This window comes from Cynocephalus volans, chromosome 2, assembly GCF_027409185.1.
Source record: "Cynocephalus volans isolate mCynVol1 chromosome 2, mCynVol1.pri, whole genome shotgun sequence".
In the NCBI taxonomy this organism is placed as follows: Eukaryota; Metazoa; Chordata; class Mammalia; order Dermoptera; family Cynocephalidae; genus Cynocephalus; species Cynocephalus volans.
The window spans coordinates 203,821,138-203,965,316 of record NC_084461.1 but is presented as its reverse complement, the minus strand read 5'-3'; the positions used below and the strand labels follow the sequence as shown (position 1 = coordinate 203,965,316).

The following is a 144,179-nucleotide window of genomic DNA, read 5'->3' as shown; positions in this document are numbered from 1 at the left end:
CCCATAGCACTATACGAATGTGGCCTCTTTGGTGAACTTGTTATTTTCACAGCAGAACTCAGACACCTGGACTTGGCCAACCCCACGCATCAGGCCGCCTTCTCCTTGCCTTGGCCTGTGCTTGCTGGTGTCTAGAATCGTTTGGTTCTCTGTCCTCCTTCACCTGTGAGTCCCTTAAACTTTTCATCTTAAACCTTTTCTTTTTAAAACAGCTTTATTGAAATGGAATTGACACACCACAAAATTCACCCCTTTAAGGCGCACAATTCAATGATTTTTAGCGTATTCCCACGTATGTGCAACCATCTCCACAGCCATTAGAACATTTTCATCACCTCGGAAAAAAAAGCCTGTGCCCTTTGGCTATAACCCCCTCCCCACGTTTCCTTCCCACCCCCCACCATAAGCAGCCACTGATCTCCTCTTGGTCTCCATGGGTTTCCCTATTCTAGACATTCCATACAAATGGAACCATAATATGTGACCTTTGGGGGACTGGCTTCTTTCGCTTAACATAATGTTTCACGGTTTCATCCATGTTGTAGCATGTGTCAGACTGTGCTCCTTTTTATGGCTGAATACCATTCTATTGTATGGATAGACGACATTCTGTTTATCCATTTGGGTTGTTTCCACGTTTTGGCTGTTATGAATAGTGCTGATGTGAACGTTCGTGTGCAAGTCTTTGGGTCGACGTATGTTTTCTTTTCTCTTAGATGTATATCTAGGAGCAGAACTGCTGGGTCAGTGGTAACTGAGAAACTGCTGGGCTGTGTTCCACAAAGGCTACACCATTCTATGTCCCCACCAGCAGTGTACGAAGGTTCTGGTTTCTCTGCATCCTGGCTATCTCTTGTTATGATCTGACTTTTTGATTCTAGCCATCCTAGAAGGTGTGAAGTGATGTCTTAAACCTTCTATTGGCTGGGCAGCGAGGCCTGGCAGCAAGGCCAGGCAATGGAGCCCTGGCAGACCCAGGGCAAGACACCCAGCCCTTCACTGCTGCTGGGGGACTTGCCAGGTTTCACCCTTCTCTTCTGTGGAATGTGATAGTAGTAGGTGGTTGACAGATAGTGGCTGTAAAGTACTTAGTATGGTTGCTGGCGTGCAACACGTGCTCAGTCAAAGTTAACTACAATAACAGCTACGATGATCACTCCAAAGCCTCGCAGGGGTTCTGGCGCCCAGCGGGCTCAGCTGGATGTGGGTGGAGTGAACAGCGGCAGGCGTGCCCCAGAGGACACCAGCCGAGGCCTGGGCTGGAACGGAGGAGGCCTGGTGGGGCGCTCCCAGCCTCCCGTTCAGGGGCCCCTTGGCCAAAGCCCCGTCCAGGCCAGCTCTTGTCTGGCTTGGGCAGCAGTTTTCTTTCTACTGGCATTTTGAGACTCAGCACATGTGAGCCTGCTCCTGATGGTTCAAATTAGAAAGCAGCTGATGCCTTCTAGAAAACCCAGGGAAAAACATTATTGTTGGAGACCAGTCTCCTCGCTGGCGGAGCTGACTGCCCTGGCGTGGTGTTCCAGAGTGCAAAAGCCTTTGCTGGCAAAATCGGAGCCTTCCCATTGGGGGCTCCCCTCCTCCTCTCCCTCCACCCAGCCTTCCCTGGGCCTGGAGAACGCTGGCTGCCAGATGGGAGTTGGGGTGAGAATCCTCTGGCTGTCTGGGATTATCCACCCAGCAGTATGTTGGGAGACGAGGTCTGACTCAACTCCTGGCCTGGCAAGGGCCTAGGTGTCTGGCACAGTGCAAAGGTGGTACCCTCCAAGAAAGGGGGAGACCACTAGAGAAGAAAGAGGGCCACGGGGAAGGTGGCAACAGGCTGGCTGGACACTGAGCTGGGAAAAGGAGAGTTGGTGTTATTGTCATTTTACAGAAACTGAGGCTCAGAGAGGTGATGGCACCTACCCGCAGTCACACAGCTGACAAGTGGAGGCCTGAGGACTGGACCCTGGGCCAGCTCTGAGGCTCACCTTTCTTTTCATGCTGAGGATATGAAGAAAAGTGCTTCGTAAACCAAAAATCACAGTACAGAGGTGAGGGGTTCTAAGTATTACTCTCACCGCTGTTTCCTCACCGGGGTCTGCCCTTGCCCTCCCCACCCAGCTGATCTGGAGGAGCCAGCAGAAGTGGTCAGAAGACACTGGAGAGGCCCCTGCTTCCAGCTGGCCATCATCTTTGTGTGGCTTTTGCTTGGTCACCTAAAGTTAGAGCCCCATGACTGGGGCTGCCTTATCTCCGACCTCGAGGGCTGCTGGCCCATGCTCTGAGAAGCCTGGCTTCAGATGGGCAGCAGCGATTGTCAGGGTCTGTGGCACCCTGATAAAGCCCCTACGGCACAGGACCAGAGCAGACGGAAAGTCCCCTCACGCCCTCCTTCACCCTGCCTGTCCTGCTCTGGCTCCTGGCGCTCCTTCCCTTACCTTGGAAGGACAGGCACCCCGAGGGCCCCACCGCTGGAGCTCAGGGGCCCAGTCCCCATTCCAGGCAGCCCCCCTTTGCTTGGGAGTGAGCCGGTCCTGGGTCCCAACCACAGCCACGTCACAGCCAGTGGGTGTGGGCATCTCAGTTTCCTCACCCTAAAATGAGTTTACTCTTGTCTCCAGCCCATCGGCTGCTGGGAGGATCAGATGAGGTGACACGCGTTATGCATAACAGAGGGCTGGCCCAGGGGCAGGTGCTCCACAGACTGTCACGGTCACGTGACTTATTCACTTCCCCAGCCCTTGTGCCTTAGCTTTGCTGGTCCCTGGTCTAGAATTCCTCTCCTTTCACTGTGGTCTTTCTGAATGCTGCCCCTCTCTTAAGGTTGAGTGTGAACCCACCTTCTCCCCAAAGATGTCCCAAAGTCCCAGTCCCTGTAACTTCATTGGGCTTCCTCTCTTACAGCACTTGGAACCGGCCCCTTTGGGGGATAAATAAAAGACTGGAAGGATGTACTTCAACAGGTTAACCAGGCTTGCTGGGGGGTGAGCTACAAATGATTTCAACTTTTCCCCCATTGTTTGTGTGCATCGGTGCATGTGCACATGCATGTCCCACCTTTTCTGCATTTTGTATACTTTACTTCTATAATTAGAAAAGAATTCCAAATAGAAGCTGTTGTAGAGAAGGATCTGCTCCACTGGTGAACACCTCACGGAATGATACAGCCTCACATTTCTCACTGCTGTGTTGATTGTGATCATCCAGGCAATGGGTCTTAAACCTTATCCCAGGTGGACGTCCACTCACCCTTGCACATGGAGCTAAAATTCAAGGCCCTTTGAGTGCAACCCTCACTAACTTCCCAGCCTCAGCCCTGTCCACCCCAGCCCCAGGGAACACCTACCACAAACCATCTGAAGTGTCCCCAGTCCTTGTCCCCATTCCCATTTCAGAGGTTCAAGCTGCTTTCCAAGTGCAGCTCCAATTCCTTCTCCTGTGGGCTATCCCCTGCCTTGCCTGCCCATGGCTCACCTGAGCTCTGGTCGCTAATGAATGGTCTCCCCGACTAGACTGTAAGCTCCTTAACAGCAGGGGATACATCCTACACCCCTGCCCACCAGGCCCTGGCATGGTGCCTGGCACACAGCAGGGCAGATGTTCAGGGAAAAGCCGAGGGTGGGAATAATAAGAGTCATGATTGTAGTTATAATGATAATGACGGCAGCCACCATGAACTGAACGCTGACCTCGAGCCTTTACCTGCTGGGCTCTTTACCTGGGTTATGTCATGTAACCCTCCTCTTTCTCCGGCAACCCAGAGACTAAGGTGCTATTGAGTGCATCTTACAGAAGAGAAAAGGCCCTCGTGAAAGAAAGGCCTGGACTTCAGACACGGCCCCTTTCTGCTCAGTTTCCTCCTCTGTACAGGGGCCTGACACCTGCTCTCCTTCCCTCCCTCCAGGTGGTTGTGAGGGTCACACAAGACAGCGAGCACGTTGTCAAGTGCACACAGCTGCACAGGCGTGTGTGTGGCATGGTAGAGCAAATGCTTGTCGAAGGCCCAATCCAAGCCCGGCAATCTGGGGAGGAATGGGAACTTTTAACACTGCCTTTCCACTGTTCTGTAAGGATAATTGTGAAAGTAAAGAAGATAATAGTAGCCCTGGTTCCGCATGGAGGACACAGGCACTGGGCAGGTCGGCACTGGCCCATGTCCCTTGGCACCCCACCCCCCATGCCTTTCCTCCTCTCTTGCCAGCTCTGGCATCCTAGTCAGAGCCAAGCTCCTGCCTAGGCTATGCCCTCTCTTGGAATGTTCTCCCATTCTCTCCTCTGACACCTACTACCCTCAGGTTCCAGCTGAGAGAGCAGCTCCTCAGGCAGTCTTCCCCAGCTCCCACCTGGTCGTATCCGTTAGAGGTCGACAGAGCCTTAACCCTCCTCAGTCTAATGAGACAATTACCTGGATAATTATGTCATTAACGTCTGCTTCTCTTGCCTGGCCAAAGCCTCCCTGGGGACAGGGAGGGTCCCTTCCTGCTCTTGCTGTGTCCTAAGACCACTTGGCAGAGCACACAGGAGAGTCACGGAGAATGCTCACTGACTGACAGACTGAATGAAAAAGGCAATAAATAGACATCTCGTTCAACGCTCCCCTCACCAACTCAGCCCTCCTGTGCTGTGAGTCTCTGGGTCCAGCAGACTCAAACTTGGACCTGAAACTTTTGCAGCATGGGGCGTATGGGCTCTGGAATGAGACGGAGTCCAAATCCCAGCTGTGCCACTTCTTAGCTGTGTGATGTTGAGGAAGTTACTCAACCTCTCTATCTAGCAGTAGAACTATCTATTAGGGATAACAACTACCTCATTGGTGCTGTGGATGTGGGGATTTCATGAGTTAAAACTTATGATGAGTATGATTGTAATTATTGTTATTGTGGCTGGTAATGACTCAAAGATTTCCTCCTCCCAATTAATAACTTTGTCCTTTAACAGCGGGAGCCAAGGTCTGGATGACAGGATTAGAAAGGCCTGGGAGGGGAGCCAGAAGCCCAAGACTCCAGCTCAGCAGGCCCTGGCCGTGTGACCTGGAGGAAGTCACTCCATCTCACCCGCTAACCAGATGACTAACACCAGCAGAAATTATATTTCCTAATTTGCTACTTCACAGGGGTGTGGGGGAAGATCAAACAGAGAAATGAATGAGAATTATTCTCTCCACAAACATTTGTTGAACACCTACTGTGTTTCGAGGCTGGAAGAGAACCAAACAGGGAACAAGAAGGCACAAGCCCTGTCCTGTGGAATGTGCAGTCGACAGGGAAGCCAGAAATGCAGGCATCCTTCCACAGCGCGCGAGTGCCCTGTAAAGCCTCATCCTGCCAAGAAGGGGGCATGTGGTGGCCGAGGCATCTCTGTAAATCCAGCAGGACAACCTGACAGTTCACCCTGGCTCTGCCTCCTTCCCGAGATGAGATCTGGGCACTTCCTTTCCTCTCAAAGCCTTCATTTATGAAATGGACTTTGAATTTGGCATAAAAATATACCTTCCTCCTGGCACTGGTGTAAGGATTAAGTGAGTTCATGAGTGTAAAGGGCTTAGCACCGAGCCCGACGTGTCTAAGACATCACTAGGTGGTGGTTATTGTCAATGTTGTGACCTTGCCATGACCTTGCTGCCTGGCACCTGGGGATGCAGACGTGACATTGTCCTCCAAAGAGACAGAGACAGGAGCGTGGCTGGTGCTTGGAGACCACATTCCCTACCTCAGGGCCTATTTTGTTAAACACACATGTGATTATATAGAAATATTAAAAGGTTTAAAAGGAAATATTCCACACTGTTAATAATAGACAAGATTTTGAGGACATCTACTTTTAAGTTTTATCTTTTACTTTTATGTATTGTTTAAATAACAGATTACTTTTTGTTTGCTTTTCCTTATTGTGGTAAAGTATACATAACAAAAATTTCCATTTTAACCATTTTTTTTTTAAAAGATGACCGGTAAGGGGATCTCAACCCTTGGCTTGGTGTTGTCAGCACCACGCTCTCCCAGTGAGCGAACCGGCCATCCCTATATAGGGATCCGAACCCATGGCCTTGGTGTTATCAGCATCACACTCTCCCAAGTGAGCCACGGGCCGGCTCATTTTAACCATTTTTAAGTGTACAGTTTCGTGGCATTAAGTACAGTCACACTGTTGTGCAGCCATCAGCACCATCCACCTCGAGAACTTTTTCATCTTCTCCAACTGAAACTCTGCCCACTGAACAGCAGCTCTCTGCTCCCCTATCCCAGACCCTGGTAACCTTTATTCTATTTCCTGTCTCTGTGCATCTGACTCCTCCGGGTACCCCATATAAGTGAACTCATCCAGTATCTGTCCTTTTGTGTCTGGCTTATTTCACTTAGCATCATGTCCTCAAGTTCACACATGTTGCAGCCTGTGTCAGAATCTTATTCCTTTTGAAGGCCGGATAAGACATAGTAGGCTACTTTTGCACTTGGAAAACAAGAGAAAGAACGACTGTGTGAATGACTGAAGAAGGGATGGGTGAACGCACGGGGTCTCCCAGGCGCAGCTACAGCTCCGTAGACTTCAGGTGGGAGTGGCAGGTCAGGGGAGTGACAACAGGGCAGGCACCCGTGAATCAGCCCTGGGTCTCCTTTATCACAAGAGGAGGGAGTCAGGCCCCCTGCCAGGGCTCCAGCCCCACTGTCCCATGGACAGTGGACAATGAGGAAACTCAGCTGAGGGCTGTGACTCACAGGCCACTGAGGCCGGACAGGGCCCCCGCGTTTGGCCCCATGGCCCCAGCCATTCAACCTAGGTAGTGAGCTGCGTGGAGTTCCCGGTCCCCTTCTGATACCAGCCTGGCTCCTCGGGCTCTGGGGACTACCCAGTTGGCCCGGTGAGTAAGGAAGCTCTGGACAATCTCTCCTTTCATAAACCTCCGCTGCTGACTAATGCCTCGCAGTCACGCTGGGCCCTTCCACCTTCCACCCCAAAACCAATCCCTGCCTGGAGCTGGTCCCTGTGGAAGTCTGAAGGAGGTCCCATTGTCCTCAGCCCCCCTCGGCCCCCGGGTGCTGCCTTTCTCCCATCAGCCTCTGGGATCCACTATGGAGCTCCCTCTCTCTTTCTCCCTTCCTTCTGTCAACCCCAAGTCCTCACCCCTTTGGGCCTTGCTGTCAAGCCTCAGGTCATTCCTGTGATCATCAAACCTCTGCCAAGGGACTTCTTGTATACCCTTCTACTCGTCCCCAGCCTTTCCCTTTAGGAAGGACTGTCTAGTCACCCAAAGCTGCGGTCACACAAGAGATGACTCTAATGAGGGGATTTCAGGCGCTTGGGCAGGCTTGTGGGGGGACTATTTTGAGCATGTGTGCAGGGATGTCTTGAGATGCTTCCAGCTCCTTTGAGGTACATGGAGAGGCCTCATGAAATGAGCTGGGCTCTGGAGTCAGACCTGGGTTTGAGTTCTGAACCCCCACTCGCTAGCTTGGTGACCATGGGCAGGTAACTTAGTCTCTCTGAGCCTCAATTTCTACATCTGTTAAAAAGAAATATGGGGTAGGGGTGGGGATAATAATCCCTCCCTTCCAGAATGGATGTGAAGCACCTTCCAGAGAGCCTGCCAACTTGGACTGCATGGAGGGTAACAGTCCCAACAGAGGGGCTCAGGAAATGGGGCTGAGGTGCCTTGGGGAGGCCTTGGCTAAGGACAGTGTGGCTGATGAGGGAAGAGCTGAATCCCTCTGAGTCCTCAGCACTCACAGTGTCTATGATTCCCCAACTGAGAAATGGCCTTTAGTTCTCAGGGTTGATGGGAGGGTGAATGACATTCTTTTATGCACCATGTGAGTGCAGGTGGCTGTGCCCCTGGAGTGGAGCCTGGCATGGATAGTACAAAACATCAGGTGACAAGAAAAATGATCTCTGTTTGGTTCTGGAATAGAACTGCTCTTTACTTTTTTTGCGGGACAATGAGGGAAGGGAGCAAAAAAGGTCCACAGCCAGCTTTCCTTACTAATGAGGCCTCAGGGAGGCACATATGGAAATGACTTGATGTGATCTGAAAGGCAGCTTGGAAAACTGGGAAAAGTTCTGGCCTCAGACGCGAGAGCCACTGTTTGGTCCCACCTGGGCCTCCTACCAGCTGTGTGGTTGTGGGTGAGTTACAGCCTCTGAGTGACACGTCCCTTATGTACAAAGGGAAGAGGTGCAATGTGAGGACTTTAGAGGCCCTTTCCAACTCTATGATTCTGTTAACTCTGCAGTCATCTCTTTATAGATGAAAAGCAGAGATGCTGAGCTAAAACAGATGTGGCAGATAAAGCCAAGATAATCAGCCCAGTGGTTTTTCTCTCTCCAGTGCCCTACGTCAGCAAGGCATTGGGTGAATTCTGGCATTTGCTCATTTTGATAGGTAATCAAGGCAACATCTGGGGCCCAGGCTTCCGGAAGAGGGGCTGATTAAACAGTTTGTACCCTCAGCCCTCCCTCCTTCCTGAACAGAATGGGTGTGATGTGGACTTCCTGAATCCACAGGCTCCGAGCTGGCTCTCGCACTGAGTGTTCCCCAAACATAGTGCTGTGCTCAGACCCCGACATCCTCCCGACCTTCCTCTGTCAGCCAGAGTCTGGAGTGCCCACTTCCTAAGAAATATTTATTGTGTGTCTTCCCGGCGCCTGGCATCAAAATAATAGGTTCTGGGGCACTTGTGTCAGAGGGAATTCCCACACAGCGTCGGTGCCTGAGACCACTCCGCTTCCTGCCCCTGAGGAGCTCACGATCCAGGGAGAGAGAAAAGAAGTGATTCAGTATCCACAGGGCCTAGAGGAGGTGAGGGCAGAGAGGGTTTGGATGGCAGGAGAGCACACCCCCTGGAAAGGTGGGAGGAAAAGACGAGGTGGGGAAAGACAGTGTGCTCAGTGGGCAGGAAGGTGACAAATTTAGCAGCACACAACCCTGAGGGTTCAACTTCATTTTAAAGGAACCCCTCCCCCTGATTTCCATCATAGACCTGGTTTGTTTCCTTCCTCCTACTGATTATCTGTAATTACATATGCTCACTTGTTTATTGTCTAAATCCTTCTCTAAAAGGAAAGCGCCTCAAGGGAAGGACTAACGCTGTCTTCTTCACCACTCTCTATTCAGTGGTGGGACAGAGTCCTGCACAGAGAAGGTGCCGGGAAAAGTACACGTGGGCTACATGAAGGCATTTGAGCAAGAGGGTGACAGAATCAGAGTAGTATTTCAGGATGGCAGAGTTGTAAGCCAGTTCAGAGTTGGGCAAAGAGGTCAAACATTCCATCTTTTAAGAGCCTGGGACATTTTCTTTTCTCCTTGCTTCCTAATCAGTGGTTTCTTGCCCATCATCGGAGCCCAGGGCACGAAGCATCCGGCCTGGAACGCAGACGTGCGTGGGAGGGATGCGAAACTGTGCTGGCAACCCAAGAAAAGAATCAGTCTTTGTCCTCATCTTCACATGCACCTGTCATCCCAAGCCCTTGACAAACACTGTGTCATTTACCTTCCAAACCTCGGATTCAGCCTAAGGAGGCGGGGGTGGGGGCGGGGGCAGGCGGGAGTTCAGGGAGCTGCATTCCTGGCATTCCTGCCTCCTGACAGCTCCTGGTACCACGGCCGGCCCGGCCGAGCCTGGGATGTCCAAACATTCCAACTGACTCATCTGTGGGTGAGCAAGGCGAACAGGAGGGGACGGGTGGACTCTCCTCGGGCACAGTCTCTGTCTGCCAAGGTCTCCAATTCAGAGGGGAAAGTGGGGCAGGAGGTGATTGCCAGGAAGTGGCCATTTCTGCTTGAATGATGCTTAGGGGTCACTTGAGACACCAGGAAGTGGGTGGCAGGTGCAGCAGTGTCATGGGTGGAAGCCTGGGCTCAGACCTCAGATACCTGGATTTGAGTTCCGGCTCCGTTATCACCTTTGTAACCCTGTAAAAAACTCTCTGGGCTTCAGTGTCCTCTTAAGTGGGGACAGATAATGGTTCCTGCACAGGATAGTGATGAAGATGCAGCAAGAAAATGTAAATATGAAGCACTTTCCCTGGCACATGGGAGTTGCTTAGCCATGGTGACTTGTATTAGGATGTCACCCTTTTGATGCAATGATGTGAGACTTGCTTCTTGGCGGGCAGGCGAATGTGTGATCATCTTTCGCTTGGTCCCATAGGATAAAGGCTGCAGAACTGTATGGCAGGAATGCCCCTTTCCTGTTTTGGGAATCGGGGTAGAATTTCTCTCTGAAATTCCCTGTCAAGCTAGAGTCAGGCAGCAGCTGAGCCTCCCGTGCACACAGGGCTGTCACCGTGTTAAGGATGAGACCAGACTGAATGGGCAGCCGGCCTCCAGATGGTTTACAAGCAGATCCCTGCCAAATTCCTCTCACCTCCCCCACAAGACTTGTCTGATGGCAAAGCATTTCTCAAAAGGGGAAAACACAGTCCTTTCGTCACCACCTCATCACCTCATCACTGGGTCACAAGAGCCCCAGCTCAGCCCTGCCTTCCAGCTGTCTTCCCAAGGGGATGTCTCTGAAGGCTTTTCCCCAGCTCTGTCCTGGGGCTGCTTGGGACTGCGAAGTCCGGAAATGAGGAGAGAAGAGACAGGACGCAACGTGACCGGGGGGCAGTCCCAGGCCTTCTTCTGTTCTCACTTTCCCCGTCTGTGAAACAAGGAGGCTGGCTGAGGTCATGCAGGCGGCAGTTCCCGGAGCCCAGTCCCGGTGCGGGGGAGAGACGGGCAGATTAACGCTTGTCCTTCCTCAGCAGGGGAGCACTGGGGTTAAGAAGCAAACAGCTCTGAGTTCAAATCCCCACCCCATCCCCTTGCCAGCTCTGTGACCTTAGACACGGCTCACACCCAGTCTGAGCAGTTATCCTATCTGTAAAAGGGGTATAATAATTGCCACCTCTAGAGTTGTTTCAAGGATTGAGATGATGCATGTGCAAAACTCATCACGGTGTCTGGGACTCACATTATTATATTTTTATTTTGCCCCCAAAGACATGGGCTTATGCATCTTCACCGAACTGCCCACCTTAGAGAATGAGAAACTGAGGACAAGTGGTGGTTGGTGGGAAGAGACTTCAGACCAGCCCCAGAAGGATGCCGCAACAACTCAGGGGGAACGTCCCGCGGTGTCTGCTCCCACTCCCTCCGGCGGCTCTCGGAGCACGTGCCAAGGGGCGGCGCTTCCCTTCATGCCCATTAGTGCAGTTCCGGATGTTTCAGGCAGCAGCCCGTGGAGCTCTCTCAGGTTCTGCTTCTGTGGATTCTCTTTCCTCTGCTTTTCCTCAACTGGCCATCATAGCTATATATATGAGAAACGACATCTTTCCCATCACCTTCGAAATCACCCAACCATAGCTCCTTTCTCAGATCCCTGGAGATGTCTTGGCTAGCACTTCACAAAGGCAGGGCCGGGGCAGACGGATACCTTATAAAATGCACCTTTGACTGGCAATGACATGAATTTCCTTTAGCATTTCACTAGCTCCCATCCCTAACATGATTGGGGCCCTGGAAAATGATGGCCTAGGAAGTTCTGGAGACTCAGGGTGGCAAAATGGGACAAGCTCTCTCCTGAACACCTACTATGTGTGGCCACTTCCCTACATCATCTCAGTCTTCCCAACCCCAGGAAGTAGGTGTTATTAGCTCCCTTTTTTGGATGAGAAACTAAGTTTCGGAGAAGTTACATATCTAGTCCCTGATCTACCGTGAGCATTGCATTGGGCTCTTTCCATGACAGATGGATGGCAGGAGCATGACAAATGGATGCCTGTGCATGGCCTGGGACTCTAGTCTTTGCTACTATCTGTCTGCCAACCTGGGTGCCAGGCCAGGAGCTTTATACAGAAACCCAGCCCAGTAAGAAGTATTGGCCTCACCTTGTCATGAGGAGTCAAGGCAACTCTGGGAGAAGCATCAGCAAAACTGGGTGTGCATTAGTAAGGAGGAGTGTGTACCCATGTGTGAGGGTGTACGTGTGCTGATGGTGTGTGCACATGTGCATGTTTGTGAGGATGCACATATGTGTGAGAGAGGTGTGTGTGCACGTGTGTGAAGGCATGTGTTGCATGAGAATGTGTGCACACGTTTGTATGTGAAGGTGCACCTATGTGTAAGGATGTGTGTGCTTGTGTGTGAGGGTGAATGTATGCACACTAAAGTACGCATGCACATACGTGTGTACATGTGCGAAGAGGTAAGGGTGTAGTTTGTGTGTGTACAGAGTGCATGTTTATGTGTGCAGGTGTTTATGTGAGGATGCACGTGCGTACGAATACATTCCCATGTGGGAGGGCATGTGTGCTCTGTCTGAGAATGTGTGCACACACATGTGCTTGTATGTGAGGACACACACATACGTCCTTGCGTGTGAGGGTGTATGAGAGGATGGACGTGTGTATGAGAGTGCACATGCATGTGTGCACGTGTGTTTGTGAACGGGTGTAAGCGCACGTGTGTGTGCTCGTGTGTGTGCGTGCTTGGCTGAGGATGTGTGTGCCTGGGTGGAGAAGCAGGGAGAGGATGGACGGTGGGGGCGGGAACACTATGATCAGGACCAGATGGATTCTTTTGTTTTTCAAGACCTCCTTGGTGTTGAGTACCAGGCGTTTCCCAGCACCAACGACAGATCTTTTAAAAAATGTATTTATCTTCTCATACGGTCGAAGGGTAGTGTTCAAACAAACGGGGGCTCCTCTTCCTGGAGGACTGGACCTGCTCTCACCTGGGCCTCGTGGAGGAAGGTTTACCTTGGCCACCTGCACCTCGGCAGTCCCAGCTTCCTGGCCAGACCGTGCCCTGGGCCCACAGCTCCCTCTCCACCTCAGGGAGTGGCTCTCCCCTATCTCAGGGCAGATTAACTTCCCTGGCACTGGCTTTGTTTTGGCTCATTAAGGAGGAGCAACCGCTGAGAGCGGAGGCCTCTCCCTTCCACCCCCGGGCCTGGTTCTGCTGAAAACACTTGATTTAGAGCTTCTCACTTTGCGTTCCCTGGCTGGGTGTCCCAGGCAGAAGGGGAAACACCTAGGGCCCGGGCTATTTTGTCTGCTGAGATTGGGGAGAAGAATTTGGCTTCCTCACTGAGGTGGCTCTGGCCCGAGCAGCCATTTGTGGGTCTGTGCTGTTTGTTTGCTGAGCATTCGTTACTCAGGGTGGGTGGGGTAAGTCTGAGAACGCTGTAATGGGAAGCAGGAGAGTGGAATCTGAGACTTGTGCTGATGAAAGCTATCCTTCCTCTCACGGTCCATGTGCATGATGGTGTGAAGGAGCTTGCTTTTTTGCACATGTTCTGTGTGCATTTAAATACTTTTAAAAAATTCATTCCACCCCCATCCCAAATTCCTGCTTTCATTTACCTATTGCTTCTCAAGGATCATAAAGACCACGGTGCCATAGCTCTGAGACATCTCTACCAACACGTTCACCCAGGCTGCTTAGACCCTCTCAGGACCCACTAGACTGCAAGCTTCCTGAGGGCAAGGCTCACCTCTCTATCTTAAGCCTGTCATTGTCCCAGTGTCTGAACCGGTACCTGCCACCTGGCATATGACAGGCCTTGTAAATGTTTGTCAGATGAATGAAGGATGACCTTAATTGGGAGATGACCTTAATTCAAAGATTCTTTGGATCTTTGAGCCAATATTACATTTAGACAAAATCTACTTCCCTCTGAATGCCACCCCCTGGAACAATACAGATTAGGTGTACCACAAAAGCCTTATAACTACGTGAAGGCAGACATTACACTCCTCCAAAGGCCAAGCTGAATATAGTTCCCATGACCTCATTCCTAGTATCACGCGGGTACAAGATCTTTCACTATATGGTCACCTTCATCAGGACACAAGAACTTTTTCAGCATACATCTTGAGATATGGTTCTTGAGCTGGACCTAAAGTTTTAGATGTAGCTTGATCAGGGACAAGCACACTGAATATTGCAGGATTTTGCCCTCCAAAAAGATATCTTGAAGTCCTAGCCCCTGGTACCTATAAAAATGACCTTACTTGAAAATAGGATCTTTGTAGATGTAACCAAAGCCAAGATGAGGTCATAGTGGATTAGAGTGGGCCCTAAATCCAATGAATGATAAAGAAGAGAGAGATTTGGAGATACACAGTCATAGGAGAAATAAAGCCATGGGAAGACAGATGCAGAGATTGGAGTGATACATCTGTTGCCAAGGACTACTAGCACCCATGGAAGCTAAGATAGGGGCATAGAACAGATTTTCCCTTGGAGACTCCAAAAGGAACCAGCCCTGCTGACACCTTGATTTCTGACTTCTGGCCTCCAGAACTGTGAGAGAATACATTTCTGTTGTTTGAAGCCATCCAGTTTGTGGTACTTTGTTAAATACAGTTCACCCTTGAGCAATGTGGGGATTAGGGGTGCCAACTCACTGTGCAGTCAAAACTCTGTGTATAACTTTTGACTCCCCCAAAACTTAACTATTAATAGCCTACTATTAACCAGAAGCCTTACCGACAACATAAGTAATAGACTAGCACATATTTAATATGTTATACGTATTATATACTATATTCTTACTATAAAGTAAGCTAGAGAAAAGAAAATGCTATTAAGAAAATCACAAGGAAGGGAAAATACATTTACAGTACTGTACACTATTTATTGAAAAAAATTCATTTATAAGTGGACCCGCACAGCTCAAACCTGTGTGTTCAAGGGTCCACTGTATATTGGACCACTACTTTCCTTGACTTGTACATCAATATAAAATATCATTCTTGCAATCATGTGGTTGTACCCTTAAAAAATCAAAGCTACCAGCTAAAAACTACTGGAATTAATAAAAGGATTTAGAAAAATGACTGGACACAAGATAAACAAACCAAGGTCAAGGCATTCATCTGTACCAGTAAGCTACTGAGAACCGTAATCACAAGCCATAAACCACTTAGCAATAAACTTGAGTGGGATCCTGATAAAGAACACTACATAATTTTATTGGAAAATTTAAAAAGAGATTTGAATAAAATAGGTATTGTTAAATGGGAAAATTAAATTTAGAAGATTTCTTTAGACTCAAATTAATTTGCTGATTCATTACACTTCCAATCAAAACCCCAGCAGGATTCATTGATTTTTTTTTTCTTTAAATCCATACTTAATGAATGAGAAAAAAATGACAAAGACAATTTTGAAAAATAGGAGTGAGGTAGGTTGGCAGAAGCTTGTCCTCCCAGATATTAGAACATGTTAATTAAAAGTACTCAAGAGTATAATGCAAAATAGTACCGTAAACCAACATATGCTGGTTCAATGTCTGTTATCTCCTTCCAGAAAGAAGCCCAGAATGAGGTAAGATGGGCAATACTGTGCCCAAAGAAGACAAAGGGGCAATGTTAGGATTCGGGGGCACTTGAGTGCTTTCATAGATTAAAGAAAATCCCCTCGTCCGCAACTTAGCGCGTTACCCCACCCAGAGGGGTCCTGGTTTATAACCCCATCAGCTAAATTGCTTTCTCTGTGCAAAGGAAGCCCCCGAGCCCTGTTTCTGCAACGACAGAAACTGTTCCTGGGGAGGAGCTGTGAAGGCGGAGAGGCGGGGAGGATAACGTGCTTGTGCATATCTGCTGATCACTCCTGCGTGTCTTTGGCGAGTTCTGCCACTTGCTGTGTTCCCTGAGAGGGGGTTTTGTAATCACCAGGACAACTTTTTCTCAGTCCAGTCGTTTGAATTTCCAGAATCAAATTAGGTTGGGGAAGCACCCTGAATTTGCAGACTTAATATTCTCAGTTTCATCAGAAGTTTGCTGAACACCTATGATGCGCCAAGCTCTGTGCCAGGCCCTGAAGGTTCCTGAAGGTTCGGGACACGTGGTTATTTGTGCCTAGCATGGGATAGATTTGCACCCACCCCTTATGAAGCTGGTACGCAGACTTGTCAAGGAAGGGTCCAGCCAAGCTGTCACATGCCACTGAACACGGCTTGGTTTCTCTCATCTCATCACATGAGAATGACCAGATTTGTTACACATACAATCTTCTTTTTTGAGTATGAAAAAGTAATTTAAAATGTTAACTTAAAATATTAAAACATAAAAGGTAAACTTAAAATGTTAAGTAACTTAAAATATTATACTTGAGGACATTTTAGGGAGTACTTTTTTGCTATGGTATAGACACAGGGAAGGCCAGATATCAGATGCTGTAGTCTGCGGTGAAGCCAGAGTTAGGACCAGGGAGATGAGAGAAACGCCAGTGCCCGAGTGAGGGGGGATGTCATGCAAGGAGTTGGCAAGTGTGGCTCGATTTTGGGGGCCAATGGAGGGGGTTGCATTAGGGGACTGGTCTAGTTCAGTGGATGTTGACCCTGGGCACAATTATCTGGAGAGCTGTGCCCAGATCTGAGGCCAGCCCAATTAAACCAGACTCTGGGTGAGATACTCAGGCACTCAGGCATCCATGTGCTGTGACCAGAGCTCTGCAGGTGATTCTAACCTGAAAGCAGGTCTGAGAACAGAGCTCTGGCCATGACTGAGGCTACTACTTCTTGCTTCATTGTACCTGACCTGGTGTAAATGAAAATACACACACGTGACACATGTATGTCAATACGTGTCAACACTGCAATTTTAAACTGATACATCTTTAGCATATATCATCGTGACTCTTGGGAAAGAGTTGATGAAGCTCTGTGTAGAAGACAATTGTGATGGTAATTCAGCCTGAGACTAATCTCTAGGTCTTATGCACGGTGCTCATATTTTTTCTTTTCTTTTTTTTTTCTTAAAAACACCACAAAACCCATTATTGATTTCTTTTCAAGTATATAGGAAAGAAGGATTCTGGAGATACATACCAAAGAAACTAGGTCTTCCTCATCCTACGAAGTTGGTGTCTGTTGTTTCCCTTTTGGTCGTTCTTACCTGGTTTCCTTTGACTACAAGTAGTTATATCTGGAAACCCCTTCTCTCTTAGAGGGTCTCTGTCAGCCAGTCTCTGGGCTGGGGTATCAGTAAAAGGTTGAGAGGGTTATACTTGTGCCTTTTTTTAGAGTTTGCCTACAAAGTGTGGAGTGAGATGGGGGAGCCCACAAGGCTTTTTCTAGAAGTTTCTATGCTTCTCAGAGATATGCTGTAATGGAGAGGCAGGTTCTGAATTAGGGATCTTCTTGCCAATGATTTTATGTGTTTATTTTTTCTTGTATTTGCTTCTTTCCCCGACTAAACTACAAGTTGCGTGAGGGCAGGGACTCTGTTGTGTTCACCAGTGTGTATTCACTGCCCAACTCAGTGCCTGACAGATATTTGGGGGCTAAATAAGGATTTGTTGAACTAAAGAATATATAGACCAGAATATGTTTACTAAATGCAGTCTTTTTTGCTAAGTCTGACACATTTTGACTTCAGAGTTCTAGCCTGATGCTCCACATGTGAGCCCGTCACCATGTGATTTATCCCAAGAAAAAAAAAAGCATCAAAAGGTTCGAGTATGGGGCTTCACTCGTGTGTGTGTGTGTGTGTGTGTGTGTGTGTGTGTGTGTGTGTGTGTGTAATAAACAGACCTTGGTCCAGATCAGAATGAGGAAACTGAAAAGAGAAAATCCTACCCTCTTCAGAAGATCCAGCACTTCCCTTTCCCTGGGTGGCCCCTCCTTCAACTATCACCAAGTGTCCCCTCAAAGGAAAAGCCTGCCTAAAACTTTGGTCCTAAGAATACTACTCTGAGAGAGAAATGGGGCAGTGGCTGCTGGGCCACAGCTGCTCTCATGGAAGGAGCTAGACTGGGAGCTAGACTAGGGATAACAAGGCAGGCCTCTGTAAAAAAATCTTCCAAGGAGGTAAGGGAAAAAAAATAAAGATTCCTCATTTACATTGAGAGTAAACTTCCTGTCCTATTAAACAATGAGGCATTCAAAATCCGCCTGAGTAAAAGTCCCCTGATGCAATGAGAGGGTGAGCAATTTCATGTCAGGCTGTTGTTATGGGATTTATACATGTCCTAGCTAGGGCTCGAGGTGAAAATCAGAGCCAAAAACAATAGCCCTAAGCCCCACATGCACAGAAACCTTGTTCCAGTGGAGTTTCCTTAAGAGAGCACAGCAGACTTTTCACAAACAAAGTGACTTCAAAGGTAGGCTTGCATCACTGGCCTCCCCCACTTGACACTTCCCTTTAGCTCAGACCTGGCCCCTCTGTTTCTTGGTTTACTTTATGAGGTTCTCACACACATTGCAAAGCAATTATCTGAGTTCGCAGGCCAACAGGAATGTAATTGTAACTGAGTACTTCCTTTGTCAAGCGCTGACGCTGGCCACTGCCGTGCTGATGGGAGGTGTGCCACAACGCAGCACCCAGTGACATGACTCCTTCTTTCCCCCATCCCCCTACAATGCTCGCAGACTGAATTCCCCAGGGAGGAGGAGGCCAGTGGGATGGGGGAATGGGGAATTTTCTTACATCACTTGACGTGCTTGCTTTCACTCACAAAATCCTGAGTCATGACTGAAGCCGTATTGCCTCGGGTCTCTGGCTGAAACCAGAGGTTATAGATTTGGAAATCTGATTCCATCGGCTGACTCTTGTCCAATTCATCAGAGGAAATGGGTATTATCTTAGTTACCCCTCTTCAAGCTGAAGTGCCTTCTAATTGAGGGGATTACGTGAGGAAAGTGCCTCTGTACTGGCTTAGTAAGCTGATGCCACGCTAGTGAACAATATTTGACATTCGGTGAGTTTACAAAAAGGGCAGTCTCTCTGTTTGTGTAAACCGAGATTAAGTGAAAGGAAAAGTTTTTCTTTCCCATCCCAAGACAAATGTGAAACACATGTTTTCCCTTTCAACTTTGTAAGTACAAGGCTCAAACACTTCTCCCCACCCCCTTAGCTGTGAGTTTTCAAGGATTGCAGAATGTTTCCTCTCTTTGGTGGCCAAAGCCAATATGAGCCTTTATATTTCCAGACAGTGGAGCTGATCGTGATGGCTTAGTTGATTCCAGGTAATTGTGTGGGGTGTTCCTGGGCGTCCCATTGTATGGGTAGATAGGTTGATAAGATCTAGTACAAGGATCCCAGAAACTGGGTTCAAGTCATGGACAGGCCTTTGCCCATATGACCTTGCTAAGCCTCACTTTCCTCGTCTGCAAAATGAAATTGATTGAACCTTAAATCTCTTGAGTCACTTCCAACACTGGAAAGAATGTTCATTCAGGCCGGTTTTTCTGGTATGGAGGAGATATTCCTAGATGAGGGCACCCTTAGCATGAGCTTGGGGCAAAGTGCAGGCCTGAGAGTTGGGAGACCTCAGTCAAGGAGGTTGCCCTGCCATTGACTCACTGTGACCTTGAACAACTCACTTCCCTTCTTTGTGAATCTTTCTCCTCATCTGAGAGAGGAGGTTTGACAGTCTTGCCCCTGACATAGCAGCTTAGATATATAACAAGACTGAAGAAAACTAGGGTGTAAAGTACTTTGAGTTCCTTGGAATGAAAGGATCATTCATTCATCTTAGAAGATACGTTTTTAAAAAATGCTAGCCCATGAATATTTTGGGGGTCATCTCAAGAATAAAGTAAAGAAAATGTTCTTTACTCTTGGCTTTTCTGAAGTTGCTACTGGTTGAAGAAATACAAGCACCAGATTACCAACGTGGGCTGTAAAAATCAGGATTTTTTTCCCTTCTGCATTGGCCAAAGCAGCGTTCCCAGCAGATTGCTCTGATCATGTTTCTACTCTGCTAAAAGACCTTTAAAATTCCCCTTGCCTCCAGGATTCAATTCAAACTGACATTCAATTCCCATTAGGACGTGTCTTCAAGCTGCATTATTTACCACCTCTCCTACTTAAAATCTTGGAATTCATGGGAATCTCCACAATAATGCCAGAGTCACCCCTGCAATGTTTCCTCACAAGTAGGCAGCCCGTCTCTGGCTGTGGTGGCAGGGAGAAACCTCTGATATCCAAAGCAATCTGGCCTTTTGTCAATCACCCCTAATGTTAGAAAGTTCTTCCCTATGTTGAATCAGAATCTGCTTCATCATACATCCCAGCCCTCCATCAGTCCTATTGGAGCTACCGCAATTCAGCTTCGCTCCTCTTCCTCAGTGCCAGAAGACAGCTGCCAAGCCACCCCCGAGCAATCTCTCTCCCAGACTAAACAGTCGTAATATCTTTAACAGATTTTCATTGACTAGGTTTTGTGACTCCTAAACGTCATTGCTGTTACCTTTCCCTGGGTATGCTTCAAATGGTGAGGGTTTCTTATAAAATAGTGACCCTTCGAATTAAATGTAATGTTCTAAATGTGGACTGATTGGTGGCCCTCGTATCTCCTCTGTTTCTATAATAGTTAGGTTAGATAAGAGACATGATGATAACTCAGCAGCTTAAAGAGTATAGAACGTATTTTCTCTCTCAAGTAACCACCACAGGTGAATGATCCAGGTCAGCACATGGCCCTAGTCTTTGCAGTCATTCAGCAGCCTAGGCCTCTTCCAGTTGGGGCTCTGCTATTCTGTGGGGTGTTCCGATCCAAGCTGGGTTGCTACCAAGACCCAGATGCAGCCAGCCAGGAAAGGAAAGGACATGAGGAAGAGGTTTGCCCACCTCTTAAGAGCCCCAGCTTTCAACGCAGATCACTTGTTAGCATTGCACTCAGGAGAACTCAGTCCCATGGCCACATTCAGCTGCAAGGGAGTCTGGGAAACAGCATAGCCAGGCAGCCCTGTGTTGGAACCCCCATCACTATGGATGAGAAGGAAAATGGATGTTGGTAGCCACAATAGGGGCCAGCCTCATTGGTTTTTCAGTTCTGAGAACACATCAAGCTCCTTCCAGACTCAGGGCCCATGCACTCACTGTCCTGCTTGGAATGTTCTTCCTCCTGACTCTCCTTCGTATGGCCTCAGCTTGAATGCCGCTTCCTCAGAGAGCCCTGTCCTGACGAACCCATGAAAAGCGGGGTTCTCATCACTCTCTTTCCCACCTTCATTTGTGTTCCTCCAGGTCCCTGGTACAGATTTGATGATTTTATGTGTTTACTTTTTCTCGTGTTTGTTTCTTTCCCCTACTAAACTACAGGCGGCGTGAGGGCAGGCACTCCATCTGTCTTGATCACCAGCGTGTATTCACTGCCCAGCCCAGTGCATGACATATATTGGGGAGCTCAATAAGGATTTGTTGAATTAAAGAATATATAGGCACAATATGTTAACCAAATGCAGTCTTTTTTGCCAAGTGCATTACACTGTTAAGTTATATTGTGGTAAACTAAAAGCGCTAGTTCTCTTTTCTCATCAACTGTGGTTAAGACACATTTCTCCATTTGCTTCTTGAGAAGTTGATTTTTTGACCCTAGATAAAATATTTTACATTTATACCTATCATATTTCAGCTTCTTGTTTTTGTCTATCATTCTAGCCCAAAAAGGCTTTTTTTACTTTTTTTTTTATTTTTTGTTTTTTGGCAGCTGGCTGGTTTGGGGATATGAACCCTTGATGCTGGTGTTGTAACATCTCATTCTAAGAAATTGAGCTAACCTGCCAGTCCCACAAAAGGTATCTTTTGATATATCAACAAATACATTTACTTATCCCTTCCAGTTTTGTATTATCTGAAACTCTGCTAGATGTATCCTGTGTATTTCCTATGTCATTGGAAACAGGAATGAAGATGGAGAAAAGAAATGGGCCAAACATAGAGCCCTGTCATAAATAGCACTGGAGCCATCCTCTATCCTGCCGTCACCCCATCATCGGCTCTCTTTGGGGTGAATGCTTACTTATACAGACCACACTCTTACCAAGAATATCACGAGCCTGTGTCAGATGCCCTGATGAAATGAGAGTCTTAACAGAATTCAAGGCCTTCCATTCTGCTCCTGCATAAGATCATAGAAACTTTACATTGGAAAAGACCAAATTCTAGCCAATCGCAAGAATCCCCTTGACAACATCCTCTAGTTTACCAGGCTAGTAACCTTATAAAAAACAGGAAATGCCTAGTTATTGGTGAACCCATGCTTGACTCTTAACAATTATTGTTCTCTTATAAGTGTTTACAAACCTAATTCATAATTTGTTCTGAAACTTTTCCAGGATCTCCTTTCTGGAAATACTGCCACACCTATCCATTTTCTGTCACCAAACCTTCCTCCATCCTCACACCTCTGAGTAGTTGCTTCTCTATTCCTCTTAGCAGGAAATGCTCTTTCTGCCTGACTCTAAGTATCCAAACCCTGACCTCCCCTCAAGATCCTGCTCAAAAGTCACCCACTCTATGAAGCTTTCCTTCCCCATGCCAGATCTCTCTGCTCTGAGTCCCTGTGGTATTAGTTGACTCTTCCTCCTCAGGGTTTGCTGCTACTGCCTAGGAAAGTCCACCTGAATGGCTCAGGCTTTTCCCTCATGGTGCCTAGCAGGTGCCTTGTACAAAACCCTCTCCCAGCAAGGTATGTGCATTGAGTTGATCACTGAAAATCAGCATCAACTTATGCTCAGGGACTAGCCCCTCATTAAAGGGACTAGCCCCTTATTAAAACTTCAGCCAAAGCTATGCTCAAAGGCCAGATGATATGGTTTTCCAGTGTGTTTGGAATTTTTTTTTAAAAAATTTGTTGTTGTTTTTAAAAAAGTAAAGAATTATAAAGTCCCAAGGAAGCTGCAGAATTATGGGACTTTTTTTTTACACTAAAGGAAACCAATCTGTTTGATATAACATTCTGGCAAATCAAGGTGGGTAGGAACAGATGATAATTCTAAACTACAACATTTACACATTCTAAATATTCCAGCAGCAAAGGAGACAGATTAAAATTCAGAGTTACAAGCAAAATGTTTTCGGAAGTGTTTACTCACCTTTCAGAAGCATACCTAGATTTACAAAGGATTTCGAATAGGGCTTCTTTAACTGCCTTTGTAGATTTGAAACAATCTAATTTCCATATAATTTGGAAGAATTAGGCAATGTAATAAAGTGAAATCCACCTGCATTTAATTTCCCCCTGGTAGCATCAGTATCCGACAGTGATACTGAGGCCACATCATACCATATTTGAGAGGAAAAAGTTAGCCCTATTAGATCACTGAGTCCAATTCCTCCCAACTGCAAATGAAAACTTTGTACCCTGGAGAGGAAGGGACTCAGAAAGGAATGAGTGTCCCTCTGCTGGAGTCCCCTGGACATGCCACAGTGCTCACAAAAGGAGCCTCCTCCTCTTCTCAGCCTCCCTGCCTGGTCACCTCCTTCAGGAAGTTTCAGAGAAAAAACTTCCCTTTCTATCAAATTGTTGATGACTCTATTTGCAAAATGTCTCATTATAAAAACCCTCTCTGCTGCTTGCTTTCTGAGCTTTAATAAATCCTGGATTAGTATGAAAACCACCCAGGCACTGACTGTTCACATTTCCCAACTAGCTGTCTGGAGCTGGCTTCTTCTTCATGAGTAACTTCCCCAAATGTTTGGAAAATCGCCCAACACCAGGATCATAGGACCACCAGATAAACTCCTCAGAGCAGGGAAAGAAAACTCATCATAATGTCAGTCCCCAAAGCTGACACTGACCTCTCCTCCCTTGTTTCTTTCTCACTCTTTCCTTGCTCTCCTTTCTTGCTCATAGGAATTCATGCATGTCCCCCCACCCCTATTTTTGTGTGTAGGGATGGAATTTGAGGTCCATGCTACCACCTTGAATTTACAATATGTGGGTTTTCAGCCTGTTGTTAGCTTTGCTCTTTCATATAACTTCTCCGTGGAAGGAAGATCAGGAGGAAGCCTCTTTTCCAGTTATTTCCATTCAGTGCTTCACTGTCTTCCAACATGTCCATCCAGATTTCGAGGAAATTACAGTGCTACAGCTGTTCTCTCAAAAGAGCCACATTAAAGTTTCCAATCTTAATACTTTTACTGGCTTGCACTTCATGTGAGCTCAGGGCCACTTTCAGTGTTTCCAAAGTGTCTTTCCAGTCTCCACCTTTCCTTCCCTCATTTCCTTCTGCGCTTTTTCCCCTTTTGGGTGAGCCTCCATAAGAGCATTCCACAAGCGCCGTAACCTTACTAGAGCACAGCTACCCCTGTCACTCCCTTAGCAGGTGTTAGGCTGAGGCATGAACAGGTGCTGCGATAGGGACTTCGCAGCGGTATCAAAAGGCAAAGGCAGCTTAATGGCAGTGACTGCAAGAGATAATCATTTTGGGGGTGGCTGAAGTCATAAGATCAAATCAACTGGAAATTGAATGTCCAAAAGCCACATTCAAAGGCCAACTGATTTGTAATTGTGTTTTCTCATCTAAAAAAATAGTAAATGAAATCTGCTTGAACTATAGGGGGAAATTTGATTCTGTTTCTTTGAATTATAGTAAAATATACATAATACACAATTTACCACTTAACCACTTTTAAGTGTACAGTTCAGTAGTATTAAGTACATTCATAGTGTTGTGCAACTGTCACCCCATCCATCTCCATAACGCATTTCATCTTGTAAAATTGAAACTCTGTACCCATTAAACACTAACACCTTATTGCACCTTCTCCCCAGCCCCTGGCAAGCACCATTCTACTTTCTGTCTTTGAATTTGCCTATTCTAGGTGCTTCATATAAGTGGAATCATGCAATATTTGTCTTTTTGTGTCCCTGGCTTATTTTACTTAGTATAATGTCCTCAAGTTTTATCTATGTTGTAGCATGTCTCAGAATTTTCTTCCTTTTTAATGCTGAATAATATTCCCTTGTATGGATGTACCACATTTTATTTATTCATTTATTGTCAATTGATTCTGATTTTTTTTTTTTTTAAATAGCAAGGTTTGGATTTTAACAATTGGAGTGTTGAAAATGAAGTAAGGTAGAAAGAACACTGAACGGGACATTGGAACCCGGGTCTTAGTTCCTGCTCTGGCTCTAGTGACCTTGGATGCATGGCTCCTGCCAGAATGGGCTAGTGGAACTCCTGCATCAGAACAGCTGCCTGGGAGGAATGCGGATTCCTTGAATCCATCTCTGGGGATTGAGCCTAACAATCTGCATTTCTAAAAAGCTCCTCAGGTGTTTTTCTATATTTAGGTTTGAGAACCACTCCTCTGGGCCTCACTCTCCCCATCTGGACTAGACCAGAGACTTTTCAAACGGGACCTCATCCTTGCTCAGAAGAACACTAGGGTCTCACAGGGGAACATCTGGGACTCCCAGGTGGCCAAGATCCCTGCCCCTACTTCAACCAGACCAGCATTGCTTTCTCTCTTCTGCCTCTAAGTTTCCACAGAATTCTTAAGAGTAAATTTAAGACCAATGAGGCCAAAAATGAATGAATTTTTAATTTTATTTTAAATTAAAATTATATGAATTTTAAAATTACTATATAAATTTTTGAAATTATCACTGTTTTAAACATGATTGTTTATAAACTTAATTGGTTTTCAATTCTCTTGTTTTGGATTCAACATGAGGTTGTTTTCATTTAATTTTAAGCTCTCGCAAAAGGTTTCTACAGCGTGTTGTATGTTCTTCCTGCCAAGCTGCCAACAGAACATTTCTGTAAATGGGCATTTATATGCCCAGCAGATGTGCACTGTAAAATGCATATTTTGATCACATCATAATTATGCCTAACCTCAATATTTCTAATTCTTGGTTGTAAAACATGATTTTCAGACCTTTGGGAAAAGCTGGAGTCTGACTCCTATGCTCTCATTTTGGCTCCATCTGTGCCTGTTTACTCTCAGACAAGTCTCTTAGCCTCTTTGTAGGGGATCCCCGGGAACTTCTTTTCCCTCCCGGCTTTTCTCCTCATCTCCACACGGTCATGAGAAGGGGCCCCTATGCGGTGTGATTCCTACCCTCGCCCTGGTAATTGTGTACACCTCACCACCACCATCTGACTCAGCTGGGCCCATCAGATCATCTCCCCTGAGGATCCGTGCCTGGGTTTGAGGGGCTGCCTGTCAGTCTCCTCATGTGGCTGGATCTGTGACTATTAACCTTGGAGCCATGGGCAGCTGTCTTAATCTGTTTTCTGTTGCTATAACTGAATACCTGAGACTGAGTGGTTTATTTATAAAAATAAATTTATTTCTTACAGTTCTAGAGGCTGAGAAGTCCAAGATCAAAGGGCAGTATCAGGTGAGGGCCTTTTTGCTGATGGGACTCTCTGCAGATGTGGTCCAAGGCATCACATGGAAAGGGGACCAAATTTGCTTTTAAAACAGATCCACTCTCATGATAACTGACCCAATTCCATGATAACCCATTAATCTATTAACCCATGAATCCATGGATGGATTCATCCATCCATGAGGGCAGAGCCCTCATGACCCAATCACCTCTTAAAGACCCTACTCTTAAAACTGTTACATTATTAAATTTCAACATGAGTTTCAGAGGGGACAAACATTCAAATCATAGCAGCAGCCATCTTTGGCTAATGGACTGGGTATCAGAAAAAGCCATTATGAAGAGAGAGAGAGAGAAGAATGAACTGCATGTGTGGAGAGAAGCAGAAACAAACCCTCAGAAACCCTGGATTTCTAAAAGCTTTGCAGTTTCTAGCTCCAGTCCCTTTTCTTTTTTTTTTTTTTGTCGTTTTTTTTTTTTTGTGACCGGCACTCAGCCAGTGAGTGCACCGGTCATTCCTATATAGGATCCGAACCCGCGGCGGGAGCGTCGCCGCGCTCCCAGCGCAGCACTCTACCGAGTGCGCCACGGGCTCGGCCCTCCAGTCCCTTTTCAAAGACTGACTACATGCTTGGGTCCCATGAGACACCCCTGCACAGTTATAATAAATTCTCCTCCTCCCTCCACCACTTTTTTTTTTTTTTTTTGCTTAAACGAACTCAAGATGGTTTCTGTCACTTACAATTATAGAGTTATAACCTGTAAAATATGGTCCAATCCAGTTCATAGGAGTGTTATAAGAGTCAATTGAGATATTTGTGTAAGTATGCCATAGATGTATTAATGCTAACTTATTATTGTTATTATTATCTGAGTACCCCCTTTTCCCCTTTGAATTAAAAAATACTGTGTTCTTTGGCTAGGCTTAATATTCCAAAGTTACTCTTTTATTTGGAATAAGGCATTGAAGACTGTAGAGAATTTGAAATACAAAGAAGAGGGTGGGGATTTTGAAATACAAATATTTTCAAGTAAGAATAACATACTTAAAAAATAAGCAAGGCCTGTAATAACCTCAGGTGGCTCTGCCACAGCCTCTGTGGTGCTGGGACCTACAGTGACTGCGGGAGCCATCGGGAGGATGCTGAGATGCCCCAGAAGCTGGGAAATGGATTCAGTGGGCTTTGAGGATGTAGCTGTCAAATTCACTCTGGAGAATGGGCTATGCTGGATGGTTCCCAGAAAAAAGCTCTACAGAGAGGTCATGGGGGAAATCTTTACAACTTGGCTTCTATAGGAAAAAAAATGGGAAGAACATTGAAGATCAGTACAAAAATACCAGCAGAAATCTAAGGTAAGCAATCATATTGTAGATAAAGTCAGTGAAAGTAAAGAAAGTTGTTATTGTGAAGAAACTTTCAGCCAAATATTAATTTGAATGAAAAAAGTCCTCCTGGAGTAAAGCGATGTGAATGTAGTTTGTATGAAAAAGTCTGCATGTGTCGTTTATCCCTTAATAGGCACATCCCACTTCACACTGGACCCAAACCATATGAAAGTCAGGAATATGGAGAGAAGCCATACAAACATAGGCAATGTGAGAAAGCCTTCAGTTACCTCCACTCCTTTAGAATTCATGAAAGGATTCAAACTGGAGAGGATGTAAGGAATGTGGGAAAGCCTTCGTTTCTCTCTCAAGTGTTCGAAGATACAGGATAATGAATACTGGAGATGGACCTTATAAATGTTAAGTATGTGGGAAAGCCTTTGACTGTCCTGGTTCATTTTGAATGCATGAAAGAACGCACACTGAAGAGAAATCCTATGATGTAAACAATGTGGTAAAGCTTTCAATTCTTCCAGTTCCTTTTGAAAGCATGAGAAAACTCATACTGGACAAAAATGTTAAAGGTAAGGAATGTGGAAAGGCCCATATACTGGCAAAAACATGTACAAATGCACACTGGATCGAAACTCCATTAGTTTTAAAAATACAGGAAAGTTTAAAATTATGCCAAGTACTTTAAAAGTCATGTGAAAATTCATACTGCAGTGAAATCTTGCATATGTCATGATATGGAAAGTTTAATGGAAGTTAATTCAGGTATAAGGCTCTGGAAATTTATGACATGAAAGAAATATTGTAAAAGTAATATATTATGTTTATTAGTGGTTTATTTCTTAAAGTGAATCTATGGATTATTGATTTCTACTTTTTTTGCAAAGAAACACTGAGGTGAGACAGTTCTGTAAGTACCCTTTAAACAATAGTACATGAATTTCATAGCTACATTTATTTTTAGGTCAGTTAATACAATTTTTCTCTTTCAAAATAATAATAATAATAATTGAGCATTTTCTATGTTCCAGGAAAGGTGCCATGAATATTCATTCACCCCTTCTTTCTTGCTTGTCTTGAGTCAGGAGTGGAGTCAGGGGCTCCCACAGAGCTTACAGTCAACTGGGAGGAGTGGGCAGCCAGGCAGTTACTGTATGTTCTAGGTGCTAGGATGAGAAGAAGGATGGGAGAGGGGCACAGAGGAAGGCATCTGACCCAACTTGGGAAGACTCCAGGGAGGAAATGGTGCTTACACTGAAATCAAAGAATGAACAGAAGTTAGAAAGGCCACTGGGAGAGAAGAGTATTGGAGGAAGAGAGAACAGCCTGCTCAAAGCCCTACAGGTGAAGGAGAGCATGGCACTTGCCAGGAGCTCACCACAGGGGGCGCTGGTGAGGTGAGCAAGGGCCAGAGCATGCTCGTGGACCAGGCCAAGGCTTCTTGACTTGACTCTGAGGCCTTGGGGAGCCATTGAGGGAGGGGATAAGCCTGGTCATACTTAGACTCTGGAACAATCCCCTTCACCAGGGTGGAGAATGTGTGGTAGGGACCAGGTCTGGAAATGGGAAGGCTGGTCAGGAGACTGTTGCAGTAATCTGTGCAGGAGAGGATGGTGCCCTAAAATTTGTTTTAGGAGAGAAAGAGTGGTTTGGGGGAAGAGAAGGAATTCTGTTGATATGTATAACATTCCAAATTATTTCACTTGATCCTCACTTGTAAAGAACTAGTATCCCCATTTTACAGGTGAATCACAGTGGGGCTGAATTGCTTACCCAAGCTCACATAGCTAATAAGTGGTCCTGAGGGGCTTGAGGTGTTAGAATATTATGCTATCGCCGGCTCATGGTCTCTTAGCACAAATTGGCCCCCAAGTAGGACTTAGAGAGATAAGACGTAGGGCAAGTGAACTTACTTGTGGGAGAAAAGGTCTAGGTTAAAGTCATGAGTGGTTTTCCAAGAAAGCAGGCCTGGGTGGGGTGTGGCCTCAGAGACTCGTGGGAGAATGGCAGGTATATCCTGAGAGGGTGGGGATAGCAGGCTGCAGGGTTATCAATAGAAGAGCCCTCAGGACAGGATAGAGTGACAGCAAAACCAAATACTGACAAAATATTTAACAGATTCATTTAACTGATCAGTATGTCTTGGAGAAGGCCAGCATTTGACTACAGTGGAAAGCATTACAGTAGAGCTGGACAAGGAGTGGAGGAGGGAGACTCAGGGTGAGGGGCGGGCAAGGCCACAGTTCACATGCCACAGCACTCAGACCCAGCCCCTCCTCAAACTGTGTGATTGCAAGCAGCCAACATAGACTCTCCAGGCTATGGACAAGGGTCACTACCCAGGTCGTAAGACCATTGTGAAACTTCAGTGAAATGACATGCACTAGAAACACTTGGTAAATCCTAAGTAAAGGTAAGTTCTACATTATCCTGAGTTGTAGTTATTAGCTACTTAAGTCTTCTCTGGAGAAAGATTGTTAGTTTGGTCCTTGGCATTCACTGCTCCCCAAATCTTCAACCGTTCCCTTGGAGGAGTCTTCGGAATCTGAAGTGGCGATCTTCAACAGGCTATTAGTAGGAAGAGCTGATTAGTTACCTGTCTCAATGCCTGTCATTCCCCCAATACTAAAATGAAAGACTCAGCCAGAAAGAATTAGAACTAGTTTTCAAAACACTTGAAACATGTTGCTTTGCCTCCCATGGATTTGTCACCCCTTTTCTCCTGGGTGACAGAGCTGCCAAAGATTACTCAAAGCCCATCTCTTCTGAGTAGTGAGAAGCCCCAAAAAGGGGTTAATCTCCCAGAACCCTCGAGATAGAGGCATTCCTTCCATTTGGGAAATTAACCATGAATTGGGGTTCTCTTCCCACATTTATTCTCCAGACCAGGAAGTTACAGGAAGAGAACATAAGTGGGGTTTTTGCTAAGTACTGTTTAAGAAGTTTAGCAACAGAAGCTGGTAACATTCAGTAAGGTTACATTTTATAATGCAATTTGCAACAAAAGCTTGATTTTCGCAAACATTCTCTTCTTACAGCAATTTCCCAGTATCTTTACATACCAATCAGTAACCTGTCTGTCTTTGAGCCAGCAACCTTGCTGTGTTACAATTCTTTATCTTACAACAGAGAATACATAGTCTGGGGAAAAATTCCTGTCCTTTGCAAGGTCAATATTTGAAACTGCAAGGCTTTGGAAAACCAGGCCCTGTGAAGTACATTTGTTTTATGCATACTCTACAAAACAGAAAGAGATTTGACCTTAGTTTTAGGGTTAAAGAAAAATTTTATTTTATCCATTTGGCTGCCTGGTACAGCATCTTAAATTTCAAATGGCTCCTGCCTGCAATGGCTCCAAGGGAACCTAGGCCCAGTGACTGTGGGAAGTGAGGAAAAAGGTATTTTAAAGGAAACTATAAGAGAGTAGGATGGATTTAGGGGCTCAAGTTAGGGACTTTTTGTTCACCAAAAAAACCAAGTTTGATTTAGCAATTGAGATACACCTGATTTTCTGGTAGCACAACTCAAGTTAGAACACTGGACAGGAAGCTTGAAAGAGCAACTCAGTTGCATGCAAACTCCAGAAGGTACTTATTGTGGAAATTTATGTGCATATGAAAGTAATTCCCAGAGAGGGCCCTTTGAAAAGGTTGGCCTATGGCCCTCCTCTCCACTTCCTCACCTGAAAATGGGTAAAATAGTTCAGGGAGAGAGAGAGGATCAATGCAGCCATGTTTCTAATGACTTGATGATTCTTTTTTTCAGAGATTGGGATCATTCTCTGACTTTCTCTTTTGAATATTGTTTCTGCCTTTTTAACAAGGAGGAACAAAGAGAAAGTCTTTTCAGGCCAATTTCCTTGTGCTCCTGAGAGCTTTTGAGGTTAGGTCAGCACATATATGTGCTGTTTGACAGGACGGCCTATGACTTGGGCAAAAGCTATAGCTGGCCATACAATGACCACTGCTGTCTTGGCTTCAGAGACTGCTCTTTTATGCCTTAGCATATAATAAAAGTTTTGTTTACCAGGTAAAGGTTTTTTTTTTCAGAATTATTATTATTATTATTATTATTGCAACACCTATCAAAGAAAGAGAAAGCAGCCATGCCAAAGTACAATTAGAGGCCACTGTGCTGAATCAGGGACTTTGAGTTTCCTGTTGACTAGCCTAAATTTTTCTTTGTACCAAGACTCATTCCCCCACCCAACCCCACCCCTAAGGAAACAGAACAATATGAAGTGGACATAACATGAAATGCTTTGAAGGGAAAAGTCACACTGTGTTTCTAGGCTACAACACTTTTTTCAGGTTGCTGAAAAGAAATTATATTTAGTCCATTTTCAGGGCAGCTCTTTGAGCTTGGGAAAAAAAGGCATCTGCTAAATCAGCAGTTCTTCTACCTTACTCCACCAGCTGTAAGTGCTTCCAAACTTGGCTGGAGAGGTATTTACAAAGTAGACTAAGAAAATGGTTTGAATGTTCAATCAAATTAATATATTTCCATGCAAGAATGTTCACCTGATATAGTTAATTGAAAAAAATCAGTAAGTTAATAATATATAGAGAGAGAGATAGATACAGTCCACTAAATTAAATGCTTTTATAACACACAAACACACAGGAAATATACTAAAATGGGTGGTGGGACTATGGGCAATTTTTTTCTTCTTCATGCTTTTCTTATTTTTCCAAACTTTTTGCCATAAGCAGGTGTTAACAGCAGAGTATGGTGCTTAGAAGCACAGACTTTGGAGCCGGACTGCCTGGTTCAAATCCTGCCTCTACCAATTCCTGTGACAACACTAAGCAAATTACTTAATTCCTCTGTGTCTCGGTTTCCTTATCTGTAAATTGGGGGTAAGGACTATACTTATCTCAAAGACCCATTATGAGAATTAAAGAGTTAAAATTAAAGTTATGAGGGCCAGCCTGTGGTTCACTCGGGAGAGTGTGGTGCTGATAACACCAAGGCCATGGGTTCAGATCCTATATAGGGATGGCCGGTTGGCTCACTTGCTGAGTGTGGTGCTGACAATACCAAGTCAAGGGTTAAGATCCCCTCACCAGGCATCTTTAAAAAAAAAAATTAAAGTTATTTATAATGTGCTTAGAACACATCCAGCACATAGTAAGCACTAAGTGTCTGTTAAATAAAGAAAACATCAATTTTTAATTTAGTCAAATTGGGGTTAATTTTCTCTGGCATGCTACTTACCACATTCCTATGACATTCATATTTTATATGTGTTGCTGAAGAGAGGACATGTATATCTCCCTGCCTATGCTCATCCTCAACTAATATAGTTAGGGTGGATGCATGATATTTGGTGAGTGGCTAAAAGTCTTAAAATTATTTGCCAGGCCATAACAAAGAGCAGGGATTTCCCAAGGATATACTACAACCCCCCTCATTTGGTCACTGATGAATTATAGCAAGTCTAATTCTCTCCTAAACCACAGGTTATACTATCACAATTTGATTAATGGCATTCACAGAACTAGAAGAACCCTTGACCTTTGGTAAATTATGCCCCCTTGCCCTGGAATTGAAATGCTTTGTGTAAACCTGTGTTCAGTGATATGTGCTTCACTTCCTCACGTAGGCCTGGGAGGAGCAGAGGGAAGTAAGAACCAGCTTTGTGGTAGATAGTCAAATAATTGTGAAATTGTAAATGACTGATGGGAAAAGATGGAGGATGTAATGACGAGGCAGAATGAGTTCAAAAGGATCTTTTCCCGTCATTAAGAGAATTCCCACACGAAAAACCAAAATTTTTAGTTTTAAAAAATTCTAATGTTGTGGAAAATGAGGAGCACACTTTATGTTATCTTGCATACTAAAGAACAAATGATTGAGCTAGTTTTTTATTTTGTGATAAAAAATGTTATATTGGTGGGTGTAGCCCAAGAACTGACAGAAAGAAGTAAATTGAAAAAACAAAAACAAAAACACAATGGTCTCCTGCCCAGGGGAGAGAGGACAGGATGACACTGAAAATCATAGAAAATCACCACTGATTCTGTTTCCTTTCAGCCAATGGAAAAATATTCTAGAAAAAGGAAATTCCAAATCTCTTGTTTACCCAGCTGTCTGTACAAAGTGAATTATTCATAATTAAATGTGAATAATAAACCTATGCAAATATTTGTTGTATTCTCAATTTTGAGAAGTTTGGGGGAGCAGCAGGAAATGAAGTCACTTTACAGTGATTTAGTTAACTATCTCCTGTAAAAATAAATCAGAAAAATAGATTTTGATTGTTATTTATATACACCACCCCCCCACACACACACACAAAGAAACCAGGTTGCTTTTTCTTAAGAGGCTTATGTCCTATTGGAAATGACAGTTTAAAGCTTTTCTCTTAGTATCATGACCTTTATATAATTTCCTTAGAAACTAATTGTGAAAGTTTTTTTTTTTTTTAAATTTTCTGACTTTAGAGGGTTAAAAAGCTTACAGCAGACATTCTATAATGGGAAACCTTAACTGACAAGTTTCCAAGTATCCGCTGCTTACTGTAAATTCTTACTTATAAATTTCAGTTACAGGTTTTTGATAAAGGGAATATTACAATAATACTGATACCTGCAGTTTTAAGCTGTTTATTTTTTTGGTCACAGAATTGGTTTAACAGTTTCCATCAGAACTGTTAGACTAATGACTTTTAGCTAGAACTATGTTAGATTTTATTTAGCTTATCCATTCTGAGCAGCACTTAAAGTCTAAGCAATAGTGAGATATTTAAAGGTGCTTTATCATCTTGCAACCTCTGTAACTTTTCTAAGTCAGTTTTCATAGTGTGTCATCATCATAATCTCTTAAAGAGTTTATAGCATGCAAATGACTGTTTTATATACTATAATCATAAATGAGTTTCATTAATAAAAAAATAAACTTCCCGCTGAGCCTCATCCTTCAGGCTAAGTTGATTCTGACTGAAGCCCATGTTTCAGTTAACCATAAACTAGGTTCAGATGAATCTCACTTCTGCTCAACAGTAATCTCAATGCCTGGCGAAGGGGCCAAAGAACTGGTCTAGGGTCCCCTCATTCCTGGGGACCCAGCTCTCTCTAAAATTACACTGACTAATGGACTGACTGCCCAGCGGAGCTCTTCACCCTTTCTTCAAGCTATACCAGAGCCCAGGCAGAGGGATCTCAGGTACTGTGCCAGATTTAGAGCAGACTGTCATCACCTACCACTTCCACCGTCTGGCTGTTAAAAATCTAGGTGAGAGACAGGTTCACCATCACATTTTGCAGTTAAAGAAATAGAGAGCTAAAAGACTTGTACAGAAATAAGGGGAGAACCAAGATTAAGATTTCAATCCAGACTTTGACTGACAAATCTCTAGTGAATTCTCCATGTTACACTGCCCTGAACCTCCCTCCCCAATCTATTTAGAAACCAGTGAGTTGGTAGCTTGCTAGTCACAAGCACAATCCCTAACACTACACTTAGTCTTCTGCCCTTCTTCTGCTATTATCATTTCTGGAGATTTGCATAGCATGAAAATGGACCATATAGAGGAATAAGAGAGCGGAAAGTCATCTAATCTACTCCCCAGGCTTTAGGCAGCACTATGTCGAAACCAAACTAGACTTTCAGAAAAGACCATTCTACCATCTTCTCTCAAATTTGAATGCCACCTAATACATCCTAATTCCATTTTCATTTATTCTATTTGACTAGAGATAACTTTTCTTATTTAAAAAACCAAAATATTAAAATCACATTTTAAGGTTAATTGGCAATATTAATAAGTGGCAACATTAGGCCTCAAATAAAAGTGGTCATAAATAACTTGAAATGTTTGGAAAAGTATGACCTATATTTAAAAATACCCCATCAGTGAGTGAAAATTGATGTTAATATTAACATTTTTACTTTCTTGTTTTTCACAGGGTCTGCGGTTATCTTAGCAAACTTGCATTTCACTTTATAGGAACTTGTCTCATTATTATTTAGTTCAATGGCTTCCTTCTCATATCATTATAGCTAGGGATCCATTTCATTATGCTGGGAAGTTTCTAAACATGCAATGTAATTAATTCCTTTAATAGGCTCCTCTTTAGGGAAGGCCCATTAGCAGACATCACTATGAATTAACATCTTACTCCAGGAGAAAAGCTCTTTGCAGGCAACAGTGAAACAGATAAATCTTTGTTGAAAGATGTGACCAGGGGACTTAACCACATTCCTTGTGGTTTCAGAATGACATGCATATTCTGGGACCCACAGACAGGCAGCGATAGTTGTCATTCTTAGTAATGCCCTGACCACACCAGTTCTTTAACTAAAGAGATAGTTCTAAATGTTCTAATTTCTTAGAAGAAAGCAGCATGGCTGGTGTGCACATTGAAGGCAGGGGAATGAAGTGAAATTTGGCCCACTGACTAAGGCCTATGAAGACAGGCTACTGGTCACTTAAAGCACATTTGAAGGCTGCTGAACAAGTTCTTTCTATATTAACCTACTAAGGATTATTTTAAGTGAAGTCCTTCTGTTGGGATTTGAGTATTTTCTTTATTATTATGGTCTCTGAAATTAGATTGCTTTTGGTTCAAAATTCTGGCTGTGCTATCTACTAGCTGTGCAACTTTGGGCAAGTGATTTAATTTCCCTGTACCTTAGATATCTCATCTGAAATTGAGATAGCAGTAGTACCTGCTTCAGTTGATTGTGGAGAGGATTAAATGAATGAGCACATGTAGGTGCTTACTAGAGTACCTGGCCCAGAGTAAGTGCCACTGATGTTGACTGATATTGTGATTAGCTTGCTGAGTGGAGGTCCCACCATGGGCATGTGGGTCTGTAACACAAAAGCTGAAAAACTCTGCCAAAGCAGAGGACGGGGTACTTGGGCCCAGGGAAGATGGACTGGCTGCAAAGAAACACGAGGGAACTTCTGGGGGTGGCAAAAATACTCTATATCTTGACCATAGTGGTGGTTACCCTTGTGTCAGCTAAAAAACTTCAAACAATTTTTTTGCTGATTACTTCCTTTAATATACTAGTCCAGGCCGTAATCACTTTACATCTGCATTAATGCAATAGCCTCCTGATTGGTTTTTCTGTCTTTTTCGTCTCTAATTCTTCCTTAGCATGCTGACACTCACCCCCACTTCTGGGGTCACTTCCATAAACGTGCCTAGAACACTGTATGATGCTATTCTTATTTGTTTAAAAAGGAGGGAAAGAAATGAATGTGCGTAAGCAAGTATGTTTGCTTGTTTATGCCTAAAACAGCTCTGGAAAGACATATGAGAAAGTGGTTATGTTAGTTACCTATGGGGAAGGGAACTGGATGGCTGAGGGAGAGGGTAGGAGAGGTGTTTTTCTCTATATATCCTTTTGTTCCTTTTGAATTTTAAATCATGTGAATGTATTACCTAATCAAAAATAAATAAATAAAATGTAGGAAATAATAAGAACCCTGCCAAGTTCACCTGTTCATTCAACAAATATTTACTGGGTATCTCCCACTTGCCAGGAACATAGCAGGGTTACTGTGTCCACAGCCATGACTGCGTTTCATTGGCAGGTCCTTCAAAAACTGCACGTCACAGGCCCATGTCTGCTTGTTTAGCTTTAAAGCTTACTCAAAGGAGACAGAAGGTCCACTGGTTAATCACAGTGGCCATGGCTGGCATCTGATTTAGGGAAAAACATGTTCAGAGTCAATTATGCTACAAAGGACCTCCTTCCACATACTGAAAAGATGTAAAAAGCTGTAGAAGTGGCAGGGGTATCAGATAATACTTCATAACTAACATTTATTGAACATTAACTATGTGCCAGGCATTCTTCTAAGTGCTTTATCTGTATTAACTCATTTAGCTCTCACAATAACTCTGTGAGAGACGCTATTATTGCTCCCACTTTACAGATGAGGAAACTGAAGTACATAGAAAATCTAACTTGCCCAGAGTCACACAGCTATTAAGTAGGATGAACAGGGTTTGAATCCAGATAATGTCTAACTCCAGAACCCTCAGTTTTAATCACTTTACTGCCTTTTGGAAAAAGAGATTTATGAAATGTTCCTTTGCTCCAAAATATGTTGAAATTCTACCATTAATAAAAGTGTCATAGAATTTTACAACTGGAAGAAGTTTCAATATTCAATTGGCTCAATTTTTGTCCAAAGGGACAACATTCTGGACAACTAGGCTTGAACACCTCTAGTGATGAGGAACTCATTACAGCCAGAAGCAGTCACCAGCTGATAGCTGTAATTGCTAATAAAAACAGTAAAATGTTGATTGATTGTTTTCTGTGTGCCAGGAGCTTTGCTAGAGCATGGAGGAGAAATTCTTTAATATGTTGAGGCCAAATCTGCCTCTCTGAGACTTCCTTCCACTGGGTTGTGTTCTGCTCTTTGCCACAACAAAGAATGTGTCTATGGTTCCCTGCATTTCATGACAGCCCTTCATATATTTAAAGACAGCTACAGGGCCGAGCCCGTGGCGCACTTGGTAGAGTGCTGCGCTGGGAGCGCGGCGACGCTCCGCCGCGGGTTCGGATCCTATATAGGAATGACCGGCGCACTCACTGGCTGAGTGCCGGTCACGAAAAAATGACAAAAAATAAAAAAAAAAAAAAAAAAAAGACAGCTACAAAGTTCTCCTTAAACTTTCTTCTTCTCTGTTTATTCAATCTGTTCTCATATCGCAATCCCTAGGTGAGATTCATTTTTCTTATTAACGAGCTTCTGTTTTAAAATGCAAATGTGGGAGGGTAGCACATTAAACATAATCTTCCCTTCCACAGAACTGTCTTAAGGGAAAAGGAGTTTCAATTTGGGGAAAGGAGTGGGGAGGGTGCTGAGAACAGAGGCAATTGGGAACATGGTTCAAGTGCTGGCCCCAGGCTTGGAGAGGATGACTGTAGGTGCTTCTGTTAGGCAAAAACAGCACAGGGATCCTAAGCTCCTGAGACTAAAGAAGAGGACATGCTAAGAGATATTAATAGCAATAATAATGTACATCTGTTGAGCACTGACTATATGTGTGCTGGGCAGTTTGCTTGAATAACCTCGTTTAATCCTCATTAGTAGGTACCATTATTCTCTACATTTTACAGATTGAATAAACTGAGGGCTAGAGAGATGAAATAACTTGCCTAAAAAATGGCAGTCAGATTTTGAACCCAGCAAATTAGGTTAACTACCTGCTAAAAGGAAGACAGAAAGCTAACTTTGCCTGCTTGTCTGAAGCCAATGAGTAATTATCCAAATGGAACCTAGATGGCTCAGATTTCTCCCGCCTTCGGGAGTCCTGAAATACCCAAATAACACCCCCTCTCCCAAATCTACTCTTACGCCAGGTTTCTGTCCCTAATTATTTGAGATCCCAAGGAATGCTCCACTAGTGCCTCCCAGATGTTTCTGGTTATCTCAACCATCCTGACTCTTCACTCCTGCCATGGAGAAACCCTTGTACTGTGTGAAGACCACAATAAAATGTTTAATGAGACTTTACTTAAGGCTTGGGGATAACACAATGGAATTATAACACGGAAAAAAAAACCTGAAGCTGAATAAATCAGCCTATGACCAGAAATGCTGGCTAACCCCTTTCTCAGGGTCCCCTACTGAGCAAATCTCACACACGGCTTCCAGCCAATTTGCAGGGACCAGTTTATCCCACCTTGCACACAGTCAGCCATCAGTGCCTGTGAGACAACATCACCTGTAAGAGTGAGTCTCAGCAACTTTGACCCTCCCAAAAGGTGAAACCCTATTTGCAGGGATGAAGTGCACCCAAGGAGATATATATGAGCAGATTAGCTCCTAGGACCTTTAGTCTCGCCATTTCTGGATAGAAGCTTGACTTTACCATTGTATAACCAAAAGACCCATTAGTAAAAGATTTTTTTTCCCCCCAACACAATGCTGCCCTCAATCCTCCACAGATACTGAAAATCACATATCAAGTCTCAGCCAGGACCTCAGTATACAAATCACACAATCACACTTAAAATATTACCTTTTTTTTTGAAACAAACTAATAATTTCTAAAGAGAATACATGTAGGTATTTTCTAATTTGTATAGAATCTACAGTCATACGGTGTGAAGGACCTTGCCTTAACTCTTACAAGTACAGTGTGTTAAGTTTCATTTTATTATTTGGGACCTCCTTCTAAATGATAATGATTATAACCGAGAATTATTTTTACTATAAGAATGTGTGAAAGTCTCTAAAGATCCAGCACTGTTGGGTTTAAAACGATAAATTGATCATTTTAAGATACACTGAAAATTGGCTATAATGGTTAATGGAATTTTAAAACCATATACATGACTTTGAACTCATATGAATGCAACTTTGACACTGATGAACATGTCCAGCCTCTTCCTAGCAGAGGTGAGCTGGAGAATGAAAGAACCCAGACACCAGAGGGACCTGCAAGAGGGGAAATGAAGGTGTGGTTTCAGTGTCTGGCTTCAAAGTCTAGTCGCAATCATGAGCCTAACCCATCTCTTTCCAGCTAGACCAACTTTCTGTAAAGACAGAAAAACCCCAAACAGCCGAATTCAAATTTCCCCTGAATGATTTTTAATGTAGCAATGTCCTAGTTCCCAAGCTATCGTCATCTAATCTTTGCAATCCATCGATGAACCAAGCACATTCAGGGTAAGAGAATGGCTAGTCCAGCACAGCTCAGTCTTCCCAGCTTGGGGGTCTAAGTTTTCATTCTTTTCACTGAAGTTTCAGCTCCTTGATGCATTTGTGTCTATTTATTCCATTACAGCTACGGACAGATATGAACCAACTACAGAAAAGATTTCTTTCCTTCTAATAAATCATTCAGCAAATAGAATTGAATACTCTCCAATCTTGATAGCTGGTTGCATATATGAGCTCTGCTGTATAAAATCAGCTAGTTCACATTTTCGTGGTTCTCAGATCCTCTTGATAACAGATCTCCTTCCTTGTGTGCCCAGCCAAGGACACAAGCCCAGCAAATTCTCTCTGCTACCTCACACAAACACTGCATCAGAAATACACATTCTACCTACTGGCAGCGATAAAGACTTCCACTGGGGGAGGGGAGAGACTGTCAATAGAGACAACAAAGTCACTATAGAAATTTTCTAGAGAAATTCAGATTCTAGACTTTGATTTAAAGGATCTGTCAACCTTAGGCTAAGTTTATGAAAATTATAAATATAGATTGAGACCTAAATTCCCCCTTTAGACAAAATGGTTCTTTCTGAAATGCAGATTAACTAATTACTCTGTGTAACTAATTTGCTCCTAGATTCTTTGTAAAGCCCCTTTATATTCAAATACTCGCAATGAAGGTAAGCTCACTGCCTCACAAGGTAACCATTTAAAAATTTTGACAACCTGTGGAGTTAAAAAGCTCCTCCTTATACTGAGCCATATTGGCCTCCTGTAGTTTTCACCAATTTAGTCTTAGACTTGCCTTCTGGAGAGACACAAAATAAACATAATCCCTCTTCTAGACAGCTAATCTCTTTATGTGATTCTCTTAAAAGAAATTATGGTGATTCAGGCTACAACGCTATCACAGATGTAATAAACCCCATACCTTTCCCCTCCTCCTCTTTTCAGTGGTGAAACAGGCTTATATGAATCCACTTCACATTCTGGGAGAAGGAAAAATGCTCCTTCCTAGCAGGCCCTGGTGCTATAGCCCAATTCAAGTCCTCAGCTGGTAAAAAGCCTGGACGGCGAAAAATGGGTAAGAGTCTGGCAAGGTGTGATGCTCAACAGGCAGGCTACCTTGGATTTTCCTCTGTTACTATAACATACAACCTTTTGCTGGCTAACATGTACATCTGGCCCAGAGATTCTCCTTCACCTGTGTCAACGGTCATGGGTTCTCAATTTTTTGCATACATTAGAATCCAGAGAGTTTTCCACAGGGCCCATCCATTGAGAGTGTGATATAGTAGAAATGAGGCAGGCCCAGTAATCCATATTTTAATAAGCACTCCAGGTGCTGAGGTACTCACTACACTTTACATTTGTGGATACACTGATCTAAGTGAAGAAACTTCCCAGTGTGAAAAAAGATGAACAAAAAAAAACCTTGCATTTTAATTTTATTTAACCATAAAGAATATACACGTAACATAGAACTTATTGGTCTTATCCATTTAAATTAAATTATTATATTCCATGTAATATAAATAATAAAATAATGCTTTAAGTTATTTATTATTCATCTCATACTAATCATTAAGTCTATCAAAATTCTTCCAGAATAAGGGGGAGGGGAGACTAAAAGCATCATCTGCATGTTACAGACTAATAAACTGAGGCACTTATTGGGAAATATTCAACATAGGCCTCAAGAAAGGAGCCAGGCTCCTGAAGTGTAGCATGTCCCCTATCTTGGACTGGCCAGTAGAAGAGGGCCCAGGGGCAGAGTTGAGGAACTTTACAGGAAGAGCACATTTTGGTCCCACACTTAGCTGATCAACCTTGTGATTGTTAACACTTAAATCACACCTGGATAAGCACCTCCACACACATCCTATGCAATTCTGTGGGAATTTTAATAAAGCTATAGAGGGATTCCAGTACACAGGTTACAACAAGTTAAAACATTTCACAGTAGTCTAAATATCTGGAGAGTTTAATTACGCAAAGAAAGCTCTTCTTTCCTTTGAGGACAACAGCTTATTTCTTTTCAAAATAGTTGCTGTGGTTCTTTTACAGATATAAAGGATGTCTCATCTCTAACTCAGCTTTGAAGTAATGCTATCCCAAGGCAGCCCTGGTGACCTTGTTTCCTTGTAGCAAAGTAAACTCATGTCCTACCCAGTAATTTAGTACTCAGTAAACTGACTTTAAAAAAGTTGAGCAACAAATTTTTAAAAAGGTTTTGATAATAGGAACTTACTTTCCTACTAAGACACTTCATGCGTGTTTTTGCAAAACAAAATTATCTAAAGATAAATGTAGTGAAAGCATCTAACTTTCATTTTCTGTTAGGGATGAAGACTTTCACTGGTTCGCTGACTTTCCTCTTCTTCCGGGAGCTCTCAGAACTTTGCTGACTGTACACAAAATTCATTCTTTGAATCTGTGAGAATCACCAGAGAGAAGCACAATTCAGGAGAGAGTTTGACATCTGCACAAGACATATATAAGACAGGTAGACCAAACATTAATCCCTCAAGCTGCATAACGGATCCAAACCTGCTTTCCTGTGGGCTAGTTTGGCCCTGCACAGAGGCCCTGCAGCCAGTATCAGAGTCTGGTATTCCAAGTTTCAGGAGCTGAGGTCCCCTGGAGGCAGCCAGTTTCTGGGACAGTTTCTTGGCTCTCTCTAGTGAATTCAGCACATCCAACTCTTGAGGGAAGGGTTGTCAAGGTGTGGGGCCAACAAGGAGCAATTAGGGGTCAGGAGAGATCTAGGGCACTGATTGCTTTAGAGGCAAATACAATTTAAGTCCCAATTTCAGTTAGCAGAGACATACAGCCTTGTCTTTTCTATCATATGTTCAGATTAATAAATTAAGAAGGACCGCGACCCTTCTGCTGAAGAGAAGTATGTTATTGATTAAAGGGAAGTTGATAAATGAATCATCACAGATATGTATTTCTCCATTGGGCTCAGCTTTGGTAAATATTTTAGAACTAATTTTTCCTTAACTGAGTGAACAAATGTACGTATTACAATCTATCAGACAATCCCTAATGCCTGGAATTCCAATAAACGCATAGAGGATATTTATATATTTTCTGGCCACTAGATGGGAGGAAAGGTTTTTCTATGTCTTTTGTTCTTTCTTTGGAAGGAAAATGGAATATGAGATATATTATAAAGCAAGACTTTCATAAAACCTACTACAAGCTCCAACATTATCCTTTTTCTTGTGTGTTATTATTATTACTGATATGTTATTATTACAAATAGTGAGAAATGTCAATAAAGCACTTAAGTACCATTTAGAAACAGATTGGGTCTAAAAATGACTAATATAAGGGCCAACCCATGGCTCACTTGGGAGAGCGTGGTGCTGACAACACCAAGTCAAGGGTTAAGATCCCCTTACTGGTCAACTTAAAAAATAATAATAATAAAAATAAATAAATAATAAAAATGACTAATTTAAGCACAATTTATCCTTCAGTTTTAGAAAGCAGTTGAATTCCTGATCTCAGAAACCACAAATTCCCTTTGGCTTAAATTATGACATTGACTATATGAAACAGTAAAACTCTGAGAAAATAGAGTTGCTCATCAAATAACCAGTTTGCTTATACATGTGAAAGTTTGAAATGGCCTGTTCTAAAAGAAAGGAAATAGCAACACAATAACCCAAAAAACAAAAACCAACTTCTGTATCTATGAGATGAATTTGTTACAGTTTGGTAGTAAGAAAAAGTACTTGATAAAACTCAGCTTGTCTAGAAATGTTGCTTGGGCATGCTTTCCATTCAAATCAAACTACCCTCATGTCTCGAGTCTGGGTATGCATGAAAGAAGAGAAGATGGGTATACAAATTCTCAAATAACAAGTTGGCCTGATGGTATAATAGTTTTGTTCTTTTACTTCAATTGTTCAAGCAAACCAGAGTTTTCTTACAAGTTGCAGAACTGCAATTTTATTGCGCTGTGTTAGTCAAAACATTTTCAATAATGTGTACAATCTCAAGGCAACCAGTGAGACCTGGGAACTCCCAGTGGTTTAGAGAAAACTAGTGGGTTCAGAAGCAAATATGTTATCAGTCAGGGGACACTTCCTAACACAGATAAATAATCTACATGTACTATACAAACCAACGAATTTATCTACACAAAAGAACATTTGAGAAACAGTTTTCAGGTATATTCCAACTGGCTAAGTTTGCATATTTGATGCCAAAGCCAACCATCTAAGGGCCAGCACTGAGCAGGCTAGACAGATCACCTAGATAATCTGAGACCTCAGATGATCATCAAATGATTTCTAATACATTTCATATTAAATTTTAAACATACAGCTTTTAAAATATTTTTGTATGCAGACTAACAAGTAGAGCCTCACGAGTACAGTAGCCACATATGTGTCTTTAAAAAGTCCCTGAAGATATGCTTTCTGCTAATGACATTTCCCTACTTTCTGTTTTTTGGGTTAATAACATATTCTCCATTGGAGAAGCCAAAGAGCAGGCTTTGCCTTAAGCACAGACAGGACAGCCAGCTGATTTGGTAGCAGTATTTGAACAGCACTGGAAAGGATCCCTTCTTCCCAATGACTTTATCATTTATTCCTTTATTCATTCCCTTAAGAAAAAGGTTTGTTACTTGAATATTCTCCCAGAGTTCTGTCTTTGACTGTCTTTTCTTCTTATTCACTACATTCTCTCTGAGTGGTCTCATCAACTCTGAGGAACCAATTACCATTTCCTCACATTTACTTGTTCAGCCTAGATCCTCCTTCTGAACTCCAGATCCATGTGTGTTTCCAACCGCCTACTAAAAGTCTCCATGTGGATGTTTCAAAGAAAACTCAAATCCAATATGTCCAAATTAGAATTCATCATCTGCCTTTCTAAGCTTGCTCCCTATCTTTGTTCTTACTTACCCAAAATGTCCAAGTTTAAATCTCAATAGTCATCCACATTCTCATCCTAACATAAAATTAATCACCAATTCCTACTGATCCTACCTCCTTAGTATCTCTCAAATACATCTGTTTTTCTCTATTCCCATTAGCTCTACTTTAGTACAAGCTGACACCATCTCTCCCAATTACTGACCCTCCCTCCCTCCCACTATTAAGGCTTTTCCAATCCATTCTCCATTCTGGGGCACAAGTAATCTTTTATGCAAATCCGACCACATCAGTCTTCTGCTTCATCATTCATCCATTAATGACTTCCTGTTGTCCTCAGGACAAAGTCCAGATACTTTATGATCATGGCCCACCTCTGCAGCTTCATCACACTCCGTACTTTTCTCCAAATGGGCCCTGCTTGCTCCCCTGTGGACTTTGCCTTTAACGCTCACTCCCATGTTCTGCTCCTCCCTTCTTCACCTGGCCCAGGGGCAGCCCCAGAGTTTCTTCTGCCTGCAGACTTTCTCTGACACCCCTAGGGCTGTGCTCTGTTATCACCTCTTTTGTAGTATTACCAGGGATGACATAGTAGTATTACTACCATAATACTACTATGGGATGACTACTTACCAGTCATCCCATCCAGAATGCAAATCCTTGAGGTTAGTGAAAATATTGTATTCTCACTTCCTGGCATCTGGTAGATGTCCTTTAATTAATAGCTGATTGAATGAATGCATAATTTAAACTGATTTTAAGCAAGGCACTGCTCTGAGCATTAGCATCAAATCTCTAGTAATATGAAGATGAATAAGACATAATCGGTTTTCCAAAACAGAGCTTTGTAAAGGAGAGGCATTAAGCCCATGATTACCATGTAATGCAATCAATATAATACCAAAATAGATTTTTATTCACTCAGCAATTGTTTACTGAGGGCCCACTATGTGCATGGTACTGTTCTATGTGCCTGGGATATATCAGTGAACAAAAGAGATAAAATTCTCTGCCCTGTGGATTTTATAATCTGTCTATGTCACTTTTTAGCCTAATAAGTTCCAATGAATCTCATAGCTCTTGGGACAAATTCCAAAGTCCCTACCTTGGCCTCTGATTCTCTGGAAGTGGTTCTTTGTGTTTTCATGGGAGGGAAAGGCATCAAAGACTGGCTGTAAGACCCTGATGAAAACTATACACTCTCTCCTCGGAAAAATGCTCACACCTCCACTCACATACTCATCTACTTTGGCAAGTCATTTGAGGGGTCTACCAGACCCCCTGAGTATCTCCTCTCAGGAGTTACAACCCCTCAGGGCCTGACTGTGTCCAGCCTCATGCCTTGCTTTCTATACCTTGCTTCTTCCTGATTCCAGGCCTTTGCACATGATTTCTTTTTTTTTTTTTTTTTTTTTTTTTTTTTTGTCTAAAATGCTCTTTCCCCTGTGCCAGACCTCCCCTTTGCCTAGTCAATTCCTATTCATTCTTTAAGTCTCAGATGAAAAATTATTTCCTCAAAGAAAGTTTCCCTGCCACCATCCCAATTAAGTTAGGTCCCCCAATCTTATACTCTATAAGTTCTAGGAGGTCAGGAGTGTTCCTGTCTTGGTCATATTTGCATCACCAACATCTAGCAAGTACCTTGCACATAGAAGAGACTCAGTAAATATTTTTTGATTTATAAATGAATAAATGAATGAATCTCCACAGAGCACTCTGCCTGCAGGGTAGAAATGAATTGGAGGCATCCAGTGGATGCAGGGTAATGTCTGCTATAGTAGTAGTCAGGTGATAACTTGGTGGCAGTGGAGATGGAAACAAGTCAATGTCGAGAGAAATACTTAGAAAGTAGAGTCAGAAGGAGGGCCTATAGGATTCCATGATAAGGGAGAGGTAGGCATGTCAATAATAACTCCCCGGTTTCTAGCTTGGCTTACTGCAAGGGTGAAGATGCTATTCTCTCAGGTAGAGAACAACGGGAGTTTTGAACCTGCTGAGTTTGGAGTGCCTACAAAACCCTCCGTGTGGACATGCTGAATAGGCAGCTATATGTGGAAGTCTGAAGATCAAAAGAGAGGTCTGGATTGGGCATGTAAATGTGAGATTCATCAGCATATGGAGGATAATTAATGCCATGGGTGTGGAAGAGTTTGCTTATTGAGAGATCAGAGCGTGAGAAGGGAAAGGGGCCAGGACATAGCCTTAAGGATCTCCAACATTTAGAGATTAGGTAGAGGATGAGGCAACAAAGAAGACTGAGAAAGAGAAAGAGATAAAGGAAGACTAGCAGACTGCCATGTCGAGAAAGCCAGAGGAAGAGGGTTTTAAAAAGAGGGAGAAAATAAAAGGTGGTGGTCAATAGTGTCAAGTATTGCTGAAAGATCAAGGAAGATGAGGGCTGAAATATGTACACTTGATTTAGAAAGTTACTGGGTGCATTGGATTGGTGGGGGCAGAAGTCACCTTGAAGTCAGTTAAGAATGCATAAAAAGATGAAAATTGAGACAAGTACACAAAGTTTTATAAAAGTCAAGAGGGAGTGAACTCAGCCTGGGGAATTTACAGAAGGCTTCTTAGAAGAAAGATAGTAAGCTGGGTCTTGAAGGACGAGTAGTGCGGTTCACCAGACTGGAGGGCAGGAGGAGGGCCCAGACTTCATCCTACGAAGAAGTTTCAGCATGTTTAAAGACACTGAATCATGAAAAGAAACGAAAGGTATAAGGGACAGTGAGAAATGTCCCTTTATTAGATTGGCTGTTAGGGTTAGGTGTTATGTATCCAAACATACTCCTGTTAAAAATGTAAATTATCCTGGAATTATTATTTAATACGATGTTAGTGTAAATTAACTTATCAAATGGTCTCCAAGTGGCAGTCTGCTTTCAGCCCCACAGGCTTTGGAAAGAAAACAGATATGTTTCGGTATAGAAAGAGCATTTCAGGGCACAGTACTTGCTTTGCATTAGGAGGTAGACCTGTGTGGAGAACCAAAGAGGGGGCGGCCCCAGACAACCAGGAAATATCATGGGAACTTTACAAGCCTCGGGTAAGAGTGCAGTGAATTTTGCTTACTTCAAAACTATTTTTCAGGTCAGATCTGGCAAAATGTTTTCTCTTAGAAAACCACTCCTCACTAGTATAAATTTATAATCAAATCTTAAGTCTAGAATCTTTGGGTTTGCTAGTTCTCAGATCAAGGAATTCTATGGTTCAGAGGGCCTGTACCCTTATAAGGAAGTTGCAGCACTGATGTTAGTTTTGATTCCTCTCCCTTAACATTTATCTTTTTGAAAAAATAAAAGGTAGATTAACAGCAATTATAAACTAAATGCTATTAACATAAGTGTAGCTTATGTTAACATCGTGACAACTGAGCAGTAAGAGTGCAAATGCTGACAGAGATTACTTATCTCCAGTTCCAGTGGAGCTGTAAGCTGCCCGATGTGTTGGGAAGTGTCTCATCTCCCCTTAAGAAGGGTTTGCCCATTCACTTAATTTCTTTATTTTCTGTAGTTTTTGAGCAGGGTTCTGGACCATGACTATCTCTATTTAGGAGGTAAATGTGTATTCATATGGTCATAGCCAGATATTTCAATTTACCTCCAAAAATTATTATATCAATTCTTCCTTTCTCCTTATTCTCTAAGGCATTGTATGACTTTAAAAGTTTTATAATTAATTCATTTATTCAAAAAAGTGTTTTTGAGCATCTTCTCTGTGCCAGACAAACTGTATAGATGAAATAATAGAATCATTTATAGGGTAGTGTAGGGGTTCCAAAAAGATCTTATCAGCTCTTCCTAGGGAGGTGTGGCAAGGCTTCAAAGGGGCTGTGAAGCTTGAACTAAGTACTGCAAGATGAGCAGACATTCACCAGGCAAATGGCATCATGGAATGTGGTTACAGAGAAAACATTCTAGAAAGAAGGAGCACAGGTACAGGGATATAAAGCAGACTATCTCTGGGGAAGTGGGAGTAATTCAATGGGACTAACAGGAAGAATGTGGAGGGAATCTGGTTCACACAATGTCATTCTCTAAAGTTTGGACCTTTTTCTGTAATGAAGTGTCACTGAAGTGTTCCAAGAGCAGATCTGTTTTAGAAAGATCCCTATGGCAACAATGTGAAGGGTGGATTGGAGAGGAGTGAGACGAGAAGCAGTGAGGCTACTTCAGAAGAGAAATGATCTGAGCAAGAACAAGAGCAGCGGTGAGGTAAGAGGGAGAGCACCTATCAGTGGGCTGAGGACAGAGAGAATGAATGCCTGAATCTTAACCCTACCATGACGTGATCATTAATTGGAATGGGCATAGAGATCGTAAAAAAAAGGAAGTAGTAAAAAATGATAAAAATAACCCAAGTTTCTGGTAATGCCATTGACCAAGATAGGAAACAGAGGAAGCTGAGGGAGTAGAGGGTAAAGACATGGTAGGGAGGATGGATGGAGAAATAACTGACTCTGTTTTCAAGATTCTGAATTGAAGATGAGATATCCAAATAAAAATATCCACCAAGGCATTGACTATATGACCTGGAACCAAGGATGGAGGAAATTGTATCAAGAGCACATATAGAAAGAATTACAGTATTCACTTTGAAAAGAAGGGATATTAATTCTTCTGAGGTCTGGAAGGAAAGAGGTAAAGGAGATATAGGTACAGTAATGTGCTGCATAATGATGTTTTGGTCATCAGTGAACCACATATATGACGGTGGTCCCATAGATTACAATGGCTACACCATATAGCCTAGGTGTGTAGCAGGCTATACCATCTAGATTTGCGTAAGTACATTCCATGATGTTTGCACGTGGATGAAATAACCTAACGATGCATTTCTCAACGTATCCGTGTCATTAAGCCACTCATGACTGTATAGGTAAATCTTTAAATAGGGTGGCAGGAAGTTGAATGATTCATGCTTAATGGCATTAATTATTTCTTTGAAGGAGAGTTTAGATCATCTGCTTAGAAAGGAAAGGAATTGGTCTTGGGTGGTACTCAAGACACCGAATTAGTGAAAGTATGGAATAGCCATTTGGACAATAAGAAAGGAAGCCAATAATAGATTTGTAAAAATAATGTTAACTGTTACTTAGGGTCCAGAGAGCTTCAAGACATATCACCTTCAAATTAAAATATTTAAGGTTGACATGTGAAAATTTTTGCTATTCTTTTTACAAAAACTTGAATGCTTACAACAGACCATATACTAAGAACATCACATATGTTATATGATTTATTCTTCACAATAATTGAGATGGGTATGTTATTCCTCTTTTACAGATGTGGAAACTGAAGCTCAGAGAAGTGAAATGACTTATCCAGTTCACACATTTAGTAAGTGAAAGTCTTGAACCCAGATCTCCTGACCTCAATTTTAGTGTTCCTTATAATTTACTTCTTCAACCCAAAGGGGAAAACAAAGGTAGAAAATTGTACAAGAAACCATCAGAACTCTTTGTAAGGCTGTTAGGTATCTTTCTGGGGTTGACCCTATCTTGGGCATAGCCTATTGGGAACACAAAACTAAATACAGCCAAAGCAGAATTCGTTGTTTTTCCTTTGTGATCAATTTTTCCTCATGACTTTTCAATTTCTGTTAATCATCATTTCCTTGTCATCAAAGGTGGAAAACATCACCTTAGATTCCTCTCTCATCTCCTAATGCCTACACAGTGTTCTTGTAATGACTAAATGGCATAGCACAGACAGAGCACCTGGTACAACACCTCACATGTGCAAGTCATTCAGTGACTGGCAGTTTCATCATTCCTACTGTCACAGGAATCCCCTACTCCAGCCAAACTAGATCCTTGTGGTAGGCTGAAAAATGGGCCCCAAGATGTCTGTGTCTTAATCCCTGGAACCTGTGAATGTTACCTTATGTGGCAAAAAAAAGGGGGGAGACAGGGATCTTTGCAGTTGTGGGTCAGGATCTTGAGATGGAGAGATTATTCTCAATTACCCAGGTGGGCCCTAAATGTAATCATATGTGCCCTTATAAGAAGGAGGCAGAGGGAGATTTGAACACAGACAGAAGAGAAGACAATGTGACCATAGAGGAAGAGACTGGAGTGATGTGGCCACAAGCCAAGGAATACCAGCAGCTACTAGCAGATGGAAGAGGCAAAGAACAGAACCTCCCCTAGAAACCCCAGAGGAAGTGTGACTCTGCTGACACCTTGATTTCAGCCCAGGGATACTAATTTTAGACTTCTGGACTCTAGAACTGTGAGAGAATATATTTCTGTTATTCCAAGCCAAAAAATTTGTGATAATTTGTTACAGCACCCATAGGAAACTAATACAGTCACAATTCCCCAAATATAACTCATTCTTTTCTCTCCTCTCTATTTCCTTCACATTTCAGAAAACAAATCTTCCATTATTTTCTTTCTTTTAAATTTTGAATAATTACTTCAAAGCCATTTTCTAATAGTATGTCACTCACAAAGCCTTTCCTGCTCCTTTAATCTGATATGAGCTTTCTTTCTAACAAATACCCAAAGCACATTTTTGTAACTGTATTTTTCTGACAACATAAATATTTGTAAACAAGTTGTCCTATATCTGGGACTAGGTTTTAAGTTCTTTAGGAATTTGTTTGTATTAATTTTATGGTCTTTAGCCTCTCTGCAATGCCTCATGCAGTGTCTTTCACACAGTAGGTATTAATAATTTTTTGTCACCCTACCTCTACTACTTACAAAAGTGTTCAATAACACAGTTATTCATATATTCAAAAGCTGTACTGTTTAATATGGTAGCCATTAGCCACATGTGGCCATTTAAAATTTAAATCAGTCAAAACTAAGTAAAATTTAAAATTCAGTTCCTCATTTGCAATAGCCAAATTTCAAGCATTCAATAGCCACATGTGGTGAGTGATTACCTATCAGACGCCATAGATATAAAACATTTTCATCACCACAGAAAGTTCTATTGGACAGAATTGCTCTACAGAGGCAATCTGAGTATCATACAGGTAAACAGAAAATGTCCTAGGGACCATGGTGATAATAGTTATATAGATACTAGAAATAATGTTTCCTCAAGACACAAAGACTTATTATTGTAAAATTTCAATGTTTCCAAGATTAATTTATCAAATCAATGTAATACCAACCAAAATGCCAATAATATTTCTGTTAGAACTTGTTAGGCTGATTCTAATAGTCATCTGGAAGAGCAAATCTGTGGGAAAACCTTAAAAACACTGAAAAAGAAGAATAATGGGGGGGGGGGAAAGTTGCCCTTCTATATATCAAAACATACTATAAAGTTAGAGTAATTAAAACACAATAGCAATAGTACAGGAGTAGATATATGGATCAGTGAACTGGAATATCAAGTCTAAAAACAAACCTATATATATGTGGGAATTTGGTTTATGATAAAGGTGACATTTCAATTAGGGAAAGGGCAGACTATTCAGGTGTTACCAATACAATTGGGGAAAGTTCTCATAGCAGAAAAAATTAAAATCCCAGCCATATGAAGGAGCCAAATGTAAAAAGCAAAACTACAAACTTATTAAAAGAAAATATAGAAAAATTTATTTATAACTTTAGCATTTGGAAGACCTTCTTAAGCAATATATAAAATGATGAAACTACGGAAAGACATCCCACATTCATGGATTGCTGAGATGTTAATACTGCACAAAGCAATCTACAGATTCAATGCAATTCCTGTCAAAACCCGAACAATATTTTTTGCAGAAATAGGAAAACACATTCTAAAATTCATATGGAATCTCAAGGGACTCTAAATAGCCAAAACAATCTTGAATAAGAAGAACAAAGTTGCAGGTCTTATACTTCCTAATTTCAAAACTTACTACAAAACTATAGTAACCAAAACAGTGTGGTATTAGCATAAAGACAGACATATAGACCAATAGAATAGAATGGACAGTCCAGAAATAAAACCCATATGTATATGATACAATCATTTTCAACAAGGGTGCCAAGAACATCAATGGGGAAAGGACAATCTTTTCAACAAATGGTGGTTAGAAAACTGGATATTCATATGCTAAAGAATGAAATTGGACCTTTATCTTAGGTCATATACAAAAATTAACTCAAAATGAATCAAAGACCAAAACTTGAGACAAAACAACTTAAATGTTCCATTAATAGCAGAAACTCAAAACAAGCTGTCACTTTAATACTAAGGAATACTATGCTGCAGTTAAAAAGAATGAGATTCATCTAAATATACTGATGAGGAAAAATCTTCAAGACATACGTTAAGTGAAAAAAGCAAGTTTCAGAAAAAGACAGTATTATCCCATTTATGATTTTAAGATGTCCACAAATCAAATATATGCATATATATACATATATATAGTGCCGTCCAATAGAAATAGAATAAAAGACACAATTACAAGCCACATATATAATTTTAAACTTTAGCCATATTTTAAAAAGTAAAAATAATGAAATTAAATTTTAGTAATATTTTTATTTAACCCAATCTATTGAAAAAACTATCATTTCAATATGTGATCAATATAAATTATTGAGATATTTTATATATTTTTTTCTGTTCGTAGTACATCTTCATAATCCAGTGTATATTTTATATTTACAGCACATCTCAATTAGAACTAGCCACAGTTCAAGTTCTCAATAGCCATACGTGTTTAGTGGCTGCCATATTAGACAACACATCTTTGTGTGTGTGTTTTAAATGCAAAGTAAAAGATATGGAATATCCTTATTGGTAGTTTTTAAATTATCTACAAGAGTATATTTATGTGTAAATTATATAATTTAGGTTAAATTAAAAATATGAAGGGGCTGGCTAGTTAGCTCAGTTGGTTAGAGTGTGGTGCTGAAAACACCAAGATCCAGGGTTCGACCCCTATACCAGCCAGCCTCCAAAACAAAACAAAACAAACAAAAATATAAAGTTCCATATTAATTCATTTATGAATTCTGTTAAAATTACGTCTATGATTATTTGATATGTTTATAATTCAACATGTATATTACTTTCATCTTTGTTTTCCTTTTTTTCAATGTGATAAAAACTTTATTGTGAAACTTTTTATTTGTAAGTTGGAAAGTTAATAAAAAAAACATTTTAGAAAGTGTTAAAGTTTATTTGGCTTACTTTTTTGAATGATAAAATATTCTAAAACTAATTATTAGATGCTTTTCAATAGAAAATGTCAGTTACTTTCAAATGCTTGAGTAATTAATTATAAATTCTGCGATAGCTAAAGATGAACACATACAATCCATAAACACACTCAAGCACATATTTGAAGTAATAATTATAAAAAAGAAAAAGCTGTTTCTTGGTTTGTAGCATGAATGGAGGAAATCTACAGGCAATGACATGATGGCATTATTAGGTGTACTAAACTTGACATAAGTTTGCTGATTTTTCAAGAAAGAAATAAACAGATAATAGGTACAGAATTGGAAATGTGATAGTCTGCTTCTCACAGACTTGCTATGTAGGTCATTTGCTTGAATCTGAGTCTCTATAAAGTGCCTTAGCAGGTGTTGAAAGAAACATAGTATAACTGTAAGTACAGAAATGACTAAGTACAGATAGATCCCATTAAATACACAAAAAAAGACCACTTTGGTATGAAGATTGTCTGAGATGAAAGATCTCTATTGGTACGATATCCAAAACTTGGGCCATCCTGCCTACTCGCGCTGGCAGGAAGGAGAGAGCCAAGCAGAGAACACTTAGGAACTCTGGCATCCCCTAAAAAGTTCCTCTATATAAGGTGGAGGCAGAGTTGCGACACACACTCACTAAGTCAGATTTTCACTTTAAGTTGTCCCTAAGTTCACTTGAAGAGAAAAAGAAAAAGAAAACCTCTGAAGAGAAACTGTTGGGTGTTTAGCGTGAAGACAAGTTTTATATGAAAGGCAGTTACCTATATTTAATTTTTATATTATTTTTCCAGCACACAAAACATTTTCAAAGTTTATAACACAAAATGAAAATAATCATACCACTCTTCCTGATCTACTTTTATTTTTTATTACATGGGAAACCTTTCCTATAATAAACTGAATTTTCTACAGCATCAATTTAGTTCGAGTCTAGTTATTTAATTGCCTGCTTCCGTTTTTTTGTTTTATTTATCAATTTCAATAGCTAATACATTCACATAGCATGCAATTCAAAAGATAATATAAAAGTATATCATGAGACTCTCTACCGTTCCAGAGTCACCCAATTGCCCTCTTAGAAGACAACCACTGTTACCAGTTTCTTGTACATCCTTGCAAAACCATCTGTTCTGTTCTCATTTTGAAATCAACTGCACTATGAAAAACTTAAACCAATATAAAATTCATTATAATCACTCTCTTCAAATTGCTTTATTAAAGCTGGACCAGGCCTGGCCATGGTAAGAGTAAATGAGGAAGTGGAAGGCTGTGACCAAGTAACATACCTATCTGTAGGGTCATTCTTGGTCTCTTACGGAGGTGAGCTTTCTTCCCATTGCCTCCAGTTGTTCTCCCCATCTAGAGACCACATGTTTTCCTCCTGACTAAAGGAAATGAAAGAGAACCAAAGAGTGGAAGGGTAAAGGAGGAGGGTCAGGAAAGCAGATAATTCAAGGTACCATGCTAAGTGCTGTGGTGGTGATGGGGGCAGGGCATGGTGGCAGCAGAAAGGCAACAGTAGAGTGTTTCATAGTAGTGAGCGACACAGACTTACCAACAAGCTCTAATCGACATGTAATATAGGTAAAATGCAGTAAGGGCTAAATAAAGGAACAAGCAGTATGCTGTAAGAATGTAGAGGGAGAAGGAGAATGGAGGGAGGGACTTCATAAATTAGCCTAGGGCTGGTTGAGCATGTCTGACAAGTTTCTTCTCTGAGTGCACACATTTTCCCTGACTCATGAAAACCTAGCGCTGGAAGAATGCCAGACCAGTGTGCTGAAGCTTAGTCAGTAAGGAAGTCTTCTGGAACCAACATAGAGAGGAAAAAACTAAGAACCTTGCGTGTATACAAAAAAGAAGAAAAGCCATACTGCAACTCATAACCGGTCTTCAGTTGTGAATCAGAGAAAAAACGAGCGTTTTCAAAAGCTTGACTTTTAAGTTCAAATCAGGGCTGCCAGGCATTGCTCAGCTCCAGGGATGCCACTCACATGTTTGTCTATGTTTTAGGTATCTCTGGAATTGTGCAGTGCAAATCAGCACAGCCATGCATGGCAACCCTGCTAGGACAAACATCAGCTTTTTGACTGAGACTTCTTAAATTTCTCCATCACTAAATTTTTACTTAGGCTACTGGGTATTCATTTTGGCTAATATTTCCTATGATAAGAAAAAAACAAGTGTTTGGATTGTTATGAACATATTTTCTTAAAAACCCAATGTTGTTGAGTATAAACTGTAGCATAGCTATGCTACAGAATACAGCTAGATTATGTACCGTACCTAAAGCATGACATCCTATACGTATTTTCCAACCTATAAAGATTTTCCATGATGTGGTTATGTTGCTCAGTTTCAAATTAAACACTATTTATTTAGAAATGGAGGTCTATTTCAAATCTAACTGGGCCAGAGAGAAGAGTAGAATAGTATTGTTGCAGGAGATATGGCAGATTTTTACTCTGACGCTTTCAGAATTTAATAATTAAAAGTCAAAAGTTTCTGCCTTGTTTTAGAAAATCTTTTCTGATTTTTTGCCAGTATCTCTCATTTCACTGCCATTATCTAATTCAGCAAAGTACGGACGTCCACCAGCTTGGAAAACAACATAACAGTAGGTCATATAAAAGAATTTAAAAATGAGATGTGAAGCTGATTTTTGTGAATGTTTAAAGTTATGCCACTATAGTTCATAATTCCTGGTTCTAAAAATCCTGATTAGGAAGTATCTAACCAAGTGGGTCAAGAAATATTAGTCATCCTCAGATAAGGCTGTGTTTTGTTCTCTGGGCTCTACATTATTGATTATGCAGAAATCAATCTTTAAAGTTTTTTTTTTTGTCTTTACTTTGTGAGTATTGAGCTAATTCCTGGTGATTTTTAGAATTTACCCACATTCTCCTCTTTTGTGGAAATATTTATTCTGGGGATTTCCACTGAGGGAATGAGAGTTAATTGAGGGAGTTCTTTTTTCAGGATATAGCAGCTGAGGCCACATTTCTATTACTACCTTTTTTTTTTTTTTAACCTGCTTTTAACTACCTTTTAACACCCTAGGAGAGTGTTTCTACATATAGGACGGAAATCTAACAGGTTCTCGTGGAAATTACATATGTAAAATAAGATCATATATTTGAAAATGTAAAATAAGATCAAATATTTGAAAATGTTTGGCACAATATCTGGTACATGTTAATTATTCAATATGAACTGGTTGTATCTATTTGAACATTACCTGACTTTGGTGACATGCAATTGCTATAAGTAAAACATGCCCTGAGCTGGCATGGTGATTTTTTTTTTTAAAAAAAATCTCACTTATTTTGGAGTCTGAGAAGTTATAAGAGATTGGTGAGTGATAAGTGAAATTATGTATTCAAAAACAAAGTCTTTCACTTCAAATTTCAGCTACGAATCCCTAGTGTTCCCATAAATGCAACAGTGGAAGATAAACTACATATGCTTAACTTATAATAAAGAAGGAAAAGAGGAGCATAAAAGCTAGAGACACTGAAAACTGAAATGCATACAAACTGAGACATCCTCTCAAATCCCACCCAAGAAGCAATGAATAGGCTTGAAAAAGTATGCGTCTGGCTTTTTTCATAGTACAGCGCATAGACTAAAAACCAGGGGGCTGGGTTCCATTACTGACTTGTAAGTTTCCATCACAGTAAAAAAAAGGGAGGGGGATAATATTTGCCATGTACCAAACAGGGATGCTTTGAGGATTAATGACATAACGTCTGTAAAGAGGCTGGAGTTCCTTGGAAAAAAGACACTACATAAATATAAAGTAGTATTAATATTTAGGCTTAGTCCACAATGTGAAACCTCATTTCTTTGGCTCATGAGGTCATCAGCAGTTTTGTAAAATGTGCTCAAATACCCACAGAGGAGCCTTGTTAGCTTCCTCATAAGTGGACTGTAAAGCTAATCTGACCCCCCTGGTTGGAGAAGTCACAGAAGCTGTTTCCCCTTTTCATAGTCTCTGAGAGGATACAGATGAAGAGTGTTGACTCCCTCAAGAAGTGAGATGTGGCCAAGAGAGCACTTCAATAGCATTTAGTCTTCCAAGGAATGCAGTGGGAGTTTGGGTATGTTTTGGCTTAAAATTAAACAAAAGTCCAATTCTATCATATCTTGATTTAGAAGAAAGACTAAATCTACCTCTCAGACAAAGAAAATTTGGAATAAGAGTAGGAATGAGAAAGCTCCTTCTTAGAATGGTTAGTTTATATCTTGAAAGGATTCAGAGGCAAAGTTGGGTATTTTTGTCCTGGGAAAGTTTTAGTCTCTAGGAGTTTAGTCTCTTTGATAGCAAGGTCTCGACTCCTCATCGGTGCTTCTATGGAAAGGTTATCAAGGGCAATCTTGCAGAGGTTTTAGTTCTAAAGTTTCAAGGGACAATCAATTCAATGTAGACACTGCCTTGCAAAATCTTGTGGTATAAATGAATGACAGTAATGTTATTTTAACTAAATATTTGCATATTTCAGTTTAAAAAGATAAAAATTAATTTTGATCCAAGGGCCTCAGGCATCAGAAGCCACCTTCTTCAAAATGTAAGGTTTATAAACTTATCATTAATCATTAGTGCTCAACAGTGATTCCGAGACTGTGTCCACAACACCAAAACATTTAAACAAAAGATGAAAAAAAAATGTGAAGGAATATTTCTTTTTTATCTGGTTATTTTGTTTCTACACTGATTTAAGTTGAGTGTTCCTTCAAAAATGATTTGGCTCCTTGTCCACTGATTGCTATGGTATTTTGGGCTGATAATATACGAAAAATTTTTTTAGGGGGAAAGGAAAAGAAATGTTAGAGCTTTCTCATCTCATAGTAAGATCTACAATAAGTAAAAAGCATTTTCTAAATAAAATATTGACCTTCGTTGTTCTTCCTCTTCTCAACCTGTGATGAATATTTCAGCCTTTAAGGCCCATGTTATGTGAGGCAAAGCAAGGTAGGCATCCACATGGACGGGTATCAAAGCCTGAGCAGGCAGGGTAAGAAGGGTAACCATGCGGAGGACAGGCATGGTGTGAAGAGTCAGAGCCCGAATGGAGTAAGGAGGGCATCACAAGTGTGGGTGACCCACAGTGGGGCTTCAGAACCTGAGCAGGGTGAGGAGGGCATCTACATGGGGAAAAGGCCCAGGGCAGAGTGTCAAAAGCTCGGTCAGGGTGAGGAGGTAGTCTAGGGAGAAGAGTCAGTCTTACAGGAGTGAGATAGACACCTATACGTGTGCAGGGAAGGTAGCAAGGATGGGAGTTTAGTTACATTTGAGGAAACTGATCAAATAAGTAAATATGTTAAGGATAATGGGAGTCAGGTTTCTCACTGATGGAGAAAGAAATTACAAATATGGAAAGTGAGAAAACTAGAACTATCTCTATTGTATTGGACTGGAATTGGTGGTATAGGAATGAACTCATGAATTTCCATATAGAAACATAAATATAAATGTGTGTGTGTGCATATGTATATACATATATTCTCTAGCTCTGTCCACTGAGAGATCCCACATCTTGGCTACTGAAAGGAACTACTAAAAAACCAGGGGTCCTCAGAGAAATGGCTGATTCTAGGACTGGAAGAGGGAAAGTGCAAGATGAGTCTGGAATAGCTTACTGTGCCAGAATGTAAGGAAGTGCTCAAAGAAGTAGGGGGACATGTCAAAAAAGACGGGAGCCAACTTGAAGGGGCTCCCACTGGCAAAATCTTAGAGAATGTGAGCATTAAAATAAATTATGATAGAAATGGATAAAATAAGGACCCGTGAGTCCATATTGACATAAATAAATTAATAAACGAGAAGTTTGATGAGGATCAGGGTAATTTTCATGGTTTCAAAGTACTTCCCTAGAAACTATTAATTACAAAGGAAAAAAGAATAACTTTATAGTAGAGAAGGCTGGCAGACACGACTTTAATTAAGTGACCAAATAAACACCGTCAGTAATAGGACAAATCAAAATCATGTGCCACTTGAGAGAAGTAATGATTACTCAGCACCACTTCTGTGGTATTCTTTAAAAACATGCATACATAAATCTAATCATGAGACAAACTCAAATTGAAGAACATTCTACAAAATAACTGGCATTTTCTATTAAAACATGCCAAGTTTATGAAAGTCAAGGAAAGACTGAGAACCTGTTCCAAGCTAAAGAACGCTAAAGAAATTTAACAACTAAATGCAACACATGATTCTAACCTGGATCCTTTTGCTATAATGGATTCTATTTTGAATAGAATCCGAGGGTTAGATGACAGTAATGTATCAAAATTAATTTCCTGGTTGTATTATGAGTATGCAGGAGAATGTCCTTGTTTCTAAGGATTGCATACTACACTATTGAGGGGTGATGAAGCAAATGGTTCAGAAAAAACATGATTTGTGCTGTACTTGCAGCTTTTCTGTAAGCTTGAAGTTATTTAAAAATAAAAATAAACTCATACAAAAATACTGATTTTAGAAAAAAAATTTTTTAGAAAAAAAAGACTTGTTTTTTCCTGTTGATATAATACATAATTTACTGAAAAAATATTGTGGAAACTGAAGACATTTGTTCTTTTCTAACCTATCTAGTAACTATTCTGAAATGTGTCCATGTGTAAGTGAAGTCTCAATCAGTTTAGCTCACTCTAGAAACAGAAAGAAGGCCAGAGAAATTGGACATAAGGGAATGAATAAAGGGAAATTGGAAAGAGGTAAGGTCAGAATCTTTGGCTAGAGCAGATCAGGTATGGCCTTAAAGGCCATAGTCAGTAAAGTAACATGAACAGATTCACATATTTAAAGATGACTTTGATGCTTTGTGTCAAATAAACTGTGTAAGGGGAAAAATGAGAGGAGGGAGACAACTGTAGAGGTACTGTTTGCTTGGGCTAGAGTGGTAGCAGTGAAATAGTGAAAAACAGTCAGATTTGAAGTATGTTTTGAATGGAAAGCTCACTGGACTTGCTGATGGACTGGATGTGGGTTATGAGGTAGAAAAACCAGGATTGGCTCCTAGGTTTTTGGTTGGAGCAACTGGATAAGTGATGTTGTCATATACTGAGATTGAAAGACGTGATACTTGTAGCTCTGAAAACGGATGAACCTTCCAAAGGAAAGCATGTAGGTTGGAAGAGCATATAGACAAAGACCTTGGAGGTGTTGGGGGATGCCCACAATTAGAGGTGGGAGGAGGAGCAAAATAAAAGGAAAATAATGAGAATTGTGGATTGGACAGAGGAAGGGTGGGGATGATCAAGGTGAGTTAAAGAGAATAGAAAGCAGGGAAGTAGACATAGGAAGCATAGACAATTCTCTTGCAAGATGGATTAGATTTGGGTCAACAGGGAAAAAGGCATTCTGGATAAGAGAAAGTATATTTGTCAAAATATGAGAGCAGAAATGAATTTGGCTTGTTCTCATGACAGTGAGAAAAGTGACCTAACTCAAGGAAGGGGAACATGTTGGGTAATAGTGGGAAATAAGACAGGTAAGGTGGAGCCAGACTGTGAGCAGCCTAAAAGCCAGGTAGAGGTGTTTAGACTTGATTAAGTAGGAAATAGGAGTCATGAGATATTTTCGATTAGGGAAGTGAGATGATGAAAGTTGTATTCAAAGATTAGATGGCAATGGTATGCAGCACAGAGCAGGAGGCTGTGGGAGAGCCTGGAGGCTGTGGTAGCAATTCAAATGGGAGAGCAAGAAGGTCTGGACTTGAGTTTTGGCAGTCAGAACAGACTGGAAAGAGAAGGCTTGGGGGAATTCTGATACTTGACTATGCAGGAGAATGATTTCAAGATCCTGAACTTAAGACATTGAGATAAAGGTGATGCTGAGAGTTAGGGAAACTTGTTTTGGGTGTGGAAGGGAGAGGGCAGTGATGAATAAAAAGATGAGCATACTGGATTTGACACGGTAGTGGGACATCAAAGTGGACATGCCAAACAAAAGGTTAAAGATACAGAATTGGGGCTCTTGAGTATGGTTAGGGCTCAAGAGAAGACATTTGGAAGTCAACGGCACACATGTGGTGCCTGAAGCTCTGAGAATGGATGGACCCTCCAAAGGAAAGCATGTAGAGCTGGAAGATCATATGGTCAAAGACCGTGGAGGTGTTGGGGGATGTCCAAAATTAGATGTGGGAGGAGGAACAAAAGCAAAAGAGAAAAATGGATAACAGTTCAGACAGATGGAAAGAGAATAAGAACAGTATCATAGAAATAGAAGGAATGTTTTAAAAAGACTATATAGCCAACATCATTTAAAAAAGGAGCAAAGGCTATGATATATGTTAATTAGGAAGTCATTGTTTATTTTGAAGAGAGTAGTTAGGAAAGTGAAGGTGGGGGAAGAAGCCAGCTTTCCGCATGGAAGAACAGGTAAGGAGGAGTGCAGTAAATAGAAAGCATCTTGTGGAAAGGAAGGAAACAGGACAGTTACTAGAGGGGTAATCAGGATCGCTTAAAGGCTTTTTTTCTACTTAATGTTTAGAACTACTTCATTCAAATTTTCCTCCTCTCCCACTCTGAGAATTTCAAAGTCTTACTTTTGGAGAGCATTGCTTGTTTGATTTTTTGTTTTGTTTTGTTTTGATTTGCAGCTGGCCAGTACAAGACTTGAACCCTGGACCTTGGTGTCATCAGCACCACATTCTAATCAACTGAGCTAACTGGCCAGCCGTAAAGACTTACTTTTGAACAAAGTTAGGATTATAACACAAAGCATCCAAAACCAAGTGGAAGAATTTGATCTCTCCATGTGTTCTTATAAATTAATAGGAAAGTAATTATGTTGACTTTCAAACTATCTTTTACCAATATTTTTTTTCTTAAATTGAGACTAGAGATGTCCGGCAAGCTCTGAAAAGATATAAATGAGAAATTAAAAACCATGCAAGTATTTTCAGTAATGTCATTTATTATATTCAGTGGTCTTCTACCCAGCTGAGGTATTTATTTCCAAGTGGAAGACTATAAGCTAGAATTCACTTCTTGAGACCATTTAGACTTAAGTAATTTAAATGTAGTTTTGTAATATTTTTACAATATTATGAAGTGATTTTTATGATAAAATTCTTAAATAATACTTTATTAATTCTCAGAAATTTTATATGATACAATTAATGTGATCTTTATCTTTCAGACCAAAATCCTTAAAGAAAAAATGCACTGCTTGTCTTATAACTAACTCTTGACATATTTATGTTTTTAGACTTATATTTACTGACTTCTAGATAAAGATAGTAGATTGACACACACATTTATTTAGTTTCCTAAATAAATAAAACTCCACAAGACTGACAGTAAGAGATATATTTAAAAGGCGGAAATCCAAAAGGACAGAAAGAATAAGAGAGAAGACAACAGCAATGAAATTCTAGAAGCTGGAAAGCAGACGGAAGAGATGTAACTAAGATAGCAGACCTGAGAAACCTGAACAAGCGGTGAACCAAACCAAGGACGAACCAAATGTACATAGTTGTAAGGAATTCCATCATCAGATACTTTTAGAAGAGGGAATAAAGAGGGTGGTTAAAGGAACTAAAATAAGGAAGACCAACTGAAAGACGTTTATGAAGCAGCGGAATCCTCAGATCCCTTTTCCAACTTTGTAGAACCAAGCAGTTGCTCCTTTTTCACCCTGGGATAAAATCAGAGGTTTGTTCTATAGAGGGTACAGAAAGTGTTTGGAATACAAAGTACAGTTGACGCAGGGTTATGGTACTGGAATCAGGGAATTAAGTGAAAGTATGCATACTGAATGCAGAAACTCTCGGCCCTCTCTCTCTATCTGGCTCCCAAAACACTGGTGGCCAGCACAGATTCTGAGGAAACTGACCAAGAGGAAAAATTTTAAAATACAGATATTGGGAATTCTCCCAAAGGCCTGGCCAGGTCATTCTTTAATGAAGGCCACAATCAGCAAGCCTGATTGTGCAAATCCAAAAGCTCAGAGCTTTATAGTCCCCCACTCTTAAATGTGAGCAGACAATCAAGGACTATCAGACATCTCAGGACCCCTAAGGAGAGAGAGGGAGAAGATGCAAGTGGAAAAAATAGGAAACAGAGGAAACAAACACAGACATACAGAGAGAAAAAAATGCATATAGAGATAATTATTATCTTCCAAAATAAGAGACAATTCGTAATCATGAACAAGACAGAATGCCATAAAAAGGAATGTTCAGAGAACAACAACAAAAGGCTCTTGGAAATGAAATTACAATAGGACAAATGAAAAAATCAATAGAGTAGGACTATGTTGAAGAGTTCATCCCAAGAACAGAACAAAAGCACAAACATATGGAAAATTGGAGAGAAAAAATATTTTATAGAGAGTAACTGTACATTAGGTCCAAAATCTAAATATTAGGAGATCCAGAAAAAAAAAAAGAGAAATTTCATAGGACATAATTTTTATCAAGGAAATAATTCACAAAAATTTCCCAGAACTGAAGGAGTGCCTGAGTTACCAGATTGAAATGGGCCATTGAATGTTTAACACAAATAATGGGTGAAAATCATAGGCCTATATCAAGGCACACCACTACAAAATTTCAGAACCCTGAGGAAAAAATTAGACAGGAAGAAACAGATAATACAGAAAGAATCACAATCAGAATGGCATTCCAAACAGCAACACTGAAAGCTAGAAGAGAGAGGAACAATGAAACATTATCATGAAAATATTGTCCTCCTAGATTTTTGTTTACAGCCAGTCAAATATAAGGATAGACTACTGATATTTTTACAGCATGTAAAATCTCAAAAACTTACCTCCCATGCAATCTTCTCTAAGGAAGTTACCAGAGTATAAGCTCCACTGAAATGAGGGAGCAAACCAATAATAACAAACAAGAGATCTAACTCAGCAGAGGGGCAAAGAATTCCCCAGAAGCTGGTGAAGGGAAATTCCAGGACGAGAGCCTGGCACCAGGAAGAAAGAGCAACCATCCAGATTTTGTCAAAGGTGAAAAGCTCCATGAGAAATTTCTCAATGAAGATGAAATTGTTTCTGAATATCTGAGAGGAGATTTAGATCACCACTGTCCATTAGAACTTTCTATGATGATGGAAATGTTCTATACCTGCACTGTCCAATACAGGAGCCACTAACCAGAGTACGTGAAATATGGCTAGTGTGACAGGAACTGAACTTATCATTTTTTAAAAATTAATTTAAATTTGAATTTTAATAGCCATATGTGTTTAGTGTCTACCATTTTGGGAAGTACATATCTAGATAATCAGCAGAAAGTTTGGAGTTGAATTAGGAGTAAGTAAAGAGAAAACTAAGCAGATGAAAAACAATTATTAACTGTAGGGAAAACAAAAACTTGTGCAAGTAACCATGGCTTACTACGAGACTCAGCTCTGTGTAGAGTTATATAGTTAGTTACAATAATAAAATCACAAGTTATTGACATAACCCAAATTACATTATGTATTGGAAGGCTGATAGATGTCTTGTTTTATTTTTTCCTTCACTTACCAAACAAGTACAAATATTTTCTCCAGGTCAATAATTTTTTTCTCTAATATGTTCTCAAAGGCTACATAGTGTTTCATTTTATTGTTCTACCAAAATTTATTGAACCAATCTTTCACTGAGGGAAATTCAGGTTGTTTATGATTTGAGACCAGTATCAATAGAGCTTTACTGATTAACACTGCGGATCACTGCTTTTTAAAATTCATCTGTAATGAGACAAAATTTATATATAATAAAAGTTTAAATGTATATTTCTTTGTGTTTTGATAAATGTGTATATCCTTGTAATCACCACCACAACTGAGATATAGAACATTTCATCACCCTAAAAAGTTCTCTTATGCCTCTTTGCACTAAATCTTCCCCACCAGGCAAACACTGATTTCTTTCCTTTCATTATAGATTAGTTTGCTTCTTCTAGAATTTCATGTAATTGAAATTACACAGCATTTACTCTTTCATGTCTGTTTTGACTTTTTAAAATTCATTCACGTTTTTGCATATATTGGTCGTTTGTTCTTTTTTATTGCTCGCAATAATTCATTGTACAAAATACCACAATTTTTTTTTTCTTAATTTTATTCTGTCAATATACAATGTGGTTGATTATTGTGGCCCATTTCCGAAACCTCCTTCCCTCCTCCCTCTCCCCCCTCCCTCCTAACAATGTCCTTTCTGTTTGCTTGTCGTATCAACTTCAAGGAATTATAGTTGTTATGTCTCCTTCCCCCCCCCATTTGTGTGTGTGTGTGTGTGTGTGTGTGTGTGTGTGTGTGTGTGAATTTATTTATTTATTTTTAGCTCCCACCAATAAGTGAGAACATGGAAATACCACAATTTTTTGATCCTTTGACTATTGATGGACATTTGGGTTGACTCCAATTTGGAGCTATTATGAATAAAGCTGCTATGAGCACTCCTGTATAAGTCTTCTTTGATTGCATGTTTTCATTTCCCTTGGGTAAATACCTAGACGTGAAAATTGCTGCATCACATGGTAAGTGTACATTTAACTTTATAGGAATTTGATAAATTGATTTTACAATGTAGTTGCACCATTTTACACACCCACCATCAATGTATGAGAATTCCAAAAGCTTCACAACCTTGAACACTTGGTTATGTTGATAACTTTCATTTAAAGCATTCTAGTGATGTGCACTAGTATCTCATTTTGGTTTTTCTTTTTTGTTTTTTTTTAAATTAAATTTAATTTAACTTAATTAATATTATTTTTTTACATTCTATGTTGTTGCAGAGCAGTTAGGGGGAGGGGAAAGGGGAAGGAAATGTGATGGAAGAACTAGGAAGGAGGATGGGCGGGATTGAGGCCTGTGGCACCCCTCACATTCATTCCCACAGGGAAGACCTGGGGGCTTCCAGTGGTGGGTTGGTCATTGCTGGGATTGGTGCAAATGTCAGGGGGGTGTGGAAAAGCCCTCGCCCCCAACACCCCAGCTTGGGAACTCGTGGCCCTTCTTGCTGCGTCTCAGTGGTCTTTGCTGGGCTGGTTGCTTGTATTGTGGGGGCATGACCAAGACCTGACTTCCCCCACCACCGTGGCTCGGGAGAGCCTGGAGCACTTCCTGCATAGGCTTGATGGTTGTCACTGGGCTGGTTGCTCGTGTTGGGGGGCATGACTGAGGACCGAGGCCCCCCACCACAGAAGCAAAATAAGAAGGCAATGTTTGTGGAACATACAGTGCATATTGGCAAGGCTTGCCTCATTACGACTCACGTGCTTTCTTCTCCTGTTCGATCATTTCTTTGGAAGGCAGAGGATTTTTCTCTTGCGTTTCTGTCTTCTTCAATTTTGACTTATTAAATTTCTCTATCTCAGCCATATTGGGTTTGTCAGACATAATTGCAGAGGAAGCAGAGCAAGGTGCGCCAGCAAGCGAACCGGGTCTGCACAGTGGCCACTGCCGAGTCATGAATGTTCTTTATATAGACTGAATATAAGTTCTTTATCAGATATATGTATTAAGAATATTTACTCCCTGTCTTTGGTTTGCCTTTTCATTTTCTCAACAATGTCTTTGGGAGATAAGTTTTTAATTTCGATGAAGTCCAATTTATCAATTTTTTTCTTTTATGGTTAGTGCTTTTAGGGAACTGTGTAAGAAAATTTTGCTGAAAGTTATGTCCTGTGTTTTCTTCCAGAAGTTTTATAGTTTTATCTCTTATATTTAGGTCTTTAATCTATTTTGAGTTAATCTTATGTATGGTGCCAGGTAAGGATTAAGGTTCATTTCTTCCCATATAGATATGCAGTTGCTGTAGTACCACTTGTTGAAAAGACAATCTTTTACCTTGGTACCTTATTAAAAAAATTAATTGACTATGTGTAGATCTATTTCTGAACTCTTCATTCTGTCCCACTGATCTATATGTATATCCTTGCCACAATGTTACCCTATCTCGTTTGTTGTACGTTTACAGTCTTGATAGCTAATAAAGTAAGTTCTCCAACTTTGTTCCTTTCAAGAATTTTATGACTTTTCCAGGTCCTTTCCATTTCTACTTAAATTTTAGGATCAATTTGTCAATTACTACAAAAAAAGGCTGTGGAGTTTTGACTGGATTGCATTGGATGTATAGATTAATTTGGAGAGAATTGACATCTTAACTGAATCTTCTAATCCATAAAAATAGTAAATACCTGCATTTATTTAGGTCTCCCTCAATTGTTCTCAGCAATGTTTTGTAATTTTTACTGTATACCTCTTGGCATATATATGCCTAACTAATTTAGTCCTAAGTATTTCATGAATTTTAATGCTATTGTAATGGTATTCTAAAATTTCATTTTCTATTGTTCGTTGATAGTATAGAGAAATATAATAGATTTTTATGTATTATCTTGTATTCTGTGGCCTTGCTAAATTCATGTATAGGTCATGGTAGTGCCTTTCTTGTAGGTTTCCTAGGATTTTCTATTACACAATCATGCCATTTTCAAAGCAATTCAGTTCTACTTCTTCCTTTCCAATCTGTATGACTTTTATTTCTTATTCTCACTTTAATTCACTGGCTAGGACCTCTAGCATAATGTTGACTGGATGCAGTACGTGTCACTATCCTGTCTTATCCCCTATCTTAGGTAAAAAGTGCTTAGTCTTTCACCATTAACTATAATGCTGTCTTTACATTCTTTGTTAATGGCTTTTGTAAAATTGATGAAATTCCTTTCTATTCCTTGTTCTCAAGAGGTTTTCATTTTTTAAATCAAGAATGGCTATTGAAGTTTGTTGATTAGCTTTTCTGCATCTATAAAGATGATCATGTGGTTTTTCTCCTTCATCCTATTAATATGGTGAATGATATTGATTTTCAAATCTTAAACTAACCATGCATTCCTGGGATTAACCACATTAGTCATGATGCATTATCCTTTCCATATATTGCTGTATTCAATCTGCTAATATTTTAGGACATTTGCATCTATGGTCATGAGATATACAGTTGGTCCATAGTTTTCTTTTCTTGGAATGTCTTTATCTGGTTTTAGTATCAGGATAATGCTGGCCTCATCAAATGAGTTGTGAATTCTTCTCTAAAGTATTAAACACTTTAAGATTAGCATTATTTCTTCCTTAATTATTTGATAAAATTCACCAGTTTGTCAAATTTACAACTATTATATTTTCAAACTCTCAGCCAATTTCCGGGATTCCAATTACGTGTAGGTTAGACAGTCCCACAGGTCACTGAGGCACTATTATTTTTGTGTTGTTTTGTTTTCTCACTATGCTTCAATTTCAACAGTTTCTATTGCTCTATCTTTAAGTTCACTGATCTATTTTTTTGTAGCTTCTAATCTGCTGCTAAACCCATCCAGTGATATTTTAAGATTTCAGATATAGTATTTTTCAGCTATAGGCTCCATTTGGCCAGTTTTTTTAAAAAAAACACTTTCCATTTCTCTCCTTGTTATATTCATGTTTTCCTTTAAATCTCTGACCATACAGTTGTCCTTTGGTATCCACAGGGGATTGGTTCCAGTATGCCCCACAGATACCAAAATCCACTCAAGATGCTCAAGTCCCTTATATAAAATGACATAATATTTGCATATAACCTATGCACATACTTTAAATCATCTCTAGATTACTTACAATACCTAATACAATGTAAATGCTATATAAATAGTTGTTATACTTTTTAAAAAAAATTTTACTTCTCAATATACATTGTAGGTAATTTTTGTGTAACTGTATTTTTATTTTTATTATTTTTTATTGTTGCATTATTTTTTATTGGTTTTTTTCCAAAATATTTTCAGTCTGCAGTTGGTTGAATCCACAGATACAGAAGGCCAAATGTATTTATAGTAGCCTTTTTCCATTGATTGTATTGAGGTGTAAGTTACATACAGTAAAAATCATTCTTTTTAGTGCACAGTTCTATGAATTTTGAAAAACATATCCACAATAAAAATATAAACCAGTTCCATCAGCCCTCTAAGTCCCCTACACTCTTTTACAGTTAAACCTTACGCCCAACCCTGGAAACTACTGATGTCTTTTCTGTCCCTACAGTTTTGCCTTTGCCAGAAATTGTATAAGAGATTAACTTCTTACATGTCAATGTGAGGAGCTCCACAGACCTGCTCTCCTGCAAAACTGGTAAAACTATTTTAAAAAACCCAAAACACACACAAACTCTGGAATGGCCCTAAGAGCATAAGAATAACAAAAGTCAGTGGTATTTGAACCAGGGCCACTCCCTCTACCTTCCCAGCTCAGTGAGACTGTGCTCCATTCCACTACAGACTGGTGCAATCAAGAAAGCAAAGTTCCTTCCCTGACATGCTCTCACTCTGAGGGCTATCTTCACAGGAGGGGAAAAACATTAACATTTTTTATCCTGCCCCCTGCTATGTATTGCTGAGGCTAAATTCCATGTGAGTGCAGCCATGAGATTGAGGCTCTTTTCTTCTACCCAGCCCCCACTGGTGAGATGAAGGCTCTACCTTGGGTACAACAATACTGAGAATGCTGGGCCCCAGTCACTCTTATCCTAAGGCAGTGGTTCCATGCTGGGAGAGGCAAGCTAAGAAGACCTAAGTCTACCATCTATGCCTCCCCACCCCCAGCCCTCAGCTCCTAAAGCAGCACTGTCACTCAGAGAGAAGCATGCTGTTGTCCCCACCTCTAGCTCCAGACCTGTGGCTCATAGATTTTTCCAGGGGGGAGAAGTGGGGCATAATCTCTCTCTAGGGATAGTGGCTTTATTTGCAACAGTGTGGAGAACTTCAAGGCTAAGGACATGGTCAAAGACAATGGAGGCTGCATTGAAAGGCAATTGAGAGGAGATTGGTAGACTCATTGGAGATAAAGGCTAAACTGCAGTCTGGCTAGTTTGTAGAAGAGAATAAGGAAATAGATAGCTGGGAGAAGCCCTCATGGGGTCAGAACAAATTTGAAACACTGAAACTTCAGAAACTATCCCTTCAAAGAAACCCAAATTTGATTGAGTTAGTCTGTAATTTATGCCTGAGACACTGTTGAAAATAATAAAGCAATCACTGAGAATTAGATAAGTTCAATAACCTGGTATGGACATGGAAAGGGGTGGTCAAAGAAAGCCCTGATAAAACCACCATCATCCCAGAGTGACTGTAGACATACCTGAGTAGCAACATCAGAGGCTTAATACTACAGTGGAGAAGTAAACTTCACTAAAAATAATCCAGCCAGTCTCTAAACAGATAAAGAAATAATAATAATAAGCCCCAGGGAGTGAGGGAAGGACCAGAATCAAAGCTGTTATAATATATTATCTAAAACAATTTTTGAACAAAAAATTATGGGACAGGCAAAGAAACAGGAAAGTATGATCCTACACTGGAAAAAAAAGCAGGCAACAGACAATGCCTATGTGAGTAACCAGATGTCAAATTTAACAGATGAAGACTTCAAAGTAACCATTATAAATATGTTCAGAGAACTAAAGGAAGCCATGATTACAGAAATAAAGGAAGGTATAATGACAATATCACATCAAATAGACAATATCAATAAAGAGATACAAATTATAAAAAGAACCAAATGGTAATTCTGGAGTTGAAAAGTACAATAACTGAAATGAAAAATTCACTAGAGAGGTTCAGCAGTAGATTTTTAAATAGCAGAAGGATTAGTAAACTTGAAGATAGACAGAAATTATGCAATCCAGAGAAAGAAAGAGAGGGAGAAGAGAGAGAAAGATAAAAGAGAATGAAGAAAACTGACAAGAGCCTCAGAGAAATGTAGGACACCATTAAGTGCACCAACATATACAAGGATACTTCAAAGTTCATGAGAAGATTCACTAATCTTTTAATTCTATTTTTCCATGAACTTTTTGAAGTACCCTTGTACATAATGGGAGTACCAGAAGGAGAAAAGAGAAAGCAGCAGAAATATTTGAAGAAATAATGACTGAAGACATCTCAAATGTATTAAACACTAGCCTACCATTCAGGAAGTTCAACAAACTCCAAGTAGGATAAACACAAAGAGATCCACAGACACATAATAGTGAAAATGTTGAAAGCCAAAAATAAGGAGAAAATCTTAGAAGCAACAAGAGGAAAATGACTCATCACTAAAAAGGAAACTCCAATAAGGCAAACAACTGACTTATCAGAAGGAGCAAAGGAGACCAGTCAGGCATTGAGACAACACATTCAAAGTGCTCAAAGAAAAAACTGTCAACCAACAATCCTTTATCCAGCAAAGCTATCTTTAAAAAACAATGGTAAAATAACAACATTCCCAGATAAACAAAAACTGAATCTGTTGCTAGCTGACCCATCTTATATGGAATACTAAAGAATATTCTTTAGGCTGAAAGCCAGTAACCCTAGATGATCGTTGACATGAAAAAACAAAGAGCACCAGTAAAGGTGCTCTTGTAATGTAATTATAAAAAGCAATATAGGGCCAGCCCATGGCTCACTTGGGAGAGTGTGGTGCTGATAACACCAAGGCCACGGGTTTGGATCCCTATATAGGGATGGCCGGTTAGCTCACTTGGGAGAGCATGGTGCTGACAACACCAAGACAGGGGTTAAAATCCCCTTATTGGTCATCTTTTTAAAAAAAATAAAAATAAAAATAAAGCAACATAAATGCATATTTTTCTCCTTTCTGCTCTTAAATGAATTAAAAAGAAATTGTATAAAATAATATACATATGATGTATTGTTTGGCCTATAACATAAAGAAGTATAATATATTTGCCAATAATAGCACAAAGAAGGTGAGGGCAAGCATAGTTGTACTGAACTAAGGAAATGGCTACAAATGGTAAAGTAATAAATTTAACAATAATTGTTGGGCTTGTAACATTAACAGATGTAATTTTGTATAACAATAATAACACAAAAAGGGAGGAGAGGTATCAAAGCTACATAAGAGTTATATAATATGGCTATGTCTCATTGGAATTAAACTAGTATAAGTCTGAAGCTGATTCTGATATAGTAGAATGTATATGATAAGCCCTAGAGTAACCACAAAAAAATTTCAAAAAATACAGTGAAAAAATCATTAAAGAAATTTAAATGCTTCATTCACTTAATGCAAAGGAAATAGTAAAGAAGGAACAGAGGTTTTTTAAAAAGACGTGAAAAATGTAGAAAACAAAAAGTAAAATTGCAGTCAAATTTCTAACTATATCAATAATAACATTAAATATGAATGGATGAAACAAACTAACCAAAAGGCAGAGGTTGTTACTGGAGGTAATGAGAGACATTTTGTGATGATTAAAATATCAATCCATCAGGAAGACAAAACAAATATAAATATATGCACCTCATAATAGGACACAAAAATACATGAAGCAAAAACTAATAGAAATCAAGGGAGAAACAGATAATTAAACAATAATAGTTGGAGACTTCAATCCTCAATTTCGGTAATGAATGAGACATGAGGCAGAAGATTAACCAGGAAATAGAAGACCTGAACAAAAGTATAAACCAAGTAGATCTAACAGACATCTATAGAACACAACACCCAATAATAGCAGAATATGCATTCTTCTCAAGTGCACATGAAACATTCTCCAGCATAAACCATATGTTAAGGCATAAAACAAATCTCAGTAAATTTAAAAGGATGAAATAATAAAATGCATGTTCTCTGACTTCAGTGAAATTAAATTAGAAGCCAATAACAGAATAAAATGTGGGAAACTCAAAAATTTGTGGAAATTAAACATACTTCTAAATAACCAGTGGGTAAAAGAATAAATCAAAAGAGAAATCAGAAAATACTTTGAGATAAATGAAAATTAAGACACAGCATAAACTTAACACTGCTAAAGCAATGCTTAGAGGGAAATTTATAGCTGTAAATGCCCATACTTAGAAAGAAGAAAGATCTCAACAAATCTAAACTTCCACCTTAAGATTGGAAAAAGTGCAAACTAAACCTAAAGCAAGCACAAGGAAGGAAATAGTAAAGAGTAGAGTAAAAAATCATGAAATGAAGAATAGAAAAACAGTAGAGAAAATCAATAAATCCAAAAGAAGGTTCTTTGAAAGATCAACAAAATTGACAAACATTTAGCCAGATTGACCAAGAAAATAAGATAGAAGACTAAAATTACTGGAATCAGAAATGAAAGAGGAGACATTACTACTGACCTTACAGAAATAAAAAGCATTACAAAGGAATACTATGGACAATTATATGTCAAAAAATTAGATAACTTAGATTAAATGGAAATTACTGTACAAACTACCAACACAGACTCAAAAAACAGAAATTCTGAATAGATCTATAATAAGTGAAGGGATTAAATTAAAAATTAAAAAAAACTACCCACAAAGAAAAGCCCAGCCCCAGATAGCTTCACCACTGAGTTCTACCAAACATTTAAAAATGAATTAATACTGACTCTTCACAAACTCTTTCAAAAAACCGAAGAGGAGTAAACACTTTCCAACTCATTTTATGAAACGAGTGTTACCCTGCTACTAAAACCAAAGACATTATATGAAAACTACAGACCAATATCTCTTATACATTGGACACAAAGATCCTCAGCAAAATACCAGCAAACCAAATCCAGCAACATAAAATACACACACACACACACACACACACACACACACACACACACTTCAAAAACTTCATGGAAAAATAGAAGAAAGATAACACACATTTCCACTAACTTTTTGAAGACACATACACACAGAGAGAGACCAAGTGGGATTTAGCCCTGTGAAAGTTTGGTTCAATATCTAAAAATCAATTAATGGATGTTTTAAAGTCATCACATACTAATTTTATCATTGGTGACATTTCTGGGTCTACTTATATAGTCTGGTTTTCCCCCTAGATATAGGTCACTTTTCCTGTTGCTTTCCATGTCAGTAAACTTTTATTAGATTCTGGACAATAAGAATTTCGCATTGTTGGATTTTGTTGTCCTACTCTAAAAAGTTTTGAATTTTACTTTGGCAGGCAGATAAGCTTGATCCTTTCATGGCTTGTCTTTAAACTTTTAGATTAAGTCTGGAGGCATGTACTGAAGTGTTGTTTTAGCTCTACTGCTATGGCATAACCCTTCTGGATTCTCTACTGAATGTTCCAGGTGTTTGACAAGGTCCTCCCATTTGACTGGTCATTATGTGAACATCTCATAGCCCTGTGAGTGTTCTGGGAATTGTTTAGTTTACACTTGCCCAACAGTTTTCTTTGTTCAACCTTTTGGACAATGTATTCAACCCATACCTGAGAATCTGAATATTCAACCAGACTCAAGGAATACCTATGCTGATTTCTGAAGCTCTTTCTTTGTATAGCTCCCTCCTCTCTGATTCTGTTCCCAACTGCCTCAGCTTCTCCGAACTCCAATCTCTTTCCTCAACCCATTAAGACTGCCTCGCTTTACTTGTGTCTTCTCCCTCCCTGTGCCAGTGGTCTGGAAAGCACCTCCCAGCAGAAAATCAGGGTGGTTTAAAGGCTCATCTTGTTTTTCTTCTATCAAAAAATCACATTCCTGCACTCCCTGTGGTTCAATGTCTGAAAACAGATGCTTCATATATCTTGCCCAGTTTTCTAGTTGTTTACATCACAAGGGCAACTCTGTTACATTATTCTTTCATGACTGAAAGTGAAATCTGATCATTCTACTATAGCATTTTTAACTCTCTTATGGGATTTTTTATATTCTCCCCTACATGAGTGAATGCATGTTTTAATAGATTGAGTATACACTTTGGAGCCAGAGAGACATAGGTTCAAATACTGATTCTGATGCTTTCTAGTTGGGCAACCTTGGACATGCTACTTAATGTCTTTGAATTTCTGTTTCTTTGGCTATAAAATGCTATGTAAAGTTGTTATTGGGACTAATTGAGGCCACATGTATATTAAAGCCCTTTGCAGGCAGTTAGTAAATGGTGGCTATTATTGTTATCATTTATATAACAGCTATTTATGTTTCCTATCCCCTAAGCAATTTCGAATCAGGGATTTAGCCTATTTGTCTTTGTGTACACTACCTTTTTACAGTGACTCAAGTATGGTAGACTCCAATATAAATTTGATGACTAAATAAATGCTGATAACTTATGGTTGATTAGAATATATTAAAATATTACTTTAAACCTTCTTCACAATTAGCTTCATGTAGCCTTGTTTAAATGTCAAAATAGTAACCTTAGCTATAAGTTTCTATTTGTTCTGAATTTGGTTATCAAAGCAGAAAGAACCCTCCATCATGCAGGAAGAGGCACATTTGAGGTGGTGCCTCTATAAAGTATATAATTCTGTTTCTTTTCTTTACCACTGTCTGAAGAACTGGTCTTCTTGAGGTCTTAGCTCTTAATTTTGAGATCCTAACATAAATGCTAAAAGAATTACTCTCCCTGTGAAGCCTAGATTGGTTATAAGCTTAATCTCATCTGCGTAACAATATACAATTTAGCTTCAAATGGAAAACTAGAAGCACATATAACAGTATTAGATCAGCCAACTTAATACCGTTCTAGATAATTAAATTTCATTATCATTATATTTTTTCCAATGTGCCATTGACTAAATCTCAACAAAGTCATTTTGAAAAAAATTTGAATTTTTTATTGAATCATAATTGATTATACATATTTTGGGGATTCAATGTTGACATATGTTGATCAAATCAATATTACTAGCATATATATTGTTACAAATCGTACTTATTCTTTATGCCCCTTGTCCAATCTCTCCCTTTCCCCCTCTCCCTCCCCTCTCCCCACTCTAATTACCCTAGATTTCTTCTCTCCCTCTGAAAGAGTAATGGTTACTCTGTTGATTTGTTGCCTAGATGATCTGTCCAATGCTGAGAGGTGTGTTCAGGTCCCCCAATATTATCATAGAGCAGATGCTTCTGCCACTTTGGAATGGGCTTTGTGGAGAGAGACATCCTCTTCTTTTCTTTGGTCTCTGCTGGTGACCCTCCTTGTGTCAATGCAGTCCAGTGGCTGGTGGACCATCTGCATGGTGGTTGTGATGTCTAGACATTTTCACAGCAAGCCGTGGTTACTGTGGTGGTTGTGGTGGGTCACCCACATGGATGTGATATTTTTGGCATGCTCTGTGGTGCTGGTGGTTGCCTGGGTGTGGGTGGGAGGTCCAGTCCCCAGCTCCATTCCCCGGGCCCCTGGGTGGGGCTCCAAGGTGCTGGTGCTGTGCCTGGTTGTGGACAGGGGGGTCTGTTCCCTGGCTCCATTCTCTGGGCCCCTGGGTGGGGCCCCAAGGCACTGGCAGTATGCCTGGGTGTGGGCAGGGGTGTCCAGTCCCTGGCTCCATTCCTTGGGCCCCCAGGCAGGGCCCTGAGGTGCTGGCAGTATGCCTGGATATGGGAGTGGGGTCCAGTCCCCAGCTTCAAGCCTCAGGTTCCCAGGGGTCCCCAAGGTGCTGGTGGTGTGCCTGGTTGTGGGCTGGGGATCCAGTCCATGACTCCATACCCCAGGCCCTTGGGCAGGCCCCGAGGCGTTAGTGGTGTACCTGGATGTGGGAGTGGGGTCCAGTCCCCAGCTTCAAGCCTCAGGTTCCCAGGCTGGACCCAAGGCTCTGGCAATATGCGTGGTTGTGGGCTGGGGGTCCAGTCCCTGGCTCCATACCCCAGGCCCCTGAGCAGGACCTGAGGTGCTGGCAGTGTGCCTGGATGTAGGAGTGGGGTCCGGTACCCAGCTTCAAGCCTTAGGTCCCCTGGTGGTCCCAAGGTGCTGTTGGTGTGCCTGGGCCAGAACTAAGTTTTTGTACTTTGGTTACTTCTAAAATGGGAGAACTTCCTGTGGGAACCAGTACTTGAGCTATGTGGTTGAGCTAAATTGCTGCTTTGCTGCTCTTTCCCTGGGGGAGGCTTTTTGTGCAGCTCAAGGTTTAATGGTTGACCCTATAGGTACTTCCGGCTCTCCAGAGACCTGGCACACCTGGGTTATGTGGAAACTCTGATCTGGGCCTGAGTTTTTTCATCAAACTGCACCCCATGCAGTTCTGCATTCCCAACCAATCTCCTCTAAGTGGTCCTGTGCTGATTGGGGGAGGATTGGCTGTCCTTGCTATGTCTCAGTGTTCTCCTGGTGGGCCCATCTCCCCTACCTCCCATGCTCCAAACACTTCTCATGGGATGGACCCTGCACTGGTCCTTTGCAATGACTCACCAGCCTCTAAATGGCTCCCTTTTTTCAGCTGTTCTGGCTCTTCACTCCTGCATGGGTCCACAGGAACCCTATTAGTGGTCTTGCTGTCCTGGGGGCCACCAAGGCCCTCTTCTCCCCTGCTACCTCCAAGCATCTCCATCCAAAGGGCACAGCTGAGGCTTTTGCCAGCTCCTGCTCCATGCGCTCAGAATGGAGGCTCAGTTCCAGCCTTAAAGCAGCCAGGGCTCGAAATGCTCTAAGCAGTTTTTTCTTTCTCTCATTGTAGTTTCTCCTGCTTTCATGAACTCTGTAGGTCTCTCCTCCTCTTCCCCTTAGCTCCAGCAGCCCCAGCCTGGCTGTTTTCACATTTTTATGGTTGTAAATTGGTTGATTTGTCGAGAATGTGTTGCTGGGGACTGTCTATTCCACCATCTTGACCGGAATCCAAAAATCTGAATTTAAATAGAACCTAACATTTCACTGGTTTTAGTGTAAAGATAACACTGTATTATTACAGGCATCTTTTTTTTTTTTAATTTTATTTTGTCGATATACATTGTGGCTGATTATTGCTCCCCATCACCAAAACCTCCCTCCCTTCTCCCTCCCCCCTCCCCCCCAACAATGTCCTTTCTGTTTGCTTGTCGTATCATCTTCAAGTAATTGTGGTTGTGATATCTTCTTCCCCCACCCTGTTTTTGTGTGTGTGAATTTATATATTAATTTTTAGCTCCCACCAATAAGTGAGAACATGTGGTATTTCTCTTTCTGTGCCTGACTTGTGTGTTTCACTTAATATAATTCTCTCTAGGTCCATCCATGTTGTTGCAAATGGCAGTATTTCATTCGTTTTTATAGCTGAGTAGTATTCCATTGTGTAGATGTACCACATTTTCCGTATCCACTCATCTGATGATGGACATTTGGGCTGGTTCCAACTCTTGGCTATTGTAAAGAGTGCTGCGATGAACATTGGGGAACGGGTATACCTTCGACTTGATGATTTCCATTCCTCTGGGTATATTCCCAACAGTGGGATAGCTGGGTCGTATGGTAGATCTATCTGCAATTGTTTGAGGAACCTCCATACCATTTTCCATAGAGGCTGCACCATTTTGCAGTCCCACCAACAATGTATGAGAGTTCCTTTTTCTCCGCAACCTCGCCAGCATTTATCGTTCAGAGTCTTTTGGATTTTAGCCATCCTAACTGGGGTTAGATGGTATCTCAATGTGGTTTTGATTTGCATTTCCTGGATGCTGAGTGATGTTGAGCATTTTTTCATATGTCTGTTGGCCATTTGTATATCTTCCTTAGAGAAATGCCTGCTTAGCTCTTTTGCCCATTTTTTAATTGGGTTGCTTGTTTTCTTCTTGTACAGTTGTTTGAGTTCCTTATATATTCTGGATATTAATCCTTTGTCAGATGTATATTTTGCAAATATTTTCTCCCACTCTGTTGGTTGTCTTTTAACTCTGTTAATTGTTTCTTTTGCTGTGCAGAAGCTTTTTAGTTTGATATAATCCCATTTGTTTATTTTTCCTTTGGTTGCCTGTGCTTTTGGGGTCGTATTCATGAAGTTTGTGCCCAGTCCTATTTCCTGAAGTGTTTCTCCTATGTTTTCTTTAAGAAGTTTTATTGTTTGAGGGTGTATATTTAAATCCTTAATCCATTTTGAGTTGATTTTAGTATACGGTGAGAGGTATGGATCTAGTTTCATTTCCTGCATATGGATATCCAGTTATCCCAGCACCATTTGCTGAAGAGGCAGTCCCTTCCCCAGTGAATAGGCTTGGTGCCTTTGTCAAAGATCAGATGGAAGTAAGTGTGTGGGTTGATTTCTGGGTTCTCTATTCTATTCCATTGGTTAGTGTGTCTGTTTTTATGCCAGTACCATACTGTTTTGGTTATTATAGCTTTGTAGTATAGCTTAAACTCAGGTAGTGTTATGCCTCCAGCTTTATTTTTTTTGCTCAGCATTGCTTTGGCTATGCGTGGTCTTTTATTGTTCCATATAAATGTCTGGATAGTTCTTTCCATTTCTGAGAAAAATGTCTTTGGAATTTTGATGGGGATTGCATTGAATTTGTATATCACTTTGGGTAGTATGGACATTTTCACTATGTTGATTCTTCCAATCCAAGAGCATGGGATATCTTTCCATCTTCTTGTATCCTCTCTAATTTCTCTCAGCAGTGGTTTGTAGTTCTCATTATAGAGATTTTTCACCTCCTTGGTTAACTCAATTCCTAAGTATTTTATTTTTTTGGTGGCTATTGTAAATGGGCAGGCTTTCTTGATTTCTCCTTCTGCATGTTCACTATTGGAGAGAAGAAATGCTACTGATTTTTGTGTGTTGATTTTGTATCCTGCTACTGTGCTGAAATCATTTATCAATTCCAACAGTTTTTTTGTGGAGGTTTTAGGCTGTTCGATATATAGGATCATGTCATCTGCAAACAGGGACAGTTTGACTTCATCTTTTCCAATCTGGATGCCCTTTATTTCCTTCTCTTCTCTGATTGCTCTGGCTAGTAGTTCCAACACTATGTTGAATAGGAGTGGTGAGAGTGGGCTTGTCTAGTTCCTGTTCTTAAAGGAAAAGCTTTCAGCTTTTGCCCATTCAGGATGATATTGGCAGTGGGTTTGGCATATATGGCTTTAATTATGTTGAGATACTTTCCGTCTATACCTAACTTATAGAGGGTCTTTGTCATGAATGAGTGCTGAACTTTATCAAATGCTTTTTCAGCATCTATAGAGATGATCATATGGTCCTTGTGTTTGAGTTTATTAATATGGTGTATCACATTTATTGATTTGCGTATGTTGAACCAACCTTGCATCCCTGGAATGAATCCCACTTGATCGTGATGAATAATTTTTCGTATGTGTTGCTGTATTCTGTTTGCTAGTATTTTAGTGAGGATTTTTGCATCTATATTCATCAAGGATATCGGCCTGTGGTTTTCTTTTTTGGTTATATCTTTACCTGGTTTTGGTATCAGGATGATGTTTGCTTCGTAGAATGAGTTTGGGAGATTTGTGTCTGTTTCAATCTTCTGGAATAGTTTGTAGAGAATCGGTGTCAATTCCTCTTTGAATGTTTGGTAAAATTCTGCTGTGAATCCATCTGGTACTGGGCTTTTCTTTGTTGGGAGCCTTCTGATAACAGCTTCAATCTCCTTTATTGTTATTGGTCTGTTCAAATTTTCTACGTCTTCATGGTTCAGTTTTGGGAGCTTGTGTGTGTCCAGAAATTTATCCATTTCCTCCAGATTTTCAAATTTGTTGGAGTATAGTTGTTTATAGTAGTCTCAAATGATTCCTTGTATTTCAGATGAATCAGTTGTAATATCGCCTTTTTCATTTCTAATTTTTGTTATTTGAGTCTTCTTTCTTCTTTTTTTTGTTAGCCATGCTAATGGTTTGTCAATTTTATTTATCTTTTCAAAAAACCAACTTTTTGATTTGTTGATCTTTTGAATAGTTTTTTGGTTTTCAATTTCATTCAGTTCTGCTCTGATCTTAATCATTTCTTTCCGTCTGCTAACTTTAGGTTTGGATTGTTCTTGTTTTTCTAGTTCTTTGAGGTGAAGTGTTAGGTTGTTCACTTGCCATCTTTCCATTCTTCTGAAGTGAGCGTTTAATGCAATAAATTTCCCCCTTAATACTGCTTTTGCAGTATCCCACATGTTTTGGTATGATATATCATTGTTTTCATTAGTTTCAATAAATTTTTTGATTTCCTGCTTGATTTCTTCTTGGAACCATATGTCATTAAGTAGGATGCTGTTTAATTTCCATGTGTTTGTATAGTCTCCAGAGTTTCATTTGTTATTAATTTCTAGTTTTAATCCATTGTGGTCTGAGAAGATACATGGGATAATTCCAATTTTTTTGAATTTATTGAGACTTGATTTGTGACCTAATATGTGATCTATCCTGGAGAATGATCCGTGTGCTGATGAGAAGAATGAATATTCTGAGGTTGTTGGGTGGAATGTTCTGTAGATATCTGCCAATTCCAATTGGTCTAGAGTCTTGTTTAGATCTTGTGTTTCTCTACTGATTCTTTGCCTAGATGATCTGTCTAATATTGACAGTGGGGTGTTCAGGTCCCCTGCTATTATGGTATTAGTGTCTATTTCCTTCTTTAGGTCTAATAGAGTTTGTTTTATAAATCTGGCTGCTCCAACATTGGGTGCGTACATATTTATGATTGTTATGTCTTCTTGATGCATCAGTCCTTTTATCATTAAGTAGTGTCCCTCATTGTCTCTTTTTATGGTTTTTAGTTTAAAGTCTATTTTGTCAGATATAAGAATAGCTACTCCAACTCATTTTTCTTTTCTGTTTGCATGGTAAATCTTTTTCCATCCTTTCACTCTTAGTCTGTGTGAATCTTTATGGGTGAGGTGGGTCTCTTGTAGGCAGCATATAGTTGGGTCCTCCTTTTTGATCCAGTCAGCCAATCTGTGTCTTTTGATTGGGGAATTTAAGCCTTTTACATTAAGAGTTGTTATTGAAAGGTGTTGATTTATTCCTAGCATTTTATTGGTTGTTTGGTTGTCTTAGGTGTCTTTTGTTCCTTGCTTTCTGATTTACTGTTTGGTTTCTGTGTTTGTTGGTTCCTTAGGTTGTAGATAGCGTTTTTGTTTGCTTGTTTTCTCTTCATGAATGCCATTTTTATTATACTAGTGGGTATTGTTTTTCTTGGGTTTTTATGGCAGTGGTAGTTATTTTTCAGGAACCAAACCCAGTACTCCCTTGAGGATTTCTTGTAAGGGTGGTCGTGTGGTAGTGAACTCCCGCAGTTTTTGTTTGTCTGAGAAATATACTATTTGCCCTTCATTTCAGAAGGATAGCCTTGCAGGGTAGAGTATTCTTGGCTGGCAATCTTTGTCTTTTAGTATTCTGAAAATATCATCCCATTCCTTTCTAGCTTTTAGGGTTTGTGATGAAAAGTCTGATGTTAGCCTGATTGGGGCTCCCTTATAGGTGATTTGACGCTTCTCTCTTGCAGCTTTTAAGATTCTCTCTTTGTCTCTGAGTTTTGCCAATTTGACTATGACATGTCTTGGAGAAGGCCTTTTTGGATTGAATACATTTGGAGATCGTTGAGCTTCCTGGATCTGAAGATCTGTGACTTTTCCTATACCTGGGAAGTTTTCTGCCACTATTTTGTTGAATATGTTTTCAATGGAATCTCCATTTTCCTCCCCTTCTGGAATACCCATGACTCGGATATTTGAGCGCTTAAGGTTGTCTGATATCTCTCAGATTTTCTTCAATGTCCTTGATTCTTTTTTCTTTCTTTTTGTCTGCTTGTGTTATTTCAAACAGCCCATCTTCAAGTTCAGAGGTTCTCTCTTCAACTTCGACAAGCCTGCTGGTTAAACTCTCCGTTGTGTTTTTTATTTCGCTGAATAACTTCTTCAGTTCAGCAAGTTCTGCTACATTTTTTTTTAGGACATTGATTTCCTTGTACATTTCCTCTTTCAGATCCTGTATGCTTTTCCTCATTTCATCATGATGTCTAGCTGAGTTTTCTTGTATCTCATTCAGTTTCCTCAGAATTATCACTCGAAATTCCTTGTCAGTTATTTCAAGGGCTTCTTGTTCTATAGGATCTAGAGTTTGGGATTTATTAACTTTTGTTGGTGTACTTTCTTGATTTTTTGTATTTCTGGTATTTTTTTTTTGGTGTTTATTCATTGTGGCAGGGGGTTTCACAGTCCACCAGTTTGAGACTAATGACTAACTAGGATGTTGCTGTGGTTGCCAATTTCGTATGGCTCCCTCCGTGACTGCTCAGTTGGCCTCTAGTGCCTTGTGTGTGTGGTTGCCTCGGGTCTTGGGCTTCTCCGGGGAGCCACCTTTCTGGTCAGCTTGGACTCTGCTGGGCTGGTGGATCACGTACCACAGGGTGTGTGATCTCTGTTGAGCTTTCACTTCCTGTGCAGGACTTCTCCCTGTTCCATGTGCTCTGGCCCAGGCTGTTGGATCGTGCAGTGGCGACCCTACCGGGTGTGTGGTTTCTGTCGAGTCTCCGCCTCCCAGGTCGCACGTCTCCCCACTCTGTGCGCACTGTGCTGGGCTGGGGCGTGTCTTCTGTGCCCCTCTTCTATCAGCTGGGCCTTCAAGACCCTGCTCGGCACTGCCTCGCCCAGGAAGTCTACCAGGTTTCTGCTAGGCACAGGCGACCGGTCTCTCTGGGTGCCTTTGTAGCACTGTGTAGATCTTTCTCGGGTCTTGTTCACCTTCGTATCCCCCCGGCATAGACTGAATCTAGCGCCCACCTGCAGCCTGCTCTCCGGCAGGTTCAAGTGGACCTAGGAACTCTCCTACCACACTATTCCCAACCAGAAATTGGTTGGGCTTTTTTCCGAACTGGTGGCTGCAGAGATGGTATCTGCCTCCCAGTAACAGGAAGTTTACTAGGGGCCGGAGTCCAGGGTGTGGGGGAGTGACAGTCGGCCCGCCCATACTTGCCCTCCCGACACTGGCCGGGGACGCCCCCCACCACCAGCCCCGCCAGAGAACCACAGAGGGAGTGGGAGGGGAGGCCGGCCCGCAGGCTCCAGAAAGCCCCGCGCCGGGCCAAGCAAGTGGGAAGGCTCAGTGACGGCCGAGCTGGGCGGAGCTGCCCGCACCTGGGAAAATGGAGGCAGCCCCGGGGCGGTGAGTGGCCTGGTGATGCAGGTGGGAGCCAGGTGGGCGTAATCCCCCCGAACAGAGCTGGGCCAGGGGTCACTCACAGGGTTGTGCCAGGTTGGGTGTTCACTCTCTGTCTCTGGTTTGTCACCTTCCCTGTTCTCGGCCTCTGCCGCCTAGGGCTGTTCATTCGCGGCGCGGCTCGGGCAGGAATCTTCTTTAATGCCGGCCTGAAGCCTCGAATCCTGAATAGGGCAGCTGGCCGCCTTCAGCGTGGCCCCGGCCTCCGGGATCCTGGCTGCATCCACAGCAGCCTTGGCGCCATGTTCCCTGTTTCGAGACTCGCTTTTGCAGCTAAGAAACTGTTCTTTTCCTGCTCCACACTTCAAAGCTGTTGCCTGTAAGTGAGGCAGCCTCTCCTGCTGGGGGCAAAGTGGCGGTCACCCCCACGACTGGCCAGCAGCAGCGGTCCTTCCTTAAGAGATGGCAAGAGGAAGGTCCACAAGTTTCCCGGCTGCCTGAGGCCCAGTGGCCGCCTTTTCTACCTCAGCTACTCCACACCAGCCGCCGCAGCCACCGCCATCTTGAAACCTCTTACAGGCATCTTTTTTTCTTTCACTCAGAACATTCCATCTTTTTTAAAATAAATAAAACATATTTATTTTAATGCTAGAATTTAATAATAGTAACATCCAAAGTGTTCCTAACTAAGACTACTCACTATGGTCAACTTTTCTTCTGCTACAATATATATCAATATACCCTTTTTTTTATGTAAGTGAAACATATACAGATCATCATTATGGCTCCTCCCACTCAAAATAGGAATGAAATAATTCTCTGATATGTTATAGGATGATTCATACAAATAAAGAAATGACTTATAAGACTGATGGAAAAGTCAACTAACTTTCATTCCTCTTTGCATGGTTAACAGAGGATAACAATTACATTGTGTAATGCAAAACAGAAAAATAAATTGAAAAATCTTTCTTATTTGACAAAAAGAAACATAAAGAAAAGGACTATAGTCCCACAATAAAGAGAGAATGTGTGGTTTTTAAGGCTGTATATTTTCTGTAGATAATGTGCCTCCTCCAATATTTTCAATAATCAACTCCACTTCCAATAATCTGAGATATTTCTGCCAATACTACATCATAGCAAACAAGGCATATATGCCTTATGAGATACAGTGCAATGAAAATCAGACTATACCTCAAAAAAATGCAAAACTTCAGTTCAGAATTTAGTGGGAGAAAATAGGTTCTGAATGAAAAAGCTCTTGTCTTAATCAACTGGCTGGCATACAAAACAATTCTAAGAAATCCTAATGAATTCAGAAAAGATCTTTCTAGTCCATACTTAAATGGTGTCATTTATTTTGGCAACAATATACTTTCCATTTTAATGTCTTAAAAACAAATCATTTGCATTTTTGTTAAATGTGTTGGCACAAAAGTGTGAGAAATGGGTTTCATGGAGGGAAAAAAAAAACATCCAGGTAAACGATATATTGTTATAATTTATGGTTTCTTTTGTGGAATTCACCAAAAGAAAAAAATATACCTCAAAATATTATTTTTAAATTGAAAAACAATGCAGAAACCCATGCAAAATGCAAACTACTTTTATTACACTTGGAAAATAGTGAAAGATAGTATGTACGTCTGGAATATGCTTAAAAAGCAAACCATTCGTTGTAACTGAATCAAATGATAAACTATTAAATAAATTTCAGAAATGCTTGTAACTCATAAGAAAACAATATTCTCTGCCTTTAGCCCATCCTCAAAAAACATAATTTGTATGAATTACTTATGCTTCTGTGAAATTCATATGTTACAGATGAAAAAATATATCATTCTGGATCAAGATTCCTAGTTACAAAGGAAAAAAATTTGTACAGGGCCGACCCCGTGGCGCACTCAGGAGAGTGCGGCACTGGGAGCGCAGCAACGCTCCTGCCGCAGGTTCGGATCCTATATAGGAATGGCCGGTGAGCTCACTGGCTGAGCACGGTGCGAACGACACCGAGCCAAGGGTTGCGATCCCCTTACTGGTCACGAAAAGGACAAAAAGAAAAAAAGAAAAAAATCTGTACAGAGTATCTAACCACTCTTTCTTACATGGAGGTACAGACTCATAGGATCTCAGGAAATTAAAAAATTATAGCATATAGATCCCTAACTTAAAATATGATAAAAATATTAATTCGTAAAGAGCTGTAATGGCTTAATAAACTAGGACTATCAGTCTCCAAGGTAGACTTGGGCAGCATTAACCCCCCATCTTTTTAAAGCTGTCTGTATGACAGAGTTTGGATGTTTTATTCCTGCCAAAACTTATGTGGAAATCCGATCCCCAATGTGGCAGTGTTGGGAGCAGTTTGAGACATGGGGGCGGATCCCTCATGAATGAATTAATACTCTCTCTGGGGGGTGAGGTCCTGAGTGAGATCCCACCAGAGCTGGTTGTTTAAAAGACCTGGTACCTCCCCTCTCTCTCACCATGTGATCTGCTCATACCTGCCGGCTTCCTGATGCTTTCCACCATGAGTAGAAGCAGCCTGAAGCCCATGCCAGATGCAGCTGTCCCAGAATCATAAGCCAAATAAACCTCTTTTCCTAATAAATTACCCAGTCTCAGGTATTTCTGTTATAGCAACACAAAACAGACTAACACACGGTATGTGTCAATAAGTACTAGCCTTTTAAGGAGACTGGGTTAACTATATTAGAAAGAAGTACTTTTCCCTCAGCATAAACTTAGCATAAATTTAAATAAGATTCTATATCCACTTCTAGAACATATGCTGACCATCACCATATAGGTGAGTTCTTCAAAGAAGACTGTCTTTCTCTAGGGGAAGTTGCCTTCAGTGTATATGTCTACTGCTATCTGTATGGTTGACTATGACAGAGGAAACAGGCCCAACTATCCAAAATTCTGTGAGGTACCACTGTGTTTCTGTGGCCTTACTAGCTAGGCCTTAGGCCCAAACCACCCTTATTTGGAATAAAGACCTGTCCTGAAAGTGTTGTGCGGGGACAGATAAAATGATAAGGACACACTTGGGATAGGGTTTTTCAGACAGTTTTACTATCCAGTTGTCCTAGGATTCTTTGATCTCTTACTTGAGTTCCATGCCCTATTTTCCAAGTAGAGTTAGGTTTTCAAAGTTCTTATAATTCAAGAATTTTTAAATTTCAAATGTGTGTGCTTTCATCATTTCTGAATCCATTGCCAAATTGCAATCTCACCTTCACATTATTCCTTAGATCTTAAAGATCACACCAGAAAGTGAACAGTACAACTACTGAATACTTTCAACTATTGGTAGAAATTTTGTTGTATTTGTCTTTCTGTGACTGAGACAAGGAATAATGTAAAAATCATATTAAATTTTTAAATTTTTCAATCTTACAACAGTCCCACAACAAGAAGATTATGTTAAATCCCTTCTTTACTATGGATCATTGGTGAAAAAGCAATATAAGCTGTTTAAATGAGATTTTGTAAACTTTCTTTTCTAATAAAAAAATTTTATGATTTTTAAAAGTTTTTAAAACATCCTTGAGTTAAAGGTTATCAAGAGTAAAGAGACTTCATCAAAGCCATGTAGGATACAGGAAAGGTGTGGAAAGTTCACTACCAGAATTCCAGTTTAGAGAGATAGAAGTTCTGATGCTACAATACTATACTTTCCAACTTTCCCAGAAATGTCCTCCACTTTAATTCCTGCCAATCAAAATACAATTCATACATAAAATCATCAACTCAATGAAACCTTCCCACACAATGCCAATTGATCCTTATTTCTTTATCATAAGAGCACAGACTTTGGAGTCCAACTGCCTTTGAATTCTGGCCCTACTACTTATTCACTGTGTGTGAAGCCTTGGGCTAATTTCTATAAGTCTCAGTTCCTGATTTGTAAAATCCAAATAATAATATTATTTACCTTATGAAATAGCTGGGAAGATTTAAAGTAATAATATGTGTAAATCCCTGAGAATTATGCTCAATATTGTTAGTTAATATTATTTCTATCATTCTTATACTCTTTATCATCATTTCTCATTACATTATGTAGGTGTTATCTCTTCGGCCACCGTTCTCCAGGGCAGAAGATATGTCTTATACATACTTGTTTTCCCCACAGTGCTTAGCAGGACATTATTCTCTTAATAGGAACTCAAAAAATATCTCAAAGAATCTTAATATGAAAGCGATCTCTGAGGCAAATCTAGTTCAACCCTCCCCCTAAATCATGATTTTCTTTTGCAACAACCTAAAGACAATCATCTGTACTCTATCTTGAACACAAATATATATTTATGTTGAGCACAGCTGATGACAGAAAGCTCACCCCTTCACAAGGCAGCCTGATTTATTTAGTTGTCACTGTTAGAAAATCCATGCTGAGGAGGTAGAAAAGCTGTCAGCTTCTGGAAATTGACTTGGTAATACTCATTCAAGAATTATACAAATTTTCAGGCTCTGTAAATTTCATTCTTGATTCTATATCCATAGAAAATAAGCCCAAATGCTTTCACATGTACAAAGGTATTTATTACATGATGGAGTTTGTATGTGTTGTCCCCTCCAAAACTCATGTGGAAATTTGATCCTCAATGCGGCAGTGTTGGAAACTAATTGAGTTATGGGGGGTGGATCCCTCATGAATGGATTAATGCTCTCCCTGGGGGAGGGGGGATTAATGAGTGAGTTCTCACTCTATTAGTTCCCGTGGGAGCTTATTGTTTATAGGACCCTGGCACCTCTTGCTTCTCTCTCTTGCTTCCTCTCACCATGTGATCTGCTCATACTCACCAGCAGCCTGCCACTTCCTGCCATGAGTAGAAGCAGCCCGAGGCCCGTGCCAGATGCTGGCTGTCCCAGAATCGTAAGCCAAATAAATCTCTTTCCTTTATAAGTCACCCAGTCTCAGGTATTCTGTTACAGCAACACAAAACAGACTAAAACATTATAACTCTATTATAATAGCAAAATCAGGAATTAACCTAAATATTTAGAAGTAGGGAAATAGCAGAGTACCTAAATATAACAAAAAGTCATTATAATTAAACATATGAAGGTTGATGCCCAGGGTCTTAGGCAGGAGCCAAGGGCGGCACCCCCACCCAGAAGCAGGCAAGAGAACATGCCAAACACAGCACTTCCACATGGGTGGCTCACCACAACCACCGCCACAGCCATGGCTGCCACTAAAGTGGCTAAACACCACAGCAGTAGCCAAAGCCACTGTGCAGATGGCCTGCCAGAGACTCAACTGCACTGACACAAGGTGAGTCAAGTGGATATGAGAAAAAGAAGAGGACGGCTCTCTCCTAAAAGCCCACTCCAGAGTAATAGAAGAAACAGCTCCTCTACCAGATGACTAGATATCAACACAGAGATACCAGAAATATGAAATCCCAAGTAAATGTGATACTACCAAAAGAATACAGTAATTCTCAAATACCAGACCCTATAGAGCAGGAAACCCTTGAAATGACTGAAAAGGAAATCTGAGCAACAATCTTAAGGAAATTCACTGAGATGCAAGAAGACTCAGTTAGACAACATAATGAAATGAGAAAAAAATTCAGGGTATGAAGGAGGAAATTTACAAAGAGATTAATACCTTTAAAAAGAAAGTAGAAACTCATGGAACTGAAAGATTCACTAAATGAAATAAAAAACACATCTGAGAGCTTAAGCAGCAGGCTAGAACAAGTAGAAGAAAGAATTTCTGATTTTGAAGATAATCTTTTCAAAATAACCCAGGATGACAAAATAAAATAAAAAAGAATTTTAAAAAATGAAGAAAAGGGCCGGCCCATGGCTCACTTGGGAGAGTGTGGTGCTGAAAACACCAAGTCAAGTGTTAGGATCCCCTTTACTGGTCATCTTTTTTAAAGGAAAAAAAAATGAAGAAAATCTAAGAGAGCTAGCAGACAACCTTAAGTGCACAAACAAATCATGGGTATTCCAGAAGGGAAGGAGAAAGGAAAAGGCATGGAAAACCCATTTAACAAAATAATATCAGAAAACTTCCCAGGTATAGGGAGAGACACAGACCTTCAGATCCAGGAGGCTCAAAGATCCCTAAACAGATTAAACCCAAAAGATCCTCTCCAAGACACTCTCTAGTCAAACTGGCAAAGCTCAAAGACAAAGGGAGAATCTTAAAAGAAGCAAGAGAAAAGCATCAAGTCACCTATAAGGGAGCCCCTATCAGATTAATAGCAGACTTCTCAACAGAAACTAAAAGGCCAGAAAAAATGGGATGATATATTCAAAATACTAAAAGAGAAAAACTGCCAGCCAAGAATACCGTACCCAGCAAACCTATCCTTCAGAAATGAGGAGAAAATAGTGTATTTTCCAGACAAACAAAAACTGTGGAAGTTCACCACCACGTGATCAGCCCTACAAGAAATCCTCAAGGAAGTCTTGCATCTGGAGTCCAAAAAATAATAATCACTACCATGAATACACAAGAAAGAACAAAACCCATTGGCAGAACAAAAACACAAATGAGAAAGAGAAAGAAACTAAATCTTACCACCACAAAAATCCATAAAGACAATGTAATAATGCCCCTGCTTTATTTCCGGTTTTAGTAATTTTGGTCTTTTTTCTTGATTAATCTAGATAAAGGTCTGCAAACTTTGTTGATCTTTTTAAAGAATCAACTTTTGGTTTTGCTGATTTTCTCTATTGTTTTTTTAATTCCCTATTTCATATATTTCTAAGTAATCTTTCTTATTCCCAATGTAATCTTTCTTATTTCCTACTTATATTTGCTTTTGGTTTAGTTTGCTGTTCTTTTTCTATTTTCTTAAGGTAGAGGTTTACATTACTGATTTGATATTCTTCTTATTTTTAATGCATATTCTTCTTATTTACAAGCGTAAATTTTCCTCTAAGCACTGCTTGACCCCTGCATCCTATAAATTTTGATACGTTGCACTTTCATTTTTACCTCAAAGTACTCTCTAATTTCCCTGTGACTTTCCTTTTTACCCATTGTTTATTTAGGTCAGTGCTATTTAATTTCTACACATTTGTGAATTTTCTAAATTCCCTTCCGTTATTGTGGTCAGAGAACATGTTTTCTATGATCTTAGTCTTTTTAAATGTATTAAGACTTGTTTTGTGGCCAAAATAAAATAAAATAAAGGTAAATAAATATATGCAATTCAGATAAATAATTAAGTAGCCACTTCAGGGTAACTAAAGTTTTTCTTTCATTACTGTTTTTGACCTCAAGTGCACAGAATTGATTAATGGTAATCCTTGTTTACAGTTTGCTTTCGTTATTTCTCCATGTATAACCCCTTTTATTCATTTATATAAATATGTATAATGTATGCATTTATGAAATAATAGACATCATAAATAAATAAATAAATATATGAAGATTAATAATGGTGGGACATATTTCCAAAATTAATGTTAAGTATAAAATTAAAATAAATTTATATATACACCATGATTAAATTCAATTACAAATATATATATCCATGGAAAAATACTGGAGAGAATGGGATATATAGAAATGAAAACAGTATTGATAGGATGGTAGAACAATTAGATTTGCATTCTATTTAAATTACTTTATTGTTGTTATAATATTGCTTTAAAATATTTAAAAAGGAAGTTCTTCCTTTTGTTGAGCAAAATCAACTTCTGCCCCTTATTTTTCTCCCCCAGAATTTCATCTATTAACTCTCATTCTGCCCTTTGAAATCACACAAAATAAATCAACTTGAAACATTTGAAAATAATAATCATAGTTTTAGTAACTTCACTCTTTGGCACTCTTGAAAACAGACTGGAGAGGCAATGATGACATCAGGAAGACCCAGTTAGGAGACTCAGCTGTCATTCACCAAGAAAGCAGTGATGACAGCCTGGATTAGCACAGTGGTAACAGGGCCAGACTTGAGAAATATTTCAAAGGCAGAACAGATGGAAATGGAAACCAAAAGGATGTGGAAGTAAGGAGAAAATAGGAGTTGAACACGTTCTTGTTCAGGTTGTTTGGAAAACTGACGGTGCAATACCAAGTTAAGGAACCTGGGAACAGGAAGAGCATATGTGACGAGAAGTTGAAATTACATTTAAAGATGTTGAATTCGAGATACCTGTTGGATACACATGTCTATATATTGATGGAAAGATAAATTTGGAGTCAGGGATATAAAATCAAACCAGAGAAATAGAAGAATGCAAAGATAAAAGAAAACATGAATGAAATGGAAAACAAAAAAAAGCAAGAGAAGTGATCAGTTGAATCAAAAGATGACTTTTTGAAAAGTCTAATAAAAAATACTAATTTTTGGCAAATATAATCAAGAAAAATAAATGGGACACAAAGAAACAGCACCAGATATGAAAAGAGGGGGAAAAACGATAGCAAAAGAAGAGATTTTTAAAATTATGAGAGACTTCCATAAATAACTTCATACCAAAATATATGAATACCTGAAGGTGGGGGACAGAAAGGCCCAGTGTTCATATTTTTTGGTGTGAAGTCATTAATGCAGGTTTTTTATAATTTAAAATATATCTTCTATTTCCGTAGTTATCTTCTCTTTTTGAGAAAAGCAGAGACAGTACTTAACTGTAAACTTTGGAGTAGACAAAAATTTCTTAAGCAGTACCAAAAACTGCTGAATATAGCTGAAAAAATTGATAAATCAGACTATATTAAAATTAAGAACTTCTGTTCATAAAACACCTCTTTAAGAGTAAAAAGGCAACTCAAAATTGAAGAAAATATTCACAGTACATGTATCTGTCAAAGGACTTAATACATAGAATATATACGCAGAACTCCAACAAATCAATAAAAACTAAAAACAACCCAATAGAAAAAAAATGGCAAAAAATTGAACAATACTTCAGAAAAGAAGATATCCGTCATGGCTAATAAACATATGAAAAGGTTCTTATCTTCATTAGTCATTAGGGAAACACAAATTAAAACCACAATGACCTACCATGGCTCACCCACCCAAATGGCTAAAATTAAAAAGTTGGGAAATGCCAAGGGTTAGTGAGGATGTGGAGCAACCATAACGCTCATACATTGCTGATGGGTGTGTAAATTGGCACAACCACTTTGGAAACACTTTGCAGTATCTATTAAAGTTAAATGTACACATACCCTTAGACAAGCAATTCTACCCCCAGCAATTCTTTTTGTTTAAATTTATTTATTATCATTATTTTTTTACATTCTAAGATGCTGTTGTGGAGTAGTTGGAGGGGGGAGGGGAAAGGAAAGGGAGACAGAGTGAGAGGAGGAAAGAGGGAGGGTTGGATGTGGTGGAGGCCCGTGGCACTCCCTTCATTCTGGCAAGAGAGCCCAGGGGGCTTCTGGTGGTGGCCTATTCATCGTAACTAGACTGGATGCAGACATTGAGGGGCATGACTGAGGCCCTTGGCCCCCCAACTGGCAGCACTTCTGGTGGCAGCCTGGTGGTCACTGCTAGGCTGGATTTTGATGTTGGAGGGGCATGGCTGAGGCCCTTGGCATCCCCCAGCCCCAGCTTGGGAGCCAGGGGCACTTCTGGTGGCAACCTGGTGGTCGTCGCTGGGCTGGATGTGAACGTTGCGGGGGGCTCGGGGGGGCTGAGGCTCTCAGCCCTCCCCCTCCCCTGGCTTGGGAGTCCGGGGGGCTTCCAGTCCTTCTAGGTTTTATAGGTGTTCTCTGGTGGTGTTAGACCTTTACTGGTTAATATCAGAACTTTGTCTCTGACCCGTAGGGTTTTTTGTTTTTTCTTTCAGTTCTGTGTTGGATTATTCGCTATTCCCACCACCTAAACTCTGTACTGGAACTAACTTGTTGTCCTCTGGTTACTTCTAAAATTCCTTTGGGAACCAGCACTTGAACTCTGTGGGTGAGCTAAATTACTGCTTTGCTGCTGATTCTCTGGAGAAGGCTTTTTGTGCAGCTCAGGGTTTAATTGTTGACCCTGTAAGTACTTCCAGGTCTTGTGAGGTTCGGTACACTTGGATTGTGTGGAAACTCTGGTCTGGGCCTGAGTCTTTTCAGCAAACTGCACCCCCTGCAGTTCTATATCCCTGACCAGTCTATACTGAGTGAGCCTGTACTGGTTGGAGGGCAGATCAGCTGTCCATGCTGTGTCCTAATGTTCCCCCAGTGGGCCCATTTCCCCTACCACGTTCACTCCAAATGCTTCTCAGGGACAGGCTGTGCACCAGTCCCTTGCAATGACTCACCAACCTCTGCATGGCTCCTTTTTTCAGTTATCTATGGCCCCTTGCTCCTATGTGGGTCCACAGGAACCCTGTTAGTGGTCTTGCTGGCCTGGGGGCCACCAAGGCCCTCTTCTCTCCTGCCACCTCCAAGCAGTTTCATATAAAGTGCACAGCAGCAGCTTTTGCCAGCTCTTCCTCCGTGTGCTTACCAGGGCCAGCCTTAAAATGGTCAAGGCTTAAAACAGTTCGAACGGTCCTTTGTTTCCAACATCATGGCTTCTCCTGCCTTTGTGAATTCTGTAGGTCTCTTCTCTTCTCCCGAGGTATAGCAACCCCAGCTTGGCAGTTGTTGCTTTTTAATAGTTGTAAATTGATTGATTGTGGGAGAGGGTGATGCTGGGTACCGTCAATTCCTCCATCTTGATCGGAAGTCTCCTACTCCTAGCAATTCTATTCCCAACAGAAATGTGTACATATTTCACTAAATAGCATATTCCAGAATGTTCAGAGTAGTACTATTCATAATAGTTAAAAATGTGAAATTACCCAAATGCACATCAACAGTAGAATGGATAAATAAATTATGAGAATGGTCCTCAACGACATGTAAAAATATGCATAAATCTCACAACATAACACTGACTGAAAAAAATAGTTCATACTCTATGATTCCACATCTACAAAATAAACAGGAGGAACAAATCTATGCTTATAGAAGTCAGGTTAGCAAAATTCTTGTTGAGTAAAATAGTGGCTTCAGAGTAAAACTGGGTTTCTTGGGGGCTGGTGATATTTTCTTTCTTGATCTGAGTGCTGATTTCACATGTTTATTCAATAAGGCTGGGACCAGGGTGAGGCAAGCAAGATAAGCAAAGAGGAAAATTTAAGGAGGCTCTCTCTCAGCACCTGAGATTCTCCTTAATGTATGCCCCCTAGGCACCTTGCTTGCCTCACCCTTGGCCCAGCCCTAGTGTTCAGTTTGTGAATATTTACTGAGCTGTATCATTATAATACGTATACTTTTCTGTATGTATATTATACTTGAATTTAAGAATGTTAAAGTGGTGTGGTCTACCTCACACCACAAATAAAAGTAAACTCCAAGTGAATTAAAAACCTAAATGTGAAAAGAAAAACTTTAAATATCCTAGAATAAAATATAGGAGGATATTATTAATTACTCGAAGTAGGGAAGGATTTCTTAAGGATATCAAAAGCACGTATTAAAATAAATGGTTTGATGATATTTAAATTAAGAACTTTTCTCTTTATCAAAAGACCTCTTAAAGAAAGTAAAAAAGACAAGCCACAAACATGAAATAAATAATGCAACATAAATAAATGAAAAAGAATTATTATTCAGAACATATTTTTTTAATCAATGAGGAAAAGATAAATTACTGAACAGGAAAATGCATGAAAGGCTTGAATAGCTACTTTACATAAAACAAAACCAGAATGGCCAATGAAAAGATTCTCAAACTCATTAATGAAAAGATGCACAAAGTCACTAACAATCAGGGAAATTCAAATTAAAATCATGAGTTACCATTTCATATCCAGTAAATTGGCAGAAAACAAAAACTTGGACAATATTAAATGTTGGAAGGAATATAGGGTACTCTCTTCACTGACAGTGGAGTATAAATTGGTACAACCACTTTGGAAAAAAGTTTTGTGTTACCTAATATAAAGGTGAAAATGTGCAAGCCTAGAACTCTTTGACATATTTTCTAGAGACACTCTTTCACATGTGTACCAGGAGGTATGTACATAAATGTTCATAACAATTAAAAAGAAAGAATGTCTATTAAGAGTAGAGTATTCTACAGCAGAGAAAATGCAAAAAACAACCATGCAAAATGATGAATCTCATTTTTGATGGTCAAGCAAAAGAAGCAAATAAAAAAAAAATACTCAGAGAATGATTACTTTTACATAAAATTTTAAAACAAGCAGACATACTCATACATGATAAAACTATAAAGAGCAAGGGAAGGATTATCATAAAAGTCATAAAAATGGTTACTTTTGGAGGATGGGTAGTGCAATGAGGAAGGGTGGTTTCACGGTAGTGGCAATGTTCTACTTTTTAGCCTAAATGGAAGGTATATGAATGTTCTCCTTATTCTTTACACCGTTCACATTATTTTATATACTTTTCTGTATGCATAATACATTTCAAAATAAAACAATTTTTAAAAGCAACGAAGTAAAGATTCTACATATGTATACACATGTATGAGTGTATGAGTGTCTGTGTGTTTGTGTGTGTTCTATGAAGAAAAACAAAATAGGAACCCTTAGTGAGAAAATGTCTGTAAGCATTTCATAGACATACTAAATTCTCTCATATGATTGGCTGGCTGAGAGAGCAACTTGAATCAGCTGAATTTACCACAGAGTCCAGATCTTTGTACATATATTTTCTATTAAACGTAAACTTGGGAAATATTATCACATACCTAATTTAATCTATCAATGGCACTATCTCTTCTCAGGCTGTCCTGCTTTCATTTCATTTAATAAAAGAGAAAGAAATTCTTAATATTTAAAAGATAAAAATCCAGTTAAAACATACACATTCTTTTTCTTAACCTTTATTTTTTTTTAACCTTTCTCTGTTTGCTACATCTTCCTTGAGTGGAATCAGAAGAAAAAAACTGCACCAAAATCTAAAGCCATGTTCATGTCTGACATTGGGAAAATACTAAAAATGAAAAACAAAACAAGACAAAAATAAAAATAAAAAACAAAAAACAAAACCAAAACACCTATTGTTTGTTTGGTTATATTATTTATATTAATTGAATTAAGACTAGGACCTCTTTTCAATGTATTAACCATAACAGAGTTAAAGAACTAGAAGGAACTTTCAGAAGTTACTTAGTATAGTCATCTATCTTTAAGTAGAACTTAAACTATCTCAGACAAATAAGCTATCATCCTAATCTTAAAATACCTCCTGAAAAGATATCATGGCATCTCTTCCCACTGAACAGTCTGAAATTTTTTTTGTCTAAGTCAGAACCTTTTTAATACAATGTTGGCATACAGTAAACATTATTATCAAGACAACAGCCAGTTAAGGATATGGATTTACCTAAGGGACAAAGGGTCCCAAACAAGTACCTAGCTCCAAGTATCTACTGATGTAAATGGGAAGGTAAAAGGCTCAGAGCCCTGCCTGTCTGGCTCCACTGGCTCTAACTCCACCAACTCCATGGATTTCCTCCAGCAATCTAGCCCCAGAGCTTGTTTCTTTCCACATAACCAAGAGTTGACAATCATTTTGTTTTCACTCTGACTCAGGTTAATATGTAAACTTTTTCTTCCCCAACCCCTTCCCACCCAATTACCCCCAGTAATCAAGAGCTGATTTATACTTCCATTGAATATGAATAAACACCTAAAACATTTTTTATCCTAAAATATGTATTTATAAATGAAAGGAAGAAAACCCAAATTTTCTAAATTTATAGGTACCTTTAATAAAAGAAATATATTGGAAAATCTTTCTTTGCCCTCCTAGTCATGGACAATTCCATCTAACAAAGTATATTTCTTTCTTGAAGACTATACTTTTTTAGACTAAAAATTCCCTGATGTCAGGAGTTAGTTTTGTTTCAGTTCTTATACCTGGAATGCTTCATCAGACTCTGTTACTGTGACATGACCTGTGTGGGAACTGAAAAATGTCAACTGTGTTTAACTGAAGTAATGGAGGATCACTAAAGCTTTGCCTTACATGATTGTTGCATTCCTCTTCTTCCTCATCGCAGTCTAGACCCTGATGGGCAATCTGGGTAGTACTGTTCTCCGGAGAGAGATTGTTCTCCAAATCAGGCACTCTGGCAGCCTCAGTCGTGACTTTTACTTTCATGCTATGAAAGCCAGTGGAGACTAATCCCACTTGCAGGTTGACAGGATCCCCCTCAAATAACAGGAAGTGTGAGTTCACCCCTTCTTTAAAACCAGGGGGTTGGTAATCGTGTGGGGTTACTGCAAAATGAAAAGGACAAAAAGTCAAGAAAACTGAGTTTCAATAGAACAAGTCATGTTAATCTTTCATGTGTAGCAAGTCATCTCTTTCAGATGCTTGCAAAATGCTTCTACTTATATAAAATATTATTTCAGAACTTAAGGAATTTGACTAAAGGTCTCCACCTACCTGCATTATAGTAGTGGAGTTTCATAGTAAGTATAACATCATCAGGAAGGGGTCCAAGGTTCTGCATCAGAATATACAACTTACGGATCAGTAGAACACTGGCTTTCTTAATATCTTCACTATTTGCCCCACTTTCAAAGCTCGTACTACTGCTAGAATCACATAGAAAAATAGCATACTTTTCAATTATATACAATACTGACAATCTATTCCAAAAAGAACAAAACTTTTGACTACATGATCAAATAAATATAAACATTAGGAAGATAGGAAGAATAAGTTCTGGTGCCCTAGGATGACCATAGCTAATAGTATTGTATTGTATATTTCAAGATATCCAGAAAATAGGAACTTGAATGTTATAACCACAAAGAAATAATAAATGTTTAGCTGATAGATATACTAACCATTCTGATTAGATCATTACACAACATATGCATGTATTGAAAACAACAAATTGTACCCCATAAACATGTACAATGGAAAAATAAAATTAAGATTAAAAAAATTAAAATTAAAAAATAAACATCAGGACATTCTTTAGACTACTTTTAGAGTGATTGTACTTTTTGCAACATACATACTAAGGATTTGTTAAGTGGCAAGCTCCTTTAAAGCATTTAAAGTATGATCTTATTTTTTAAACCTGATTTACAAATAACCACATGCCATAATAGCGAGAACAATGGATTTGGAATTAGGTGACCTGGCATCTAATATTGGCTGTGCTGCTAACTAGCTGAATGACCTCGGTCAAGTCACTTAGTTACACTCTTAAGTCAGTTAGCTCATTTATGAGATAAGCTTACAGACATTTCTACACCTCTCTAAGTATAAAATCAATCACCAGCTCTGGGCATCTCTACCATCTGGTTATCTCTCAAAGGTATCCTCTCCTCACTCTTGCATGAATTACCACAGAAGGTATCCAATTATTCTTCCTGCTTTCTTTCTTGTTCACACTGCAAAACATTCTCCACACCACTGCCGAGATAATACTCCTAACAGGAAAATCTTCTCATCTCACATTCTTGCTTAAAATTCTTCTATAATATCCATCACCTTTCAATCAAATACAAGCATGGTGTGTGTACAATGCCTTTTACAACCAGTCATGCCCATCTACAGCTACTTCCCAGTTTCCTCTCATCCACATATATTCGTATATGCTGTTCACTTTGCTTTTATTGTACATTACCACTTCCCTTCCTAACTCTCCCAAATTCATGCTTTAACACCTAATGTGCCAATTCTTCAAGGAAGTCTTCCCTGATAATCCCCAAACCTTACCCTTCAGGATGATTGCTCATCCCCCTCTAGACTGTGAATAGCTATATCTTTCATCTCCCCAGTGCTGAGTTTGTTGCCCAGCTACTCGATAAACATTTGCTGAAGTATTAAATGAATGATACGGGCCAGCCGCAATCAATCAATCAATAAACAACGTTGTACTAAATAATCTTCCAATTCTAAAACTCTTTTATTTCTCTCCAAAGTTTCCTTCCCTAATCAATCTCACATTTGAGTAATTTCCAGGAAGGCCTATGACTACAATATATTTGCATAGTGCCTTGCACATTAAGAATTCAATTATCAAAATAATCCTAAGTAATTGAATTGTTGGGTTTTTCCCTAACTGATCTTTGGAAGCAGTGTGAATTCATAAAGTAAACATTTATTAAGTGAATATATTAGCTTCTTTTCAATTTTGAACAACTTAAGTTTTGTCGACCAGAATTTTAACACAGGTGACCGGAGTGAAGGACTATAGACATATAGCTCATAGAATCTTCTAAGATACATCAGTAAAATCATATTCAGGACTCCCATTTAAACAAATGCCTATCTTTGGTTTCTAGGATATTAGTAATATGCATTACCTTCTCTCTTCTGCAAGATATGGCCATTTCTGTTTTTCTGCTTACCTCTTGGCATATGTGCCTTCAAAACAAAAGAGATTAGTCTGGTTGTCAGTAGTCCGTATGTTTGGGTTTTGGAAAGTAAAAGGCAACTGTTTTATGTGAGAAAATATGTGTGAAACATGCTATAAAATCTGTAACATGCCATACAAATGTTAGCTAATGATGACTAATATTTTAATTCTTATTTCTGGAACTAATTTTCTATTCATATCTGAGTACTGTCTGTAAGTTTTACAAATGAGAGAATAATTAAAGAAGTGAACCTTGGAGAGAAATCCTCAAGCTCACAGTAAATGATGAGCCACAGCCATTAGTAGGGAAAACTGAGAATTAGGTCATGCTTTTCTTCAGAGTCATTCCATTCAGGAGCACCTATCCGCCTTACTTGGATCCCTCTGCTACCCAGGGTTGTTCACCATCATCTGCACTTCCACTTCTATTCCATCTCATCATCAGTACTTAGCTCTCTATGCCTCCTGGCTGATCTGAATCCAAAAGCTATTGAGAGAGGAATAAATGTTGCTGCTTAACAAAACATCTCCATCTGTACCAGGGAACTTGTGAAGCAAACATCCTTGTCTTTGCCATTTAACCCATTAATATATCTAAAACTTGGAGATTAGACTTGATAGGAAAGTTCAGTGCTTTCCAGTCTTTTCCATACAGGGATACATATAGAAAATGATACTTGTTTGACTTGCTGGCGTAAGCAAATAAGAATATTCATGTATGTAAGCAAATAGTCTAGGGGTTGTAACTGCCCCAGGCCCAGTCTGGCTATATTGAGGGTAGAAAGGATCAATATCTTGGCATAGCAATTGAGAACTTTGGGCTAATGGCTAGACAGAGACTTATGGAGTTCTTCAATTAACACCATATAGATAGCTTTATCATTGTAATGTCTACTGCCCATCATAGCCTCTACTCCTACAAGCTTACGCCATGGGTTTCAGATATTTAAACAATTACTACAGTCCCTTTTTAGAATAGTGGTTTTTCGTGGGGTTTGTAGGGAAATTACAAAAGAAGTGTAAGACCTATCTCTGATCTCAAGAAGTTTACGTTTACCCTAATCTTATGTTTCTCATATACATTAAACAATTAGATTCTACCTGTCAAAATCCATAGTGGCTCCTTCTTTTGTGTATTTGAATTTGAACTGGTATATCTCAGTCACCTTCTAGAAAAACCAAAGGAAATACAGAAAGAAGTTAATTTGAGAAAGAAATCCAGAGTCTTACTTGATAATAAGTAAGGAACATTTTCATTATATACCTATTATACTTCCTACATGCCTGTTTGTTTTACAACATTACATTATTGAGGAGTACTATCTCCAGATATAATGATAACTTAGTTTTTCTCCTCTGTGCTAAAAATGAGTTAGATGGCAAAAACTACCATTACCATTTTTTTTTTGTTTTGTTTTGTTTTTTTGTGACCGGTAAGGGGATCGCAACCCTTGGCTTGGTATCGCCCGCACCGCGCTCAGCCAATGAGCGCACTGGCCATTCCTATATAGGATCCGAACCCGTGGCGGGAGCGCCGCTATGCTCCCAAGCGCCGCACTCACCCGAGTGTGCCATGGGGCCGACCCTACCATTACCATTTTAAACCTGGAAAAACTAAGGCACAGAGTCAAGTGTCTAACCTGACTAGGTAAATGACTGTGAAACTAGGTTGAGAAACCATTCAACTACTTATAGTAACAAATATTTTATTGAATGCCCACTTTGTGCCAGGCACTGGAGTTACCATGGTAAACAAGACAGAAAAGTTCTCTGTTTTTCTGGAATATACAGTCTAGTCAGAGAGATAGTCAATAAATAAGTAACCAAATAAAATATTTTCAGATAGTATAAGTGTTGTGAGTAATATGAAGCAGATGCTGTGATAGAGACTACATGAAGGGGAGAAGTGCTGATTTGCTTTGGAAGGGCCAACAAAGGCCTCACTGAAGAGATGAAATTATGAGCTGAGCTTTGAGAGATGTAAGTCATGTGCAGACCTAGGTGGGTAGGATACCCCAGGCAGAGGAAACAGCAATGCAAAGTTTCTAAAGCAGGAAGGGATGCCTCTTCCAGTACGAGACAGGAAGCCAAATGGCTGGAGATGAATGAGCAAGGGGGAGAATATAGGAGATGAAGTTGTAGAGGAGGTTGTGAGGGCCTGTTGGCCATGGCAATGGATTTGGATTTTATTCTAAGTAAATTAGAAGTCTATTGAAGGGTTTTAGGCAGGGGAATTATTTGCATTTTTAAAAGATCACCCTGGGGCCGGCCCGTGGCTCACTCGGGAGAGTGCGGTGCTGATAACACCAAGGCCCCGGGTTCGGATCCCATATACGGATGGCCGGTTCGCTCACTGGCTGAGCGTGGTGCTCACAACACCAAGTCAAGGGTTAAGATCCCCTTACCGGTCATCTTTAAAAAAAATAAATAAATAAATAAATAAATAAATAAATAAAAGATCACCCTGGCTACTTTAAGAGTGCACAGGGGAAAAAGTGGAAACCATGAGAGCAATTAAGAGGCTATTGCAAATACATTGAACTTTCAGAAGGAGAGAACAAACCTAAGGAAAATAGAGATGGGTGGCAAGAAAGGGAGGGGGCTTGAGGAGTGATCGGTCGGGTAAAGGTTTAAAGAAAAATTACAATTTGTAATAATAAATATGCTAATAAAAAAGTACCAAAAAAAAAAAGGCTATTGCAGTAATTCAAGGAAGACTAGAACGGCAACAGGAAACTTAGAAAAGTTAGTAAAGGAACCGGGATCTATGACATCAAGTCTTGTTTTTTCAACCTTGAACTAAAAATTAGATACCACTGTTATCTGTTCTCCTCACTGTTAAGAAAGCCAGAAATAAAGAGGGACAAACTTCCCTCATGAAGACATACTCCATTTAAAATAAAATGATTGCCTAGCAATTGAAGCAAAGGTTTGGCCCAGATATGTTGTACAATTTGTCCACAGAACTGGAGAAGATGCTAAAGACAAGTAAAATTTAAGTCAGAACACAAAAAAATGCTCCTCATTCATCTGGTTCAGTATTTGATCCTTGACAATGTAGGAATGACAATGTTAGATTGATCAGAAAAAGCCTCAGTGTTCCTGTTACTTTAAGATTTGGTCTCCCACCTCTGCTGATCTTGAAATTTAACATATAACTTAATCATAGGTTATGAGGTCTTGGGAAAATTGGCTCACACCACTTAAACTTTAAGGAGACTGCTGTGTAATAGAGTTAATTTTAAATGAGAAAGTATTTTTCTAGCAAGACAGTGTACCTGACAAATCAAAGTTTAGAAGGCTGCTTTGCGAATACAATAGGTGAGATTTGTGGTACCTGCAAGTACCTACAGCAACAGATACACAGTGTCCTCTCTTAGCCAAATGCTGGGTATAATTGTTCTCTCAAGCAAACAATGCCTAATTTCTGCCTGCCCGTGTTTCTCAATCAGCTTTAGCTTTTTGATGCTGTGAGCTATCTTTTATATTTATAGCAGGCATTTGTCTCTTCTTAACACCTTATAAGACATTCTCCCACTTTTCATACTGAAGTGTTGCCTAATAAAGATGAGCCTTTAAAATGCTCATCAATGGTTTCTATTAATCATACTGAATATGTTCACGTAGACCAAAAGCAACAGCAACATACGCAGCTTTTCTTCTTCTACATTCCAATTTATTGGCAAGACTTTTCAGGTATACCTCCAAATCAAATCACAAGTCCATCTGATTCATTCTCTGTTCTATAGCCAAAAAGAGTTTTTGAAAATACAAACCAGACCATGTCATTCTTTTACTTAAAACCCTCGAATGGCTTCCCACCACCCTTAGAATAAAATCTAAAAACTACCTTGGTCTATAATGCTCTACTCATCTGTCCCCTGCCTACCTCGCTGACTTTATCTCCTGCCACTTTACCTTCCACTCACTAATCTCCAGGCTCATGGCACCTTTTCCATCCACAAACACCAAAGATTCCTTCCTACGTTAGGGCCTTTACACAGCTATACTCTGGAACGTGCTGTCTCCAGTTGATGGTGATAATATTAGGGCATTGTCCTAAACACCTTACATCAGTTCATTCTTGTGTAGCTAACATTCTGAAGTAGAAATTATTATTCTCATGATTCATAAAGCCAGTAAGTGGTAGAGCTGGGATTTGACCCCAGTGCTTGTAATGTTAACTACTGTGTTATTCTGCCTGTCACATACTGTTGCCTTTCACAGACCTGCATAGGCTGATTCCTTCTGGTCATTCAGTCTCAGCTCAAACAGTGGCCCCTCAGGTAAACCTTCCAACATAGCCATCCAATCCAGTCCCTCCTTCTCCATTCTCTACCTCAGCACTCTCTAGCACACTACCTTTTAAAATTTTCTTTATAGCATTATGACTATCTGAAACTGTGCTCATTTTGTTTACTTATTGTTTATCCTCCCTCATAAGAATGAGTTTCTAGACAGCAGGGACTTTGTCTATCCCATTCACTTCTGCGTTTTTATACCTTGAACAGTGCTAAGCACAGAAAAGAAATCCATTTAATATTTGCTGAATGAATAAATATTCAGCCAGGATAGAGTTCATGTTCAATTAGGATTTCATTCTGCAAGTTTTTTTTTAAGAAAAAAACAAAGTAACTAAAAGTATATTTTATATATATATATACTTTTAGTATAAGTATAATATAGTATAAGTATAATATACTTATTACTAAGTAGCTAAAAGTATATTATATATATATACTTTTAGTATAATATACTTATATAAAAGTGTATATATATATATATGTATATATATATATATATAAGTATACTATAGGGACCACCTATAGCTCAGTTCCTGAAGCAATCTGTTAAATGTGAGTGCTGACTATGTCCAGTAGGCACAAAGAAATAGATAGTGAAACAGTAAGATTTGTTTCCTCACAATATTCATATGTAACCATTCTTTATAGTCTATCATGCATTAAGTCATGTTAACCTTTCCTTTTTTTTTTTTTTTTTTTGTCCTTTTTGTCACCGGTAAGGGGATTGCAACCCTTGGTTTGGGGTCGCCCGCACCGCACTCAGCCAGTGAGCGCACCGGCCAACCCATATAGGATCCGAACCCGCGGCGGGAGCATTGCTGCACTCCCAGAGCCGCACTCTCTCGAGTGAGCCACGGGGTCGGCCCAAACTTTCTTTAACATATTTACATTTTGGCTTACATATTTTATTAATAATCTGCCACTCATTTTGTGGTATGTGCCTGTAGAAAAGCTACACTATCACTCTTCTCTACTTCAGTTACTTATGTTGGTTCATCTCTTTCATGAGATGGGAGCAAACAGAACAAAACTTCAAGTGCAGAAGCACCACAACTTTGTATAATGTTCAAAACTCTATTGGCTTTCTAACTAGGGAAGCACACTTGTTTGATTTAAGCTGGAGGTTCTCAACTGTTGTACCATGACATACTCTTCACAAAAGTGCTGCAAATTTTAATCCACGTGTAAAGTGTATTTTTGCTTCAGGTAAATATTAACATTGTTATTGTTTGCACAATTTTGTTTAGGGAAGGATATACTTCTAGGGGTATGACTCAAGAAATACGGCACAACATCAGATAAATGCTGAAGACTATGTTTACGTGAGAATGCTGTTCTGTGAGTAGCTAAGAGAATGAGATCAGGAAGGTAAACAGTTGTATCAGTGACTTGATAAACAGTGTAAACTCATGGATACTTTTAGGTACTAGAACATTGCTATACCACAGTAGTAGTTATACTGTGATTATTGCTGACTTGTGTGGTGTTCTTTCATGTTTTTTAATACCCTCAAATGTGCTACCAAATTTTTTAGTAATCAAAAGTGAGCCATGAACACCTAGAGGTTAGGGATTACTACTATAGGGAACAATCTGTAAACATTCAAGATATTTTTTTCCTGGGTCATAAACAATAGCTGAGAACTTAACTGTATAATAAGCTTTTGTTTCCTAAATTGATTATTATATATGCCTGCATCAAAACTCATTTAACAGTTTTCTTCCTACTCTGTAATATTTTTCTGTACTTAAGCCAAATTTGCCCAGCATTTAACCACCCCAAAAACCACTGGTTTCAAATTAGGAGTTTTGATTGCATAAGAAAACATGATAAACACTGCACTAAAAAAAAAAAATCTATTAACAATTTAGTTTGGAAACTTCCCCCTCAAACCTACAAAAAAAAAAAAAAAAAAAGCATTTTTTGAAACTAAACAAGAGACAAAGATAAAAAGAGGTAGCACTAATTTGGGCATTGAGAAATTTCTACCCACCTATATGCAAGAGTTTTCTTTCCCCTTGCTTAAACAGCTATTCGTAGTCTGGCAAAGAAAGGATATTAAGGTCTAAAAATGCTTAATTTAGTCTTGAATACCACCAGTTGGGCTAAATCCATAGGCTAAAAGAAGGAAAACCGAAAGCAAGGAGAAAGAAAGCTAGGAGGAAAACAAGAGAACAGAAGGAGAAGAAAGAACAGAGGGCTTCTCCCTTCATTTCTATGCCACAGACACAGCTGCCATTCCAAGTGGTACAAGTAACTATTACGTATCCCGGACTACAATATTCACTCTGGGAGGTAAAAAACAAGACTCTTGTCCTCAAGAATTCATAATGTGGTTGGGGAGATAAAGTAATCTACATGAACCAAATGAGAGTATTAAATTGTGGAGTTCTGCTGGAAAAGGAATTTAGGGAAGAAGTGTAGACAGAATAGCTAAAGTGGCATTCATGAAAGATTTGAACATAAGTTGGCCTAGAGTATGAATAGGAATAACCAAGCAGAGGGAAGAAATCTAGAGGAGTAAAGAGGTAAAGCTCTGAAAATCTATGGAAAAGGTCAACAGGGGAGAATTTAGTTGGCAAAAAACTTCAGAGTTATGTCATATCTCATTTATTTTTCCAAAAGGCTATAAACAGAAATTCAGAATCAGTTAAAATAAAAATAAATAGTAAAATGTGATTTTTGTTACATTCATACATTAAGTCTTGATGTTAACATGTTAAGGAATAGGCTCAGTTCTACTAAATGCTTCCCCCCCCCAATATCCCTAAATAGTTTTGAAAATCCCCTAATAATAAAATGTACTGAAAGAGCTCACTGTAAGTTACTCTGCTTATATGGTAGTCTAGTAACATAGTCTATAGCCTCAACTCAGGTAAACATATTTAAATACTATACACACACACACACACTGCCCACCTATATGCGTGTGTTCTTACCTCAGGTTCCTTGGGATTTGTGTAAAGCTGTTTAAGGAAAAATAAACTGCATTTAATTTCTGAATCTTACTAGATTACTCCTCATGGAATATACTTTCTATATAAGGAGTCCAATTTGTGCTCTATTAATTGAGAATTGACATATATTTCAAGCTACAGATAGCTCATACTCTGAACATAGAGAGTCTTTAGAATATTCTATGAACATTGAATATAAAGTAATTGATAGTGAGGTATTTATAATTACTGTGACTGAGTCCAAATAAATTATAAATAATTTGCTATGGTTTAAAATTTTTTAATAAATCATATACCTAAGACTCTCAATGGTATCTTCTCATTTTCTTTCTATTCTTAACTATATACGCCATGTTATACACGAAACTTCAAAAAAGTCTACAAAACTTCAAAAACAAAAACCTTTGAGTCTGCAAACTAAAAATAAAAATTTTAAAAAATCCTGAGAGCCAATAGATGAAGAAAACACATAGTATATCCTATGTATTTTCCCATGTATTATAGTATGCCAAAGAGATAGTTTGTAATCTTTTATTAAAACTTCTAATAAATCCTATTTTTTTAAATTCCAAAATGTCATAAGACAGATAAAGAAAGTCGGGGAGGAAAGGGAGAGTACAGTTTTAATGTTTTGCTTGCCAAAAGACAATGAAGTAGAGACAGAAATTTAGTCTTTAAACGTGTACTTACTGTAAGTATTGCCATGTGTAGCTTCAAGAGAAAAGAAAACTATTGTTATTATGTATTTGTACCAATATCAGTGTCATTTTCAGTAGAAGCTAATTAAAATATTATTTCAGAGGGGTTCCAAAGATTTGGGTAGAAAATATTACTATTCAGAAGGTCAGAAAAAGGGATACTAATTATTCTTTCATTGAAGTGAGTGCCCATTACATACAGAAGGCTCAGCTGGAGAGGAAAGGGATACAAATAAGCAAGATAACTATCCCTTCTCTCAAAAAGTTATATTCTAGCTCGAGGGCTGGCCAGTTAGCTTAATTGGTTCAAGTGTGGTGTTGATAACACCAAGGTCCAGGGTTCAATTCCTATATAAGCCCGTTGCAAAAGAAAAAGGGGGTGGGTGGCTAAAAAGTTACATTCTAGTTTGAGAGGTCTATAAAACCCTTGCCCATCCTACATATACACTACTATAAACAGATTCTCTATGCTTGAAAGAGTAATATAATAGCATGTACAGACATAGAAACAACCAAGCCTATGATAAATTTTTAAAAACTAGAATACAAATCAGAAATTTCCGGAGCTGTAATTTTTTATCAAAGGACTAAAACTTTAGTGACACTGTGTGGCTATTTTGGTTACTGCATATAATTGATTTTAAGAATACACAGTGAAAATCTAATTTATATTAATTATTTAATTAATAGTTCATTCAGTCATTCAAAAATAAACATGGCCCTTAGCTCATAGAGCATGCAGACCAGCAGGGAAGACCAACATTAAACAAAAAAAATAGTACAGATAGTTACATTATTACAACTGTGTTAACTGCTATGAAGAAGCAGCACCAGGTACAATGAGAACATTAAACAAAGGGACAATTTAGGCTGGGGATGCAAGGAGTGTCAGGGAAGGTCTCCCTGGGGAAGTAAATATTTAAGCTGAGACCTGAAGGATAAAGTGGAGTTATCCAGGCAAACTGTATGAGGTAGGGGAGAGAATTTCCAGACAAAAAGAACAATATGTACAAAGATAAAAGGGGCTTGGCACGTCCAAGATTCCTTGTGTGCCTTGAACATGGGAGCAAGAATGACGCCTTGGAAAGACAGATAGGGATCATACAGGCCTTGCAGATCATGCAAAGGCCTCTGAACTCTATTTTTAAAGCCCTGGAAAAGTTTTAGGTAAAAGAATGACATGATCAGACTCAGGTTTCTGAAAGAATGTAGTGTGGACAGTGGGTTGGAATGGTGGGGGAAGAGAATGGGAATAGGAGGCAAGTTAGGTAGCTATATACAATATAGTCTCTTTTTAATAATAATTATCTAAAAATACATATGCATGCTTGATTTAAAGAATTCAAGCATAATCAAAGTACAAAGAAAACAGTATAAAAATCACCCAAAATTTCACTAGAAATAAATATGCTCTTCAACAAGAGAACATCTCTTGTTGAAATAAATAAAAATAATCATAAATATCTTTATATATTCAAACTTGACTTTACTCAAACTACTAGCAAGATCACCTGAGAAAAGTTATAAAATATTAACAAATGGAAAACAATATGAATACTATTTACTTAAGAACCTAAATCATATATGTAAGAGTTTGTCTTTTGATCTTCCCTAGTTAATTTGATAGAGTCAGTAATACAGGTAGTCATTTAGTAAAATAAATTCACCAAACTAGCTAGATACTCTTTGTACTTTACACTGCTGTTTTAGTACACGTAATACTGTAATTGTTTATTTAAGAAGTGACTCTTTCTATTAGACTGTGACCTCCTTGGGAGGAGGAATCACATCTTACTCTTTATCTCATCTAGTGCCTAGGCATGCCTGGCACAGATTAAACAACCAATGTATAAAGAATGAATGAATGAATGGTTAACATTTACGTAGTGTTTATTATGTGCCAGGCATTGTTCTAAACATTTGAGGTCAGTGGTTCTAAAGTATGGTTCCTAGACAAGCAGTAAGAACATCACCTAGAATTTGTCTGAAATGCAAATTCTCACATCAGAAATTTTGGGGTAGGGTTTGGCAATCTGTCTTTTAACAAGTCCTTCAGGTGATTCTGATGCCAACTAAAGTTGGGAACCACTGCTTTTGATTATTAACTCATTTAATTGTCAAATAACCCTAAAAGGTAGGTTCTATTATTATCCCCATTTTATATATAAAGAAACTAAGGCACCAAGCAAGAGGTAGGTTACTTGCCCAAGGTCACACAGGTATTAAGTGACAGAACTGGGATTCACCCCAGATTGACTCCAAAACTCAAGCTCTTAACTATATTGTACTGCCCACTTAATGATGGACACCCAGGAAATGCTGCTAAATGAATGAATGAGGAGAATGAATGAGCATTGTTTGGTATGCCAGTGGTGACCTTCTTCCCCTCTTCCCCTGTCCAAATACTCAGGGCCTTCAAAGCTCAAAAGCCATTTTCTATCAATGATTTCCCTCATGTCCCTCACTGGGTATAACATTTCCTTTTCCATTCTTTCCACTGCACATGATCAGTATCTTTCCTTTGGCATGCGTCAATTTCTCATAAGTATTATGGTCACTTGTACTTGGGACAGGGGTGATAGTCAAAATATCTCTGATATTTTTACAGAAAAATATCAAAATGATATGAAAAAGTCAGTAAAGTCCAATATGGTACAGGTACTGACCAATCAGAAAGGATGCAAACTTAGCCCTGGAGCTGGGTTCCTGGAAGCAACCCTTGGACTAGGTTTTAACCCTTTCATTGCTGAATTTATGGGCAGTCTGGGGAGATCACAAAAGAGCCATCGTGGAGTGAGGGGGAGGATATTTGAGGGGATTACATGGGGTCTCAGAAAAGCAGCTATTTACTGCCCAGTATAGAAGTATTTTAATATTTTAACAACAGGCACAGCTGGTCCAGTGTGTAACAGTTGATCATCAGCCCTACATATGAATATCACTTATCTTCTACCGTGGTCTATAAGCTCTTTCTTACATCTGTTTTATTTTGTATCCCTCAGTACCCCAGGTCAGTGTTGAATAAATCATAATAACTGTTCAGTGAAAAGAGACATGTATGAATACACTAAATAATCCAATGTAAGGTTTACTAACCTCAAGACTTCTTAAAGGAATAGGTTTGAGGAGAAAAACGAAGACACACACATGGAAAAGGGGGGAAAGCAGCGGTAGAAATTTCATTTATATACATCTTGTCTCTTCAGTTAGGACTAGAGCTTCCTTTTTTTACACCCTTCATAGCTATCTTGGACAGGATGAAAGATCAGATGCACATAAAATTTAAGCTGTGTTTTTAAAAAACTCAAGGTACAGTACTAGCTATTTCGAGGAAACAGGTTATACACATGGACCAAACATAGTTAACAAAATAACCAAGAGTAAAAACCAATTATTCAAGTTAATTTTTCCTTTCATATTTGCAAATTGAATTGCCACTATGTCAAACATGTTCAGTGTGCTAGATGCCAGATTCCTGTCTCCTCCTGTCCCACATCCTGTAGCTCTCTTCCAGTGACTTCAGAAGAAATTCTGTGGTTGAAAAGATATGAGTATGTAAAAGAGAAGAACGAGGGTTTCATTTCTAATTGATGTAAAGGAGACATCAATGGGACAACAAAGACAAAATAAAAGGAAACTGGCTCATGAATGCAAATGTAGACACTGGCACGCTATTAAACACAACAACAAAATAAAAATGTAAACTTTTTTTTAAGGGATAAAAGATGAGTCTTCCCTGGAGTAAATTTTAAAAATTTCTTACGTATCTCTTTTCCAAAGCATCAAAACAACCTTGAATCCTGTCAAGAAAGAAATATTGATGTCAATTTGGACCAGATGCAAAGCCAAAAAAATTCCAAGCACAGAATTCATTTAAATTTTTTACTTTGACATACATTAAATTGATAATCATTTTACCTTTCCCATTTAATCATTTTTTAAAACTCACAGCATTTTTTAATATGTTGACAAAACTTACTAATAGGTAAGCAATTTTGAGGTAGGGAACCACATCTTTTTGGGGGGTCTTCTATAATGTTCAGTATACTGACATGCACATAATGAATAATCAAATTTTTATTGATTTTTTTATCTTTATACAAGCCTATTTTCTTTCAAAAACAAAGTTAAATCAGTATCTTAAAATAATATTGTTACAAATGTCTAGGAAATTGTAAAAAAAATAAATAAAGAGGGAAAGAAAGGAAGTATTGGTTTTAAGGAAATAATCTTACCAAATAAAGTCTTATGGGTAATTTCAGCCATAATGAAAATAATGTTGTTCAACTTTTGTGGAATTTCAATTACTTACCATTTGATAATATGTAGTGACCCGGGACATTTTTTGTCTTCTCGGAGGATTTTTAAACTGAGGTCTACAAAAACAGAAACAGTCTATTTTTATCTAGTAAGAGACTGCTGTACTGAAATTGCCCATGCTAAATAGGGTATTTCCTTTAACTATTTTATTTATATAACTTATTTAGTTTTATAGCATAAAAACACTTTGAATCTCTAAATAACTACTTTAAAAATAATTCTATGTAGATAATTAGCTTAGTCCCAATTCTGATTATAGTTTAGCAGTCTCCCTCTTCTACAATGTAGCCAAATGACTTGGTAACAAAAACAATTTGTGTTACTTCTTTGCTTCTGTTGAATTCTAAGTAATAGTGAGGTAATAAAAACCTAAAGAATCTGCTCTGTCCAGGCCAGCTAAATTACAGTGCCTTGGAAGATCTGGGATAAGTCAGTAGTCACATCCACCTGTCCTGGGAAACATTATTATAAGACCATCTTAACTTACAAGCAGATTTAATAGCACTAAAAAACCATGAAATAACCTAGAATGCTTCTTGTAATACTTATGTAACCTAGTAACAATCCCGAATCTAAACATCATGTAGAACCAATAGAAAATCTGATGAAGTAATTAGACAGGGCTGTCCTCTCTCCTTTGATCCTTCCCCCTTCTTGTGATTATAAAATGCTAAGCTTTGCTGGCCCTCTTCTGAACACATTTTTCAGGGCAACCTGATCTATGTGTCTCTCTGACTGTGATCATCATATTGGCTCAATAAATCCTTGCTGTATGTATTTGGTCTCAGTTTCTTTTTCAGGTCAACAGTAGTATTAAGACCATATCCAGGGACAAATTTTGTTTGTTTGTTTGGTTGGTTCTGGGGGTTGGCTTATACAAGGATCTCAACCCTTGATCTTGGTATTATAACACCATGCTCTAACCAATTTAGCTAACTGGCGAGGCTTCCAGTGATCGATTTAAAACATACACCTCAATCTCGGTCATTTCTGTTATTTTTCTCCCTCCCAATCAAAAAAAGAAGAAAAAAATTTCACATGGATTATTCCCAACTATTTATTTCCATCTGAAATCCAACTACTTAGGGGAGAAAAGGAAGATCATATTAAAAGAGTTTTGGGTTTGATCAGTCCAAAATCAATCACTGATATATAACTTTGCATGAGTCACCTCACCTTCTCATATTGTTCTCCTATCCTAAAGTTGATATCACCTCCACCTCTCTTGAAAGTTATGAAAATTATTCCATGTTGGTGTAACATTTAGAAATTACCAGAAAGAGAGTGAGACATATGTGTAACGAGCATTTTTATGATGTATGTTACTTAAAGTCATTGCGAGGGAGACATAACTTTCACTATAAGTGTCACAAAAAATAAAGTCATAGAAATGGTATCACCCCCATGCCTAGGGTAGTGATTGGCACACAATAAGTGTCTAATTACCCAAAACATGTCTTTTCAATTCTGAGTTCTTAACAAGAGGGGAAACTGCAGCTATACGCTACATATAAACACATTCACTATTACAAATTTATATCCCATAGATCAAAGGAGGCCATAATACAAATAAGGTTTTCATGATCGCAAATATCATGCTTATGTGTTCATAGCACACACACATTTCATTGATGTTCATATAAAGAGCCAAATACTGCTTAAGAAAATTAAAGTGAATGAGGCCAAGCTATATCATTAAATACAGATATGAGAAATATAAAATTAGATTTTGAAAAATAACATCTTACAAGGAAACTAGTAGCTCTCTATATTTATTTTCCAAATGACAGTTCCTATTTTAGTGACAAATCAACAAGACTCACAATCCAGATTTTCAAACAAATAGACAATAAGATTTTGAAAAATTGAAGAGTCCTAGGTACATTTTTTAAAAAAAATACAAATCAAGGGAAAGAGCCAGAAACAGATTGTAATATAAGGCAATGAGATGATAAACTTAAGGGCACAAGAAACAAAAGGAATGAAAGTAGAAGACCTGGCAAGTGAGAAAAGAATGGAACTGATTAGTATAACATAATTGACCATCAGATGATGGGGGGAGGGGTTGTCTAAATATCCATGCTAATCAACAAATGAGTTTGGCATTTTTCCCCCAGTGTATTTATATATGTTAATAGGAAGAAGAGTTTTTTCCCCAGTTCCTTTGAACTCCTCAATGCCAAAGTATACGTCAAGGAACAAACTCAACTGAGGCACAAAATGGTACAAATCCACAGCATTCAAATAGATTTTGATCTGGTTGTTGCTTTTATAGGTAGATCTTAGAATTACTGGCCTTGTCCATACAGATTTCTTTTTTCCTTAGTCTGTCATTTGGTATTGAGCCAGAAATTAATGGTTCCTATAAGAAAAAACCACTAAACATAGTGAAACCAAAATGAAAAATGGATTAGCAAATTGGTCTTAAAGAGCAGGCCCATGAGGTAAAATTAGTGCACTCTGTGAGAAATGAGAAGTTCACTCCTTCTAAATAGGGAAAATGGCTACAACAGCCAAAGTAACCATTTAGTTGAATTTTACCATCCAAATGGCGTTCTCCATAAGAGCTCTCTGGAAAAAGTCCTCTTAGATATGTTATACATGAGATAGAAGTAGCAAAAAGTTTCTTCACCATTATCAATGACTCATGCTCATTAGTGATTTGGGATGGGAAAACTGTTTCCTGGAATAAAACAAACGTGAAAAATATTAGTATTCTTTAATGTATTCATCCCATCACATAATTACCACAGATATTATGAAGAGATTTTTCAAGACTTCAAATTTGATAACTTTTTAAGATATTCAAAAGAAAACAGGGCATTGAATACTGCATTAAATTAGATATTCATGGGCAAGGTAGAGCCGTAAGGCAGAGATAATCACCCAAGTAATTTAAGAACTAAAATGATTTATTTCACAATGATCCATGGATTTGAGGCAAAACTAGAGTTATACTATGATTATATAACCTCCTTCCTTCTTATACAGTCCTCAGACCCCACTGCAATCTGGCTTTAACCCTCCTCCATTCTACACTGTTCTCTCCAGAGTCACCAAATACATCCTGTCATTGACCTCTTCTCATTCCTCATAATGTGTAACTTTTTTGCAGCGTTTGACAATGTTGCTTACACACTCTTTTCTTTTCCCTCAAGATGCCATAACATTATTTTGGTTTTTCACCTATCCCTACATAATCTACCTCAGTCTCTTTTATTTTTTCCAGTCGTTCTGCCCTTTAAATGTTGGTTCTCTCCCAGGATTCTGTCCTTAGTCCTTTTCTCATAACTCTCTTCTTGTATAATCTCTTCTAGTTTCACAGCTTCAGCTACAGCCTATACAGAGAAGACTTCAAGTCCCTATTTCTGCTGAGTCTCACGTCTATATTCCTATTTTCTGAACATCTGCATCTAGACCACTTTGTAGATCCCTTAAATTCAGTTTATTTCAACCACTCCTGGCTAAACCTGATCTCAGGTTTCCTTCTCAAACAGGTGAATCAGCATCCACTCCAATCATCTGGGCTAGAAGCAGCTTCGTCTTTGGCTTCTCTCTCTCCTTCACACCTCATGTCCAATCACTAAATTCCATTCACTTGAAGAGTTCTCAAGTCTGTTTTGTCCTTTCCCTTCTCACTGCCACTGCCTCAGCTTAGAACATACTCAGTCCTCCCCTTTATTATTGCAGTAGCCCCTGCTCTACCTGCCAACAGTTCCTTTCATCCAATTTGTCTTCCACACTGCCATCAGAGTTAATTTTCAAGAATACAGATCTTATCATGACACCCCCAGTGTTCATACAGGATAGAGTTCAAGTACCTTAGTGGGGCACTTGAGAACTGTCAAAATCTTATTCTTGTTTATTCCTCCTGCTTATCTCCCATCCCTTCCTCTCTGCCCCCACTCCCCTGTCCTCTCCCATTCACACTACTCTCTAGCCATGTGGAACTACTATTCAGCTTCTATCACCTACCATGTATTTACATACTTTTTTGTACTTTGCTTAAGCTAGAGCTCTGAGGTATACTACAGTCCTGTAAGATGTCAGATGGTGTTCTACAAAAAGTATCAATGCTAGCAATAGCTTCCTTCTAAATTTTATATATGTGTGTATATATATGACATATTGAACAAATTTATAGAGTTGTTCTTAAATGATTGGATAGTCTGCCTTAAGAAACAGTGTGCCATATGAGGAACATCATAAGAGAGTGACAGTTAAATGAATTTGTGACTCTTGTCTCAGTATGTAAAGAGTATCTACCAATAGTCATCCTGCATATATAGAATATTTGCTGATGAACAGTCTATGTTGGATATCTCAAGTTATCATTTCAACATGGACTTATGCTATTCAACGTTTATTGCCTATATGTATTAATGTAAAAATTAAAATTTGATCATTTTTGTCACAATTAATTATGAGACTGCCTTTTGCTGTCTTCTTTAAGCCAAGCACAAAATATATCTCATGAATTCCAGCTGGTTTTATGTCAATACATTATAGTCTTAAAGTATTTTCCAAATATTGATGAATTAGACTATACTAAACTTAAGAACCTCTGTTCCTAAATACACTATAATGAGCAAAGAGGCAACTTTGGGAGAAGAAATTCTCAATATGTATGTCTAACAAAGGATTCACACCAGGATGTATAAAAAATCCCTAAATTCAATAAGAAAAAGACAGATAATCAAATAGAAAAATGGGCAAAAGACCTGAACATATACTTTACTAAAGAGCACATCCAAATGGCTAATAAACAAGTTTAAAGTTCTTGAACTTTATCAGGGAAATGCACACTAAAATCACAATGAGAGAACATTACACACCCACCAAAATGGCCAAAAAATTTTTTTTGCTCAATCTCCCTATTTTTATCTTTATCTTTAATTTTTTTATTGAAACATAATTGGTTATACATATTTGTAAGGTACAGAGTTGACTATCAGTATTTGTGTACAACATGTGATGATCAAATCAGGATCGTTGGCATATTCATCACTATATAATGTAAAATGCAGGGGTTTTTTGGTTTTTGCCACAAAACAAGTCTTGATACATTTAAAAAGACTAAGAGCATAGAAAATAAGTTCTCTGACCACAATAATAGAAGGGAATTTAGAAAATTCACAAACGTGTGGAAATTAAACAATACTCTCCTAAATAAACAATGGGTAAAGAAGAAAGTCACACGGAAATTAGAGAGTACTTTGAGATAAAAATCAAAGCGCAACATATCAAAATTTTAGGATGTAGGGCTCATGCAGTGCTTAGAGGAAAATTTATACTTGTAAACACCTACATTAAAAATAAGAAGAATCTCAAATCAGTAATGTAAACTTCTACCTTAAGAAAATAGAAAAAGAACAGCAAACTAAACCAAAAACAAATATAAGTAGTAAATAACATTAAGGTTACAACAAAAATATATGAAATAGGGGATTAAGAAACAATAGAGAAAATCAGCAAAACCAAAAGTTGATTTTTTAAGAAGATCAACAAAATTTGCAAACCTTATCTAGACTGACCAAGAAAAAAAGGGAGAAGACCAAACTTACTAAAATCAGAAATAAAGCAAGAGGGCCGGCCCGTGGCTCACTTGGGAGAGCGTGGTGCTGACAACACCAAGTCAAGGGTTAAGATCCTCTTACTGGTCATCTTTTATAAAAAAAAAAAAAGAAATAGAGCAAGGACATTAAATTGTCATTACAGTTTTTTGTTATGGTAAGATTTAGTTTCTTTCTCTTTCTTGTTTGTGTTTTTGTTCTACCAATGGGTTTTGTTCTTTCTTGTGTATTCATGGCAGTGATTATTACTTTTTGGACACCAGATGCAAGACTTCCTTGAGGATTTCTTGTAGGGCTGGTCATGTGGTGGTGAACTTCCACAGTTTTTGTTTGTCTGGCAAATACACTATTTTCTGAAGGATAGGTTTGCTAGGTACAGTATTCTTGGCTGGAAGTTTTTTTCTTTTAGTATTTTGAATATATCATCCCATTTTCTTCTGGCCTGTAGAGTTTCTGTTGAGAAGTCTGCTGTTAGTCTGATAGGGATTCCCTTATAGGTGACTTGATGCTTTTCTCTTGCTTCCTTTTCTCTTGCTTTCTTTGTCTTTGAGCTTTGCCAATTTGACTATAAAGTGTCCTTAGAGAGGATCTATCTTTTGGGGTTGAATCTTGTATTAGTCTGTTTTGTGTTGCTATAATAGAATACCTGAGACTGAGTAATTTATAAAGAAAAGAGGTTTATTGGCTTACAATTCTGGGACAGCTGCATCTGGTGTGGGCCTCAGGCTGCTTCTAATCATGACAGAAAGTGGCAGGCAGCTGGTGGATACAAGCAGATCACATGGCGAGAGGAAGCAGGAGGGAGAGAGGGGAGGTGCCAGGGTCTTTTAAACAACCACCTCTCGTGGAAACTATCAGAGCATGATTTCACTCATGCCCCTTTCCCCCAGGGAGAGCATTAATCCATTCATGACAGATCTGCACCCATGATTCAAACAGATCCCAACACTGCCACATTGGGGATCAGATTTCCAAATAAGTTTTGGCAGGGACAACACACCCGAACTCTATCATTCTGCACCTGGCCCCCCAAAACTCATGTCACTCTCACATACAAAATACAATCATTCCCTCCCAGCAGTCTCCAAAGTCTTAGCTTGTTCCAGCACCAACTTAAAAGTCCAAAGTCCAAAGTCTCATCTGAGACCAAAGGCCAAACTCTTTCCAGCTGTGAACCTGTAAAAATCAAAAGCAAATTTATCTACTGCCAAGATACAATGGTGGAACAGGCACTGGGTAAACATTTCCACTCCAAAAGGGAGGAATAGGCCAGAATAAAGGAGAAACAGGCCCCAAACAGGTCCAAAACCCAGCAGGGCAGAAGTTATGTCTTAAAGCTCCAAAATAATCTTCTTTGACTCCAAATCCTGCATCTTGGGCACAATGGGGCATCTGGGTCCTCAAAGCATTGGGAAGCCTCACTCCCACAGCTCTGCTGGACACAGCCCACTGGGCTACACTGGTGCCTGCAGCTTTTCCAGGCCGGTGTTGCATGTTGCCAGTGGCCTTACAGATTTGGGGTCCTGGCAGCAGCCCTGCTGTGTTGGCACTAGTAGACATTTCCCTGGTGGGGGCTCTCTGTGGGGGCTCTGACCCACTTTCCTGCTCCACATTGCTCTAGTAGATGGCCTCTGCAGCAGCTCCACCCCTGCAACAGGTCTCTGCCTGGGTCCCCAGGCTGTTCCATACATCCTCTGAAGTCTGGGTGGAGGCTTCCACACCTCCACTGCTCTCATATTCTGCCGGCCTACAGACTTAACACCACGTGGATGCCAAGGTTTCCAGCTTGTTCTCTCCAGAGCTGCTGCACAAACCATACTTGGAGCCGCCTGAGGCAGCTGGGATGCACGGATTAGGTTCCCGAGGGCAGCTGCGCCCTGGGTTTGTCCTCCGGGACAACTCAGTTCTTCTAGGCCTCAGGGCCTGTGGTGGGAGGGCAGCCCTTCCAGACTTCTGAAATGCCCTCAGGGCCTTTCTCCCATTGCCTTGGCTATTAGCATCTGGATGCCTCATTGCCAAGCTAATGTCTTTTGCAACCAGTCTGTCTGCTTCACCCATGCATTTTTCTCTTGCTCTCTGCTTCTCTACCACACAGCCAGGCTGCAAATTTTTCAAATCTTTACACTCTGCTTTCCTTTTAAATTCTGACTTTATATCATGCCTTTTCTGCCATAACTCAGATAGGCTGTTGCAAGTAGCCATGCAGATTCCTTAATGCTCTGCTGCTTGGAAATTTCATCCGCCATACATTCTGGTTCACAACTCTTAAGTCCCACCTTCCACAAAATCCAAGGGCATGGACACAATGCAGCCAAGTTCCTTGCTATGGCGTAGCAAGGGTTATCTTTTGTTCAATTCCTGATAAGTTCATCTTTTCTATCTGAGACTTCATCATCAGCATGGCCTTTACTGTCCACATTTCTATCAACATTCTGGTCACAATGATTTAACCAATTAACTCTAAAATGTTGCAAACATTCTCTCATCTTTTTGTCTTCTTCAAAGTCCTCCAAACTCCTCCAACTTTTGCCTATTACCCACATTTTCAGGTATCTGTATAGCAACTCACCATTTCTCTGGTACCAATTTTCTGTATTAGTCCATTTTGTGTTGCTATAACAGAATACCTGAGACTGGGTAATTTATAAAGAAAAGAGGTTTATTGGCATACAGTTCTGGGACAGCTGCATCTGGTGTGGGCCTCAGGCTGCTTCTAATCATGGCAGAAAGCGGCAGGCAGCTGGTGGATACAAGCAGATCACATGGCAAGAGGAAGCAAGAGAGAGAGAGGGGGGAGGTGCAGGGGTCTTTTAAACAACCAGCTCTCATGGGATCTAATAGAGCAAGATCTTACTCAGGCCCCCATCCCCCAAGGAGAGCATTAATCTGTTCATGACGGATCTGCCCCCGTGACTCAAACAGCTCCCAACACTGCCACATTGGGGATCAGATTTCCACAAGTTTGGGCAGGGACAACACATTCAAACTCTATCAAATCTGTTTAAGGATCTTTGAGCCTCCTGGATCTAAAGGTCCGTGTCTCTCCCTGTACCTGAGAAGTTTTCTGATACTATTTATTTCACTGAATACATTTTCTATGCCTTTTCCTTTCTCCTTCCCTTCTGGAACACTCATGATTCAAATGTTTGTGTACTTAAGGTTGTCTGCTAGCTCTCTTAGATTTTCTTCATTTTTTCAAATTCTTTTTCCCTCTTTTGTCTTTTTTTTTTTTTTTTTTTTTTTTGGCCCACCTGGATTATTTCAAAAAGACTATCTTTAAGATCAGAAATTCTTTCTTCTGTTTATTCTAGCCTGCTACTTGAGCTATTAGTTGTGGTTTTTATTTTCTTGAGTGAAACTTTCAGTCCCATAAGTTCTCCTACATTCTTTTATAGGGTATTAATCTCTTTGTAAATTTCTTCCTTCATATCCTAAATTTTTTTCTCATTTCATTATGTTGTCTAAATGAGTTTTCTTGTATCTCAGTGAGTTTCCTTAAGATTGTTGCTTGGAATTCCTTTTCAGTCATTTCAAGGGTTTCCTGCTGTATAGGGTCTGGTATTTGAGAATTACTGCATTCTTTTGGTGGTATATTTTCTTGGGATTTCATATTTCTGTTGATTTATCTCTATGTTGATTTCTGGTAATTTGGTAGAGCAACTGTTTCCATTACTGTGGAGTGGGGTTTCAGGAGAAAGCCATCCTCTTCTTTTTCCAGGATCAGCTCATGACTCTACTTGTGTCAATGCAGTCAAGTCTCTGGAAGGCTGCCTGCACAGGGCTGTGGCTATTGCTGTGGCATCAAGCCCCTTTTATGGCATCCATGGATTTGGTGGTGGCTGTGGTGGGTCACCTGAGTGGAAGTGGTGTTTTTGGCATACTCTCTCACCTGCTTCCTGGTGGGGGATGCTCCCCTCAGCTCCTGCCTAAGCTTCCAGGTGCTGCTCTCTTGCCTGCTTCCGGGCAGAGGGGGCTGCCTGCCCTCCAGCAAAAAATTTTAAAAATCAAAAAATACCAAATGTTGAGAAGGATGTGGAACAATCAAAACTCTTAAACACTGATTGTGGGAGTGTAAATAGGTATAAACTCTGTAGAAAATTGCTTGGTGATATCTCATAAAGCTAAATAAATATACATCCTATGACCATATTCCACTTATAGGTATACACCCAGCACATATGCTTACATATGTTCATCAAACAACATGTATTAGAACATTCATAACAGCATTATTTGTAATAGCCCCAAACTGGAAACTATCCAAATGCTCATCAACAGTAGAAAGGATAAACAAATCATGGTATATTCCCCCAATGGAATACTATATAGCAATGAGAACAAATGATCTACAGCTATACTTAAGAGTATGACGACTCTCACACTGCTGAGCAAAAGAAAGCAGACACAAATGAGTGCTACTATATGATTTTATTTATATCAAGTACAAAAGCAGGTGAAACTAATCAATGCTGTTAGAAGTTAGGATGGTGGTTTGTCTTGGTAGGGAGAGGGGATAAGGACTCAAAGGGAGTATGAGAGGGGGTGAGAGAGAGTGTTAGTACTCTTCTGTTTGTTGATCTAGCTTCTGGTTACAAAAATGTGTTAAGTTTGTAAAAATTAATTTAGTTGTGCAATCACATGCATTTTATGAATATATACTCTCAGTAAAAAATTTTAACTGTTTGCTTGTCAAATAAGTTTGGGAAATGTTGTCTTATGCAGTTCTTTTGGCCAGGAATGCTCTTCTTTCCATTCCCAAAATATGGAAATCTTAATTCAAATATTTATTTAATCATTATATTTCAGGTAGTTTTACCTGAGATACCGTAGTAAGCAAAACAGATAAAAATCCTCTCTCTCGTGTAGCTTACATTCAAGTGTCACCTCTGGTTTAATGCTTCCCCAGTCTCCTCAAGGTAGAAATAATTACACCTTCTGTTCCACTCTTACTTCATACTGCAAGGATGACATTTAGTACCAGTTAATGTAATCTTTGAAGTCAGAGTGCCATGTCTTTTTCATTTTTGTGATCCCACTACCTACCTCAGTGTTTGACACCAAATAGTAAATAAATAAATATTTTCTAAGCAACAAGAATTTACTGATTGCTAATGTGTGTAACATATTAAGAATGCAAAGAGATAAAAAGATCAGCCATATAGGATATGAATACCATTAATTTAAAAAATATGTGTGGTAGTATACATAGGCACAGAGAAAGAAGGAAAAAAAGAGCTTTAGATCTACTAAGTTTTGTAAATATTTATGATTTATTGTTAAAAGAAAAAAGCAAATTTCTATGTAATGTGTATAGAATAGAATGACTTTATTTTGTAAAGCAAATCAATAAATAAATGCCGATATAGGTATATGCAGTTAATCTGCATTATTACTAGATTCCATATTTGTGAATTTGCCTACTCACTAAAATTTATTTATAATTCCCAAACCCACACTCTTTCATTTTTGCAATTATTCATGGATATGTGCAGAGCAGCAACACATCTCAGTCATCTGATGCGTGCATTCCCAGGTGAGGTCAAACAAGGCCACTCTGCACTCTCGTTTCATGTGTCCTTTCCTTGGTCTACTCAGTGCCCCATTTTTTACATTTTTGTTCCGTCTTTGGTGATTTTGCTGTTTAAAATGAACCCCATGCATAGTGCTGAAGTACTGGTTAGTGTTCCTAAGTTCAAGAAGGCTGTGACATACCTTATAGAGAAAATACATGTGTTAAATAATGTTCACTCACTCATGACTATAGTGCTATTGGCTGTGAGTTTAATGTTAATGAATCAACAATATATATTAAGTAATGTGCCTTTAAACAGAAACAGACATAAAACAAGTTATGTAATAATTGGTTGACAAAAATGTTGTGACCAGAGGCTCACAGGAACCTAACCCTATATTTCCCCTAAGAGCAGCAGTTCAGTATTCACTAATTCAGTGTTCATGGCAACTTTGTAGAACATGACTACTGTGAATAACTAGAATCAACTGTGTGTGTGTGTGTGTGTGTGTGTGTGTGTGTAGAGATAGATAGATGATTGTGCATGTTTGTATAAGCAAGAAATGTGGAAAGAAATGTGAAGTTGTTAACACTAGTCACCTCAGAGGGTAACTTGAGGGTAGAGGAATATAAAGGAGGCAGCAGTGTAGAGTGGTTAAGAACATGGACTCTGCAGCCAAACAGCTGGGCTCAAATCCTTGCTCTACTACTAACAGCTGTATGATCTGGGGCAGGGGTCAGTACACTTTTTCAGTAAAGGGCCAGATAGTAAATATTTTAAGCTTGGCGGTTAATTCTGCCATTATAGCATGAAAGACTCCATAGACACTCTGTAACTGAATAGGTACAGTTATGTTGTTATGAAACTTTATAAGAACTGGTGGCAAGCCCCTGATGTTACATAAATTACTTAACCTCTCTGCACCTCAATTCCTTTATCTGTAAAATATGGGTAATAGTAATACTTTATTGGGTTATTGTGGAGATTAAAAGAGTTAATGTCTATAAAGTGCTTAGAATAGTGCCTCGTTCAATAATTTATTATTTTTTGTCTATGGTTTCACTTGTTACAACAAGCATGTATTACTTCAATAATTGTAAAATATCAAATAAAGAAAACCAAAAGTAAAATAAAGAGAATACCTGTGCCCTCATAGAATTTACAATCCAGCTGGAGAGAAGACACTTGGACATAAAAGAGGAGTTACCACGCAAGACAGCAGAGACTATGGGCCAAATGAGTGAGTATAGAGGCACTAGAGACTACAGAAGCAAGAAGGGTGAGTGGTTGGTTACCTGAGGCTGTGCCTCAGTAGGAAGGCTCTGTGGAGAAAGTGACACCAAGCTGACCCCAGAAGAAAAGGTAGTATTCAAATAAGCAGCAAAGGAGAGGAATGTTGTTAATAAAGACAAGAGGGCAAGAATGCTGTGACATATCTGGGGCACAATGATCGGCCCAGTTTAGCTGAGACTGAGAGTTTGAGCAAGGGAGAGTGGGAGAGAAGATAAGAAGTAGGTAGAAGCCAAGTTGTGGCAAATCTAGAATTCCACATTAAAGAAACTGGATTTAATCCTTAAAAGCAACAGAAAACCCCTGAAACTTGGATAATGAAGTTGTTTGGTTTTGGGGGGTTTTTTCTATAATTAAATGCTTTAGTTAAAAAAAATCACTCCAGCTCTAGGACCACCAGAGTATCTTATGTTCTTAAAAAGAACTGCTGAAGTTCTTTTTAAGAATAGGTCTTACTTACTCACTATTACCTCACTGTTTGAAGTAAGTCTTCAAATACTAGAATGTATTTGGTTAGGTTCTGGAGGATTACAAAATTTAGTGGCAGAATTAGCTGATAGCTGTTACAACTTTAGGGAGACTACACTAATCTAATTGGAATTATTTTAATGTTAACAGTCAGGACTTTAAGAATAAATGGCAGAAGTGTTTCTTTGTTCATCAGGTTAAGGTTGAAATAATTGCCTGGGTAGATCAAATTTAAATTCTTTTTGTAGGCCATGCACAATATTTTTAAAGTTGGAAGGACTTTAGAAATAACATAATAAAATGCACTCATTTCACAGGAGCCAAAAAGAAACCTAGAAAAGTGCCTCGTAGTTCTGTTACTGTGCCGGGTAACAGAACTAGCAAGTGACAGAACTTTAAGTCTTTGATTGCCTTACTTACTTATTCAAATTCAGGAGTCTTTTTACTATACTACACAGTTTCAACTGCTGAAGTTTAAATAATTCTGTGATTTAGAGGCAGGTACCACCCACAAATATGACTTTAGATGAAAAAAAAAAATTTCCAAAAAAGCTTTTCTATACTATAGATCTGATTCTAGAATGTCTTTCAGACATTCTAGATAGATATGATTTTACTATATAAGAATGCCTCTTCTTTGGTACACTATATAGAGGTAATGTATTAAAACTTCATCCTTTTTGTCAAACCATATTATATTCAGTTGTTTAAAAGATATATAATAACATTATTACTCTTGCATGTACGGGGGGTGTGTGTGTGTATAAAATCTTTCGGAAAATTGCTTTTTGTACCCATAAATCCTGAGAAATTAAGGTTCTTTTCTGTGACTGAGTAATAGTTGGCATGGCATGAATACAGTAACTTATTGAAAATATTCCAAAACTTAGAGGCAATACTTAAATAACCCATATGTAAAACTAAATAACTTGAAAACATAAAGACATTTACTTTAAATATACAATCTAAAAGGCCATTTGTAGTAATGAAGATCATAGCGGGAAAAGGCCTCTAGAGTTCTGTTACTATTCTATACTCTAGGTATTTTTTTCTCAGCTCAGCTGCTCAAATAGTTTAAGAGCCATTATTTATGTTTTTATAAACGTCTAATACATGAAAATACTACGGCTTGATAACAGAAACACTACTACAAATTATTTTAATAAGATAGTGTGTTAATGCCAGAAGTCATGTTTGACACCTTAGCTATCAAGTTATGTGACTTTAGAAAAGTTACTTTACTTCTCTGAGCTTTCCTCCTTATTGCAAGGTTTAATTGAAATAATAACATAAACGGGGCTTCTGGTCAAGAAGGCAGAATAGATGGTTTCTAGCATCACTCTTTCCTACAAATCAACCAATTTACAACTTTTAAAAACCAAAGGCAGCCAAGCTGGGGCCGCTAGAACTCAGGGGAAGAGGAGGAGAGACCTACAGAGTTCATGGAGGAGAAGCCACAATGAGAGAAAGAAAGGACCACTCCTACCATTTCAAATTGCAGCCACTTCAAGACTGGAACTGGTGAGCGCACAGAGAAAGAACTGGCAAAAGCCGCTGCTGTGCCCTTCATATGAAGTTGCTTGGAGGCGGCAGGGGAGAAGAGGGCCTTGGTGGCCCTCAGGCCAGCAAGACCACTAACAGGGTTCCTGTGGACTCACATAGGAGTGACGAGCCACAACAACTGAAAAAAGGAGCCACTAAGAGGTCTGTGAGTCATCTCAAGGGACTAGCACATGGCCCAATCCATGGGAAGTGTCTGGAGTGCAGGCGGTGGGAGAGATGGGCCACTAGGGGAACACTGGGGCACAGCAAGGACAGCTGATCTGCCCCCCAATCAGCACAGGCCCACTCTGTGTAGACTTGTCAGGAATATAGAACTGCAGGGGGAGCAGTTTGCTGTAAAGACTCAGCCCCAGACCAGAGTTTCTACACAACCCAGGTGTACCGGAGACCCAGAAGTACCTACAAAGTCAGCCATTAAAACCTGAGCTGCCCAAAAAGCCTTCCCCGGGGAATCAGCAACAAAGCACCAATTTAACTCAACCACAAGGCTCAAATGCTGGTCCCCATTGGAAGTTCCCCCATTTTAGAAGTAAGCAAAGGACAACAAATTAGTTCCAGTGCAGAGTTTAAATAGTGGGAACAGCAAATAATCCAACACAGAATTGAAAGAAAAAACAGAATATCCACAGACCAGAGACAAAATTTGATATTAACTAGTAAAGGTCTCGCTTCACCAAAGAACACCTATAAAACCTAGAGGGACTGGAAGCTCCCTGGGCCCCCAAGCTGGGGAAGGGGGAGGGCTGGGGTCCTCAGCCATGCCCCCCAGCACCCACACCCAGCCCAGTGAGGACCACCAAGCTGCCATAGGAAGTACCTGAGCTCCTGAGCTGGGCAGTGGGAGGTCAAGGGCCTCAGCCACACCCACCCGACATCTGCAACCAGCCCAGTGATGACAACTGAACCACCACTAGAAGTCCCCTGTTCTCCTAAGCCAGGGCAGTGGGGGGCTGAGGGCTTCAGCCACACTCCCCCAACATCTGCACTCAGCCCAGCAACAACCAAGCCACCACTGGAAGCCGCTTGCAAGAATGAGGGGGTTGCCATGGGCCTCAACCATGCCCCCCCCTCCTTCCTTCTCCCACTTTATATGCTTGCCCCTTCTCCTCTACCCCTCCCACCCAACTGCTCTGCAACAACATCTTAGGATGTAAAAACAGATGGAGCCAGGGACCGACGTCTCCTCCCGCAACAAGGCACGCCATCACTGCTACAGGGCCTGCCTGGGGTCCTAAGCATGGAGCCGGGGACCAACCCCTCCTCCCTCAACCAGGCAAGGAGGATGCCAAAAACATCACTTCCATTTGGGTGGCCCAACACAGCCACCACAATAGCCATGGCTGCTGCAAAAGCAGCTAGACGCCACAACCACCATGCAGGTAGCCCGCCAGTGACTTGAGTGCAGTGACTTAACAAGAGTAATCAGTGGAGATCAAAGAAAGAAGACGTCTCTCTCCACAAAGTCCATTCCAAAGTGATAGAATAAGCATCTGCTCTATGATAATAGTGGAGGACCTGAACACACCTCTCTCAGCATTGGACAATTCACCTAGGCAACAAATCAACAGAGTAACCGTTACTCTTTCAGAAGGAGAGAAGTAATATAGGGTTATCAGAGGTGGGAGGGGGGATGGGGAGAGACTGGATAAGGGACATAAAGAATAAGTACAATTTGCAATAATATGTATGTTAATAATATTGATTTGATCAACATATGTCAATGCAGAATCCCCCAAATATGTATAATCAGTTATGATTCAATAAAAAAAAAAATTCCTTTACACCCTGTAGTGGATTGAATTATGTCCCCCCGAAACTCACTGAAGCTTGAATTGTATCCCCCTCATTTTATGTATTAGAAACTTAGCCCCCACTGTGACTGTTAAAAGGGTGGGAAATCCTATTATGGTAATTGAAAGGTGGAGCCTTGAAGAGGTGATTGGATTGTAGGACCATGCGGTAGTGAATGGATTAAAATGGTGGTCAGAGTTGTGGTTCTGAGGGCTTTAAAAGAAGAGGAGAGTCTTTCTCTGTCTCTGTCTCTGTCTCTGTGTCTTTCTCTCTGTTTCCACCGTCTTGCAGTGTGAGACCCCTGGGTCACTGTCACCACCACCAGATGGACTTTGGACTTCTCAGCCTCAGAAACTGTAAGCAATAAATGTCGTTTTTCTTTATAATTACCCAGTTCCATGTATTTTGTTATAAGCAACACAAAACAGACTAATACACACCCTTTACTCAGATTCACCAATAGTATATATTTTGCTCCATTTGTTATTTATTATATCTATCCGTTATATCCGTCTGTCTTTCTACCCACCTACATACATACAAGGGTACTTCAAAAAGTTCACGGAAAAATAGAATTAAAAGATAATACAAATTTTTCCACAAACATTTTCTACATATTGTTCTGAACCATTTGAGAGAAAATTTAAGAAATTTACCTACAGTAATATTGACTCTTTTTTTTTTTTGCTGTTTTAGCATACATGTAGAGACATGTAACCATCACAATACGCAGGATACTAAACAGTTCCATGACCACAAAAAACTCCCTCACACTTCTTCCTTACAGTCAAACCCTACTCCCACACCTAAATCCTGGTAATCACTGATCTGTTATCCTTTCCTATAGTTTTGTCTTTTCCAGAATTTCATGTAAACACAGTCATGCAAAATGTAACCTTTTGAAGTCAGCTTCTTTCACTTGCATCATGCCTTTGCAATTGATTCATGTTGCGTGTATAAATCATTCATCGCTTTATATTGATGCTGAGTAGTAGTGCATTATAAGCACACACCAGTTTGTTTAGCCACTCACTGATGAACATTGAAATTACCATTTCAGTTTTTGGCACTTATGAATAGAGTTGCTATAAACACCCATGTACAAATTTTTATGTGAACATAAGTCTGCATTTCTCCAGTGTAAATACCTAGGAATAGGCTTATTGGGTCATTTGGTAAGTGTGAATTTAAATTTATAAGAAATTACCAAACTATTTACCAAAGCAGCTTTACCTTTTGCACCAGCAATGCATGAGTTCCCATTGTTCTGCAGTCTTGCCAGCACTTGATACCACCAGTTTTTTTTTAAAAAATTTAACCATTCTAATAAATATGTAGTGGTATCACATTGTGGTTTTAATTTGTATTTTCCTAAAGGCTAGTGATGTTAACCACATTTTCATGTGTTTATTTGCCATCTGTATGTGTTCTTAAATAAAGCATTCATTCTAATTTTTACTCATTTTTTTTTTTTTTTTTTTTTTTTTTGTGACCGGCACTCAGCCAGTGAGTGCACCAGTCATTCTTATACAGGATCCGAACCCACGGTGGGAGCGTGCCGTAATTTTTACTCATTTTTAAATTGGGTTGTTTATTTTCTCATTGTTGATTATTACGAGCTTTTTTTCATTATTCAACTCCTTTGTTGGATACATGATTTGCAAATGTTTTATCCTAATTTAAGTTATTAATTTTAATAAAGTCTAGTTAATTGAAAAAAAAAGAAAGAAAGAATAACATAAAGCCCTTGGCACAGTGCCTGATACATGGTAAGTGCTAAAAAATGTTACCTTCTATAATTATTACTATTGTATTAAATAACAAAACCATTCTGTCACTTAAAATTTACTGGGAGAAGTAGCTCATGCAGTCCAAACTACAAAGATTTGTTTCTATCGAAAGGTCAATTTGTTAATTTACAGTGAGAAAAATAACTGCCAAGCTGATTGCAATTCATATACCCAGCTCAGTATTTCCCCCAGGAAGGAAACATACTTAGGAAAGCAAATGAGATCAGGAGTCTGCTTGGTGAGTATATTGAATGCAAGCCAGAAAGATGATGCTTTCTCTCTGCTTTAATTCTCCTTCAACCTCAATCTTTTCTATCTCTGCTACAGCTTAATATTCCTAAAGCAATTATTTTAGGAATAATTGATCAAACTCTCTGACTTCACATTGACTACAGAATGAAGCATAAATTCCTCAGTCTGGCTTTTAAGATCCATATTAATGTGTCCCCAAAGTTCCTATCCAATTTTATTCCCTACATGATGAGCCCTCCATTCCAGTAAAGATGAGTTCTTTCTTATTCTCTGAAATATGCCACATTTATTTCTTATTCTGAACTAAGGCATATGCTAGGTTTTCCCCATGGAATTCTCTCTCCTCTAACCAAATCCTGTCATCATTCAAGGACCACTTTAAGTCCTTTCATGAGGAATATACAAAGCATTTGAGTCCACACTAAATCTCTAAGTTCCTATAATTTGTATTGCCTTATTCTTTTTCACATATATGTAAATCATATACTGCTTTGTATATTGACTTAACTCCTATAAATCTTATTTCCCTAACCTGATTATAAACTTCTGGATGATGAAAATCATTTTTGTTTTTCGGGGTATTCTCTCAAAAAATACAGTGTTACATATATATTATAAAATATTGAGTCCCAGTGAATAAACAAATCATGCTTTAAGGAATGTCATGGGACAGGCTAAACTTGCCCAGGTGAGTCTAGCAAGGTTGCCTGGCCAGGGCATGCTCCCCTAGGCTCCGAGTATCCAAGTTTCTCTCAGTGTTCTCCCCTTTGGTTCCTGTAATTACATGATGGTATGCAACCCGTTTCCTAATTGCTGCAGGAAGTGAGTGTCTAACAAAGAACAATTCTCTGAAAACATCTTTTTGTTTCTGATTTCTTTTACTCTAGAAGATTTAAATAAATAGGCATGAAACAAATACCCAGTAAGTTACTTTGTAGGAATCTATTCTAAATTTCTGAATATCCTCAGTGTATCAGGCAGTTAAAACGCAGACATACTCTTCCAGACTATTATGTGTCAATTAAGCGATACAAGTTCTGCTTTAAAAAAACACCAAAGATTAAAGTCATGATTCTGAACTAACTCACTAAATGGTTATTGATTTTCTTTCAATTCTTAACAAATACCTTAGATGCCTTTTGTATTCTGACGGAGTGAGAGAGCTGAGCAGTGGCCATTGTAGTAAAGTGTCAGGATTCTTTTAATTCTAACCTGTAAAAAAAAAATTAATCAGAGACCTTGCCTAACATAATACTTCCTATCTTACTCTGCCCAAAGATGGAACTGAAAAATTCTAAAAACAAACTAAAATCAAGGACAGTTAAGTATAAACTCTTTCCCAGATTGTTTAGAGAGAAATTTACCAAGCTCAATTCTGAAGAAGCAAAGGAAGAATGAATACTAAAATAGTTCTATTGGGCCCAAGATGATTTACGTGTTCACAAATTCATTTGGAGAAGAAAAATAAATTGTAATTCACCTAAAGACTCAACAATATATCTTACTCATCCTTGTTATTCCCTCAGAGTGAAACAGTTCTTTCATGAGGAATATACAAACCATTGCACTCCACACTAAATCTCTAAATTCCTATAATTTGTGTTGCCTTATTCTTTTTCACATATATGTAAATCATATACTGCTTTGTATACTGACTTAACTCTGTATATAGCAGGGGCTCAAAAACATTTCTTGAATTAACCTCATGTGTAATTTATTTGCAAATTCAACTCAAAAGTTAATGTTTTCACTTTATACCCATTAGGATTGCGATTGAAAAAAATGGCATATGACGAGTACTGCTGTGGATATGGAGAAATTAAAACACGTGCGCTGCTGGTGAAACTATTAAATGGTGTAGCCATTGTGGAAAACAGTATGGCAGTTCCTCAAAAAGTTGAACAGAATTACTATATTATCCAGAAATTCCACCTCTAGGCACAAATCCAGAAGAATTGAAAGCAGGAACTCAAACAGATACTTGTACACTAATATTCATCACAGCATTATTCACAACCCAAATGTCTATAAACAGATGAATGGATAAACAAAATGTAGTCTATACAATATATTCAATCTGAAAAAGGAATGAAATTCTGATACAGGCTACAATGTGAACGAACCTTGAAACAGTACGCTAAGAGAAAAAAGCCAGACACAAAAGAACAAATATTTTGATTTCACTTATATGAGGTACCTACAGTAGACAAATTCATAGAGACAGAAAATAGAATAGAGGTTACCGTGGGCTAGGGGGTGGAAGGAATGGAGTGTTTAATGTGTGCAGAGTTTCCATTTGGGATTATGAAAAAGTTTTAAAAATGGATAATGGTGATGGTTGCACAACACTGTGGATGTGCTAAGTGTCACTGAATTGTACACTTGAGAATGGCTGAGGTTGTGAGTTTTATATTATGTGTAGTTTACAAAAAAAAAAAAAGTAATTTTTAAAATACATCTTGTTTTCACCTGTATTGCTTCATTAACATAAAAAAGAAGCAAATCTTCCCCTTTCAAAGTCCTTAATTTAATTTTACTTGGGGCTTCTTTTCAAAGTTTTAGGGAGTTCTGACCAAAATACTTACAAAATAGCTCATCTAAGGAAATGCCATTCTGGACTACCCAGAATAAGGCTATCCTGTTTTTGTGTATTGATTAATGCAAGATTGTAGAAGATTTTGCCAATGAAAGATAAAATTATTTAAATACACTGCCACAAGGTGGTGATAGAGATTATAAACAGGTAATATTTAATTTCTCTCAAATTATTTCTTCAGAGAAGCACTAGGGGACACTCTTTTTTAATATTTTATATGAGACTGAAAACCACCTAATAGTCCTTTGGTCCTTAAAGATTCCATGGTATCTTTTGTTGACTTCAGAGTAGAACCTTTAAGTTTGATTCATCACATCATTTGCCTCCCTTAAATTTCAATAAAATGGGGGGAGAGAAGTAGCTACAAGAATTTAAGCTCTAGTCCTTGCCCATTAAATCATAGTAAACTACCCCCTACTGGATAGTTATTAGTTTTAGATAGTTATTAGTTTTATTAGTTAGATAGTTATTTAGTTTAAGAGGAATAATGATTTTTAAATAGCTTCCCATATTGCTGGGTTTTTTAATTTCTCTATGATCATAAGACATTCTGATGGCAATTCTAGACAATCAAACCCCGAAAAGAGCATCACACAATTAGAACACAATGCATTACTACATCCATATTTTGAAATGCATAGATGGCCTGGATTAAACTAGTATTATCACTGAAAACTCTGAGATATCAAAGGCACTTGCTTTTGAGAAAGGATTCAAGCTAGTCACTATTAGCATTTGGTTAATTCCTTGGGAATTAAATTTATAAAATAAGTAAAATAAAATTTTATATTCACATACGTATATAAATCGAGAAATATAATTGGCAGTATAATGTAGTAGAAAGAGGCCTTGGAGTTAAGGTACCTGGGTTCAAGTTCTGACTCTACCTAGCAGCCATGTGACCCTGGCCAAGTTACTTAATCTCTCTGGGCTTTAGTTTCCTTTTTGTAAAACGGAGATAGTAAATGAAATTCTTCAGGGCTCTTTCAGTGTTTATCTAAACGTGTTCATCTGGAGAGGTAGCATAGCACAATGGTTACTCACATGGACTCTTCAGGAGCCAAACTGCCTCGGACCAAATCTCAGTCTACGTACAATTCACTTGCCATATGACCTTGGGCAAGTTGTATGCACCTCAGTTTTCCCATCAGTAAAATAGAGAAAATAATAGTATCTACTTCATAGGGTTGTTTTGAGGATTAAGTTAGTAATTATTTGTAAAGCACTGAACACTTTCTGACACATTATATGTAACAAAGAATGTTTACTTTAAAAAATCATATTAGAGTTCAATCTCCTGATTATCCTCCAGCTTCCCAGTTGTTCCTTCTCTGTTCTCTTCAGACTTTTTCCCCTGCCATTTTGGTGTTCTTCAGAGTTCTGTCCTAGGAGCTCTTCTTTTTTTACTTATAAACACTCCGTGGATGAACAAATACACTCCCATGTCTTAATCACCATTTCTATTTTAATGATTCTTATATGTATATTCCCAGGCCAGGTCTCTCTTGCAAGTTGTTGACCTCCTCCTCTAACTATCCATGAGATAGTTCCACTTTGATGTTTTCAACACAACCAGTGTGAATTCTTCTCCACTAAAACCTACTTCTCTGTTCCCTAGCCAGTGAATGACATCATAAAATAGGTATTTGCTCAAGCCTAAAACCTGTGACTCACCCTGATCTTTCTTCATTCCCATGTCTAGTCATCTTAATATTTCTCAAATGTGTTCACTTCTCACTTTATCCATGTTGTTGTCATCTCTACTTTAGATCAGACCAGCCTCATCTTTTGCCTGGACTGCTGCAACCAACTATCTGCTGCCACTGGTCTTATCCTTTTCCAGTCTTCTTTTTATTGCAGCCAGAGTTTTCTTTTTAAATTATAAACATGATTATATAATTTCTCAGACTGAAATACTTCAATGGCTGCTCACTGCCTTCAGAATAAAATCCGAACTCCTTATCATGGCTTCAAGATTTGGCTCATGCCTCCCATTGCCTCTTCCCTAACCATTTCTCTTACGCTTTTATGCACTAGACATTTTTATCTTCTTTACCCTGAAGGACTATATCCTCTCTAGCTTTCAGACTTTTGCAATATTCCCTCTGCCTGAAACATCTTCCTCCGTTCCCAATTCCTACTCCTATATGTCTCCTAGACATGGCTTAATATAATTTTCTCAAGGAATAATTTCCTGATTCTCACTACCACCACTACCAAGTCCAGGTCACATGCCCATCGCAAAATATACTGTATCATAGTTGCCTTTATGTACCCCCTACATACTGTGAGCTAACATGAGGGCAAAGTTGTGTCTGTGTAGCTCATTCTTTATTTTCTGAAGTTTTTTAAAAAGGTACAATTCACTAGATTTTAGTGTATTCACAAAGTCTTACAATCATCACCACTAATTCCAGAACATTTTCATCACCTCTAAAAGATACCCCACACCCATTAGCAGTCACTCCTATTCTCTCTTTCCCTCAGCCCCTGGCAACCACTGGTCTACCTTTGTCTCTATGCATTTGCCTATTCCAGACCTTTAATATAAACAGAATCATACAATATGTAACCTTTTGTGTCTTGTTCAGCTCATTCTTAATCTTCAGCATTATCACAGTATTGGAACAAAGTAAGTGCTTAATAAATATTTGCTGAGTCAATGGAGAAGCACTATAGAAAAAATGAAGAATGAAGGGTCTAGAAAAGAATTCAAAACTTTAGAGGCAGGAGAGATTTTAAATGTCATTGCTATGGTTTGAATGTGTCCCCCAAAGTTCATGTGTTGGGAACTTAATCTCTAATCCAAGTGTTGAGAGGTGGGATCTTTAAGAGATGAATGGATTAATGTCATTATTGTGGGAGTGAGTTCATTATCAAGAGAGTGGGTTTGTTATAAAAGTGAATTTGGCCCTCTCTTGCCCTCTCTCATGCTCTCTCTATCTCTCTTTCTCACTATGTGATACATTCTATCATGTTATGATGCAACAAGAAGGTCCTCACAAGATGTGGCCCCTCAGTCTGGGACTTTCCAGCCTCCAGAACTTTAAGTTAATAAATTTCTGTTCTTTATAAATACCCAGACTCAGGTATTCTGTTACAGCAGCACAAAATGAACTAAGACAGTCATCTACTTCAAATATCTAATTTTCTAGATGAGGAAATCAAGATCTGGAGAAATCATGGATTTACTCAGCATTAGTCAACCACGTAGTGGCAGAATTGAGACTAAAACTCAAGAAGTTTGACTCACAATTTGGTGGTTTTCTAGACTGATTCCCCAAAATGAAATCCCCCTTTGCTTTCATTCCATGTAATGTGATGCTCTACCAGTACCTCCCTAGTTTGGGGGCTTGCTTGCCATTTCTAAACATAGTAAGGTCTTTTTCCAGTGTTCTGGAATGAGTTTGCTTCAGGAAGACAAAGATACTTCAATTATTTTCCAGAATAGTCAGGCTCCTTTAAACCTCTAACTATTCTGCCGCTACTGTTTTTTCCCTTTGAGCAGGTGTTTTGTGGCAGTCTGCTATTCAAGTACATACACTGCTTAATTTTGAAAGCTCACAAGCTGACAGCCCCAGGAGGTATGACTCTAGTGATCATGCACTGTCAGAGAATAGCTCTGATTTTTTCTAACACCTTGTTCTGACTCATTATCTAAAAACCTAAATGAGATTTCATAACTATGGATTTCAAGAACACAATTCTAACTTTCAAATGTACTGTCTTTTGCTTTAATATTTGCTTGCATTTTGTATCCACAAACATGAAACTTCACAAGGAATCAATACCATTCACTCTTATGTTTGATATGTCCACTTTGTGACAAGGATTATGATCTTAAGAAGGAGGAAAGCTTTCTGTGTTCTTTCTGATAAAGATTCATTCCAGGCTTACCTCTTGACCTACATCTCAATTGCCCTCTTGTAAATGGTGGCACAACTGCTAACTATTTTACCCCTTCTGTGTGTGAAACAAGATTCAGATAAAGATTAACCAGTTGTCATTTATTTTATTAAGGCCTAAACCGCTCCCCCCCCTCCTTTTTTTGCCATTCCAAGTGAAGCAAAAACCAAAATTTTATTACATTTGCCCAAAGATAATCAAAGTTGATTTATTAAGGCTCTCTACCCATCTTTCCCAATCTTATAAACTTTTTTTTTTTCAAGAAAATCCCCTATCAATTGAACACTGGATTCTGAAATGTAACCAGGTAACCTTCCTTATACATGCATGCATGACATGAAGGATGGTTTTACTCAAGCGGAGTGCATGTCAACATAAATGAGTTCAATAGATTCGTAAAGCTGAAAAGGAGCAGAGACATTCCCTATTACTGATTCAACCCCTTTAATTTTAAGAAAAGGAAAGCCAATAAAGTGGAGGAAGGATGGTCTTTTCAACAAACAGTGCTGGAACAAGAGGATATCCAAAGAAAGGAAGGAAGGGGAGGGACAGAGAGAGCAAGAGGGGGGAAAGAAGAGAAGAAAGAAAGGAAAGAGAGAGAGAGAAAGACAGGGAGGGAAGGAATGAAGCAAGAGAGAGAGAAAGAGAGGAAAGGAGGGAGAGAGGGAGGAAAGGAAGAAAGAAAGAAGGACAAAAGAAAGAAAGAGAGGCGAAAGGGAAGGAGGGGGGAAGAAAGAAAGAAGAGAACTTCAACCTAAATCTCATACCATACACAAATATTAATTCAAAATGGATCGCAGATTTAAATGTGAAACATAAAACTATAAAGAAAAGTGAAGCTCAGCAAAGGATTTGGTCTGTCAAAGCTCACCCAGTTACTTAGAACTTTCACAGAGATTGCTTCAATAAATTATTATTCACCATTTGAACAATTTCCATCTGGCTCTGATAATTCCCCTACTCCATGCTCACTCAGAGTTAAATGGTTTCCACTATATTAATTGGGTATTTGTTCATGCGCTTTTGATTTTTTAATATCTTTTTCATGCTACTTCAATTATTCATTCGTTTAACTTTTACTAGGCAACTACAATGTGCCAGGCATCGTGCAGAATTACAAAATATAAAATACTGTTCCCATCTCAAGCGATCTATGGTCTTTCTCCCTCTTTCTCCCTTTCCTCCCTCTCTCCCTCCTTTCCTCTTTCTCTCTCTCTTGCTTCGTTCCTTCCCTCCCTGTCTTTCTCTCTCTCTTGCTTCGTTCCTTCCCTCCCTGTCTTTCTCTCTCTCTCCTTTCTTTCTTCCCTCCCTCTCTCTCTCTCTCTCCCTCCCCTCCCTTCCTTCCTTTCTTTGGATATCCTCTTGTTCCAGCACCATTTGTTGAAAAGACTCTCATTAGATTATCATCCTAATGAGACTAAAACCCCCTTAGGTGCAAGATCTATACCTTCACTGCGTTCTCACCAACCGAGTGCATGACGTACTACACAGCCCACCCAATGCTCTGCACCCTTGACCACACTTTGGTGATTGGCTAATCTTGAGTTTCAAGACACCCTCTTCCCTTCACCGTTTGGGGAACTAAAGTCCGCAGAAATTAAGTGGCAAACCCTCGGTAAGGTGAAAGAGGCGCTGAGGTCACTCCGGGGACTCATCCCCACCCTTCTCACCTCTGGGTCTTTGCCAGGCGTTGATTATGGCAGGACACCTCTATGGCTGGAGAAAACCTGACCCAGGTAAGATAAATCCCAAAAGCTCCACACACAGCTCCTTCCAATACCCAGACGTGTCTGCCTGACCAACTGCCTGGCGGCTAATTATGGCTGCTCTTTCCTCACCAAGATGGATTCATTTCCACAAAAGTGAATTTTAAAGCTGCCTAGATGGTGGGACTGCGGATGTTCCCAGTCCAATCATTTCCTCTCCCTCCTCCCCCCTTTTTCGGTACGTGTGAGATTTTTCATCATAAAGAGTTAGGGGGAAATGTTCCCTACGGTCTCCCCTTTGTGTTCCTCCTCAGCGCCGGCCCTCCCTCTTCTCCTCAGAGTACTTTTGGCTCCAGCGAAATACTTTCAAATCAAACTTAAAGCCTCAAGTGAAAAGAAAAGAAAAAAAAATGTTTTTAACATAAAGACAGCAGAACTAACAACGCCCAAGCGTCCTCTGTGTCCGGAGATCTCGGGTCTGGACAGCCCTCACCTCAAGGCTCGTCGACGCCTCCCTCTGACAGGACTCAACCGCCTTTTGTGCGCCAACCCGCGTCTCAGGCTCATGAATAATCCACAAGGCCTTCCTGGGCGGGGCCAGACGCTTCATGAATAATTCATTACCTCTCCAGGGCTGGCGGGGCGGCCGGCCTCGCTCAGCTTCATGAATATGCAAAGAAGCGAGCGGCGGCGCCTGGGCCCCTGGCGGGCCGGCCCTCTCGACACAACGCATCTCAAACGCGCAGGGCCCGGCAGCCGGCATCTCTCTCGCCACGTTTCCCGCCCTTCCGAGGGCTCGCGCCGCACTCCTGGGCCTGAGGGATCCGCGCCTAGTTCGTGCCGCTGCAGGGCTGCACACGGACCCCGACATGGCTTTCTGCAGGAGGCCGCCCCGCCTGGGCCACCTGTACGACGAGAACAGCCTGCTCTGGGGCTTCCCGAGGAAAGCCGGTCCCCCGAGGTGAGGTGGCGGGCTGGGCCGACTTTGGGGCTCAGGCAGGCCAGGGCCCCGGGCTAGGGGGTCCCAGAGAGGCCTGAGGCCAGCGCTGGGCGGCGTTGCGGGGCGAGGCTAGAGCCTGGAGGGGCCCGGGGACAACCGGATGGACCAGTTAGAGATCCGGAGGGCAAAGCTTTCCAATCTTGGAGAGCATTTCCTCTTCCCTACGCCTGGGCTTGACTTTGTATTCTTTTTGACATTAATTTGTAATTATGCAAATAAAACATGAATATGTTCTCCTCTTTGCCTTGCACCCAATCTCAGTCCCTTCCACAGAGGTAACCCCTGGGAGCAATTGGGGATGTGTCTCCTCAGATTCTTCCTCATGTGTTTAGGTACCCAGGTATTTAGTACCATGTGGAACTTTCCAACCCTAGAACCTCTGCAATGGGATTTTTCTAAGAGAGTGGATGAAAGGGTGGGCCCCTTGAAACCTGTTCTTATTTTGTTGCTGCAAGAAAGGAAAACAAGATGCAAGCTGGTGAGAACATGCTTGCCAAAATTTGAACTGAAATATTCCTTTAGTGCAGGTTTTCTTAGCCTCAGCAATAGTACCCTCCCCCCATCAAATTGTGACAACCCAATATGTCACCAGACTTTACCAAATGTACCCTGCAGGGGCAAAATTGCCCTCAGTTTAGAACTACTGCTTTAATCCTATACTTTCCAGAAGTAACACATTAATGTTTTATTTGCATAATTACAAATTAATATCAAAAAGAATACAAAGTTGGGCTCAGGCAGAGGGAAACTCCAACCACACAGATGGTCTTTCTGCACCAGCCCTTTCTAGCCTCAGCATTTACCTGCTTCCCTGGCTGGACCACTATCGCCTCTGCTGGCTGTCCTAATTTTTAGCTGTCTTCAGGTCTGAGCTCTGTAAAACACCACCATATCCAAAGACCTTCCGCCTCTGCCCTAATGGCAGTCCACTACCCTCACAAACACAGCTATTCTCTCTCACTTATTCTGTTTCCTTCACAGAACTTATCTCAGTCTGGATTTCATGTCTTTGTTAACATGTTTTTCTTTCTCCACCACCTACATGTAAGTGATGTAAGTAAACTTCATCAGAGGACTGGTCTGGCTGGATCACCCCAGGATCCCTAGTGCCCAGCACAATACCTGTCATACAGTTGGCACTCAATAAACATTGGTGGACTGAAACAATAAATACCCTCTCTTCCTCCTAAGAGCTTCTGTGGAGTTTCTTCTGCTCCTTTCACTTCTCATACCTTGCTGGGCTCCTTGTGACCTTTGTTTAGAACCTGAATGAGTACCTTTGCCTGGCCCTGTGCTAGGAACTGTGGATAAAGCCTCCACCTTTCCCAATGGCTTATCAACTCCTTCAGGGACAGGAGCTGTTATTTTTTACTTCTTTTATTATAAATAGATAATTCATTCAGTAGTTCATTGATGACTTAAGGAACAATGTTAGATAATTTAGAATTGATAGTGCTAGAGAGGGCTTTAGAAATCATCAAAGTCTAATTCTTTACTTTACAGATGAGAGTTGAAGTAATGTGCTCAAGATCCCTAAGCTTGTTAAGAGACCAAGTCACAATACAAGCCATAGTCTCACACCTCTTATTTCAGGACACTTTCTTTTCTCCAGGCAAGCTAGTTTTTGGTTACTTCTCTGTGAACCTGACATTCAAAACTCAAACACAGAAATCCCAAGCCAAAGACTTACTTCTTGTCAACTAAAAGATTTTGAGCTTGTATTCTTTTGATTAAATCCAACCTTGGGGATAATGGCCTGATGAACTCAAAAGTGCTATGTGATATTCAAACCATTTTCCAGCTTCTTTTGTACCTTTCAGTGATGAGATTGGTAATTGTTCCCATCAAAGCAAAGTATCTCATTTGTTTGAGAAGGGGAAAATGGAGAGCTTCAAGATGGCAGTGGCTGCGGCGGTTGGCGCGGAGTAGCTGAGGTGGAAAAGGCGGCCACTGGGCCTTAGGCAGCCAGGAAACTTGTGGACCTTCCTCTTGCCGTCTCTTAAGGGAGGACTGCTGCTCGTGGCTGGTCATGGGGGCTGACCGCCACTTTGCCCTTGGCAGGAGAGGCTGCCTCATTTACAGGCAACAGCTTTGAAGTATGGAGCAGGAAAAGACTGTTTCTTAGCTGCAAAAGCGAGTCTCTAAACAGGGAACACGGTGCCAGGGCTGCTGTGGATGCAGCCAGGATCCCGGAGGCCGGGGCCTTCAGCTGCCTTATTCAGGATTCGAGGTTTCAGGCTGGCATAAAAGATTCCTGGGGGCTGAGCCTGTGGCGCACTCGGGAGGGTGCTGCGCTGGGAGCGCGGCGACGCTCCCAGCGGCCGTGGGTTCGGATCCTATTTAGGAATGGCCGGTACACTCACTGGCTGAGTGCCGGTCACGAAAAAGAAAAAAAATAATAATAATAATAAAAAAAAATAAAATAAATAAAAAAATAAAAAATAAAAATAAAAGATTCCTGGGAGCGCCCGAGCTGCGCCGCGGGACCGAGTGAGCAGCCCGAGGCGGCAGGAGCTGAGAACGGCGACAGCGACAAAGCAGAGGCGGAGAGGGAGCCGCCCGACCTGGCACAGCCCTGTGAGTGACCCCTGACCCAGCCCTGCTCGGGGGGCTGACGCCCGCCTGGCTTCCGCCTGCATCACCGGGCCACTCACCGCCCCTGGGGCTGCCTCCATTTTCTCAGGTGGTGGCAGCTCCAGCCCCTGACCTCCTCGCCCGGCTCGGCTCCTCACTGAGCCTTCCCACTTGCTTGCCCCAGCGTGGGGCAGGAATAGTGTGGCTGGAGAGTTCCCAAGTCCGCTTGAACCTGCCGGAGAGCTGACTGCAGGTGGGCACCGGACTCGGTGCGCGCCGGGGGGATACAAAGGTGGACCGTGTGCTGTGGGCTCCTCCCCCGAGGAGCTCACGCTCTGGTGTGGGAGATAAGACAAGTACACAAATACGCGATACCAGGAGGAAGGTGATAAGTCCCGAGAAAGATCTACACAGTGCTACAAAGGCACCCAGAGTGACCGGTCGTCTGCGCCTAGCAGAAACCTGGTAGACTTCCTGGGTGAGGCGGTGCCGAGCAGGGTCTTGAAGGCCCAGCTGATAGACGAGGGTTGCAGAAGACACGTCCCAGCCCAGCCCAGTGCGCACAGAGCGGGGAGACGTCTGGCTAGGGAGGCGGAGACTCGACAGAAACCACACACCCTGTGGGGTCGCCACTGCACGATCCAACAGCCCGGGCCAGAGCGCACGGAACAGGGAGAAGTC

The 144,179-nt window shown here is 39.9% G+C and overlaps 2 protein-coding genes across 2 annotated transcripts; both read right to left on the bottom strand.

Moving 5' to 3' along the window:
* Positions 1–42,349: 42,349 nt before the first annotated feature.
* Positions 42,350–139,695, bottom strand: HORMAD2 (HORMA domain containing 2). Its single transcript, XM_063087744.1, has 10 exons — positions 139,666–139,695; positions 116,018–116,159; positions 113,469–113,532; positions 112,920–112,956; positions 109,149–109,169; positions 108,441–108,467; positions 102,299–102,366; positions 99,265–99,416; positions 98,842–99,095; positions 42,350–42,454 (listed from the first exon to the last, which is right to left on the bottom strand). Exons 1-10 carry the CDS (start codon positions 139,693–139,695, stop codon positions 42,350–42,352), a joined length of 900 nt encoding a protein of 299 aa, XP_062943814.1.
* Positions 67,291–67,425, bottom strand: LOC134370857 (thymosin beta-4-like). Its single transcript, XM_063087786.1, has one exon. It carries the CDS (start codon positions 67,423–67,425, stop codon positions 67,291–67,293), a length of 135 nt encoding a protein of 44 aa, XP_062943856.1.
* Positions 139,696–144,179: the final 4,484 nt, after the last annotated feature.

What these genes read in the sequence shown, in the direction of transcription:
- LOC134370857 (XM_063087786.1), bottom strand. Translation starts at nt 67,425, where the DNA reads ATGTCTGACAAACCCAATATGGCTGAGATAGAGAAATTTAATAAGTCA.
- HORMAD2 (XM_063087744.1), bottom strand. Translation starts at nt 139,695, where the DNA reads ATGCACTCGGTTGGTGAGAACGCAGTGAAG. An exon ending in TTGGTGAGAACGCAGTGAAG is followed by an intron (nt 116,160 to 139,665) that starts GTATAGATCTTG and finishes GTTTTATTCCAG; the next exon opens with GAAACAGTTTTCCCATCCCA. An exon ending in ATGCTTTGGAAAAGAGATAC is followed by an intron (nt 109,170 to 112,919) that starts GTAAGAAATTTT and finishes TTTCTCTTGAAG; the next exon opens with CTACACATGGCAATACTTAC.